Source organism: Aphidius gifuensis, linkage group LG4 (assembly GCF_014905175.1).
Source record: "Aphidius gifuensis isolate YNYX2018 linkage group LG4, ASM1490517v1, whole genome shotgun sequence".
NCBI classification, from domain to species: domain Eukaryota; kingdom Metazoa; phylum Arthropoda; class Insecta; order Hymenoptera; family Braconidae; genus Aphidius; species Aphidius gifuensis.
Window position 1 is genome coordinate 12,758,609 of NC_057791.1, and position 144,179 is coordinate 12,902,787.

General features: G+C 28.0%; 12 protein-coding genes and 1 long non-coding RNA gene across 17 annotated transcripts; 5 read left to right on the forward strand and 8 right to left on the reverse strand.

The window, feature by feature from the left end:
* Positions 1-12,255: 12,255 nt before the first annotated feature.
* Positions 12,256-18,225, reverse strand: LOC122855096 (death-associated protein kinase 3-like). Its single transcript, XM_044156252.1, has 6 exons — positions 17,623-18,225; positions 17,347-17,437; positions 15,714-16,059; positions 15,061-15,260; positions 14,808-14,960; positions 12,256-14,434 (listed from the first exon to the last, which is right to left on the reverse strand). Exons 1-6 carry the CDS (start codon positions 17,654-17,656, stop codon positions 13,174-13,176), a joined length of 2,085 nt encoding a protein of 694 aa, XP_044012187.1. The 5' UTR covers positions 17,657-18,225; the 3' UTR covers positions 12,256-13,173.
* Positions 18,226-18,520: 295 nt separating this feature from the next.
* LOC122855097 (anaphase-promoting complex subunit 4) lies at positions 18,521-21,486 on the forward strand. Of its 2 annotated transcripts, none has more exons than XM_044156253.1 (5): positions 18,521-18,942; positions 19,047-19,438; positions 19,551-20,257; positions 20,345-20,916; positions 21,001-21,440. In XM_044156253.1, exons 1-5 carry the CDS (start codon positions 18,837-18,839, stop codon positions 21,405-21,407), a joined length of 2,184 nt encoding a protein of 727 aa, XP_044012188.1. In that variant the 5' UTR covers positions 18,521-18,836; the 3' UTR covers positions 21,408-21,440. The 2 variants fall into 2 exon arrangements, with proteins under 2 accessions (XP_044012188.1, XP_044012190.1); XM_044156255.1 differs by having other exon boundaries at positions 18,832-18,942; positions 19,025-19,438; positions 21,001-21,486.
* Positions 21,487-21,552: 66 nt separating this feature from the next.
* LOC122855098 lies at positions 21,553-24,991 on the reverse strand. 4 transcript variants are annotated; one of them, XM_044156259.1, is made up of 5 exons: positions 24,878-24,991; positions 23,310-23,560; positions 22,830-22,964; positions 22,628-22,733; positions 21,553-21,977 (listed from the first exon to the last, which is right to left on the reverse strand). In XM_044156259.1, the coding sequence occupies exons 2-5, from the start codon at positions 23,553-23,555 to the stop codon at positions 21,808-21,810; spliced, it is 657 nt and encodes a 218-aa protein (XP_044012194.1). In that variant the 5' UTR covers positions 23,556-23,560; positions 24,878-24,991; the 3' UTR covers positions 21,553-21,807. The 4 variants fall into 4 exon arrangements, with proteins under 4 accessions (XP_044012194.1, XP_044012191.1, XP_044012193.1 ...); XM_044156256.1 differs by lacking the exon at positions 24,878-24,991 and adding an exon at positions 24,289-24,554; XM_044156258.1 differs by lacking the exon at positions 24,878-24,991 and adding an exon at positions 23,956-24,166.
* On the reverse strand, positions 24,984-25,659 carry LOC122855099 (transmembrane protein 60). Its single transcript, XM_044156260.1, has 2 exons — positions 25,228-25,659; positions 24,984-25,161 (listed from the first exon to the last, which is right to left on the reverse strand). The coding sequence occupies exons 1-2, from the start codon at positions 25,441-25,443 to the stop codon at positions 24,985-24,987; spliced, it is 393 nt and encodes a 130-aa protein (XP_044012195.1). The 5' UTR covers positions 25,444-25,659; the 3' UTR covers position 24,984.
* A 950-nt stretch (positions 25,660-26,609) lies between these two features.
* On the reverse strand, positions 26,610-29,461 carry LOC122855100 (general transcription factor 3C polypeptide 5). The gene is made up of 4 exons (XM_044156261.1): positions 29,078-29,461; positions 28,805-28,990; positions 27,464-28,735; positions 26,610-27,395 (listed from the first exon to the last, which is right to left on the reverse strand). Exons 1-4 carry the CDS (start codon positions 29,192-29,194, stop codon positions 27,099-27,101), a joined length of 1,872 nt encoding a protein of 623 aa, XP_044012196.1. The 5' UTR covers positions 29,195-29,461; the 3' UTR covers positions 26,610-27,098.
* A 5,568-nt stretch (positions 29,462-35,029) lies between these two features.
* Positions 35,030-38,665, forward strand: LOC122855101 (armadillo segment polarity protein-like). The gene is made up of 4 exons (XM_044156262.1): positions 35,030-35,523; positions 35,613-35,912; positions 35,995-36,984; positions 37,066-38,665. Exons 1-4 carry the CDS (start codon positions 35,334-35,336, stop codon positions 37,689-37,691), a joined length of 2,106 nt encoding a protein of 701 aa, XP_044012197.1. The 5' UTR covers positions 35,030-35,333; the 3' UTR covers positions 37,692-38,665.
* On the reverse strand, positions 37,711-39,388 carry LOC122855103. The gene is made up of 3 exons (XR_006374047.1): positions 39,018-39,388; positions 38,807-38,864; positions 37,711-38,696 (listed from the first exon to the last, which is right to left on the reverse strand). It is a non-coding gene; the product is annotated as an uncharacterized LOC122855103 (long non-coding RNA).
* Positions 39,389-40,716: 1,328 nt separating this feature from the next.
* On the forward strand, positions 40,717-45,228 carry LOC122855104 (solute carrier organic anion transporter family member 74D-like). Its single transcript, XM_044156264.1, has 8 exons — positions 40,717-41,182; positions 41,272-41,381; positions 41,661-42,109; positions 42,181-42,859; positions 42,950-43,168; positions 43,514-43,664; positions 43,734-43,835; positions 43,922-45,228. The coding sequence occupies exons 1-8, from the start codon at positions 40,882-40,884 to the stop codon at positions 44,044-44,046; spliced, it is 2,136 nt and encodes a 711-aa protein (XP_044012199.1). The 5' UTR covers positions 40,717-40,881; the 3' UTR covers positions 44,047-45,228.
* A 349-nt stretch (positions 45,229-45,577) lies between these two features.
* Positions 45,578-53,645, reverse strand: LOC122855105 (EF-hand domain-containing protein D2 homolog). Its single transcript, XM_044156265.1, has 5 exons — positions 53,393-53,645; positions 52,864-53,271; positions 46,078-46,225; positions 45,843-45,977; positions 45,578-45,770 (listed from the first exon to the last, which is right to left on the reverse strand). Exons 2-5 carry the CDS (start codon positions 53,031-53,033, stop codon positions 45,633-45,635), a joined length of 591 nt encoding a protein of 196 aa, XP_044012200.1. The 5' UTR covers positions 53,034-53,271; positions 53,393-53,645; the 3' UTR covers positions 45,578-45,632.
* A 1,813-nt stretch (positions 53,646-55,458) lies between these two features.
* LOC122855106 (programmed cell death 6-interacting protein-like) lies at positions 55,459-58,240 on the reverse strand. The gene is made up of 4 exons (XM_044156267.1): positions 57,876-58,240; positions 57,709-57,815; positions 57,372-57,499; positions 55,459-57,295 (listed from the first exon to the last, which is right to left on the reverse strand). Exons 1-4 carry the CDS (start codon positions 58,082-58,084, stop codon positions 55,490-55,492), a joined length of 2,250 nt encoding a protein of 749 aa, XP_044012202.1. The 5' UTR covers positions 58,085-58,240; the 3' UTR covers positions 55,459-55,489.
* Positions 58,241-58,518: 278 nt separating this feature from the next.
* On the forward strand, positions 58,519-60,234 carry LOC122855107 (splicing factor U2af 38 kDa subunit). The gene is made up of 5 exons (XM_044156268.1): positions 58,519-58,720; positions 58,863-58,950; positions 59,013-59,079; positions 59,209-59,497; positions 59,661-60,234. Exons 1-5 carry the CDS (start codon positions 58,677-58,679, stop codon positions 59,923-59,925), a joined length of 753 nt encoding a protein of 250 aa, XP_044012203.1. The 5' UTR covers positions 58,519-58,676; the 3' UTR covers positions 59,926-60,234.
* Positions 60,235-70,272: 10,038 nt separating this feature from the next.
* On the reverse strand, positions 70,273-74,619 carry LOC122855108. Its single transcript, XM_044156269.1, has 6 exons — positions 74,550-74,619; positions 73,727-73,927; positions 73,279-73,618; positions 71,625-71,661; positions 70,656-71,554; positions 70,273-70,510 (listed from the first exon to the last, which is right to left on the reverse strand). Exons 1-5 carry the CDS (start codon positions 74,577-74,579, stop codon positions 70,675-70,677), a joined length of 1,488 nt encoding a protein of 495 aa, XP_044012204.1. The 5' UTR covers positions 74,580-74,619; the 3' UTR covers positions 70,273-70,510; positions 70,656-70,674.
* A 43,928-nt stretch (positions 74,620-118,547) lies between these two features.
* LOC122853865 lies at positions 118,548-119,783 on the forward strand. Its single transcript, XM_044154276.1, has one exon. The coding sequence runs from the start codon at positions 118,548-118,550 to the stop codon at positions 119,781-119,783; it is 1,236 nt and encodes a 411-aa protein (XP_044010211.1).
* Positions 119,784-144,179: the final 24,396 nt, after the last annotated feature.

Genomic DNA, 144,179 nt, shown 5'->3' on the forward strand with positions numbered 1-144,179 from the left:
GGGAATGAGACATATTCTTGTTTCCTACCAAACTGTTTTTTACTTCTTTTATTTATTTATTTATTTATTTATTTGTATATAGTGCATAAGCCCAGCAGTAAAAAACTAAAGTAGGGCTACAGATATTTACAATGTTTCGTTAAATTTAATAATTAATTAATTAATTAATAATTAGTTTTTGCGTATAATAACAATACTCATTAACAGATCTTACATTTTTAAATCTTAAATTAAGATAATTAATATAACTTAATACAATATGATAAATTAATAGAATTAATCAATTCAACATGTGGCCTTTAAGACGCCAAGTTAACAATTGGATATTTTCAAACATTCAATAACAAATTTCGGTGATATTTTTTTGAGTCGCATGATGTGACTGAACAATGTAGTTTTTTTGCATATATTGTTGGTGATATTAACCATACGAGAAATGGGTGAAGATGATGTAACGCTAGCAGGGGATGGTGATATGGCGAAAGGTGCAATTGATCGAAGTTTGTTAGTAGTAGTGTTAAAGCGGACTTTTGAAAGAACATCATGACATTCAATGTCACCATGTAATAATTTTATGAAGTAAATGATCAGTGATGCTTTACGTCTATGCATAATATCCTCCATATCAGTCATCGCAAGCAGAGTCACATCATCAGTCCCTCTCACTGGGTAGTATCCATGTATTTTAAAGATTAGAAATTTTAAAAACCTGCGGAGTACCATATTAAAAAGTTTATATTGTTTTTTGTTTCTTGGTGAGTAAATTATAGAGCAATAGTCAAGTTTAGACTGTACAAAGGAATAGTATAGTGCCTTAATTGAGTTTGGATTGTTAAAAGACTGAGACAGTCTGATGACAAAACCCAAGGCTGACATAGCAGACTTGACTAGTCATTCAAATTGATAATCAAACAGCATCTTGCTGTCAAATGAAACACCTAGATCGGTAACAATATTAGTGCGTTTTAGAGCTAGTCCTTGCATATGATAGTCGGTAATAATTATTCTTTTACCTTTACCATAAGACATTGCAATGCACTTGGATATATTCACTTCTAGTTTGTTACGATTACACCAGCTGATAAATTTGTTGATGTTTAATTGTAAAAATTGACAATCCGTTATTGTGGTGATAGGTAAGAATAGTTTGACATCATCAGCATAAATTAATGTATAACAAGACAGATGTTCAGGCAAGTCGTTGATGTAAATATTAAATAGAAGTTGCCCAAGGTTAGAACCTTGAGGCACTCCTGAGGTTGGTGTATATGGAAAAGAGTATATTTTAAATGTTTTTTTTTCCTAGACAAAAATTTCTATTTAACAAAATTTATTTTTCACAGCGTGATTGATAAAAAATATTTTAAATGTCTTTTCACATTGCGTAACAAAATCTACAAAAGAAAGTGGCATTAAAACCTTCGCTAAACCTTAATAATTGATGTAAGCCTGAATTATCTCCTAAAATTAGTGATAACTTGAAAAAAATTGTTTTTTTACCATCTGAGAAATCAATTTCCACGCCGTGTTGTTCAAGGAAATTTAATTCGTCTATTGCTTTGGAAAAAATAATAGAGTTTTCATACGTTTTCCGAACAAGAGTATTAAACAAAATAAATAGAAAAATATTTTCTAATTTTGATGCCAAATTCGGTGGAAGGCAAGCAATTGAAACGTAAACAGTACCGCATTTTGAAATTTCATTATGAGATCCGAGTGGATTATTGTTTTCGTAGTCATCATAATATAAATACAAAGGAAATACAATTTTTCCTTCAAACTTTTTACTAATATTTTTCCACAAACGACATTGCATAATGTTAAGAATAGAACTTTGATCGTTATGGAGAAAATCAACGTCAGCGTTGCCAGACGTACAGAAAAATCTGTATTTTTCCAGACTTTTGGACTCAAGTACAGAATACAGATTCTGTACCATATTTTTCCAGACTTTTCATAAGAAATACAGAAAAATACAAAAATTTTTATTCGTCTTTTTTTCTGCTTTATTTTCCTTAATTCTGTACCAACAGATGATATATAAGTAAAAACCGTTGAAAATTTTGACGTTGTTTACACTTGCATATGCTTGTTTGCATACTTACAAGTGTGTACATACATGTCATTCATATACTTGTGTAATTCGTGTACAAGTGTATACATGGTCACGATGGTCACTGATTTATTTTTGTTTTTCTGTGTATGATAATTAAAGAAAGTGTAGGAAGTTTAAATGATTGTTGAAAATAAAGAGTTTTGTTAGGGAAGAATATGTAGCGAGATAGAAATATTTGATGTCTCCCACCACACTGACATGTCATGTGACGTAGTCAGTGAGGTGTTTTAGCCATGTATATATGTGTGGGTACGAGAACCCTCACTACTTCTTGTTGCTCGAGACTCTGTTCTCTTCAGTTCTCTTCGCTTCTAGTCCAGCCACCAAGCCAAACGGTGCGTCCGAACTATATTTATAAAGTTGTATTGGTGATGTGGCTATGCCACCTCACAACCAGTAATATATATATTGTGTCTTGTTAAATTATTCTATTAAATAGTCTCATTATTGAATAAATTGTTTCATCATTTTTAATATTTAAATATAAATTTTATGTCTCTCTTTTAAATTATTGTTTGAAATTAAATTAAATGTAAAAATAGTAAAGTGAGGAAAACACACCTCACAAATATTTTATTTTAAAATATACTGTTATTTTTTTTTTTCATGATTTTTTGTTTTGCAATATATGTGTATCATTTAATTTATTTACCCTGGTGAAAATAATTTTGACAAAATTTGCCAAAAATTATTTGTCAAAATTTGGCAAATTTTGAGAGGAAATTGGGACTTCTCAATTTACGGACAATCTAATTTTGTCAAATTAAGGTCAATTTTGTCAAATGATTTTGTCAAATTTTGCTAAAATGATTTGAATTGAAAAAAAAAAAAAAAACCTATTTATGTTGTCTGCATAATCATATTATGTACCCAATTTCCGACAGTTATATATCATTTTCATAAGTTTAACACATCATCTATAGAAATCTGTCTATCTGTTCAATATTACCATATGAGTGATGGATATATGATTTTCTCTATATACTAACAGAACATTACATGCCTGCATGCGAGAAACATTCATCAATATATTATTTTCTATTTTGTTCTAATTAATTAATATCATCAGTAGCAAAGAAGGTAACAATTCGACGATATCTTCCGGTTTATAGATAAATTTTAAAAAATTATCGAATTCATATAGTTTCTTCTAAATTAACGGTTTAAAAAAAATTTGGCAAAGTTTGAGAAAATTTGTCTAATTTTGACAAATTTTGTCAAATGTATTCAAAATTTTTCAAAAAAAAATAAATTATTATAATTGACAAAATTTGACAAATATTGCCAAATATTGACAAAATTCGACAAATTTTGGCAATATTTATCAAAAAAAAAAAGTTATTATAATTTACAAAATTTGTCAAATATTGCCAAAATTTGACAAAAAAAATTTGACAAAATGTTTTCAAAATTTATCAAAAGAAAAAATTTATTAAGATTGACAAAATTTGACAAATATTGACAAAATTTGTCAAAATTAGACAAAATTTGACAAATTTTGTCAAATGTTTTCAAAATTTATCAAAAAAAAAAATTTATTAAGATTGACAAAATTTGACAAAAAAAATTTGACAAAATGTTTTCAAAATTTATCAAAAGAAAAAATTTATTAAAATTGACAAAATTTGACAAATATTGACAAAAAAAATTTGACAAAATTTGCCAAAATTGGTTGAATTTTGTCAAAATTTGCCAATGTTTGCCAAAAATTGAAGATTTTGGCAAACTTTAACTAATTTTGGCAAATTTTGACTAATTTTGGCAAATTTTGTCAAAATTATTTTCACCAGGGTAACAGAATTTGTTCATTGTGCATTACTTATTGTGATTTATAAATATATGTATTGTTTGAACTAATACATAAAAATTGATTGAGTTTCATTACGTTAAAAAAACTTGTGTATCACATGAATTTATACATGCTAAGTATTAAATACCCCAGGTAAGAGTAAACGATTGTGCCAGGCCTGGCACAAGCTTGTGCACAAGGCTCACATGCTTGTGTTTAGCTTGTGCTACAAGCTTGTGCCACAAGCTTGTGCCAAGGTTGTTAAGTGATTGGAAATGTGCCTATGTTACAAGCTTGATGACAAGCCTTGTGCCAAGGCTCGTGTCCCAGCCTCGTGTCAAGACTCGTGTCAAGACTCGTATTCCAGCCTTGTGCCAAGGCTTGTGCCTCGGGATTGACTCAAGCTTCCAAAAACAATTTAAAAAAAAATATAAATAAATTATTATGGTTAATCTATTATTATTGTTAATTTAATAATTTCGACATTGTTATTTTTTTATTCAGACAATTCTATTAAACGATAATAATTAAACGAAAAACTAGGGACGCGACGCGGGATCGATCCGGGGCCTGTCACGTGGAAGTCCAATGCACTATCATGTCGACCATCGGGGTATTGATAAAAGTGGTCGTCAAAATTTTTTATATAAATAAATTCTATTGAGACTAAACACACAGTCCTCGCGAATGCCTCACACAATAGTCAAAGCCTGATAATTTTTATTTGAAATTTATATTAAATTTATATATCTAATTACTATAATTTTTTTTTTTTGAGTTAAATATATGCATAAGTCAAGTCTCGTGTCGGGCTTGGTGAAACAATGGGCATTAGCTTGAAACAAGGCTGTATTACGAGGCTCGTGTGAGAGCGGGAAAAATCAAGGGGACAGTCTTGTGTCGAGCCTGGATTAACAAGGCTTGTCTAGTGACTGGAAAAACAGGTTTGACACAACCTTGAAATTTTTAATCTTGTGTGAGGCTTAGAACTAACGATTAACACAGGCTTGGTACAAGCCTAGATTAACAAGTCTTGTGCAATGACTGTAAATACAGGCTTGACACGAGCTCGGAATTTTTAACCTTGTGTGAGGCTTGGAATTAACCATTGACACAGGCTTGGTACAAGCCTGGACTAGCAAGTCTTGTGCAATGACTATAAAAGGCTCGACACAATCTGGAAATTTCAACCTTGTTTAAGGCTTGAATTACTGATTGACACAGGCTTGTACAATACTAGCAAGTCTTGTGAAATACAGGCTTGATACGAGCTTGGAATTTTTAACCTTGTGTGAGGCTCGGAATTAACGATTGTCACAGGCTTGGTACAAGCCTGGAATAACAAGTCTTGTGCAATGACTGTAAATACAAGCTTGACACGAGCTTGGAATTTTTAACCTTGTGTGAGGCTTGGAAATAACAATCGACACAGGCTTGGTACAAGCCTAGATTAACAAGTCTTGTGCAATGACTGGAAAAATTCTCTGTGCCAAGCTAGGCACATTCTAGTCCACCAAGGCTAGGAAACACAAGCTTGTAACAAGCCCGGCACGGCCGTTCACCCTTGTGGGATCCTACCTGGGACTCTTTAAATAAATAAAATTTATCGTAATTATTTTTTTCATAAATTTTATTAATATTACCTGCATTAATTTAAATGGATTGAAATCAAAATTTTAATTCAAAACTCCATTAAACGATAGTCTAAGTCTGTACTTTACCAGTCGAGTACCCGTGTAGGAGACTACAACATGGCCATGCAACGGCCGATGCATGGTGAAATTCTGCCATTAATGGGCCACTCATACGCCGGGCCTGGCGCGTTACACCGTTCTAATATTGGCTGCCATTATTGGCCCATTAAAATTTGCCAACATTGGCTCATTAACATTTGCCAAGATTGGCCCATTACTTGCGAATTCAATTATTTTTATAAATAAAAATAAAAAAAATATTTTTTTTTTCAATTGCATATATAGATTATCGAGTCCAACTCTGTTTTTTTTTTATAATAAATGTTTTTTTTTCCTGCCTCTCGCCGGGCGCGAACTCTCGACCGAATACCTAAACTTACACTAAACCTATGCTTTAAGGCTGAATGTCAAAATATTGAAAAAAAATTCCCTCTCACAGATTTTGATGAAAGTAGGCTTATTTTTTAAGTGAAATAAAGATCTATTTTATCAAATTTTTTTTGTAATTTTCTACCACGATTTAAGCGAGATAATTGGGGTCAAAGTTGACGCTTTTTACACACGCATAGGAAGCATCGGCACGTTTTCACTTCTATTGAAAAAACGCTCTCACAAAAAACCTTTATTTTACTACAGCTAATACTTCTTCAAATGACGAAAATAATTTTAAAAAAATCATCGATTTCTACCACGGATTTTGAAAGTTATTAATTATTTAAGAATATTAAAAACAGTCAAAAAGTACCGGGTGAAGCATTGAAAATCTGCTGAAGTAGATTAGTGTGTGTAAATACACTCATACTTTTAAAGACGCGGCAGTAAAGTATAAAAATTTTAGACATTAGGGGGCGCTTATTATTTTTTTTAACTATGGTTATAAGGGTGCCCTTTTGCACCCAAAGAGTCGTCCTACTTTGGGATTTACATTCAGCCTTAACTAACTGAGCCACGAGCGCGATATATATATTTGGAAGTTTTTTGTTCTCTTGTTAATTAAGTTCACTCGTAGACTTGGTAGACTTTTTTGAAGATGATTATTCAAATACAAATATATTTATTTATTTAATTTTAATGCTCCATTGTTGATTTTTTTTTTTTCTATTGTCTTGTTTTTTGTCAAAAATTAGCTGATGGTTGGTAGCCATTAATGGCCAGCCATGATTTTGCCATGAATTGGCCGATGAACGATAGCCATTAATGGCCAGTCATGAATTTGCCATGAATTGGCCGATGACCAGCAGCCATTAAATGGCCAGCCATGAATTTGCCATGAATTAGCCGATGAACGGTAGCCATTAATGGCCAGTCATGAATTTGCCATGAATTGGCCGATGACCAGCAGCCATTAAATGGCCAGCCATGAATTTGCCATGAATTAGCCGATGAACGGTAGCCATTAAATGGCCAGCCATGAATTTTCCATGAATTGACCGATGAACGGCAGCCATTAAATGGCCAGCCATGAATTTGCCATGAATTGGCCGATGAACGATAGCCATTAATGGCCAGCCACGAATTTGCCATGAATTGGCCGATGATCAGCAGCCATTAAATGGCCAGCCATGAATTCGCCATGAATTGGCCGATGAATGGTAGCCATTAAATTGCCAGCCATGAATTTGCCAAGGATCGGCCAATGAACGGCAGCCATTGAATGGCCAGCAATGCATTTACCATGAATTGGCCGATGAATGGCAGCCATTGAATGGCCAGCCGATTAATGGCCAGACGTTGGCCAAGACAAGACTGCCAATCTTGGCAACACAATAATGGACTGATCGTTTGCCAAGTATATCCCATTAATGGCCCTTGCTAGGCTACCAATCATGGACTGCCGTTTATCGGCCAGTGTATGGCCGTGTTTCCATGCTTGGCGATTCCTACACGGGTAGCTTGAAAAAAAAAAAAATATATATAAAGTAGGTAACAGTACAGAAAAATACAGATTTTTTGTGAGTCCCATACAGAAAATTTTGTCCATCAGTCTGGCAACGCTGATCAACGTAACGTATCGTTTCTTCTAAATATCTCGGGATTTGGAAAAATTGTTTAAGCACTTGCCGCAGTGGAATGAACTGTGCAGAAAGTGGTACATATCATTTTCATGATTTGCTTGTGACCTTCATGTACATATTCTGCGCGTTGCCATAAAGTGTAATGTTCTGAAGGTATATAAGTATTACAATTTTTGAATTTCCGTAAACACAGCCATTCAGTTTTGGTATCTGACAACTGCGATCGTTTATCTTCAAAAATTTTATTTACGTCCCTAATAATTTTTGTTTTATCATCAGTTGAATTTATTGCCCCAACAATATTTTTTGAAATCTCGTTGATGGTTGCTTTCATTAATATATCAACATTATTTATAATTTCTGAAGCACGATTTCAAAGCATATCAGGGTAGCCGTACAATTTAGAAGCAAAAAGAACGTGAGGCTCAATGTTCTTGGACTTATTCATCGAATTAGCTGAGTTTTCTTGAAAATGTACTGAATCAGAACCATTTTCGTTTGAAACTTTTGGAGAATATTTGTTGGTTACAAATTGTGAAACACACTCGTCTAGATTTTGATCTGTTTCGATAATGGAACAGGGGCCAACATTTTCGGTTGAATAATCAGGTTCCGGAACGTGTTCATCGATCGGATGTTCATGGATTTGTGAAACATGAGATGGATCTAATGTGGGGGCTATTTTTGCATGTTGCTTGGTTACATGGTTACGAAAAGAAGCGTAAGAAGCAAAATTTTTAGCACATGCAAAATTGGATTCGTTTATTTTAAAACCACATGTTAACAAACTTAAATAATGATGGTTCATACGGGTATATGGTCAAGGTGTAATAATATTTTCAAATAAAAAAAAAATAATAGTACTAATATAGAAAACTAAGTAACGTACTTAAAATCAATAAAGAAAACAAAACAAAAGAAAGATAATTGTACGCTAATTACCACCGGCACTAATTACCAGTAGCACTAGTACTTGCAGTAGCATTGACGAGCTTAGAAATAGTGACAGAAGTAGTAGTCGCAATACTTGTTGCTGTTGCTGTTGTTGTATTAGCTGTAGCAGCAGCAGCAGCAGCAGCGTTAAGGAGAAACTTGTTCTCGATGCTGTTGGCCCAAGAATGAACTACTTGACAGTGTATTTTTTATCATCAACTTAATAGCCAGCCTTTTCAATTATTTCAATTCGAAACACGCTGTGGATATACAGTATCCAAAGCCCAAAAAGCTTCAAAACACAAACTGACTGCATGAAGAACTGTGTCAACGTTATATTTTATATCGTTGATAACGACATATGCTGTCTCAACATGTTGAAGTGGTCTAACAAACACTGGAATGGGTGTTAGTTTTAACCCTGCAGCATGCAATTTGACTTTAAGTGCATCTATAGCTGGATCAATTGATGCACAGTCCTGAGAAAATAGTGAAGCAACTTTAAAAAGGGCACAGAGCATAGAAATATTCTGCAATTTTAAGACATTGATAGGCGTTTTCAATAGTATAGTGACGCAATAGGCAAGAGAGCTCAAAACAGGACTAAAAAAAAAGACAAGTAATGATAACTTTCGAGAAAAGTTGTGTAGCAAACTACATTCATTCCTTTGCCATTTGCTACCCTAGCGGAACACTCAACAACAGTTTGATAGCGACTTGTTAATGACATGGGCGCTTATTCAATAGCAAATTAATAGCAAGTCAATAGCAAAAAGAATTATGGATTACAAAGGCTCTACATTACACTAAACATATTAAATTGATCTACATAAATTAAGGAAAAAATTAACAATGTTCCTATCATATTATTATAGCGTGATTCGATGTCATTTCTCAATAATGATAGCGAAGAATGATGTTAAATTTTTTTAGGTTATGTCCGAGCTGTCATTCGTTGTTGTCTGAGTTTTGGTAATTTATGGAAACTTACCGCGAGAATGGAATGACATAAAACATCCACTCAATAGCTAGTCAATAGCTAGTTAATAGCAAAAAAAAAAAAGTACAAAATACGATATTTATCATTGCTATTGTTTAATTGTTTATTATATTGTTTTTTTAAAAGTTTTCAACAACAATACATAAAATTAAAAAAAAAAAAAATTTTTTTTTTCGTTTAAATTCGTCCAACATCTAGTCAATAGCAAGTCAACAGCAGATCAATAGCAAATTCGTAGCAACTCAATAGCTAGTCAATAGCTAGTCAATAGCAAAAAAAAAAAAAGTACAAAATACGATATTTATAATTGTTATTGTTTAATTGTTTATTATATTGTTTTTTTAAAAGTTTTCAACAACAATACATAAAATCTAAAAAAACAAAAATTTTTTTTTTTCGTTTAAATTCGTCCAACATCTAGTCAATAGCAAGTCAACAGCAGATCAATAGCAAATTCGTAGCAACTCAATAGCTAGTCAATAGCTAGTCAATAGCAAAAAAAAAAAAAGTACAAAATACGATATTTATCATTGTTATTGTTTATTGTTGTTGTTTAATTGTTTATTATATTGTTTTTTTAAAAGTTTTCAACAACAATACATAAAATTAAAAAAAAAAAAAATTTTTGTTTTTTTAAATTTTATGTATTGTTGTTGAAAACTTTTAAAAAAACAATATAATAAACAATTAAACAATAACAATTATAAATATCGTATTTTGTACTTTTTTTTTTTTGCTATTAACTAGCTATTGACTAGCTATTAAGTTGCTACGAATTTGCTATGATCTGCTGTTGACTTGCTATTGACTAGATGTTGGACGAATTTAAACGAAAAAAAAAATTTTTTTTTTTTTTAATTTTATGTATTGTTGTTAAAAACTTTTAAAAAAACAATATAATAAACAATTAAACAATAGCAATGATAAATATCGTATTTTGTACTTTTTTTTTTTTGCTATTAACTAGCTATTGACTAGCTATTGAGTGGATGTTTCATGTCATTCCATTCTCGCGGTAAGTTTCCATAAATTACCAAAACTCAGACAACAACGAATGACAGCTCGGACATAACCTAAAAAAATTTAACATCATTCTTCGCTATCATTATTGAGAAATGACATCGAATCACGCTATAATAATATGATAGGAACATTGTTAATTTTTTCCTTAATTTATGTAGATCAATTTAATATGTTTAGTGTAATGTAGAGCCTTTGTAATCCATAATTCTTTTTGCTATTGACTTGCTATTAATTTGCTATTGAATAAGCGCCCATGTCATTACTGACTCTTCCGCTAGGGTAGAAAAAAATAGAAATATTTTAGACGAATTGAAAAAATAAATTCAATATATAGTAAAGAAAGGCCAATAGCTAAGGAACAAATTGAGCTCAAAAAAGAATGTAAATAACTATTAAATTCAAGTCATAGAAATAGATTAAAAAATTAAATTCTATACTACGGACAGGCCAATAGCTAAGGAAAAAATGAAGATAAAAAAAAAATTTAATAGTAAGGAAAGGCCAATAGCTAAGTAAAGAATTGAGCTAAGAAATGAATGTACATAACTATTAAATTCAAGTCATAGGAATAGATTAAAATAGTATTTTGTGTAACACGGGCCGAAAATTGAGAATTGTGTGCGCGCACCCACACATCCACGACTCGTAATTTTATGTCCGAGTTACACACACTATTTTTTGAAACCGAGATTTTGATGCATGTGACATTAATAATTAATAAAATTAATAATAATACTCAATTCAATTAATAATAATAATTAATCAAATCAATACCCTGGTAGAAATATTTCTCCAACCTTTCTCCAACCAAAAATTTAATCCAACTTTTTTCCGACTTTTCTCCAACTTTTTTTCCGCCATTTCTTCAACCTGAAATGTACTCCAATTTTTTTCCAACCTTTCTTCAACCAAAAATTTACTCCAACTTTTTTCCAACTTTTCTCCAACCATGGGTCATTTTCGTAAAAAGGTGGAGAAAGTTGGAAAAAAGGCGGAGAAAGTTGGAAAAAGTTTGAGAAATATTTCTACCAGGGATACCCTAGCGTATGCGTCGACACCTATTCGATCAGGATTTGACTCTCCGATGTAGCACTCAGTCGACAGCGATTTGACAGCCATTCGACAGCATATATATAAAACGTAATTCACGAGCGCCGGATAATCAAAATGAATTGGAAAAATATAAAATAAATATAAGATTATAATGACAACAACTTAAACTGAAGAAAACCTTGACTAGTATATGTATTTAATATTAAATAAAAGTTTAAATTACATACGGTAGAGAGGTTAGGTTGACATGATTCGAATATCTACTGCGGAGTCAAAAAGCTGTCCAGCCGCAGACCATTCATCGGTAATTGATTCGGTCATTATCACCGAGATATTTTGTCACTGAATCGACAGGCTTTCAACACCAAATTGAGAGGTGTCTAATTTGCTCATTTTTACGTAGGCGAAGCCTATAGTATTATTAATTTCAATTGTTAGTTAATTTGTTATTAACAAAAAACGGTCACCGTATAATTTTCAAAGTCAAATAATAAGAAAACTAAGAACAAATCATGGATGCGATTTTTTGCCAGGATATTAAGAATGACGGAATTTATAATAATCAAGTTAAAAAAAGTTAATATAAAAAATGTTATTAACAATTAATTTAAAAATTATAAACAAAAAAAAAATTTTTTTGTTTAAATTTTTACAAGTTTTTTTATTTATTCTATTAATTTTTTTATAAAAAAAATGCAAATTTATCATTAATAAAGTCCATTATAATGTTTACCAATTTAAAACAATAAAAAATGAGCAAATTAGGCACCTCTCAATTCGGTGTCGAAAGCCTATCGAAAGGCAGTCGAAATGCTGTCGAAACGCGATCGAAACGGTGTCGAGACAGAGTCAATAGATATATAGCGTAAAAAAATTGAAAAAAAGTTATTTTTACGATTGTATAATTTTTAAATGCTTAATTATACTGTTTTATTATCAAATCTATAGTAAAAATCGAATCAAAAAAAAATTATTATAGTAAATTTAAATAAACGTAGTAAAAATCGAATTAAAAAAAAATGATCGTTTTTTTTTTTATTGATGAACAGTGTCTTTTAACAATTCCAATGTTTTTTCTTTTTTTTTTTGTAGTTCAATATAAACTTTTGTAAATATATATATATATATATATTCATCATCATCTATTTCTTTTTTCATAATATATATAATTTTAAAAATACTTCAAACAAGCTCAAGATTGATATGAGCACCCATTCTCTTGAGTGCCAAAATAGTATTGACAGCTTTCACCCATCTTCTCTTGATGACATATCTCTTCAATCTAACCTTGGAAATTGGATTTTCAAGTGCAGCAACAATCCAACGATGCTCCTGAAGTTCTACAGCTGATAATCTTTTACTAAAAAAAAATTTTTTAAATAAACAAATAATTTTTTTTTTACATTTACTCACAGTTACTCAATTCGTGGCTCAATTTTTCTTTTACAATTTACAATATTATTATTATTTTCTTTTTTTTTTTTTTTTGTTTTTTAAGGCTTTGAATAATTATTAGATTATAATTCTTTATTATATATTTATTTACAAATTCAACGATAAGTCTTTGATGAATTTGATACACAAGATGTTTTATTTTGATCAACAGATGAAAAATATTCAGCTAGTGAATTAATTGATTGTCTTGCTACTGATTCTTTATCCCAATCAACACTTATTGATTTTCTACCACCAACACTACCAGGTCGTTCATCCCATTCACCAAGTAATTGTAATAACAAATTTTTAGTACTTGTCGGTTCATCAAAATCAATATTTTTATGTATATTACGAAGATTTGATATTCTTGGTACATCACGACATATTTCACCAAAACGATGTTTTGCTCTTGATTTTCTCCATGGCGGTGTTAAATCAATTTCTCTATCTAAATTATCATCCATTTCTAAATCTTTACGTATATCAATTTTCCAATTTCTCGATAATGAATTCGTTTTTTTAATATCATTATTATTTTTATTATCATTATTTTTCAATTTTTTCAATGTAAATTCTGGTAAAAAATAATCTTTTTTTTCAAAATTTCTACCGGCATTAAATGTTGTACCATGTAAATTTCTTTGTCTTGTTATAGTTGATAATTTTTCTGATATTTCATTTGTTGCATTATCTAATGATTGATCGTGATCAACGATTTTTTTTTTTTTATTCTTATTATCAATGAAATTATCATTATTTATTTTATTTTGTATTTTATTTATTTCATCTCCTGAATTTTTACTCGGTAAATTTTTTGAATTATCATTTGGTGACATGGACATTAATCGCAAATGTTCAGATAATTTAATAATTTCTTCAGCAAGAACAATTTGTGATGCTGTATCACGATGTTGCAGTTGTTGTGAATTACCTTCTGATGCTCTCCGTTCAATACCAAGTGATGAAATATCAAGTGAAAAATTATTAATGCTTTCTTGAGATTCTGATTGTTCTGATGGTGTACTACATATACTCTGTCTTGGTGATGGACTTTGACCTCTCAGAGAAATTGATTCATTGTTCATATTAACAACAATATTTCTTGAGTCATCATCCATCATGTAAGGACTATTTGGATGCTCTCTCCAACGTTCAACAAATAATCGCAAATTGTCTTTCGTAACATCTAATTCATTTTTATTTTTAACATCAACAACTTGACTTTTTTTCTTATTTTCTTCAATTGATTTATTTTTCTTTTTTCTTGATGGTTCCTTGATTTTTATTTTGTCCTTTGATGATTCCTTTGATGCCTCTACTTTCTTCTTTTTCAGCCATGGATGTTTTTGACATTGAGTTGCTGTTAATCGCTTTCTGGAAATATTTTCATCCTTTCAGTTCATTTTTTTTTTTTTTTTATTATTTTTTATTTTGTTTTTCATGTGGATCTTTCGTGCTCGATTTTTCCTTTGGTCTCTTTTTTTATGTGCTTGAATACTGCAAGTATATTCTCCTTTTTTTTTTTTTATTTTTTCATTTTTTATATTCAATAAATGTTTATCTTGTGTTTATCAAAATTCAAATTAAAAAAGTGATCAAAATTCAAAAAATAAAATAAAAGTTTGTGAGTTATTATGGGATTATTGAGTTGATAAATTTATTAAGTATAAACCATAGAGCCACGAAAGAACCTTTATATTTTTAATTTCAAGCAGTGTAGTAAATTGAAAAATAAATATTTACTCACTCTTTGTCTTTAATGAGAAGTCGTCTGATGAAATCTTTGGCATCCTCAGATATTTCAGCAAAAGCATCGTGATCAAAATCATACTTGGCAATTGTTACATTTGCCATTGTCTCGACATCAGTATCACCCATAAACGGCGACAGCCCAGATAATCTAAAATAAAAATAAAATTCAGATAATATTTATAACTCATTTTATCCAATAAAAAAAAAATTCTTTTAAGAAATAAATAAAATGATCAATAAATTATTACAAAACATAGCAGATTACACCTATACTCCACATATCTGTTCCGTATCCAATTTGATCAAAATTAACAACTTCAGGTGCAACAAATTCAGGTGTACCAAATAAAACCTGAAGTTTTTTTTTTGGATCAAATTGACGTGCAAGACCAAAGTCAATTATTTTAATTCTGTTTCCTTCTTTAGTTAAACAAAGAATATTTTCTGGCTGTTGAAAAATAAAATTTTATTTAAATATACATACTGATTAATTATTAATTACAAATTTTTCTGTTGAAAATAATTCACTCTCTTTGTTTCTTTCGATTTATTACTTTTTTTTCTAAATTAGTCGAACTCGAAAATAAAAACATAATAAAGCAGTAAAAAATCAAGTAAATCGAAGATTGATCAGACAAAAACAATGTAAATCTAAATAGGTCAGAGTGAACCAAGTTCATTGAAGGAAAATTTTTTTATTACTTTCTGTCCAATTTTTCTCTGTTTTACTCCACTTTTGTTCGATCGATTTCCGAATGACTTTTTTTTATCTGATTTAGTCTGTTTTACTATCAGATTTGTTTAGACTAACTTCACTTTTCTCCTATTTACTACTTTTTTTTTTCGATTTAAATCGAGGAATTATTTTCACGAGTATATTATAATTGAAAATGAAACAAACCTTCATGTCAAGGTGAAGTATATTTTGCGAATGAACAAATTCAATACCCTCACAAATTTGTCTCATAAAAACAGCACAACTACGTTCAGTTAGAAAAAAATCATCATCAATAACACGTTCAAAAAGTTCACCACCTTCAATAAGCTCTAATATAACGTATATTTGTTGACCAGTGTCAATGGCATCATACAGTTGAATGAGTCTTGGATGTTGTAAACGTCGCATTATTTCAACTTCACGTTCAACAGCACGTCTATCTTCTTTTTTTGTTGTGTTAACAACCTTCGCTGCCAAGCGAAGACCATTTTTTTTATCTTTACAATGATAGACTGTACCAAATTTACCCCTATAGAAAAAAAATAAAAGGTTGATTCAATTAATTGTCAATGATTCGTCCAATAATACTCGTGAAAAAATTAAATAACCGTAATAATTATAATTCAATAAAAAATAAGAATTTATTTAGTTTTATAAAAAAAAAACTTTATCTATCATTATTGTTTAAACATTAGTTAAAACGATTAAAATCATGCACAAATTATTTATCAATTATCTTCTATATATATTTATATTATTTTTATTTACAAAAATAATTATTGTGTAATAATTTTAACATTATCCTGCCAATTTTTGAACAGTTTTTTCATCTTGATCTCTGCTGGTCTCAAGATCATCAATCATATATAAACAAGCCACCATATATACAGAATAATTTTTAAAAATATTATAAAAATGTTTAAGAGTAAATGGAATCCAATCGGTATGCAGACTCACGATTCTCTGTCGTTGTCATGAGTGTTTAAGCCGACAATATGTATAAACGTATTATATTTATAGAAAAAGACCTTGATTACCAAAACACACACACACACACACACACACACCCCCTCTATGTTCGATTATCAACGCGTGTGGCTTCGAAATTCCTCAGTATAAAAAAAAACATATGCTTTATATTTTTTCATTCAAATATTCAAATATTGCATGAATAATAAAATTATTATTTTAATGTTTGGCATGGATTAATAATATTTTTTTTTTTTTTTTTATTATTTTAAATTTATCAGTGAACGAAAAAAAAGAATAGTATAAATAAATCTAACAAATAAAAATTTAATAATGAAAAAAAAAAAAAAATTTAATAAAAAATAAAAACAAAATGCTATTGTTGATTGAATTGATAGAGGAAGTTTGTAAATAAACTTTTGATACGTATCATTGCCACGTGTTGGCATGAACCTCATGCCAATGATTTCATTAGTCATCAACATGTCTTTTCTCAATGGTAGTTGAAAAAAGTTATCAATTAAACTTCCTTACTTTTATTATTATTAATCTTTCATCGAGTTATTCATTAAAATATTAAATTTTATGTAAAAATATAAATATGATAATTGAGAATAAAAAGAAACAATATTTTACTGCCAAAAAATAATAAACTTTGTTTTGAATTAAATTTAATTGAACGAATCGTTGACCTTGACTCACCAATGAAATGCCAATTTCAACGTTTTCAAGGTCAATAGTTTCAAATAAAAATAATTGTTTAAATCAATCACCTAGTTGTTAATAAATGCGTTTTAATTAATATAAATTTTTATATATACGTATTAATATTTTTTTTTTAACTTACCGTCCAAGCTCTGACTGAACATCATAATCATCCTTAAAATTGATACCTCGTCTTATATTTACATCTCTGTATGGAAACGCAGGTTCAATTTCTAAAAATAATGATAATTTCAATAAAATTATTTTTCATAATTGTTATTTTTTTTTTTTTTTTGAATTTTACAACATTCTTAAGCTGGGGCGTGATCTGGGTCAAGAATATTTGGGAAACCAAATATATTTTTCATATTAAATATTTTGCAAAATAATAAGAAAATCAATTTTTTAATAATCTTACCACCAACTGGATCACTCTCATCGACACGAATCATGTCGAATTTTAATTTGTTAATCTCACACGATTATTTCGGTCTTCCAGCAAACTCGATAAAATAAATAAATAAATTTTGAAAAATTCTACGAGTATAAAAAAAAATTGTCAACTTTATAATATTAATTTTTTTTTTGCATGTAATAATAAACATAAAAAAAAAAAAAATAACGTGGTTAATGTCGTGTTGGCTGATGGCAATTATTGACTATCGCTGTAGACTTCTGAGGGTGTTCGTCTTTTGGCTCAGACGAATTTAGATTTTTCGATGGACGCCGCGGATTCTGCTTGTTAATCACGTGACTTTTAAATACATCACTTGTAGGTTTATATCTCTCTGTATTTTCATTCTCCCTTCTCTTTAAAATAACATTTGAAAAAAAAAAAAAAAATAAATTATATGAGTATATTATGATGTTGAAGGAAGAAAGATTTATATCAACTGTCTTTTTTCATTTTTGGATGTTGGTGTCAAGATACTTGGCCTCGTTATTGACTTCAAATTTGTTTGCGAAATTCCTGTTTTTGATATTCAAATATATACATTTATTTTAAATTCATTCATAAATTTTTTTTTTTTTTCATAAACAAACAACTTGAAATTTTTTGAATTCAAAATTTATTATTTCTTATCAATGTACTGAATAGTTTTCATCTCTAATACATATTAAGAGGCACAGTATCGCTTCAGGTCAAGTATGAGAAATAATAACAATTTGTATAAAAAAAAAAAAAAAGAAAGCGAAAAACACTACCGAGCCTATTATACACCAAATAGCGGTAAACTTCCGTCGCTTTTTTTTATTCCTCAATTTTTTCGCAAAAGTTATTGCTGTAATAAATAATAAAAACAAAATATGTATAGGTATATATTAGATTTTTCGTGTGTACCATGTTGATTCTATTTTAAAACATTTAGCAGATTTATTTTCACGCATGCGTTCTAGTGAAACTTTAAAATAGTTATTTGCAATTGGTTTAATTATTAGCCAGTAGTAAAGCTCAAAAAAAAAACATGCACACATACATACCGGCTGTACCTAACTACCCTAACCTTACAACATCAAATGTCAACAACACCATCATATAAACATGTTATTTTATGTAGATTGTAGACACTTTTTTAAGAATTGTTGTTGACATTATCGATATTATTTAAAGTTATATTTTAATAAATAAAAATGTCTGGGACTATTAAAAAACTGGAGGAACGTTCTTTAACTACAGAATTGACGTTAATGAAATGGTCACCAAAGATGGATCTTCTGGCAGTTGCCAACAAAAAAGGTAACTTTACAATTACTGACAATGTAAAAATTATTGACAATATTACTAACATTAGTTATTAAAAAAATAATAAAAATAATAGCAATGTTTTTTCCGAATTTCAGGTGAAGTTGGTCTTCACCGGATAACCTGGCAGCGTGTCTGGCTTTTATCACCTCAGGATGAGGCTGGTGAAGTGTCTAGTATGGCTTGGAGACCAGATGGTAAATTATTAGCTGTTACCTATGAAAATTCACGTCAATTGCATCTTATTGATATTGAAAATAAAAGTATTCTTCACAAAAAAGATCTTAATTTGGATAATAAAGTTACTTGTATGTCTTGGCTTCCTCTGGATACACGTCAATCATCTGATCCTGATAGTACGAATTTAAGTACAAAATTCATGACATCACCAACTGGTAAATATCTGCCACCTTTACCAAGTTTGAATAGAGGATTCAGTCAAGAACCTGAAAGAAAAGACTTTCTTTTTCAAAATCTTGACATGTTGCTAGTAAGACAATAATTTACAATTCAAAAATATTTATTAAATTTTAATGAATAATTAAATTATTTTTTTGTCAAATAGCTTTATTTATTTATAGTTATTTATTTTTTAATTTTAGCTTGGCTATGATAATGGACAAGTTTCAATATTTGTATTTGGAATGTTTTACTGCGGAACAACAAAAATTGGACAAGGTTCAATAACTGAAATATCTGGTGGTTCTGGTAAACCAATATGGGTCAATTGTCGTGATCCAGATGGTATCAAAATAAATCGTATGTCTTGTTCACTATTAGAAACAAGTGGTGCATTTTTAAAAGTTGCCCAAGTACAAGCAAATATTGAGTGTCTTATGGATTATCTTTCTCATACATTAATGGCAATATCTGAAGCATGGGAAACAATTCTTCTTGAAATGGATGAAAAACTTGCACGCTATGAAGAACTTGATTTTCCTGGTGCTCTTGCTGCTGATTTTCTTGATCTTTTAATGATTGGTATTCCAACACCAAAACTCAAAAATTTTTTACTCAGAGATTTAACAGAAAAAGGACTTAAAAAATTAGGACATAGTATTGAAATATGTTATAGTAATATTCAAAAATTAGTATTAAAACATTTAAGCAGCGTTGGAATGGCACTTGTTTATCAACTTGCTGAAATGAGAGGTATGGCTAGACTGGGTGGTCCATATGAATCTTTAGGTTTAAAAAATGAAACAACAATTACAAATGCACTTGAAGCATCTGAAGCATTTTTAGCAAAATCATCAGAAATTCAACAAGTTATCGATCACAGTATGAGAGACTACAAAGCATTTTTTCGGTAAAAATTTACATTTATTTTCTTAACTACAATATTTTACTTTGAATAAATTTATATTTGTTTCCTTTTTTTATGAAAATCTTTTAGATGGTTGTATGTTGTAATAGCAAAATTGACAGACGAACGTGTTCCTTCAGAAGCAAGTCGAGTTAGTCAACAAGAGCTTACATTTATCGCTGAATTTCTACGTGGTTTTGATAAATCAGATTCAACTGGTACTCATCGAAAAGGTGTAAATCTAGAAAAACTTGGACAATATTTGCGTCGTGAGCCACTTCAAATAGTTCTAACTGCTGAAGGTAGTGAGTGGGCATCATTGGTAGACGAAAACAAATGTCTTCGTGATCATCCCTTAATTGTCAAGCAAGATTTAAACTCATCATTGCTCCAATCTCACTCAAAACTTGTCGATGCAATTACAAGTATTTTTTCAGAAGCTTATAAAGGCCTTTTAAGTAATTTTGATGTTAATTCAAGGTATCTTACTTCGTTTAAAGCTTCGGTGTCTACTCAAGTTGTCAACAGTGCTGGTTCTTTACTTCTAGCTGCAACTGATGATGAGAGACGAGTACTAAAACTATTCAGAATTGATGCTGAACAGTATGATGATGACTGTATGACCTTTAAATCTGCTTCCATTGCTATGAATAATCGACAAAGTAAATTAATTTAAAAAAAAACATATTTTCATTTATTTTAATATTGTTGTTTATTTAATTACAATTAATAAAAATTTGTTTTAGATTCTTTTTCGAAAACAATCAACGATTATATTATCAGCGACATGCAGTTTTATTCATCAGAATATTTAAGTATTCTATTATTGAATGAAAATAATTCTACTTCATCTATAATACAACTACCAATTAATGAAACTGAAATGTTTGAAAATGAAAATGATGATTTGTTAATTCTTGGTGAACTTCTTGATGCAAGTTGGCCAAAACCATTTGAAGGTATTGTAGCAAAACGTCTTGCTGTTTCTGGACCAAGAAAAGTTGCTGCTGTATTAAATGAAAATGGACGTACAATACGTTTATTGGAAACTGAAGTTGGACCTGATGATGAAGAAGATGACGATGATAATAATGAAACCTGTGATGACAGTCGTATGGATACTTCAATGAACTCAACTAACGTATCAATATAATTAAATAAATTACAGATAAAAATATAATTAATAATTATTTTTTTTAATGCAAAACTTTTGTGAATACACACTTATTATATTTTTTTGTATATTTATTGTTAATTAAGAAATTCTTATGAAATAATATTTACAAGGCACTTGATACTCTTAGCCTATTAATTTATCTATTTATGTTATAAATTATTAAATAATAATTTATAATTATTTTAAAATTAAAATATTTTTTTGGTTTTAATATTGTTTCGTTTTTTTTTTTTTTTTTTTCATTGAGATTACTTTTATACTTGATTAGAAAAAAATTATTGAGTTGACAAGTTTCAAATTTGTAATTTACATGAATAATTAATTATTTAATTATAACTTTAAAATACATATAATTGTTTTAAAATTTTTGGCAAAATTAATGGCTAAGTCCTTGATTTGTTTGCATTTGTGTGAATACTTGAGGAAAATCAACATCTAGACCAGCATTATCAAGACCAACAGATTCAATTTTTGATGGACCAGGTTTTGGTTGTACTTCGTCAGGTCGATATTTTGCTGGCGAATTATCACGAGATTCTTCAAGGTCTGTAACAAATTAAATTCAACCTTTTTAAAAAATTATTTAATCAAAATTCAACATTGAAAGAATGATGCTAATATTTGCGTATAATACAAGTGGTTGATATTGTTAACAAAAAAAAAAACATCTATTTTTTTCTGAGCAAATATTCTTATCTACAAAATCAATAATTGTCACTTTAATAATAATAATAATAATAATAATAATAATAAAACATTTAGTGATGCTTTAAAAACCCACCGAATCAATCAATTAATAATTTTATTTTTCTTGAAAGTGGTTAATATTTTTCGCAGAAAAGTAATAATTGTATTATATGTATTGAAAGTAAACATCGTAAATGCTTTTTAAAAACTTGATAGTTCAATTGCAATGAATTAACTGAATAAAAAAAACTACGAATCTATTGCTAAGCCGAAATACTACAAAGATATGAATTTAATCAAATGAATTATTCTTTGGTAAATACTGAAAAACATGAAGACTCTAACTACGTAACCCCACAATTACAGCTTATCAAACAAATTAATCAAGCCCGATTAATTTTTATTGACATATAAAATTAAAAAAATAAATTTAAAACCTTCATGATAAAATAAGATATACGTATAAAAATATTAATCTTAATTTATTTTAATAATTTTGTTATTTTTACCGAAAAAGGTGCGATTTTTTTTCTTCTTCAGTACCATAATGAGAAGTACAACTGCAATGCCAACGACAATTACCATAACTCCAGTCATTCCTCTGAGTAATTTTGTCTATAATAAAAAAAAAAACATCAAAATTAGATGCATCTTATTTCTATAATCAAAAAAATTAAAAATATATATGTATATATATATTAATTGACAAACCTCAAATGCATTATCCAAAGGAACATCCCATTCTTTTCTCACAACTAACTCTACCACATGAACATTTATGGCTGAATGATCCTCAACACCCTTAGAAACACATTTATAAAAACCGGCTTCTTTTGTTGATACACCCTATGTATTGTAAAAAAAAAAAATTATAAATTATAAATTAAGAAATATAAATACAAGGTCATGCATTTATTGAAAATATCTAAGTTTATAGATTCATAATATTAATAAAACCCGGATACACAACTACAATAACTTGAATCAATTTTTGCAAAAATAAAAGCAGAAAAAAATCAAAAAGTAAAAATAAATTTAAAATTAAAAGTTTTTCATTTTGCAGATAAATATTTTCATGCAAATAAAAGTTATTATCTTATCTGACAAATGACATTATAATTTTAATATCATTATTTGACACTTTTATTGATATAAATTATTAAAATGATAAGACAAATAAAAATAATTTACCCTGATAAGAAGTTTGCCAGTTAAAACTTCATAATTATATTTATCTTTGTCGATTGGATTACCAGGGCCGATAATATCATGATCATCACTCAATTGCCAAAACATAAATCGATGATTATCATCACTACTTAGACATGGTAATACAGCAAGATGTCCAGCTTTAACTTCAGTTACAGTTACACAATATCCAATACTTATATTACAAATGAAAAATAATAAACATAAATTAAACACCTGACGTTCCATTTCATCTGTAAAAAAAAAATAAAATTGTTTATTACTTTTTTTAAAAAATTACTAATATGTATGACACACTAGTATATAATTTACACGTTTCATAATTAACAATTAAAATTTAATATCTTTTCGTTTTTCAAGGTAAAGAACGTTTTTCCTGTAAATATATTTCAAATATTAAAAAGAAAAAACCAATCTATTCACAATTGTTAGAAGAATTTCAAGAATGTTATTAAAATAAATAAAAATTGCTAATTGACCTTCCGATGATGTCAATCAGTTGGCTGATCGTCAAATCACTTATTAAATCTTCTATCTTTTTCTATTTTTTTTTTTTTTTCTTATTTTATAAGCAATGATAATAAGTATGATCTTTGAGTTTAAATAGAACTGCTAATGGTCCTTTCACCTTATACAATGCAGTGTGAATTTCTCAATGATTAAGGAAAACACAATCGTAACAAAAAAAAAATTTTAAAATGTAAAATACAGATAATAAGTTCAACTTCACGCTCTAATGAACACCCACTTTAGCAGCCTGATTATTGTAAGGAAAAAAAAACTTAATGGTATTGATAATTATATTGACTTTTTTATTTAAAACAGAATATCATCATTATCAAACAAAAAAAAATTATATTTTATGATTTATTAAAATACAGATAAAAAAAAGTTCGTTTTGAAATAAAAAGTATTTAATTTTTTTTTTCTTCTAGCTTAAAAACAAAAAAATCAAACTTACAAATAATTTGAAATAATACTAAAGATGAAAATAATCACAATTAACTTTTTCCTCTAAATAAATAATATCACAAATAAACAATATAGTAAATAAAAACTATAAATAAAACATTTTATAATATATCCTTGGACTTAAAATTGTTATTAATAGAAGATAATAAATATATATAAAAACGTATTAATATTGAGATGAGTATGATGACAACCCCTCTCTAAGATCAGGATGAAAATTATCTTGCGATTTCAACGAGCAACAACAGCATACTGAGCATTTACAAACTTAGAACCACCAACAATCTTTAGCTTTACAAAAAAAAAGTTGCGTAATCTTTAAATGTGCATTTTGTCATGTTGCATCTGTCTTGATAAGTTTTTTTTTTTAATTTCATCTCAGCATCATTCATTAACTGTCACATGCTTATGGATAAATATGTATTTTATTGTAACATTGTTTTAAGAATATATATTCCAGGGTCCCAGCTGTGCTCCAGACATGCTTGTTTGTATTTAATATTTTTTTGTTATTTCAATTATTCATGTATAACATTTATATTATAAACAAAACATAAATTTTGAATGATGTATCTTACGTAAGTTAAATGTTAGTTGATCTTATTTCATCAATTTGGATTGTGTTCAAGGCACTTGGCCTTTAGCTATGTTTATGTCACATATGTAATGTTAATTTTATTGTTGATCAATATCTTGAGTGTTGTATTAAGTGTATAAAAACATCTGTTGACAGTACTGGCAATAAAATCCACAATGGTAATAGTACTATTTTTGATGGTAAATTCCATTGTGGTGCTTCAAGTACAGAACATATTAATATTTGTGTGCTCATTTTAAGTAAAACAGCTGTCATATACCATCCCTAAAAATAAAAATCATAAATTTATTTAAAAAAACGGTATTAAATTGAAATTAAATAAAATATTACCATTTTTCGAACACTGTTTATTCTGTCATGACCATTTTTACAGTGTGATATCATATTAAATATTATGTAAATTAATAACATACTGTCATACAGCCACATTGGCATGAACACAATGAACCAATTCCATAAGATTCGTAGGTCAAGACGTAAGACCATAAGAACTAAAAATATTAAGAGGTTGAACCAAGTAAATAATGCTCGATGAATAACTGCCATTGTTCAATCAATTTCTTTTACTCGAAGTTAATATTTATGAATTGTTAGTAAGACATATTTACTTTTATAAAGATTTTTAAACAAAACAATGATTATATTTTTTTTTATTTATATAGGTACTATAGTCTGTATTTATGTATGTGTGTTTATATGAATCATAACCTTCTCATTGCTTCTCGGTCTTTTCGAAGTATAACATTCTACCATGGAGGTGTATAAAACTCCATGCATTCTACTCAATTCTACTCAATTCTACTCTGTTTTGTCATATTCTATTTTATCAACTCTTGATATTTATGGAACCTTGGCACCTGGCAGGAAATATTCGGCATTGTTTGGCATGGCATATAATTATAATAATTATATAATATTCAAAATAAATCTCAGATAAATACCACAACTGGTAGGTTGCAATCTAATTCGACTACACTAGGGTTGATGGAATTAGAATAAAATGTACAGTGTACAGTAACATACTCATTCTATTGCATTCTATTGGAGTTTTTTTTTGAGAATATTAGAATGAAGTTAACATTCTTTAAGAGTTGATAGTTTAATTATTATTGACTTAATTAAAATTTAGGGGTGCAGGCAGACTGAACTTTTTTAAGGTTTTTTTTTGCAATCGATAGATAATTCTTTGGAGCATTATAATATGCAAAAAATTTTATTAAAATTTGGTTTATGTGAAAAACCATGAGTTGAATTATAATCAAAATGGAATATTAAATTAGAATAATAGTAATAAACACAAGTATATAACAAAAAACCAACGGTGACATTACACATAGATGAATAACAAAAAAACTAATGAATAGAAAACTAGAGAAAAATGTCGTAGGCTTCAATTGAGAAAGACCTTCGTTAAAATTTTTACTTAAATTGATAGGTCTACTTCAAATATAGATGAAGAATCAAGTAAAGTCCAAATTAAAAAAAAAAAAAAAATTGACCCATTTGATTAAAAAATGGGTCAAACAAATACCAAATTGGTTCACGTGTTGAAAATTTACTGTAATAAAAGAACAAAAAAATTATTTTTTCATTCAGATTTGATGATGATTCAGCGTTGATTTTGCAGAAATAATAATTCATAAGAGGTTGATTCAATCAGTTTTCAATGACTCGTCGAATAGTACTCGTGAAAAAATTAAATAACCGTAATAATTACAATTCAATAAAAAATAAAATTTTATTTAATTTGATAAAAAAAAAAAAAATTCATATAAGTAGATAATGTTCTAATTACAATTCAATAAAAAATAAAATTTTATTTAATTTGATAAAAAAAAAAAAAAATTCATATAAGTAGATAATGTTGTAATAAAAAAATGTAGGTGTCAGTGTAAATTTCTTTCTCTACCTGCTCATCTTATTTATTACTTTGATTATATTGTTTTTTTCGTTTCTTTAGCTGTTTACATTTTACAACTGGTCTAACTTTTGTAAGAATTCAAATTGTTTTATTATTTACTGATATCAATTAGGTTTTGAATGGGGTAATATTTTTTCTTAGTTACGCATTAATACTCAATATTAAATAAATAAATTGTAAACTTGAATAACTGAATTTATATATCTAAAAAAATATCTTTAATATCTATATAGTCTTAAACTTAGCCAGAAAACGTGGATTAATTACTAATTTTACCATGTTACATATCTTCCCATTCAGATTCTGATGATTCTTTGCGTTTTCTTGTAACTCTAGTTCGTTTAACATTAACAGATTTACCAATTGGACGTTTACGTGGTAATCGTGTTGGATAATCAACAGGTATATTTGATCTTTTACGTAAAACAACACGTACATGTTTGTTTATTATTTCACGACATTGATCACTAAAACCAACTGGTAACCATCCATGTTTTTCATCACATTTTGTACCAGGTTGAGGATCAGGTAGTTTGGCAAGCATTGATTGAATGTCCTCAGCAAAAACATCACAATACTAAAATGAAATATATAAATAAATTATAAATAAATTATTAAATTCAATTAAAAAAAAAAATATTTTACCTGATAGAACATTTGTTTTGAAGGTGGAACTATACCCTCTCGATAAATATAAATATCTTCTTTCATTTCATTTCGTCTTTTGTTAGTATCTGTCTCATCTTCTTCACCCATATGAGTCAATACCGATGCTATTTTTGACTTAGTAACAGTTGTTGATTTATATCGTAATATATTATTTGGTGATCTTTTCTTTCCCTTGATACTTTGTTCCAATCCATGCATATGCTTACGTCGATAATCCAGTGTTTGATATATTCTTAACGCTGGATTATTACGAGGATCTTCACCAAGTTTTACCCACATCATTCTCCAAGGTCCATTTGTGTAATAATATGCAACACAAGGCAATATTAATTTTATTTGTTCTCTAGAAAATTTAGTTTTAAATAACAAAGCATTCCTCGACCAAATTGGTCTTTCTTCAAATAATTTTCTTATTTTTTCTAAATGTGATTGTCCTAAAAATTTAAGTTTCATTGCATTTTCAATTCCAACTGGTGGCTCTGTTGGAACATTTTCTGTTCCAAATGATATTTTATTTGAATAACCACCACGTCGTTTACGGGTTTTACCAATTATATTTTCTGGACCAGTTTCTTTTGATTCTGTTTTTAAACTGTAATTTTGAACACTATCCATTCGGCTAAAAACAGCTGGTGGTAAAAAATGTGGTACGTCTTTTTGTAGCCATTTATATGATGGTATTCCACTTGGATAAATTTCATTATAAATACATTCATTTTTTGAGGTATTTTGATTTTTTAAAACTGGAAGAAATTGAAAATCACATAGATTTGTAAATTTATATTCAGTTTCAATTCTTCCAAGTATTTTTAATTTTGGTAATTCATAATGTACATCATTTGATAAATCTTCATATTTGTTTTTGTCAAATGTTGGTAAAATATCATCAGGTAAAGGTCTTTTACCGTATGGAAATCCTGTTTTTTCAGTTTTTTTATCCTCAAGTGTTGAACGACGTTCTTGATGATTTATTATAGGATCGACAGAACAATTTTTTATTTGATTTTCTAAATCTTCAAGAGTTTTTCTAAGTTCAGGATTTGATGGTAGAGGTACTGGTTCAAGTTTACGAAATTCTAGATGTTGTTTTTGGAGACTAGCCTGGTTGATAGCTTGGACACGAGATTTTTTCGTTCTAATTCTTAGTAAAAATCCAGTCATTTCGTGTCGATCTCCACATGCTGGCTTGCAGTAGGTGTCAGAAGGACGAAAGCGGAGCTCCAACCGGCGGTTTGGAGTATTGACAACCTAGTAAAATTTATTTTATTAATAACAAAAATTTGATAGAAAAAATAATATAAAAAAGTTGATATGTACTGTAGAAATTGCGGCAAGACCTCCTAAAGTTTCAACTGCCTTATCAGGATTAATAACATTGCCTGGATACCTGATGCATACGAATTTTTTATCAAATCTATGGCCGTTTGGCGATGTTGGACTAGGATATTTTGATTCATCTTCAAAATAATCACCACCTTTTTCTTCATCATCATCTAGATCATACTGTTAATTAATTATAAAAAAAAACATAATTTAATTCAAAAACGTCTTAATTTATTATAATAATTAGTTTAAAAGTATGTAACTTACATTTTCATTGTCATTCTCAAAATCATTAGAATCGTCACTTCCTTCGGTACTTCTGTACTCGTTTATATCGAAGTCTTGGTCATTTTCATCATCCAGATACTCATCGTCATCACTCATGGTGTGCTTTTTTCTTCAATATTTATCAACCAATATCAACTGTACGATAGTTTATTCAATAATATTGCATTTGATAATTGCTTGCATCTGTTGATTAATAGTTCGATGTTTTCAAGGTTTTTTCGTTGATAATTATTCTTTAATAAATTTATACTTCAAAAATAGTTCTTTATTTATGTTGAATTTTTGTTGATTTATAGTTATTAAAATGTTAAATTAAAAAATAAACGAATATAATCTCTGTAGAGCAGTGATGGCCGATGGGTAAATGGTCATATAACATGTTGTGAGGTTTCTTACACTTACAGTAAGATACTGTAAGAAACTGTAAGATACCTCAGACGCCATTTTGAACATTTTTACCGACTGTCGACTCGACAATCAGCAGTCAATGGGTGCATTCCTAAAAATGGGTGCATTCCTAAAAAATTTTTTTTCGTTTTGCAATTTCGCCCTGTAATACCGACTAAAAACTAGAAACAGAAACAACGACAAAAGTGATAAAATTCTCTATGCCATATTCCAGACTTTACAGTTTACGATAATGTGTGGTACGACCTATGTGACAATAACAAACAATCACAACAAGTTAATTTTCTATTTATTTCAGTTTGATATAAACATTGAACAGTTATCCATCTAATAATTCGAAGCCAAAAAAAAAAATGTCATGTGTCAGTACTGCCACTACAAGAAACAGCTTTTTCCTATAAAATTTTGGCCGGTATTACAGGGCGAAATTGCAAAACGAAAAAAAATTTTTTATTAAAAGAATGCACCCCAATTCACAGGGCAAATTTTTTACAATTTAGGGCTTTTTTTTGTCTAAAATGTTATATTTTAAGCAACATTATTTCCTTGAAACATAATTCTTTGGCAACCTCAATTCCTTAGCTACATCTTTTCCTCAGCTACTGCTTTTCTTTGGACATTTGTATTTTTGAAAAATAAATTTACATGTATTTTATTCATAAAATAAATAAAAATGTCCAAGGAAAAGCAGTAGCTAAGGAAAAGATGCGTGGCTAAGGAATTACAGTTGCTCAAAAAATAATTCCTTATATCCACTGCAGCAACTGTAATTTCTTAGCTCCATCTTTTCCTTAGCTACTGCTTGTTCTTGGGATTTTTATTTATTTAATAAATAAAAGACATGTATTTATCGAATAAAAAAAAAATTGTGGCATGAAGGTTCCACTAAAAAATCATAGGAGGCGCTGGGAACGCAGTGTAAGATACCTCGATGTATGAAACCAATGATGTAAGATACAGTATCTTACATGGTATCTTACCCATGTAAGATACCAAGGTATCTTACCTACCCAACACTGGTCTTAACCCACTGACTCTACCTCCTTCATTTAAGAACGACCGGGGTTATAGTCTGGTGTTGACTTAACTCTGCCTAACTCTACCCCGTAACTCTCTATTTAAGAACGCACCCCAGCTGTCATTAATTATGTTGGTACCACTGAAATATAATGGTGCAACCCCAGCAAACAATACCTACAAGAAGACTAGAAATACTATTTAGATAATAGTCTTCTTGCAATACCTACTTTCTTTTGTGTATTTATCTTTGTTCTGCTTTGTTCACTTAAATGCGTATGTCATGCAAACTTGAGGAGAGAACAGTGGCGTCCGACGAATAATTCTTGAAAAATAAGAATTGAAATATAGCTGATCCAGTCCCTTATGTACTACGCTGTTGCAATCTGACTTTTTGCTGACTGCGCATTCAACTGCGCATGCGCGAAAATAAATAGGAAAATAAATAAATACACAAAAGAAAGCACCTCATTAGGCTGCGTTCTTTGGTCAGTTTTTTTCACGCATTCTGACCGCGCAGTCGCGCAGAAGTGGACGAATCAAGTAAAATTTTCAAAGTATATATGTGTGCGTCACACACACTTACAAAGGGGACATTCCAAAAATCACTCGGAAACCCGGAAGTTCAAGACTGATCATAGAAAATTTTTGATATTTTGCTTTTGCGCAAATGCGTGGTCATGATGCGCTAAAATAAAATTGACGAAAGAACGCTACCTAGGGTGCGAACTCATAGAACGCTAAAGTTTGCGGCAACATGGCTGATTTCAATATGGCGGCCAATATGGCTGCTGTTTTCAATATGGCGTCGTATCTGAGCATGCGCAGTTTCTAAATTCTGTGGTTTTAAGCACTTTTGCTGTTCTCCCCCAGTTAAAAAAATCTCATAGAAACCGCGAAAAAGGGTCAAATACACATCAAATGCTCATAGATATTATTATTATTCTATGAGCATTTGATGTGTATTTGACGCTTTTTCGTGGTTTCTATGAGATTTTTTAAACTGGGCCGAGACTTCAATTTTCGCCGCTCGACTCAAAAGAAGTTACCGGTAATGTGCAACTAGTTACCGGTGTTTTGTTATCAGGGATATATAAGGTGTGTTCGTTCACTATTCACACCGAGCGTATGCACGGAGCGTATGCAAGGAAGCACTAGAGTTTTGCGGTCATTTGAAGAAACTTTAGTAACTAAAATTTATTAAAACATTCGTTATTTTCAGTCATTGTGTTTATTTTGTTAATTAAATAATTTTTTCTCAGACGCAAGAACAAATTACCAATTAATAATAATGAAAGAGAGCGAAAGAACTGGAAAAAACGAATAGCAATAAATAAATAGTAAATTTTAGTTACTACAGTTTCTTCAAATGACCGCAAAACGCTAGCGCTTCCTTGCATACGCTCCGTGCATATACGCTCGGTGTGAAAAGTGAACGAACACACCTATAATGGCTGCTTTCTTTCATGAACTCAGTGTTCAGGGGAGCGTTCGATAGCTGCACCCGTATTCAGAGGATGTTCTCATTAGGGCTTTTTTTTCCGATGGCGGCGCTTGTGAACTTTTTATATAGATTTTACATAGAAAAGCTTCACAAGCGCCGCCATCGGAAAAAAAAAGCCCTAATGAGAACATCCTCTGAATACGGGTGCTGGCCAAGGCCAAAAATCTGGCCAATTTTTCATCATCGTTTATTTTACATGTTCGTAGTGTCAGCACTGCTACATTATAATTTCAAATATTTAAATGGGATTTTTTCATAGAGTTTTCGATTTATCAAGTTGTCTTTCTGTTGGCGCAGACCAAGGCAGCGTTCGATAGCTGGCCGAGGCCAAAAATCCGGCCAATTTTTTATCATGGTTTATTTTATATGTTCGTAGTGTCAGCACTGCTACATTATAATTTCAAATATTTACATGGGATTTTCTCATAGTGAGTTTTTGATTTATCAAGTTGTCTTTCCGTTGGCCCAGGCCGAGGCCCTCGGCCAGCTATCGAACGTTCCCCATAACACTGATGTGATCTTCATCAGCGCACGCGTAGGCGCAGATGAGCAGGATGACTTATTTAAAAAAAAAAATTGCTGTTCATTGCCGCCGGTATTATATTTATATTTTCCTTGACATTTGTGTACTAACCTAAAAATATTGAAATTGTTGGTTTTGTAAGCATACTTTTTTGGGGTAATTCCATTTTATTTTAAATAAATTGTTTATGTTTTTCAGTTACAATTGGTTGAAACAACAAAATGCTGAATCCTCAATGACGTGAAATTTGACACACTAATGTTAAGATAAATATAATGCCAGTGGTGGCTAAATAAGTTATGTCGTTTTATTTACTACAGCACCCGTATTCACAGGGCAAATTTTATACAATTTAGAGCTTTTTTTTGCCACTGATGGCGCTTATAAATTTTTTTTTATATAGATTTTACATATAAAAGCTCCACGAGCGTCACCGGTGGATGAAAAAAGCCCTAAATTGTAATGCCCTGTGAATACGGGTGCGGGATATTATAATAAACATATGTTCATCTGTGTTGTATTGAGCAGGGCTGCCAATTTCGTGCGACTAATCTGCCTGAATCTGCCTCTATGTTGCTCTATGTAGAGTGAAACCAGCAGAAGAAGATCATGAGAAACCTTATGCATATGCGCAAATATAGAAGCACACAAAGGCGAATTGTATATCTGTGTGAACAGCTTCATTCCCCCACTCACAATTCTTGTACACACAGATATACAATTTGCCCTTGTCTGCTTCAATATTCGCGCATATGCATAAGGGGTACGTTCCAAACACTACCACAACAAATATCAAAACTTTTCTATGATCACAATCTTGAACTTCCGGCACCCGTATTCAGAGGATGTTCTCATTAGGGCCTTTTTTTTCCGATGGTGGCGCTTGTGAAGCTTTTCTATGTAAAATCTATATAAAAAGTTCACAAGCGCCGCCATCGGAAAAAAAAAGCCCTAATGAGAACATCCTCTGAATACGGGTGCGGGCTTCCGAGTGATTTTTGGAACGTACCCCTTATGCATATGCGCGAATATTGAAGCAGACAAGGGCAAATTGTATATCTGTGTGTACAAGAATTGTAAGTGGGAATGAAGTTGTTCACACAAATATACAATTTGCCTTTGTGTGCTTCAATATTCGCGCATGTTCATAAGGTTTTCCAAGATCTTCTTCTGCCGGTTTCACTCTAATAATATAAAGCCGAAAAGTAAGCTCCTCAGGAATGCGCAGCCAATATGCACGGGCGTGTCGCCAGAAATATTAAGTGCTTTCTTTTAGGTGTTTAATTTTTTTCACTTTAATGCGCATGATCATGCACATGGGTATGTCATGCGAAATTGAGGAGAGAGCAGTGGCGTCGAAACAAATAATTCTTAAAAAATAAGAATTAAAACATGGCTGATCCAGCCCCTCATGCCCTACGTTGTTGCAAACTGACTTTTTTCTGACTGCGCATGCGTGGAAATAAACAGGAAAAAAAATAAATACACAAAAGAAAGCACCTATTGGTGTAGCTATATCTCTCATTCACGCATGCGCACACCAAATTTTGTACAGTCAACGTCAATACAAACTAATACTGCACTACTCTACACGATATAAAAGTTACATTATATTTCAGTAGTCTCAACCGACTTTAGTTGACGTGACTGTACCGACAAGGACAAGACAACACCCAATTCGTTTCTCTTTCGAGAGTTCATTCAGAGTTAGCTCTAGTTAGGGTTATAGCTCTATTCCCCCACTCACAATTCTTGTACACACAGATATACAATTTGCCGATAGGTGCTTTCTTTTGTGTATTTTTTTTTTACTTCCATGCGCATGATCATGCACATGCGCTTGTCATGCAAACTTGAGGAGAGAACAGTGGCGTCGAACAAATAATTCTTGAAAAATCAGAATTAAAACATGGCTGATCCAGCCCCTTATGTCTTACGCTGTTGCAAACTGACTTTTTGCTGACTGCACATTTGATTGCGCATGCGCGAAAATAAACAGGGAAAAACAACAAACAGCTTAAAATTTACTCTAACAATAAATGTTTAAATAGTTTTAGGAAATTGCTGTTTGTTGTTGAAAATTTTTTATTGTAAATAAACATCCACCGCCATTTTTACAGCTGTCATCTCAATTGATACACTATAGAAAAAAAAATCTACGCGCATGCGCCGTACAACTTTAATTAGGCAATTAATTTTAAATTTTTATTTAATTAATTAAAAAAAAAGTTGACGTCGAACAAACATTACAAATATATATTTGAAATGTACAAATGATTTCCCATAAAATATATTAAACTCGATTACCTCAGGAAATTATGTTAGTGGAAAAGTATTGTTTAATTTGATGTAAAGAAAAAAGTATTGTTTTGTAATGAATATTTGAATTGTAATGGGGATTTTGTTGGTAAGGTAAATTGTTATTATGTCTAGTTTTAATTACGTAAACCGCCACAGCTAACCCACGCTCGTCTGCGCTCGTCGCTCACCCACGCTGACAAGGACAACTGACAAGTGACAAGTGCTGACAACTCTGAAGCATCTGAAAGCTGACCAAAGCCCACCAAAGCCAAACAAGACAAGTCGACAAGTGCAACTGAGTGCAACAAAGTGTAAATGGTGGCAAAACAAGTGGTGCTAAATATAATATAGTTTTCAGTTATAAATTTTTTTTTAACACTACAAAAAAAAAACCAGTCTACAGTTAATTATCAGAAAGTTGGAATTTTACCAACGGGTCTAACAAAAAGAAATAAATCCTTCTGTGGCAACTAGGCGTTTACATGGATGATCCAGGAGTTTATTCTAGTGATGCAACAACAGCACTATTGTCAGGCAAGGAAGAAGATGACTTGTATAGTGAGATGATACTCTCATTGGGTTCTGATTTTCATCAGAATTTAACTCAAGTTAATGAAACCAATTCACAAGAAAGTGTCTGTGCTACAATGTTTCCTGAAACATTGAAAGAAGGTACACCAATACCATCAGCTTAATTTAACTGAATGTACAAACAATAACCTCAAAATATTTTTAATAATTTTATTTCTTTTTTTTTTTAGCATCTCATGATAATTTCCAGGGACTTGGAGATTTACCAATTAGTCTAGTAGAGCAACAAACACTTATCTGGCAACAGGACTCTTACATGGCTGATTCAGGAATTCATTCTGGTGTTGCAACAACAGCACCATCATTATCAGGCAAAGAAGATGATCTATATAATGAACACATGATGATGCTTTCACCAAATCCTGGTTTCAATCAGAATTTCACTCAAGAACAAGTTAATGAAATGAATTCACAATCAAGTCAAGCGTGTATTGAGCGTTCTGCAATGTTTCCTGAAACATTAGAAGAAGGTAGTACACCATTATCATCAATCAAATTCGACTCATAACTATCAACCAATCGTTCTTGACAATTTTATTTTATTTATTTTAGGATCACTTAGTAACTATCAGGAACTTTGTAATCTACCAATAACTTCAGCAGAAGAACAAACTCTTTTGTGGCAACAAGGTTCTTATATGAGAGATTCAGAAATTCATTCTGCTATTTCAACAACAGCACCATCATTATCGGGCAAAGAAGATGACATGTATAGTGAACAGATGATACTCTCACCTGATCCTGGTTTCAATCAAAATTATGGGCATGACCAAGTTAATGAAATGAATTCACAACTCAGTCAAACATACATCGATCGGGCTACAATGTTTCCTAAAACATCTAAAGAAGATACATCATCACAATTTAACTCATCGCAATCAACAACTGAATCAGATCAAATGTTTACACACGATGCTGATAATTTTAAAAATTGCCATGATGCTGATCTAGCCACATATGCAATTCCAGAATTGATAAAGCTACTTAATGATGAAGATCAAGTTATTGTATCACGAGCAGCTGTTATGGTGCATCAATTGTCAAAAAAAGAAGCATCATGTTATGCTATTATAAAAAATTCTCAAATAGTTCAAGCATTGGTACGTGCAATGTCACACAGCAATGATTTTGAATCAACAAAAGCAGCTGTTGGTACATTTCATAATTTATCACTTCATAGAGAAGGATTGTTAGCAATATTTAAAAGTGATGGAATCCCAGCACTCGTTAAATTACTCAGTTACGGTGTTGAGTCTATATTATTTTATGCAATAACAATACTTCATAATCTTTTGCTTCATCATGAAGGTTCTAAAATGGCTGTTCGTCATGCTGGTGGTTTACAAAAAATGGTTGCTCTTTTACAACGTAATAATGTTAAATTTTTGATTATTGTTACTGATTGTCTTGAAATACTTGCTTATGGTAATCAAGAAAGCAAACTTGTTATTCTTAGATCACAAGGACCAATTGAGCTTGTTCGTATAATGCGTTCTTATGATTGCGAAAAATTGCTTTGGACAACATCACGAGTTTTAAAAGGTAAAATCATATTTTATTTTTTTTTTTATAAACTTAATCATTTTCAAAATTATTTATTTGTATTATTTTTTACTTTTACAGCTTTATCAGTGTGCTCCCACAACAAATCAGCAATTGTTAATGCAGGTGGGTTACAAGTACTTGGAATGCATTTAGGGAACTCAAGTCCAAGGCTTGTTCAAAATTGTCTTCGAATCTTACGAAGTCTTTCCGATGCTGGAACAAAAATAAATGGACTCGAAGAACTACTTTCTAGACTTGTTCAAGTACTTACTTATCGAGATATCGATAATGTCACTTATGCAGTTGGAATCCTCTCAAATTTAACATGCAACAATCAACAAAATAAGGTGACAGTTTGCCAACTTGGTGGTGTTAATGCGCTCGTTCATACAATTATGGTGGCAAGGGATTATGAAGAAATAGTAGAGCCAGGAATTCGTGCTCTTCGTAATTTGACTTCGGGTCACATTCAAGCAGAAAGAGCTCAAGATGCAATGCGTTTGAATTGTGGCATACAAGTTATTGCTGAACTAATTCAGCCATCATTACCACAAACCATGGTTAAAGCCATCGTTGGACTCGTTCGTAATTTATCACTTTGTGCAACTAATCATGCACCTTTACGTGAACATGGTGTTATTCATCTTCTCACAAGGTTTTTTCCCAATGAATCAAATTTTTGGAGTAATGTAAATATAAAATAACAATTATAACGTTATTTTATTTTATTTTTATATTCATCTTGCTTAGCTGTTAATTTATACATAGAATTGATAAAAATATGATGTTATGAAGAAAACATAATTTATTTTTTTTATTAAAAACGTAATTTGAAGAATCGGAAATTCATAATAAATGTAATTATAATCTACGATAAAATAAATAAAATATAAATCATTTAAATTGTGTTTGATATAACGGCATTATTAAAAAATTTTATATTAAAAAAAAATGATTTTTACAATTTTTAAACATTATTAATTTTTAAACATTAATTTACATTTTTCGTTAATCAAACAGTGTAAGATCTATCAATCTCAAATTAATTCAAGATTAATTTTTGGTTTTGATTAACAACAAAAATTTAACTGGATTTTTTATATTCTCGATACAAATTGTTAATAGGAAAAAAGGATCATTACTCAACATGTGTATATATATATTTTATATAAAAAAAGTTAATAAAAAGTATTAGTTTCTGAATAATTTCGAATTTACTGTCAAGTATTTATTCTGATTAATATACTAGTTTGAATATCAGCAATTTCTTCAGGTTTTTCCGAGATTAAACTTGAGCATTTGTCGAAAAGCCGTTTTACATATATAGCTTGTTAGTACAATAAAAAATAAGTGGATTAATGATAATATAAGAGTGAAATATAATAATTTTTTAAATAAAATTTATTCCAAATTTTTTTAAAATAAGCAAATTTTTTTTTAAATCAAAGAGAAGCTATTTTCTTCAACCATGAAATTTTTCATTAATGAAATATATTATTTTATTGTTTTGACCACATTTTGAGCGAAATTCAGCAAGTTTATAATTTATTAATTTTCCATGGATATCGGAGTAGAAGATACACATGCAGCTCTTCCTGGACAAGGTGATTCTGTGCACTCGTATTGTTTTACGACACATACCTCATCACTTGAACATCGTGTATAAAAACAAGGGTTTGTTCTGTTAACATCACTTGGATCATCACCGACTATTCAACAAATAAAATCATTTAAATTATTATATTATAATTAGTTTTTCATATACATATTAGCAACAAGTTGTTCGTCTGACAATAATTATGTATCCACAAATACTTACATTCAATACATCTTTGATCTCGACAATACTTTGAACAACATCGCACACTCTCTGAGCACTGAAATTATTAGACGTTTGATTAATTTTTAATTAAATTAAATAGTTTTATTTTATTTTGAAATATTAAAAACAGTAAACAAAATCAAAAAATTTTTTTAAACAAGATACAGTATTGTATGTCAATAGTATGTAATTAAATAAAATTTCATACAGCTTTGTGGTTTTTCCTACAGTCATTTTGCGCCTCAGACAATAAAAAAAATGTAACTGATATAAAAAAAATCAATGCCACTTGGTGCTTCATTATACTATGAAATTAAAAAATATACTTTATTGCAGTTGACTTTAATTTACGACTGATGATAAATATATCGAAACTCTGTATTTATATATAAGATTTTAACTGGCGTTTTATTTATAAATGATTATTGGTAATACTTTGAAAAGTTTTCCTTATGTATATATTTAAACTCGAGTGGTTTTAAAATAAAATTTTCCTTATTTATCAATTATAAAATAAAATTTACACATATTTTTTTTCCACATTCAGTGATTAATAACAATGACTCATTATATGATAATGATTTTCCTATATGCATGTATGCATTATTTTGTGTCTTTGTGCTTTTTTTTTTATCGGTTGTTCTTCATGTTTTTAAATTACATTTAAGTGTCCATTTTGGTTGATTTATTTATTTTTTCGCACACTTGTCATAAAAGAGAACGATAAACAATATAAATAATATAAATAAATAAAAGAACATAAATAAGTTTGAATAATTATAAATAAAATGAATATAAAAACGAATAAATAAATGTTAATTTATTTGCTGAAATATGTTTTAGTAAATAAATTCCAATAGTAACAAGATATATTTAGTCATAAACTAAGATATTTACTTCTAAAAAGACCATGGCATCATAAAAAAATAAAAACTGCTTGTCGACCATATTCGCGACGTTGTTAGGTGAGTGACACTGTGAGTCAGATGACTCAGGGAGTAGAAAATATTCTGACAAAAAAAAAAAAAATGAAGTATAATATAGTTGATAACAAGTTTTGTTAACGTTATATTTTTATAACCGAGACTAGACGAGATTCTGATTTTTTTTACTCGAGACGAGACCGAGACGAGACTCGATCAAACTTCATCTCGTCTCGTGTGCATCTCTGACAGATATTTGCTTTATAGCATGTGAAAAATTGAAAGAAAATATATATAAATATCTGATTTATTAATTAGTTTGAACCTATGTTTAAAATAAACTTTTTCAATTATAACAATACTAACGATAAATGCCAATAAAATGATTTTCAACATTTTTTTCTTTTTTTGGTTTATTTAGATATTTTTTAAGTTTTAATTAGATAATGCTCTAGACTGAAGTTCACTACCACCACATATTTTTCTTTAGAGAATATTTTGTGCTCTAAATTAGTTAACCAAATATATATCAAAATTTATATTATTTTATTTATTTATATTCAATTTTTTTTTTATACATGGATGGACATAAACATATGATTATGAATAGAAATCAAGTATATTATTGAAAAATATTTAATGTTTCTAGAACTATCGCTTTACAATAATTGATGTTACTTTTGAAAAAAAAAAAAACAATTTATTTTTTACTGAGCTCTAAAAATAATATTAATACGAGTATCATTAATTTATTTATTGTGTAGAATTCTTTCCATCTCCAGTAAGTTTATTATTTAAAGCGTTTTATTATTTATTATGCAAAGCATTTATTATTATAGTTTAAAATAAAATCTAATTGACATGTACATTGTATTATGTGGCGATACATCAAAATATTATTGTTAACTCGTGCAACTGGTGATTGTTGTAAATCACGAACGACAATTCTATACTCAAGGTACAAAAATTTTTAAATAGATAAATAGTTGTGTCGCTATAACGGATAAGTAAAGTGTAGCTCGACACAATCGTAATACTAATATTTTGTTCTGTTCCTTTCTTACAAATGTAAAAAATAAATAAAAGAAAATAAAATATAAAATTGTTCAATAATAGGTTCTTTATAAAATCAAAACACATTAATAAATCATGGAAAAAAATATTATAAATTCAAGTGTTAGTTTAAATCAATCAACAGTATTAACATTGACGTCAAGTACCAATTCAATAAGAACAGTTGATGATATTGTTAATGAAACTCCAATTACAAGTGAAACTGAGTGTGGAATATGGTGTTTTCGTGGTCAATTTTTACAAAAATTTGCAAATAAAAAAGCATATGTTTTATTATACGGTTTATTGGGTTGTATTTTTTCAGCAAGTGCTGCTTATTACAATGGTACCATAACAACTATTGAAAAGAGATTTAAAATACCATCAAAAACAATTGGTAATTAAAATCTTATGGACTATACATTATCCTTAAATATATAATTTTTTTTTTTTAATTGTTTTATCCATGATCTTGATGCGTGACAGGTTTCATTGCAATCGGTAATCACGTATCTCAACTATTAGTGTCCGGTGTACTGTCATATTATGCAAGTAAAGGACACAGGCCCCGATGGATAGCTGTTGGTATTTATATCGTGAGTTTTTATAGTTTAATTTTAATAGATAAAAAAATATACTTAAATTATTTTTTTTTACTTATTTATTGTATTTTGTTTACTTGATATGTACATGAAAATTAAATTGTTGTTAACAGGAAATGATAATTGTTTAATATTAAAAACTCATTATTATATATATTTTCTTACATAATAAGAAAAAAAAAAAAAAATCACAAAAAATATATGTAAATAAAAACTTAAAAAAAAATTTGTTATGCAATGAAAAAAAAAAAAAACAAAATTTTTTTTTTACAGAAAGTTTTATTCTGTTTATTGGCAATGTTGCCCCATTTACTTTTCGGCCCAGGAAATGATGCTCTACAACTAACAAAAGAATATAGTGAAAATCCATCAAACTCAATTCTGTCGAGCATTGAAATTATTAAAATGAAAGAACAAAAATATCTCTGTCATTCTCAAGATAACACAACGAGTCAATGTGAAGAATCGGCTGAAAATTCAGCACCACAAATAATTCTTTTCATGGCTAAATTTTTATCGGGCATTGGTGGTTCATTGTTGTTCACTCTCGGTGTATCATACATGGATGATAATATTCAAAAATCAAAGACACCTGCTCTGGTTAGTGTCACATATTTTATTAGAATGCTGGGTCCAGCTCTCGGTTATGGTCTTGCGTCGTTTACCCTAAATTTTTATATTTCTCCAACGTTAACACCGACAGTCAGTACCAAGGATCCAAGGTGACAAATTTAAAATATATAATAAAATTTATAAATTACCATATATTATTATAAATTACCAAATAATTTAGGTGGTTGGGAGCCTGGTGGATGGGTTGGATAATTTTTGCCGTGTGTTTATTTATTTTTGCAAGTATAATTGCACTTTTTCCAAAGACTCTCCCACGTGCAGCAGCAAGAAGAGTATTAGCAATTGAACTTAGTAAATCAAGTAATGAAAAAATTTTTAATTTAAATGATGACGAACCTGCATCAGTATCTGATATGATTGTTACATTCAAACGTTTGTTGTCAAATAAAACTCTGATGTGTAATAATTTAGCAGCAATATTTTTTTGTTTTGGATACTCACCATACTGGGTATTTATGCCAAAATATATTGAGACACTTTATAAACAATCAGCATCAGCATCAGCACTCATAACTGGTACCGTTGGTCTTGTATTTAGTGCATTTGGTTTGCTATTGTCTGGAATTGTTATATCAAAGTATAAGCCTAAAGCGAGATACTTGGCCGGTTGGAATGTCATATCAAGTGGTATCACTGTTATTGGAATAATATCATTTGTTTATGTTGGTTGTCCAACCAATGATGAACAAGTAATGAACATGCAATTTGATGATTCTTTAGCAAATCAATTTAACTGTAATAATAATTGTCACTGTGATTACGTGACGTACAATCCAGTTTGTTCTGAAAATAAACAGACATTTATTTCGGCTTGTCATGCTGGTTGTCAACAAATTACGGTGTGATATTTTTTATTCCTATAATGCTGATAAAATACGATTTAAAAAATTGTAATAAATGAAATCTAATATTAATTTTTTTTTATTTAGATCGATTCAAATGGTACAAAAAAATACACCGACTGTTTGTGTATTCGAACAAGTGATTTATCAGAGACAATCACACATCCGGGTTTTACAATACCGAATAACTGGACTTCAAATGCCGTTAAAATATTGTCAGATATTGGACAAGCTGTACCGGGTGCATGTCCAGTTGATTGTTCACACCGACTCTATGTTTTTCTTGGCATCATATGCATTCTTAAAGTAAATTATTCTATCTATTTTTTTGTATTTGTACAATTTAATCGAGAAGCACGGTAGCTATACTACGTGTCAAGTATGAGAATGAGATAGAAAAAAAAAAGTAAAAGCACGAGAGCACTACCAAGTAAAATAATCTTATTTCGTATATACCATAATTAAATAATTAGAAAAATCAAATAAAAAATATCTGAAAAGATTAGTTTTTTACTTGACTTTTTTAATATTATATATTTTAGTAATTAAAAAACCTATAAAATTAGTTTCATAATTATCTATTCCAATTGGAAACAACCTTGAATGTTTGATGTTTCTTTTTGTAGTAAAATCGGTGTTTTTATTTTTCAGTTCATTGGTGCAGCTGGAAGAGCAACAAATTTTCTTGTGTCAGTTAGATGTGTCGATGAAAAAGATAAGGCTGTAGCCATGGGTTTTGGAATGATGATTATGAGTCTTTTTGCGCTTATACCTGCACCTATTCTTTTTGGTTTTATTTTTGGTAATTAGTTTATAAAACAATAATTAAATATTTTTTTACTGTAATTATTTTGTTATGTGCTCATTATAGATAAAACCTGTCTTGTGTGGGGTAAAACGTGTACTGGCACAAGTAATTGTTGGATGTATGATAGTTTTTCATTGAGATATATACTTAATTTTACTGCGGCAGGTATGTTCTTTTTTTTTTTTTAATTTATATTTTATTATCTATTCGATTAGTACTTGTGTGTTGTAATTGAATTTATATTTTTCCAGGTTTTATTACAATGGGCATGATTCTTGATATTGGAGTTTGGTATTTTGTTAAAGATGTAAAAATTTTTGACGATGAAATTGTTTTAAAAGACATGAATGATGAGCCAATAAAAGAAAAACAATAATTAAATTATTATTTAAGTAAGCAGAGTAAAAAAAAATGACTATAAATTATGTTTTTCTTTCACTTGTATATAAGTATATTTTTTTTTTCTAAATTTAAAAAAAAAAAAAAATTTATAATATACAGTGTTGTATATTTGAACAGCAGTCTTTAGAAATATAGAATATGCACCACGTATACATGTCAAATCAATAATTAATTTATTAATGAATAATGAAAAAATATTTTATCGACACCAAAAAAATTAATTAAATTAAAAAAAAAAAACAAAAACAAAAGATTCAAATAATTTCAAAGATAAAATATAAAAAATAGAACAAAGTTGTCATTAATATAGACGATGAAAAGTTTATCATTCAGCTGGGAGCGTGGCGTCTCCTGTAATCCGGCTACCCGGAAGCTAGTTATTGTGGAGGATCTGAGGTCGGGGGTTACTCCGGGTTTGTGGTCCACGTTGACTGGACGTCCGCACTAAGCTCGCCATCAATATGGGCACCCTGGAGGAGTCCGGGGTGGCCAGGTTAGCTAAGGAGGGGCGAACCGGGCCAGAGGGGAAACCCCGCAGCCAAAAGTTCCCGTGGTGTGCAGTAGTAGGATCGCGTCTCAGGAGTGGAAAACTTACTCGGAGCCTGGTCAATATGATTCGACCAACAACTTTTTTTTTATTTTTGTTTACATTTTCATATTCTATAATTTTTTTTGATATTTTTAATGCTAACTTTATAGTTTTTGCGTATTGTTTATGTGTCACAATTTTTTACATTATTATTACTATCAATAGTTATTATATTTCAGAAGATAATAAATGAAATCAACTTTACCATCAATAGATACAAATTTCAACATTGCAACTATTGAAGCTTAAACTCAGATGACCACAACTGAAATGCCCCAAAAAAAAATACTTTTTTCTTGACAAATATTTAAAATTATAGTTTATTTCATTTTTTTAAAAATTAATAATGGTTAACAAATTAGCATATATTTATTTTACCTGCAGACACTTAATAAAGCGAATGTGTTACCATATGATAACGTACCGATTAATTGATACGTGGGCATTTGAGCTGTATCAAGCTTATCTTTTATATAATCGTAAAAATTAATAACAATATTGATAAAAAACATAAAAATATTGAAAGTATTAACATATGATGCATATTTATTTTTTAGGACAGTTTAATTAATATTTATACAACTTGTTGCTTTAGAATAATTGATTACTTTTTTTAAATTTACAAATAGATAATTAAAAATTTTCATTTGACACTAACAATTATTATTTATTTTTTTTGACATCACCAATAATTTAACAATTTTCGTTTTTTTTTCAACATGCAATATATTTTTCCAAAAAAAAAAATGCAATAAATAACAGCCTGAGTTTTAAACTGCTCTTGCTTCTTTTAAAATTAATATGACAGTTAGTACTATTGTTATTGTTACGTATTAATTAAGTTATTAATACTAGTTGACTTTAACACTGAATCAACCGATAGAATAATCGTAGACAGTTAAAAAATCTTACTATATATTTTTTAAAACTTTTTCTTTTATTTTTTTTTTTTTAATTAAATCAGACTTAAATTAATTTTTTCCAAAAAGTGCTGCTTTTTCAAGAAATTCAGCACGTCTCGTGGCTTTCTCTTCTTCTTCACGTCTTTTTTCTTCTTGCTCCATACGAATTTCGTCCTCAAATTTATTTGCTTTTCGTAACTGCTCGATCTAAATTACGAAAATTAAATATTAATTATACAATAATTGTAATTTAGTTGCAAAGTTAATTAAATATCATACCTTTGCTTCGAAAAAATTTTTTGCTCCAGTAACACCAACTTCATCAACATTAATTTCAGTTAGTCTTGCTAATTGTCCAAGACCAGAGTCAGATTCTAGTTCACCAGCAGCTGCTTTTCGAAATATCAGAAGAAACTAGTTAACAAAAAAAATTAATCATTAGTCATTAGTAATAATGACTCATTACACATAATATAAACTAAATAATTTTTTTGTTTAAATAGTTTTCAATTACTTCTGCGAATGAAATTCGGCCATCACCATCTTCATCAACTTCCTTGATCATAGCCTTAAGTCCTAAATGCGTCTGTGGTGCCCCTAGAACTTCCATCATTCTTTTTAACTCTGCTAAATCAAGAAATCCATCATGTCCATCATCAAATCTATAATTTAAACAAAAGACAAAATACATTGTTAAATGCTGTATTTATTTTGATCTCATGATTTACCATATATGAGTATAAATATAATAAATATTCAGGTAACAACTGCGTTGTCTATCAAGACAAAACGTGAAACAAAGAATTCAACATTTTTTTATACACTCAGTTAATGACAGAGAAACTACTTTTAAGTAAAAATATATTATTTCCACTGGATTAAAATTAGTCAATTTCCTTTTAAGCTAAATAACATAAAGTATTTTATATATTGCATACAGTTAAAATAATATTCTTTTAATTTAAAATTAAAAAAATAAATAATAAAAATTCTAAACGAGAGCAACACATAATATACATTTAATTTTTTCAGAGAAAATATCAAAAAAAAAAGAAATAAAAAATTCCAACCTTTGAGTTGAATATTTTTTGATCTTTGGAATGTATTTTGCATTTTTTTTTTGCACAAGAACCATTGCTTTATGGCCATGACGTGAATTTACGGCTGTCACAAAACGTTTGAATATTCTACACGTGTCTGGATATTTCAAAAGAACTTTATTATCAAAAACGCACTTGAGTTTTTAAATTTTTCCGTCTATGCATGAGTGATATTATTTTTAATGTTGTTATTTTAAAAAATTACAAATGCTAATGATAATTAAATAAATCATAAATATATTTAGATCGTAATTTATAATTGACCAAATAAAATTAAAAATAATAATAACTTGATCAGCAGTTTTTAATTTTATTTATAGCAACATTATCACTTGTTAAGATTAAATTATCTATATAGCGTTATAAACATTTACGAGATTGTCACACTTATAATACCAGTTTCCTCAACTTTAAATCAAGTTTTATGTTTTCTAATTTACAGTTTATGTAAATGAACAAGAGTAATTCAAGAAGTAACATAAAATCCATCAAGGATTTAGTGACAGTATTTTTTTTATTTTTATGTTGTAAATAAAATATATTTTCTTAATTCATATCTAATTTATAATATCTCAACTGTGTAACAGGCGATAATGCTTTGGAATTTTTTTTTTCTGCATTGTGTTGGTATTTATGTATATGGTACACATTTTTGAATAATTATAAATATCAGTGATTATAATTTTTATACCGAGTTTATACCTTCTAGTCTTGATATTTATGTTAGAAGATTTTTTTTTTATTTATTTTTTTTATGAAGCCTATAAAAGGTTGATAAATGTCAATCATGATCAGTAGAATAAATATTTTTAAATAAAAAATATTTCACTCGATAAAACCTTGAACTAAGAGTGAATTTTTTTTATTTTATTTTTATACTTGGTATACCTGCGTGAGAAATTAACTGCAAAATACATGTTCCATGAAAAGCTAATTACAAAATTCTATATTATTATTGACTAATAATTTTTTTCGTTATTTTTTAGTTTCAAAATAGTTAAATGAAAGAATTTTTTGGTTCAATTGGCATGTGACAGGAGAACAGACTTATTGTGTATTTCAATGGACTTTACAGAAGCAATAACATCTCAATGAATATACGGTCAAGGTAAGTGGAATCATTTCCAACTCACAGAAGAAATTAATATTATTTTTTTCTTACAAATTGCAATTTAATGTATAAAAATGTAGAAATATTTAATAGATGGTTTACATAGTTTTAAAATAAGTTAAAAGTAACAGTATGCTACTGGGAATTTTTCTCAGGACTTGTGAATGAAATTGAAAGTAAAAGTATAATAAAAAAAAATGTATGTATATACATGACATATGTGTATAGGATAATTATCATTTATTTTTTTATATTTATAAATAATTTTTCATTAAAAATATTTTTCAATTTATTTAACTCTTGACTGATTATTATTATTATTTATATAGCAAAATTTTCAGCCAATAAATTATAAAATTATTTGTATTATATATGATTAAAGTTCATCAAGTCACTACATGCACAATAACTGAAATTGTTTCTCAACTGAATATAATAAATAAATAAATGAATAAATAAATGAATAAATAAATAAATAAATAAATAAATAAATAAATAAATAAATAAATAAATAAAAAACAATCAGGTGCATGGATAAAATACGATATATTGAATTTATTGATTACCCAACACTTTTATTATTAAGCTATTTTTTAAAGTGGATGTTTTATTGACTTTCATTAATTTCGACAAACAATATTGGTAATTGCAGTGGGATTAGAAAAAAAAAACCTTATTACAATGTATGAGTTCAATTTCCAATATTAAACAAAAAAACATATAATGTAAAACGTATTTTAAAATTGAATAAAATATATTATTGTTTTATTTTTCTGTTATTCAGTAAGAGTGAATATAGAATGATAAAAAAATTATATGTAAAATAATCCAGGTATGTAATTTAATAAATGTAAAAAATAAAAAAAAATGGTTGCATCGAGTTGCCAACAATTTCCAGAATGTAACAAGAGAAATGTGATAAAAAGATTTGCATGTGTATACAAAGATAAGATGACGTTTTAAACTTTGAACCAAAAAAGTTAAGTTTTAAATATATAAATTGAAGAATAAATATTTTTCAAATGAATATAAAGAAAAAAAATACGTTCATATATATTCATGTATATACAATATTTAACAATATGTTAGTTAACAAATATGAATACTATAAATTTAAATATCGTGGAAATTATAATTTTGTGCATCATAAAATTTAATTCAATGAGAATTTTTTTACATGCATTCTGCAATATTTTCATTTTTATTAGCAACTTGATAATATCGAGATTAAAAATTTTTATCTTTTTTACGCTCACAATCGTGTAGTTATTAGGCTTAAAGCCATGTTAAATTAGTACTTGAGTTTAGTTGAATTCTGAAAATTACATAACAATCTTTCAGCTATAAACTTTTTTTTCGATTATTTTAATTTTTTTTATTTAATACAGGATAAAATATGAAGCATAATAAACAAGGTATAAAATGACATTTTATGATTGAAAAAAAAAAAAAAAATTCATTAATAAAAATTTATTTGCTTTCAACGTGGCAATTCTGAAATTTTATTTTTTACTTCATAGGAGATTCATGTTAGCACCCTTTAAAGAATTTTCTTCGAAATCATTAAAAAAAAATAAAAGAATAAATGACACAACTTTTCTACAAAATGATAATAAATTTAATAAATTATTATCTAATATTAATATCAAATGAATATTTATAAACTTACACAAAAATAATAGTTTGCAATTAATTAAAAATTCATTTATCAATACGTAAATGATCATGATCATTGACTAAAAAACAAAAACGAATAGAACGAGAACTTGCAAATACACATTTACTCTTTCCTATTTTTTTTTATAAACAGAATATTCCGTTAATCATGATGTGTTTATTTCCGTTTTTTTTTTTTCAAAGCTTATATAAACACAAAAAGGTTTTAATTCAGTGAGTGTCCAACAATATTTAAATTAAATATATAATTGTATTTTTTATTTTAAAAAAAAGTAGAACTATTGTATTCAAATGATTTATCAACTTTAACAATAATTATTAGGGTGTTATTGTTATTTTCGATACGTGAGGGTCGACCTTGCTTCAAAGCTGTGAAATGTCACAACTCTTTTTATTCCTTACATACACTTTAAAAAAATACATATAATAATTTATTCAGACCCAATAATTATTTTTTATTAAACATCAATAACAAAAATATTGCTTTTATAAAAAGTTTACAAAAAATTTTGTAAATAATTTGTCATAGAATTATTTAAAATATTGGATACATACCATTACATACGATTTACACTTTTTTTTTTTTATAGCAGATATTTTTAAATGCCTTTTTCAGTATTTATTTATTTATATATTTTCATTTGTATATATATAAAAAAAATGAAAATTGTAAATTTAGATCTTCAAGCAGTTTTAAACATCAAACTTTTTGGTAGAAATCACGTGGGGTATTTTCTTCGTGGAGGTAGTTTTACTTTACTTATTTTACTTTTCTTATTATTATTATTTTTTTTTACTGAACTACATTTATAATTTTTTTTTTTTTTGTGACTTACAGACTCAATTTTCTACTTGAATTTTATATTCTAATTTTTCACTTTTTGAAAACATACATAACGGTGTAAAAATGAGTGAAATATTTGTTGGCATAAATTGTAAGATGACTATTCGAATATGATTAATATTCTGATCATACAACTCAACATCACAATGATCAGACTAACGGCAAACTAACGGTTCAAGGGTTCAATTGTAAAATTATTATTATTATTATTATTAAATGACAAACATATGTATACTAATATTTAAAATCGAGTAAAAAAAAAATAATTTTTTAGTGTTTTTATAAAAACAAAAGTCTATAAATATATATCATCTGCAGATAAAAATATATATATGTGACAGCAAGTGTCTGAGATTATCAACAATTTTATTAAAACAATGATATTAACATAATTGTAATAATCATTTGGTTACTTCAGTATTATTCATAAAACTAATAAGCTATACAGATGAAAAAAATTATTCTCAATAATATTACATATTAATGTTTTGATTTAGTAAATTAGGCCAAATTTATTGAGTCGGAAACGACCTGATTGTAAAACATTACAATTTGATCAAATAAAATAAAATCAGGAAGCAACTATTATTCTCATCTGAAGAGGTCAGTGAAAAAATTAAAAAAAAATAAACTATCCAGCTGACAGTGAGTCATGTGTTTTGTCAAGGTCTAATCAGACAAGCTATACCAATCGCTATTTTGACCAAATAAATTTTCAAAAACAAAGCTTCAACATTATCAGCATATTACTCATTCATTTCTGATAACTATTTTATTTTTGAAAAAAAAAAAAAAAATATAGTTGGATGATTAATTTTCTCAAAAGTCATTTCTTGATATTGAAAAAACAAATAGGTCGACTAAAGTATGTCATTAAAATAAAAATTAAAAAAATTCTTTCCAAAAATTATTAAACAATAAACTTGACAAAAAAAAAAAAATGTGATTATTGAATTCTTGGTAAATAAATTTACGATGCAATTTTGAGATATAAAAACAATTAAAGTCGTTTAAAATCATGTTTTTAAAAAATTTATAGCTACATGAAGATGACTTTAATGGGATAATAAATTTAATATAAAAAATAAATATGGTGTAAAGTAAAAGCTGTCTTTTTAAATTATTAATCAAAATTTTTAGTTGGGGTTTTTCATTTTTATTTTCGTCATCGAAAAATATATGTGCGAACAGTAGGTGAAAGAAAAATATGAGAATGAGAATTGGTAGGTCCAGGGACGTACGCGTGTTTTTTCAATATAATTCTCTAAACGCACAAGTAGCAAAAAAAAAAAAAATTCCAACGGCCAATATCGTCCAGGTGTTTCCCAGAAATACAGGTACATCCAACAGATGTAAACTCGTAAAAATAAAATTCCAAATATTAACTATTCAAACGAATAAAAATAAAATAATCATAATATTATCAAATTTTCTATTTTCAATATTATGTGAATATAAAATATAAAAGTGAGTGCAAATCTAAATATGAAAATTTATTTTTGGAATTTTTGCAGCCAATGACCCTACGGAAATTCAGCGCAGTATAAATTTTAATTACCACTATTTTTATTATTTAATAATATTTCTAATGATAATAATAATAATAATAAATTATATAAATAATTATTATTAAAGATAAAAATAGTTGTGTTTAATATTTATACTTTGTGTTAAATATTAATGATAATATTATCAAAAGATAAAAATAATTGTTGTTGTGATTTTTTTATTTATTATTCATTTAAATATTTATTGAGTGTATTAGAAATAGCTATATAGAACTTTGGTTTGTTTACTTTATGGAAATATATACCATACTGATTTATCATTGAAGATATAAATAATAAAAAGAGAAAGATCAGTTGTCGTTCAAGTGCTGACAAGTATCATCAACAAATGTAAAAATATGAACATAAAAATAATAATAAAAAAAAATTATTTTTACAGTGGTTAAGTGGTTTGTGAATTTTTATACTAATTATAATTTTAAATTTATAAAAAATATTACATGTAAGAACTTGTTTTTTTTTTATTTTTGATTTATCGAATGGCATATTAGTTTCATTTTGAGTGAAATCAAAAGAGGGCTTTTTATAAATAAATATATATGTTTTTGATTATAATAATTTTTTTTATATTAATGTCTTTTATGTTATTTAAGAGAAAGTAAGTGAAAAAATGTCGCGTGACACCTTCCTGTCGTTATTCTTATACAGACATTAACTCATTGTAGTCAATTTCACTATTTTTTAAAATTAATAAGTATAATAATAATAGTTATATGCATAAGCGACAAGAAAAATATGACTGATTACATACGTGGAAAAATATTCATCGTAGTCATGAAGTGATAAGGAAAAAAAAAAAAAAAAAAAACCAAAATCAAAAACTGTTAAATATAAATGGAAAAAAAAATTAAAAACAATATATTTTTGTCATAAAATGTGAAGTAATAAAAAGAAAAAAAGATTGAAACGTTGAAAACTAATTATAAAAAATTAATTAAGCGATAAAATCAAAATTAATTTTAAATGTTAAAATATAATAATTAAAACAATAATAACTCACCTGTTGAAAGTTTGTTCATACTGTTTAATCTCTCGTCTTGAAAATTCATGAAATTCCGTATAAACATTAATAAATTTGTATGATTTTTTGACCTCTTTGCCTTCTTCAAGTTCTTCATTAATTTTTTGACGACGATTTAAAATATTACTGAGCTCTAAATCAGCTGGCATTTTTATTTTGTTTTTTTTTTCCACAAATAAATTTAATTAATAATTAAAAAACATTTATTTATATCTGGAGTTTTTTTGAGGAAAAATCGAGTCGCAGATAAATTTTCTCTGACCTTGACCCACGTGGGACCTCTGTGTATTGATCCTCTGACCTTGTTGGATGTTTTTTTTATTTTTTTTATATACAATCTGACATTCACAATAAAAAACACCGTCTTATCAATTTTATATTTTAATTCTAAAAAATCCAAACATAGAAAAAAATCAATTATAATTATTTAGTTAATTTAAAATTTTTTAAAAACTATGTTTATTTTCTTGGTAAACAATAATATAGTTGAATGGTTTCAAGTCCTTACCGTGCAACGACCACGCGTTTACTGAATACTGATACTGAATTACTGAGCACGCTGAGTCGCTTAAACACTCAGCTGGGTTGTACTGTGTGTTGGTGTTGTTTGATGATTCAATGTGTACATCGACGATTGAATGTGTACTAGACTTTCCGGGCTGGCTCCGTACTGCTCCGTACTCTCCTTCATTCGCAAATAATAAAAATATCATATAAAACCAGTATTGTTCACAGGGGACGCCTGCGCGTCTTCAACAGGACCAGGTGTTACACATTGTCTACGTTGTCTACCTCTAACCAACTACTAAACTTTACTCTAACCAATACTACTCGTCTGCCTACATATCCCACAATTTTTCATTTTTTTTTTTATTATTATTTTTATGTTTTTTTTCCTTTTTTTTTTATATCCACCTTGTCTCGCCGCATGGTCACTCAGCCCCAGTCACAATGCCTTCAGGAGACTTTCATATGGTCAAAATGAAAATTCACCAACAAATAATCCATTCTTGAAATATTGTAAAAATTTTTTGACTTCACTATTTTATCTTTAAAAAACCTTCATCATGGCCTTTAAAATAACGTAAAAGTATTCTTGTATTTTTTAAACGAATCTTATCATTTTTTTTTAATCTAAAAAAAAGTCAGAATAAAAAATAATTGTTTATTAATTTAAAAAAAAAAAAAAATGTGAAATCGATTTTATTTAAATAAAAAAAACTGTCCTGGAAATTTTTCGAGTAAAGTAAAAGTAAACAAATAATAATAAAATAAAAAAATGTTTTTTTTTTATGTTAAAAAAATTGCAAATAGCAATATTAAAATAAGAATGAATGAAAATTTATGGAAATTGAATTGAAAAAATCAAAGTAATTAAAATGAAAGAAAGTAAATTTAATAAATTTATAGGGAAATATTTAAACATCGAAAGTCACATTTTTCTTGTAGATAAAAAGTTGCACGTTTTTATTTGTCTTTATTTTTTTGTTTTGTCTATTTTTTTTTCTTATTATTTATTTTATGGCAGTTTTCTCTTATTTGTTGTTTAATTTTACTCTTGGTTAACGGAGAAATAAGAAAAAAACGAGAATATAAAGACAAAAAGTATATATAAGTATAAAGTGATTGTTTTTCATTAGTGCATCGAAATAATTCCGCGGTTTATAACCGAATTAGGACGCACAACGATTTCATGCGACTTGTTGAATCAATTTACATTTTTTTTTCATTTCATTATTATTATTATTATTTTTTATATGTGATTACATGTGTATTGTGTATATTTGTTTGAGAAATTAAATTCAATGCGAATTTCGCTATGAAGAAAGCGCAACATGAGCACAATAATATTTTAACAAATAATTAAATATCTTATTTACAATACAATATTGTAACGACCAAAATACTTATATTATTCGTATTCGTTACAGTTTATCAACGTGATTTTCATTGTGATATTTGAGTCATTATCGTTATTTACGTCCAACTGATAAGATATATATTTTTTTCAACAAAAATCACTGTTTTATTTTTTAAGATAACAATACCACTTATGTCTTATACAAAAATATTTTTTAAATAAATTTAAGTTAAATTTTTTTTTTTTTTGATTCGTTACATATTGATTTTTAAAAAAACATTGTGAGTCATAAGTTTCAGGTGAAATGAGTATATGAGTGAATATTAAATTGAGTATATAACACCACTTTGTGCTCGACCCTCACCAATGAAATATGCAAATAACAATTTAAGTAAAAAAATTACAAATAACATACATACGTTCAGAAAATTGCAAAAACTTTATGAGTCATTTGTTATCTTTTGTTGTTATTTGTGAAAAAAAAAAAAAAAAAAATATATATATATATATCATGACCTTGAGTCATATTAAATATCACGAACTTTTCTACATCAGAAAAATGACGACAATGTTATTTATTTATTATCGGTTTTTTTTTTATTAAATATTTTTTGTATAAAGAAAAAAAATTAAATATTATTTTTACGATTCAAATTTATGGTTTTGAATAAATAAATAATTTGAAAAAATAAACGAAGATAATTTGGTTTTAAATTTCGAACAAGTATATATATATATATATTTTTAGTATTTCCCACTACGAGGAAAAGTGCAGTATTTATAATGTTTTGGCATGTGAGGTAATTCATGGGAGTCTGTTGTCTCAGTTGCTGATGGAAAACTTAAACTAAATCCTGTACGTGTTACCTTACAAACAATATTTTCATTATCAATCAAACTGTTAATTAATTTTTCTTTTTCAGAATTTCTTGATATACAATACTTTAGTATTTTATTTTTTAATTTTATTAAAATTTCAATTAATTCATTATAAAAATCAAGTCCTTCGTTTAAATGATTATTGAGTATCATGTAAGCATCATATGCTTTATCAAGTTTTTTAATTGTTTCTTCAACATCACCTTTTTCCGATTTTTCTTTTTTAAATGAATCATAAACTGATTGGATTTTTTTAACATATGTTTTTTGTTTAGCTAAATTATCTCTAACTTGACCAATCAATGATCCATAAGTTTTCTTAATATTCTCAACAGATAAATTAAATTCATCAATTACATCATTCTTAGCAAGTTCTATTAAAAATGTTGATTTCATATCAACTAAAGCTGATTTTAAATTATTTTCAATTAAATCACGTTCAACACGTAAATCATCAACATCATCAATTAATTTTCTCAGTTGAATAACAGTCCAGCTTACTTTAACACCAACACCTGATGATAATTTTCTCAATAATTTTTCTTCATCCATGCTGAGAATATTTATATACTCTTTATTTTCTTCATATAATTTTTCAAGTATTTTATCAGCTTCATGAGCATGGTGAATGGTATCCTGATAGGCTTGAAGATTTTTACGTAATTTAACGGTCAGTTTATCACTTGTTGTTCTTGTCCATTTATCTCTGTATTTAATTCGTAATTCATTGTCTGCATCTTGTTCTTTAATTAACATTTCAATACTTGTATTTATTATATCTTGATTTTTTTTAGATACATCAGGCAATCGTTTCAATATATTTTCCAATGCTTCAATACCACCAGATTGTTTGATGAAAATTGATTTTTCACATAGTGACTGATATACTGGTTGTGAATTTTTCTTTTCTTCAATTGCCAGGGGAAGATTTAAATTTGCCAGAATTGTATCGAGTATTTTTGTTTCCTCTTTAAGCTTTAAAATCTCTGTATCAATTAAATTTTTACGAAGATTTTCAAAGGTCAGTAATGATTGTTGAACTTTAATTGGTAGTATGTCTTTGAAAATATCATCAAAATTTAAACTCATTGGACAATTTGGAAATTGTAGTTTTAAAATTTTAGCTTGACTTATTCTTTTAAGATTTTTAATATCTGGAATTATTTCATTGTATATGTAATGATTGTCTTTTTGAACTTCTTTTAATCTTTCTTGAGCTTTGTCGGACCACGATGTTAAGATATCTGAAGTGAATTGGTACTGGGCATCTTTGAATAATTTAACAGCACATTGAAGCCGTGATATTTCCTCACCAAATTGTTTATTATTTTTGCATACTGTTGATTGGTACATTTGGGCAAGAGCTTGGTATCCCAATCGTTTGGAATTTATTATTGACACCCATTGTTTTGTTCGCGTTAATGAAGTGAATATATTTGTTTTAAAAATTATTAATGTTTCTTTATATAACTCTCCCGCGTGTGCAGATAATTTAGCAATTACTTGGCTTTTCATTGAATCTTGAATAGCTTTTTCTATAAATATTTCTTGTGCTTGTGATAACATCAATGCTGATAAACCAGTCAGTACTTCCAGACTTAAATCAAGTGTTATATCTTGGTGTAACGATACAATAAATTGTTTTAAATAATTAAAAATTCCAGCTGATTGCTAAGAAAAAAAAATCATAAAAATTCATTCATTTTGTATTTAAAATAAATGATATATTGTATATTTTCGTTTTTACCTGAAGTAATTTCGCAGCAAGTTGTAGGCCTTTGTCACTTTTTAGTGATTGATTTGATGCTACTGCACTCTGCAGAGCTCCAATGTTAAATAGAATACAAAGTTTTTCTGTTGTTATTGAACCAACATCTGTAATTGCATAATTAAAAAATGAAAAAAAAAAATACTAAATTTTTGTAGTTAATTAAAAAGTAAATTAAGCCAAACTATCATCAGCTTGGTTACAGTCTTGAAAATAAACCTTATGAATTAACAATTGTTACATGTACAGTTTTAGATGACAAAAAGTTTCAAGCTCATTTGAAATAAATAAATAATTTGTAGTTTTAGACACTTACTTTTATTGCTGATTATCTTTCTATCAAATGCATCTTTCCACTTGAATGGAATTTCAACTTTGTTGGTTGGTATTCTTTCTTCAAGAGAACAAAGCTGATCATAATATCTAAAAAAATTAACCAATAAAAAAAACAGTTGATACAATTTTTTAAAATAGTTTTCATACCTGTATAATTTTTCCAATGAATTTTCATGTTTATCAAATGCTCCCCAAATAGCTTCAGTTCTTAAACTTGCAAAATCTTCAATAAGATTTGCATAATTTATTTCATGATAATCGGATGTAAATGTTGAATGAAATAAAGTTGTCAATGCTGGTTTTATTAAATCATCTTCAATTGGTCTTTTTAACGGTACAACAATTAACGTATCCATTTTAGGTTCAATAAGAAAAAGAAAAATATAGATATAATAACAGACGTATTAATAATATCCTGTTGATAATTTGAACAATCAGTATTTTCAACAAGAAACAAAAACATTTACACTTTGTTGTTATTTTATTACTAAAACACATGTATTCGGCTTAACCATGACCTTTAAACACTGACTGTACATTATTAAAATCTATGAAAAGTATTATTTATCTTTGTCACTCTTTCGTGTTCTTAGAAAATGAGTGAGTTAACGAACGTTCGTCTTTTGTTTATATTATGTTTTCATTTTTTTTTTTTTTGTTTATATATATTTTCAAACCTTGTCAACTTTATCATGTATCGGCAATAACGTTATTTTCAGATCGTTTAGTAGTCTAAAATGCCGCAAGCAGCTCTGAAAACAATATTGACCGACCATCTCAGACCATCTTGGATAATGGATTTCTGTCTGTTTCTGTCTAGCTGTCCACAAGTTTCGGCGTCCCGCACGTTCATTGTAATCTTGTGGAAAATTTTTTTATTTACAATTTTTTTAAATTGAAGTTTGGTGTATTAATTAATTGTGTTGAGTTAATAAAAAAGTAAGGATAATGGCAGAGTACCTAGCCTCAATTTTTGGTACTGAAAAAGACAAGTAAGTTGATGTATACAAATTTCCAACAATGCTCATGCTTGTGGTAACATTTGCTTTAATTCATTTTTTTAAGGTTAACTTTATTAATTGTTAAAAATTTGTAAACAATCAATTTTCATTGACAATTAATATTTTTATTTAGGGTTAACTGCTCATTTTATTTTAAAATTGGAGCATGTAGACACGGTGATCGATGCTCACGAATCCACAACAAACCTACATTCAGTCAAGTAAGTATCTAAATAATATTTTGCCCAATTTATCAAGTATTAATGTTGTACAATTTTTCTAGACATGTCTTCTCCAAAATCTCTATGTAAATCCTCAAAATTCTGCAAAAAGTGCTGATGGATCTCACTGTAAGTATTTACAAATAAAAAATAAACATATTAATACAAATATGGTCAATCAATAAAACATAATAACAACATTTTATAAACATAAATCACAGTTGTTTCTTTAATTTATAAATAAACTTTTACTTTTAGTGGTTGCCAATGTATCTGACGAAGAAATGCAAGAGCATTATGACAATTTCTTTGAAGATGTTTTTGTCGAATGTGAGGATAAATACGGTGAAATTGAAGAAATGAATGTTTGTGATAATCTTGGTGATCATCTTGTTGGTAATGTTTACATTAAATTCCGTCGTGAAGAGGATGCTGAAAAAGCTGTTAACGATTTGAATAATCGATGGTTTGGTGGACGTCCAGTTTATGCTGAGCTTTCACCTGTGACAGATTTTAGGGAAGCATGTTGTCGTCAGTATGAAATGGGGTATGTATTATTCAAACTATTGTATTTATTATTAATTCATTCTTTATATTTAGTCCTATTTCTCAAGATCGTAACAATTTTATTAAACATTTAAAAACTTAATTTTTCAAACTAGTTTATTTAAACCAAGTAGTATGTTTATATAAATAAATTAATGTTTCAGTGAATGCACGAGATCCGGATTCTGCAATTTCATGCATTTGAAGCCAATTTCACGTGAATTGCGACGTTATTTGTACAGTCGTAAGAAGGGTGCAAAATGTGGTGTTGGTGGTGGACGTTCATCCCGATCACGTTCAAGATCTCGTAATCGTGAACGTGAACGCAAACGTAAATCTCGATCACGTGAACGACGATCAAGATCCAAAGAAAGACGCAAGAGTGGTAGAGAAGACAAAGGACGAGATGGACGTTCTGGACGATATTAATAATTACAAATTAAAAAAAAAAAAAAAAGAAAACGAAAATCGATTAACATTATAATACACTGAATCTTAAATTATATTTACAGCCATCAATATAAGTTTTTGTAAAATTATAAATATTGATATTGTATTTTCAATAATTCGAGTCAATCAATTAGTACTGAGACTATTCAATTTATGTAAATCAGTAAAAATGACAATTATTCAATTCATCACAATTTTTTTGTAGATACAATTTTTTTTGATTGGTTTCTAACGAAAATAAGATTTCAAACTGTAATCGTTGATGATAAAAACAAATACAAGCTATTCATGAATTTAAGTTTGTCTTTATTAAATAAAAACGTATTGTAAAATAAAAACAAAAAATAGATTGTAATTTTTTCATAAGTAATTTTTTTTTCCATATGTTGATCCTCAAAAGAGTGGTGAAGAGGGGCGATATTTAACTTTTGTAGTATAAAAAGAAAGTATGTGTTATTGTAGGCACTGGGAAGTGCAGCTTCTTTAGCAATTTGATTGAAGAATTGATTGAATGATTCTTATAATGGAAATAACATTTTTATAATTTTTTTTTGCAACAACATCATTAGCACAATAATGCATTAATTCTTGGAATTTATATCTTATTTTTTCCAGATTACCCTTAACAAACACATCTCTTGATAACTATTCATTCTACTGACATATACATAAAGTGATATTGTCTCAATGAATATATTGTGCCAGTTTAATTAAACCAGTATTGTTATTTTATTTTCGCACGATCATATGATACATTATGATCAATAATAATTTTTTACTTGTGCTTTATAACTCGTTTGTTTTCTTCCATTGTCATTTGGACTTTTCTTAATGGGAAGTAAATAATCAGTAGTAAATAATATACTCTCAGCTGGCATACCATTTGATTCAATCAATGATTTTGATACCCAATAATTGTACCAAGCTGTACACAAACTTCAACATCAAATATCAAAGCTTCTTCAAGTAGATATAATTGACACGTTTATTTTTATCACTGCAATATCCAAAATGAAACTAAAACATTTTATTTTACTACGGAGGTGAAGTCTCAAATATGTTTATATCTTCTAAACTATTTAAAATAGAGAGTTTGGAATAGTGTATAGGCTTAAAATAAATGTATTGAAAATATCTACAGCCAAGGATATGAAAGAGAAAATATTGATTGTTAGTTAATTAATTGTTGATTGTTGATAAAAAAAGATAATGAAAAAATTTTAAACTCGAAATATTATAAAAACTAAGAACAAATATTTGATATCATAGATGAAATTTTTTGCTCCATTATGGTTTTCTTGACAAGCTTAACAATTGTAAGGGTAAGATTTTTTTTTTTTTTTATTGTTGCTAGAAATTTGTTATTTAATTCTAAATTCTAATTCTTATTCTAATATCAGAATTTGGATTTTTTTAGGCACCCCTCGTGGAAAAAATCTCTCCGGATGATTTCCGGAAATTCTCCGAAATTGAAATTTCCGAAATTATTTTTCACATCGACAACATTAAATATGAAATCGGTCTGAAATGCTTTTTATGACTTTTCTAATAAATTTATTATGTTTCCGCTAACCCATTGGATCCTGTCGACTTTAAACTCTTCAATACTTTCAATAACTCCAAAACCAATTCTTTCACAATATACTTACGCAGTTGAAAAATTTAGTGTTTCCATCAGCTGCTTTAAAAGGGTGATACCTACTCTATTCTATTGGATAGTACCCTGATGGAAACAATCACTCCGCCCTGGTGAAAATATTACTCAGAATTTATCTAAATTTCTCCGTGGTTACTCCGAATTTCTCCCAAATTGACCCATGTGGAGAAATGAGTGGAAAAATTTTCTCCTCGTCGTCGATTTTGAAAGAATTTCTCCGCGGTAAAATTATTTTTTTTACCATACCCAATTCGATTCAGAGAAACGACGGAAAAAATTTCTCTTCGTCGTTGATTTTGAAAAAATTTCTTTGCAGTAAAATTATTTTTTTACATGGTTGGAGAAATGGCAGACGAATTTCTCCAACCTTTCTCCACCAAAAACTTATTCTGACTTTTCTCCACCATTTCTCCAACTTTTTTCCCACTTTTACGGAGGCTAGGAGCCATAGGCTCAGCCGCAGTCTTGAATTCATCGGCGAAAAAAAAAAAACGCTCATAACTTACGAACTAAGTAACCGAGAGACTTCGTACTAGGCTCAAAAGAAGCGCATTAAAAAACTCTATCGCCCGCGTAACAGGTTTTTTGCTCTATTGATAATAGTTTTTAATCAAAAAACTAAAATGTAAATTTTGAAAAAATTTTTTTTCTTACTTAAAAATTTGTGGTGTCTAAACTATCCATCAGAGAGTATTTATCACCATAGGTTTTTTGTTCGTAAATCTTTTCTGTTTTATATTTCATTATTCTTAAATTATTATTTATGTAACTTAAAATAGTACATACGTTTTTATGTGAAAATTTTACAAGTTATAAAAACGGCGCAATAAAAATTTGGCTTAACTATAATTTTTTGTGCTTAACAGATAATTAATATTTTAATAATTAACTAAAGATAATATAAAGATATTATAACTTTTTCTGCAGAACACCAAATAATTATAAGTCATTTTCAAGTTAATTAAAAAAACGATAAATTTATTTTCATTCAGTTAAATAATCGGAATTATTAAAAAAATTGATATGCAGAAATCATGCTTATTTTTTAAGTTTTCTAACTAACTTTTCTTTTTTTGGCACACATATTACTAAATTTTTTTATTGACAAATAATTGTATTTATTCTCACAAAAAAGCTAGATGACTAGTGATGTGCAAATACCGGTATTCTATTTTTGATACCAAATACGGTACAAAATACGGTATTGATACGGTAATTTACCATTCAATACCGTATCAATAATCTGTATGTAAAAATACGGTATCAGTGAAATTTTCGATACCAATACCGTATTTACAAGTATAGAGATGTTACTCATGGTATTGAAAAATAAAAAATATATGAACATAACTTGATTTTATTGTATAAATAAAAATAAATACATACGAAGTCATAGATGATAAATAAATTCAATAAATAAATTCAGTAAATGAATTATATAACAAAATTAAAATATAAAAAAAAAAAAATATTTGTCCTTAAAAAAAGAAGGTTTTTTTAAATAAAAAAAGTTAGTATTATTGGAAGAAGTATTTATATTAATAAATTTTCATTACACTTAAAAAGTTTCTTTGTTATTATATCGGCTTTTAAAATAATAATGTCAATGTGGAATGTGCAATATAATAAAAACAGCTGAGAAATTGACATTTGACAATAAAACAAAATATCAAATATGGCCGCTATTAATGACCAGTGCCACGGTTGATAATCTAGAAATTATATGAAAAAAAAAAAAAAAAAAAAAATTTTTTTTTTGCTGGTACCAAAAACAGAAAATACCGTATTTTCACCTATATAGTTGTAAAAATACCGTATCGAAAATTTTACTCGTATTTGACGGTATTTACATGGAAAAATCGGTAAAAGGCATATTGGTATGGTATTTCAATTTGATACCAAATACCGTATTTTACCGTATTTAATACCGGTAAAATACCAAATACCGTATCAGTCGACATCACTATAGATGACATCCCAGATAACCACATACCAGTAATCTACTGGTAGCTACCGGTAATTTTCATTGGAAATCTACCAGTAAGACCTACCAGTAATCTACTGGTAGATAACTGGTAGGAACTACCGGTAATTCCTACGAGTAACCTACCAGTAGATTACTGGTAGGACCTACTGGTAGATTACTGGTAAGTCTTTCCGGTATCTCCTACCAGTAATTTACCGGTAGATTACTGGTAAGATCTACCAGTAGGTCCTACCAGTAATCTACTGGTAGGTTACTCGTAAAAATTACCGGTAGTTCCTACCAGTTATCTACCAGTAGATTACTGGTAGTTTCTGCCAGTCAATTAAGGTATAACTTGCCAAAATTTTTGGGGGCGTGTCCTAAATATACTGCCTATGCTTTTACATGGATAGTTTTTGCGTTGCCAACCCCAAATAACTAAAAAAATAGATTTTTCTCGGTGGTTTGTGGCTTATTAATAATACTTTTTGCTAGAGAATCTTATCATTTCGTCTATTTTATTGCATAATAAATCATATTCTTGTAATTTAAACAATTTTAATTAGTTTTTATTTTCTCGTAATGACCCCGGCAATAGTGCTTTTTTTGTCAGTTTGCAACACTGATCTTGACGCCATCTTAATATCTATTTCATGAATGTATGTGTGTGTATGCTGTGTAAAAGCTAAGCATGGATGCTAAATTTTGCTAAATTTGCTGTTTAAATTTTCCCGCTTCAATGCGCTGTTGCCAGAGCATCAATACTTGTTCTCATAAAATTGCTAAAAATCGTGTTTTTAGCTTATATTTTTATTAATTACGTGAGATTTAGTCTTATAAGCCCATTTCATCCTGATATCAAAAAATTCCTTATTTTTTCTTTTATTATCTATTAGTTTTTGGGATAGGTGAGACTAAAACAAGTATTATTTTGTTAAGTTCGTAGATATTTTCTAACACCTCCTCCCATAAGAGCCCATGTTTAACCTCTCTAAATTATGTCAACTTTGAATAATTATTAAAAAAAAAAAAGTATTATAACATAAAAACTGAATTGACAAAAAGATGCATTATTATTTCATTTATCTAAATTATTAATTTCATGAGCCTCAGACTATTTTTCATTTTGGCAAGTTATACCTTAACTCGCAGTTTGAAAACTAAAGATTTAGCTATTATTTGTATCAATATATGCTCGGTGACACAAAATAAATTCAAAGCATGATGATTGAACAGGAAATAAATGTAGAAACATATATAGTTTTGTAATGAATATATAATTTTATAAATAAATTTTTTGAATAAAATCTACATGAATAAATATATTGTATATTTTGATGAAAATTTTATAACATGGATTGAATATAATATAATTAATAGAACAGAAAAATTAATTATTTTTTGTAATGTTTTTTTTTTTTTTAAATGTCGATCTATGCTGCTCCGGCTGTTTTAGTTTTTTCAGCCCTACGATTTTTAGTACTTTTGAATGCACATTGCATGAATTTGTTGAACTCATCATCTGTTGGCTGACGTTGTCTAAAAATACGTGAAACAGCTTCTGAAAAACCAAAGAAGGGTGCTCAAATATTATTTTATTTATTATTAATACATATGTGATATTTTTTTTGAAAACAAAAACATCCAAGGGAAAGCAGTAGCTAAAGAATTAATTTGGGCAGGAAAATTATGTTTTAAGCAACATTAATTTCTTAGCTACATCCTCTCCTTAGTAATCCATTTATCTGTAAATAAAACACATGGAGTTTATTATTAATAAATAAAACACGGGGAATTTTATTATTTATTAATTTTATTATTTATTAGATTCCATGTGTTTTATTTATTAATATTTAATAATAAATTCCATGTGTTTTATTTACAAATAAATGGATTACTAAGGAGAAGATGTAGCTAAAAAAATTAATGTTGCTTAAAACATAATTTTTCTGGCCACATTAATTCCTTAGCTACTGCTTTTCCTTGGAAATTTTTGTTATAAAAAAAAAATATAACATGTATTTTATTTATTAAATAAATAAAAAAATACCAAGGACGAGCAGTAGCTAAGGAAAAGATGTAGCTAAGGACTTGAGGTGCCAAAGAATTATGTTTTAAGGAAATAATTTTGCTAAAAAAATAATTCTTTGGCAACCTCAATTCCTTAGCTACATCTTTTCGTTAGATACTGCTTTTCCTTGGACACTTTTATTTCTTTTATAAATAAAATACATGAAAATTTATTTTTTAAAAATACAAATGCCCAAGGGAAAGCAGTAGCTAAGGAAAAGATGTGACTAAGGAAAAGCAGTAACTAAGGAAAAGATGTGACTAAGGAAAAGATGTAGCTAAGGAATTAAGGCTGCCAAAGAATTATAATTGAAGGAAAATGATGTTGCTCAAAATATAATTCCTAATATCTTTTTTTCTAGCTACTGCTTTTCCTTGGACATTTTCATTTCTTTTATAAATAAAATACATGAAAATTTATTTTTTGAAAATACAAATGTCCAAGAAAAAGCAGTAGCTAAGGAAAAGATGTAGCTAAGGACTTGAGGTGCCAAAGAATTATATTTTTAGCAACAATATTTAAATATATTTTGGCAACCTTAATTCCTTAGCTACATTTTTTCCTTAGCTACTGCTTTTCCTTGGACATTTGTATTCTTAGGAAATTAATTTTCATGTTTTTTATATATAAAAGAAACAAAAATAACCAAGGAAAGGCAGTAGCTAAGGAAAAGATGTAGCTAAGGAAATAAGGCTGCCAAAGAATTATAATTTAGGGAAATGATGCTGCTTTTCCTTGGACATTCTCATTTCTTTTATAAATAAAATACATGAAAATTTATTTTTTGAAAATACAAATGTCCAAGAAAAACCAGTAGCTAAGGAAAAGATGTAGCTAAGGACTTGAGGTGCCAAAGAATTATATTTTTAGCAACAATATTTCCTTAAAACATAATTCTTTGGCAACCTTAATTCCTTAGCTACATTTTTTCCTTAGCTACTGCTTTTCCTTGGACATTTGTATTCTTAGGAAATTAATTTTCATGTTTTTTATATATAAAAGAAACAAAAATAACCAAGGAAAGGCAGTAGCTAAGGAAAAGATGTAGCTAAGAAATGGAGGTTGCCAAAGAATTATATTTTTAGCAACATTATGTCCTTAAAAAATAATTCTTTAGCAACCTCAATTCCTTAGCTATATCTTTACCTTAGATACTGCTTTTCCTTGGACACTTTTATTTCTTTTATAAATAAAATACATGAAAATTTATTTTTTAAAAATACGAATGCCCAAGGGAAAGCAGTAGCTAAGGAGAAGATGTGACTAAGGAAAAGGAGTAACTAAGGAGAAGATGTGACTAAAAGATGTAGCTAAGGAATTAAGGCTGCCAAAGAATTATAATTTAGGGAAATGATGTTGCTTAAAATATAATTCTTTGGCAACCTCTATTTCTTAGCTACATCTTTTCCTTAGCTACTGCTTTTCCTTTGTTATTTTTGTTTCTTTCATATATAAAATACATAAAAAATAATGTCCTAAAAATACAAATATCCAAGAAAAAAGCAGTAGCTAAGGAAAAGATGTAGCTAAGAAATTGAGGTTGCCAAAGAATTATGTTTCAAGGAAATAATTCCTTAGTCACATTAATTTCTTAGCTACTGCTTTTCCTTGGACATTTGTATTTTTAAAAAATAAATTTACATGTATTTTATTTATGAAATAAATAAAAAATGTCCAAGAAAAAGCAGTAGCTAAGGAAAAGATGTAGCTAAAGAATTGAGGTTGCCAAAGAATTATGTTTCAAGGAAATAATTCCTTAGCTGCATCTTTCCCTTAGCTACTGCTTGTCCTTAGTCATTTATTTATTTAACAAATGAAATACATGTAATTTATCCTGTTTTAAACGTTTCATTTCTGGATAATTGTAAACAACTCAAAAACTCACAGTATGCCCATCCCTGCTCAAATTAATGATACGTAAATAAATCTGATGAAAATCACCCACTCTGCCATCTACTGAGCCCTATCATAAATATGTTAATATTATCACCGTATGACGCGCCACAGTCGGATCGACATCGGTTCGACGTCGAAAAACGTCACCTTTCGATGTCGTTTCGAGCTCGAATTTCGACGTCGAATGGACATTGCGTGTCGAAAATCGACACTAAATTCTACCTGGGATAGAGTTTATATAATATTTCTATAAAAACTATTCTATAGGAAAAGTTTTATAAAACATTCCGTTTTGGATATTTTATAAAAATCATTCAAAATTCGATAGAAGAATATTTTTATAGAACAGCGTATTATTATGATTACGATATATACAAATCATTTTTTTTATAAAAATAATCCTATAAACCAAATCCTATAAAAAATTAATAAATTCATTCTATAAAAATCAACCACAAATTTTATAGAATTTATTCTATAAAAAAAGCGTCAAATCTATATAAGAATTTGTATAAAAATTTGTATAAAAATTTTTATAAAAACGTTTTATAGAAATGTTTATAAAACTTTTTGCTACGTGTATATAATAAAATCTATACAAGACTATTCTATAGAGTTTTTATAATATTTCTATAAAAACTATTCTATAGGAAAAATTTTATAAAACATTCCGTTTCGGATATTTTATAAAAATCATTCAAAATTCTATAGAAGAATATTTTTATAGAACAGCGTATTATTATGATTATGATATATACAAATCATTTTTTTTTATAAAAATAATCCTATAAACCAAATCCTATAAAAAATTAATAAATTCATTCTATAAAAATCAACCACAAATTTTATAGAATTTAATCGCAGCTATAAAATAAAAATATATTCATTAATTGTAATAAAATAAAATGTTCATCATATTTACATTTTAAACAAATTTTAAGTCAACTGATATGATGAAATTAATATAAAAAAAAACCGCTCCAGTTATAACCTCATTGTTACAAACACTTGCTGACTAAGATCGAGTTATTTTTTTTTTTTTCAAACATAAAAAACTTTGGTATTATTTGAAAAATAAAAATTATTGTACTTACTTGTAAATTTGCATTTTATAAGTCATCGATCAGAACTGCAATTGGATAAAGACTGTCGTCCGTTGGTGAGTCGGCTGCTGCCATTTTGCTGAACCACAAATTTATCCAAGCAGAATTCATTTATTCTGAGTGTTTTAATATTAGCCCTGGGCACAATATGGCTTTTTTTATTATTTTATTTGTTTATTGATATGATTTTCCATTGCCTTATATACTAGGGCACAACACTACAACTTTTTTCTTTTAACAAGATAATGAATAAAAACAATCTACGTTGCTTCCACTGCTATGCTACAGTGGCGCACACATGTATTATGTATATGAGTAGCGATGGTGAGCAGTAGAGGTGGTATTTCTGCTGGCAGCCGTCCGGCGACTCGGCGAGGATTAGATTATAAATGTGTGAGCGAACTTGACAATTTTTTTTTTTTATAAAGCATGTGTATGTGCGGGGTTGGATGTGGTTCTCCATGAACCAAAAGAACACAAAAGAATAGATTGTCATATTATAAAAATGTTCAACCGATGAAAAATACTTCTAGTTTGTCTGCTCAAAAATAGTATTTATTAATAACAATTGTAATATTTTTTCCGCCATCAATCCCATGCCGGAAAAATTTATCCGCCATCAATCTCATGCCGGAGTAATTTCCCCACCATCGATCCCATGCCGGAGTAATTTTCCCACCACCAATCTCATGCCGGAGTAATTTTTCCGCCATCAACCTCATGCCGGAATAATTTCTCCGCCATCAATTTCATGCCGGAGTAATTTCTCCGCCACCAACCTCATGCCGGAGTAGGGGCTGCGCTTTTTCATGTGCCGGCAAATGGCCTTCAAGCAAAATGTACATTCACAAAATGTACAATTGTAAAATGAACACGAAGCAAAATGTACATTTGGTAAAATGAACATTGAGCAAAATAACCATTCTGTACAATGTACACTGGGCAAAATAAACGTTCGGCAAAATGTCTATTCAGTAAATAGTACGTAAAGTAAAATGTACTTTCGTCAAATGTACGTACGACAAAATGTACTTGGACAAGCATTTTCAAGAAAACTCAATATTATTGTTTCATATGGTAAAAAAGATTATTTCGTAGTTCTGAGGCTTCTAATAGATGTAGCTACAATTCACATTTATCGATTTTTTTAAGAAATTCAGATTTATATACCAGTGCTGAGAAATAAATTTTACATTTGTTTTTTTTTATTATTATTAAAATAAATAAATAATTTATCGTTAAATTTAATGATTTTATTAAAAAAACACTAGTTGAAATAGTTGAAATCGTTTTTACAAAGTTATAGCTTCACTTTTAATATTATACGCTTTAATAATATAAAAGATCATATAAAATATATATTTGTAAATTAATCAATAAATTTAAAGTAAAGGTTTTTTGACACATTTGTTATTTATAAAACATTAAATTTATTGAAATTATTATTTTAAAAAAAAAACATTAATTGATTATATTTTATCCCAGAATATCTTTTACAGTCGATTTTATTTGGATTTTTATTGAGACTATATCAAGATTACAGAGATAATTATTTTAATACTACTAATGAAATTAGATGTTATTAATTGATATTTATCGATAAGAGTGAATATTTATTTTTCTTTTTGAGTTTTGTATTTATGTAATTATTTTTTTTATTTTGTGTATTTAAATGTAAATATAATATTTAAATAATAATGTCAGGCATCATGACACGTATCATCACAGCATGACTGCCACAATGGATTGCCTCTTGGTCTCCATGAATTATATTAAAAGTCGTTTATATATTTTCATTAAATTGTATGAATTCTCAGCAAGGCTTAGCATATCCATCGTTTAATTTCTTTTTTTTTTTGTTTGTTGATCAACTGAAATAACAAAAATTATAATTCATTAAATTTATCAAGTTTCTATTTTTTTATCATTTTCGAATTCGAACAAATAATTTTAAGAAATTAGGTTTTAAAATTACTTCAAAAATATTTGAAAAGAAAAAACAAATTTTATTCTCACCTTGATAATGGGCTATCTTTTAGGTGCACTTCCTTTTCTCTACACTCTCATCTGACTCTTTCTTATTTTCTTTATTTTTTTCTCTTTTTTTTTTACGGTCTTCCAATATAATAAAATCATCTAACCACTTTGATGTTTTCGATTCTCGCGCTCGCCTGGTCCTGAGTGTATTACAGTTCTCTTCATCTTTTCTCTGATTGGATTTGTCAATATGCAAATTTTTGGCTAGAATTTTAGAAGAGATTATTTTAGGACGCTTTGGTTTTGGCAGATTAATATCCAACGGATCTGAGACAGAACAATCTTCTTGGTGATTGTTGTCATTGTCTAGAGTGAAAAAATTTGTTTTAGATATCTTGTCATTAAATGTTGTTGTCTCGGTATCACAAATGACAATTTCACTCTGAAGCAATTGTTTTTCAAGTGTAAATGATGATGTATCTTTCACTTTTTTTGATGAAGAAGTCAATGAAATTTCTTGTTCAATGTTTGTTTTTTGTTTCATTTTTGATAGAGATACTTTTTGAAGCGGCTCATCATAATGATCATCTTCAGTAATGTCAGAATCGAAGTATGGTGAACTTTCAAACATAGACATATCATCATTATCTGATGACACATCAGTTTCATTGACTACTTCATTCAAGACATTTTCGATAACTTCAAGGCGTTTAATTTTTTTTTGGGAATTATCTATAGGTCCTTTCAGATGTACTCGCTTGTAAAAAGCCGGAATTAGTTCATTTTCAATATCATCAGTATGAGCACACTCTAAATCATTTAGTCCGGCTGTTGCTGAGACGTGCATATTGCATGGTTGCTCCATTATTATCTTTGATGTAATTCTCACAACCGCATCTTCAGTTAGAGCTTTTTCCAAAAACTTTTCTAGATTGTAACTGCAATTTCAATAGTGATTGTTAATCTCAATAATGTGACACTATTTTGCATTACTATCAAATATCTTACCTCGTTTCTATCCCTGCGTCAATAATCCTTTTTTTCGCTGCTTTGTGTAACAGAGTTAGATAGTTACATGGTTTTAAAAAAATTTTTTCAAGTCTTTCTAAAATTATTATTACTACTATTATTATTATACAGTAAAAACAAGTTTGTGATCCAGGAAAGATCCCTTTTAAATGAACATTTTAAAAAATTTGGTTCCATTTTTATAAAAAAATTATTATAACTAAATTCGACCCTTCTGATTTCAATAAAATATTTAAAAAATTCTATCCCCCCCGGGAAAGGGTTAAAAAAAATTAATTAAAAATAAAATAATTGATTCCGCGATCCCTGTCAGAATTAGATAAAAATGTTCCAAATAAAAGTTGTAGAGAATAATATTTTAGGGGGGGTAAGTCAAATAATTTTTTTTTTTTTAACCATCCGTTTTCGCGTTAATTTTTAAAGTTTTATATTTTTTGATTAACGCGTTTCCCCTCACGAGTCCCCACTCAAAACTATTGTTATTAAGGCAAGACACAAAAATCTATTTATTTTATAATAATCTACATATTGTATACTATATATAACAATTTTTTTTTTTTGTAAACCACCCCTTTTTCCCCAAAAATAATTACGCGTCGCGAAAAGAATTGAAAATAAAATATTTTTGCTGAACGAATCACGAATAACTTTTTTAATAATTGACCGAAAAAAAAAATAAAAACGGGAAAATTTTCTTTAATTGTAGTACATCAATTTTGATATATAGCATTTTCGCGAAATAACTGCCCCTTTTCCACCAAAAGTAATTACGCGTCGCGAAAAGAATAGAAAAAAAAATATTTTGTCGGAGAAATATCGAATAACTCTTTAAATAGTTGACCAAAAAATAGAATAAAATCGGGAAAATTTTCTTTAATTGTAGTACTTTAATTTCGTTGCAGGCCATTTTCACGAAAAAACCATCCTTTTTCCCCCAAAAATAATTACGGGCCACGAGAAAATAGAAATAGCAATATTATTATGCGCATACGATAGTTTATTTAATTTATAATATGACGAAAAAAAAATTTTTAAAATCGATGCATTTTTGAATGGTGGGGCTATTTGTTAAGATTCTTTTTTTATTAACAATTGCTTTTGTTGTTAGTCCGAGCCGACGACGCGAGAATTGAGAGAATTGATAGAAATCGAATTTAAAAGTTTATGTCACCAATACTTTTACGGAGCGTGTAAATACAACAGCTGTGTGTGCGTGTGTGCGTCGAGTCGGGTACAGTCGAGTAGCGTCGGGTAACGTCGGGTCAAAATAAAACTATCTCTTTTTTTTTATATATCTATCGTGGTCGCGCAGGAGAGTTTTGAGTGGGGACCCCCCCTAAAATATTATTCTCTACAACTTTTATTTGGAACATTTTTATCTAATTCTGTCAGGGATCGCGGAATCAATTATTTTATTTTTAATTAATTTTTTTTTAACCCTTTCCCGGGGGGGATAGAATTTTTTAAATATTTTTATTGAAATCAGAAGGGTCGAATTTAGTTATAATAATTTTTTTATAAAAATGGAACCAAATTTTTTAAAATGTTCATTTAAAAGGGATCTTTCCTGGATCAGTACGTTAATTTTACAAACTATTTTTTACGGAGTGTTATTATATTATTATTAACTTACGTAAAATTCCTAGAATTGTTTTTTTTCCAGTCAAAAAACCTATTGCTAATTTTCGTTCTGCAATTTCTAGCATGTCAGCATACTCATTCATTGGATATGGTAAAATATACTTGAGGCGAGTTTTCCACTTTTCATCTAATGTATCCATGAAAATGTCACTATCATTCGGGAGGTCTTGTAGGTCGTTCAAAATGGTAATTATGTCATTGAATTCTTCCGCTTTTTGGTGTTGTAGTGCGAGTGGTAATGCCCAAGTATACCTGAGTAACTTGTTCTCGTCTTTGTAAATAGATTCAACGTCAAATGGCAATTTTAATTTTATCCATGCTTGACTTGTTTCCTGCATATAAAAATTTTTATTTTTCATTATTAAGTGTGGCTATTGTAATTTAATAATAAATAAAAATCATACTAATAGTATTTAAAGCCAATACAGTTTTGGTAATACCTGAATGTAATAGTACCATGTGCATTTTATCTTGGCTAGCTGAAAACAAAGCCTTACAACCTTAATGACCGTTTCCGTCAATTCAGTAGTTATCTCGTTAACATTTTTCATAGCAGGTGCACGACTCAAAATAGCGAACATGATAGCTCGTAGACTTTCATACGTTTCATTCTTATACAGGACACACATTACTGGAAAAGACTACAAAAAATGGTATTTTATATATTACACACATTTATAAATGTATTTGCCTATATCCATTGATTGATACGAGTTTAATAAAAAACTTATTCTTATATATATGATAAATGTAAATGACAAAAAAAAAGTAACATGAATGAATATAAAAGACCTTGTGATTTCAAAAAAATTAGATTTTCTTGACTTGATTGAAAGCTTATTAAAAAAAAAAATTAGCGTGTTGCGAGTACGCGCGGGGGAAGTGAAACTTCTTTCAGAGTAATTTTATGTCACGCTGAATATTAATAATAATAATAATAATAATAATATTAATCCTGACAATAATATTCGAATATAAATATTATTAGTTAATAATAATTATTAGTATTTGTATTTCGAATATTATTATTATAAATTTTATTATTTATATCGTCACATTAATGGAAGAAGGGCGTAAGTGCCATTTTTAGGAATTTTTTTTTTCTAAAAGAAAAAGGGCGTGAGTGCGAATTTATAAATTTTCGGGCTTTGCATCTAATTTTAAGGCTTAAAGAAAAAAAAAAAGTTTTATTAAGTTTTTTTTTTTCTTTTTTCATAAATTAAACTAGTTTTTATTTTAAAGAACACAATTATTTTTCATTACAACTATCAATTTTTGTTTTATTAACAACATTATCAACAAGTTGCAACATGACAGGTCCGAGTATGTCAAATGATACACACACACTAACACACACACAAAATGCAGTCAGATCGAATAGAATAGCTAAAGTTGTATCACACCAGACAGCGCTACATCATAATTCTAATTATTTGACAAGAATTTCTAACTCTAGTGATTAAAAATACCTAGGAAAGCAACTTAGTAGCCTAAATAAAACAACTTAGCAGCCTAAATAAAGCAACTTAGTAGCCTGGGGACATTATGAGTGCGTGTTAGCCGAAAGATGGGGTAAAGTATCACTTTGTGAACGCAAACGCGTGGAATAAAGTAGGGTAAAATATGCCTCAGTGAAGAAAAAAAGAAGGATTAATTAAAAATCATTATGCTAAATCGAAACGTTCAACAGGTTGCACCACAAGAACCATCAGAATCAATGCAGGTGTGGAATATTCTCATGGATGAGCACTGGAGTAAACAAACTGAAGTAACTATTTTTTTTTTACATTATCCGAACAATAAATTTTATTTCACGTATTACAAATCAAATTATGTTTTAGACACACTTCGTAGCGTTTGCTCTATGCACTAATGCTAACCAAGGAACCTACTTTTCAATATTGGATTTCTTGAAAAAAAAAGCACCTGGGTTAGAAGCAAACTCGAAAACAATATATACTGATTTTGAGCAGGCCGCAATCCTTGCTTATAAAATGTGTTTTCCACGTGTAAAAATACAGGGCTGCTGGTTTCACTATTCACAGGTATATTAATTGCAAAAAATGTTTATAATTTATGTTACCTATGAATACTGTCAACTCATATTTTTCCTGGAAGTCTAAGTTTCTTAATTTTAGGTTTCACGACCCTTCACGTAAAATTAAATTAGTTTTGAACAAAAACAAAATTCAATTGTTAACAGGAAAAAAACGAAAAAAATATTCAAATTTCTAATGCTCAAGCCAAGTTGAGAGAAAAAGAGTAAGTTATAAAGATAATAATTTTATTAATTAAAAGTACGTAGCAATTGAATCGTTGAATATATGTGTATAATATTATTAAATTTACAGGATCACTGTTAAAGCTTTTTTATATGAGGTCAAAGGATACTCAAAACTCAATTATGGAAAAATATATTGAATATATGGAATTACAAGAAAAAGAAAAATTAGAACGAGAAAAAAGAGAAAAAAATATTAAACTGCTTAAAAAAGGAAAAAAGATTAAGAGCGTGCCTGAATCATACGAGTCAGAATATGGAGGTAAATCGAAAATTGTTTTTTTTTTCAGTACTTTTCAATTTACTATTTAAATTCTAGTTTTTTTAAAGAATTAATTATAAAAATTTGTAAATAAAATATTTCATTTCACTAGGATATAATTTTCAATTCTTTAAATTCATAAAGTCATTAAGTTGTTAATAATAACTATTTTAATTAATAACAACTAAATTATAGTTTTTCTTATTTCAGTTCATCAACAAACCAAAAAAAAAAGGAAATTATAACGCTGTATAATATATGACGTATTATTAAAAAAAATTTCATTGTTAAGTTTACTATTAATATATCTACTATTAATATATCTAATTTTCTTTGAAATTAAGTAACTTACAATTATAATTATAATCGTGAAAAATTTTTATTATGAAGATAAATGCAGTAATCATTTAGGAAGTCATCATGAGTGGCAGTCGCTTCATTTTGTTTGCACCTTAATATTATCCATCATTATTGAGTTATTATACTGAAGTGAAAAATCTTGAAAGAAAGTAAAAAAATAAATATAATAATTACTGCAATAATTATTACGGACTTTTTTTTTTATATATTATCATGTAATTTTTTTGTAGATTATAAACTACAAATAAATTAAAATTACTGAATTGAAATATGCAGAAATAAAAAAACATTTGTTATAATCCATCATTATCAAAAATATTTAAAAAGAAACAACGATATAGTTTATATTATATGGTTGTAAAAGTTTTTTTTTTAAAATAATAATTTCAATAAGTTTAATGTTTTATAAATAACAAATGTGTCAAAAAACCTTTACTTTAAATTTATTGATTAATTTACAAATATATATTTTATATGATCTTTTATATTATTAAAGCGTATAATATTAAAAATTTCAACTGTAAAACATTAAATTTTTCAAATTATTTATTTATTTCAATAATAATAAAAAAAAACAAATGTAAAATTTATTTCTCAGCACTGGTATATAAATCTGAATTTCTTAAAAAAATCGATAAATGTGAATTGTAGCTACATCTATTAGAAGCCTCAGAACTACGAAATAAACTTTTTTACCATATGAAACAATAATATTGAGTTTTCTTGAAAATGCTTGTCCAAGTACATTTTGTCATACGTACATTTGACGAAAGTACATTTTACTTTACGTACTATTTACTGAATAGACATTTTGCCGAACGTTTATTTTGCCCAGTGTACATTGTACAGAATGGTTATTTTGCTCAATGTTCATTTTACCAAATGTACATTTTGCTTCGTGTTCATTTTACAATTGTACATTTTGTGAATGTACATTTTGCTTGAAGGCCATTTGCCGGCACATGAAAAAGCGCAGCCCCCGGAGTAGTCTCTCCGGAAATGGGCCAAAAACGGAGTAATGCCGGAGAAAGCCGGAGTAATGCCGGAGAAAGCCGGAAAAAGCCGGAGTAACGGCGGAGAAATATTTCTACCAGGGAGGGCATGGTATGCCATCTATAATAATCTCGAGTAGAATATAAAAGTAGAATACAAAAACATCTTTGGATAACTCTTAAAAATACTTAAGTTATGTATATCTTAAGTATATGACAAGATAAAGTTATAAGAATAGTTATGAAAGTAGATTATGTTTTAACTTGAGTAATTTTTATACTTTAAGATTTTATGTCAATTTTTTTTTTTTTCGTCCATTCAATTGACTTATTTTTGAATATGAGTACATTACAGTCGAGCTTGCCAATGTCGATTTCGGGGTTACCCTGGCAGAACTGGCATGATCGCTTTTGTCTGGATTTTGGATTTGAATTTGGATTTTCTAAGCCCCATACGTATAGCTTCAATTTTTTTCAGCTCCATGGATATTGCTTTGGACTCTCTAAGCCTTATACGAATAGCTTCTATTTTTGCGAGCCCCGTACGTATTGCTTTAATCTTTTTTAGCTCCATAAGTATTGCTTTAATTTCTTTTGACCCAATACGGTTTCTTTTAGCCCCATACGTATTGCTTTGGATTTTCCAAGTCTTAAACGTATTGCTTTACTTTTTTTCAGCCCCATACGTATTGCTTTAATTTTTTTCGACCCCATACCTATTGCTTTAATTCTTTTAAGCTTCATACGTATTGCTTCAATTTTCCCGAACCTCATTTGTATTGCTTTGGATTTTCTAAGTCTCCTACGTATTGCTTTACTTTTTTTCAACCTCATACGTATAGCTTCAATTTTTTTCGGCCCTCATACGTATTGCGTTAATTTTCATTAGCTCCATACGTATTGCTTTGGATATTCTAAGGCTTATGCATATTGCTTTAATTTTATGTGGTTTTTTTATTTTTCAATAAAGCAATACGTATGAGGCTATTTAAAATAAGTAGATAAATTTTACTTGTATTGCAGGGCATCGTCGATTTATTGGAGTGTTTGTTTACTTGAAAAACAATAAAAATTAATCATTTTGTTTCAATATGTCTGAACTATTTTCATGTAGTTTTTTAATAAAATTTAAAAATGGTAGCCACGGAAAGGTTTTTTCCACTACATTCAAAACAAAATTGAAATCGATAAAATCATGAAATCCATGGTTTTAACTTTTTTTCTGACCCTCACGACCATTTTAACTATCTACAATGCCGGAGAATGCCGGAAAAAGCCGGAGTAACGGCGGAGAAATATTTCTACCAGGGTATTCATTCGTGCCCTATGCCTGCTGATGATGTTGGCATTTTTATTTTATACATATCAGTTTGCTTGTTATAACGAAAAAAAACATGGAGAACGCCATCGTAGGTTGTTTTTTTTTTTTTTTTTTTGCACTATTTTTATTCATTTTTTTGTCCTAGCATTGTGGTATTTACGATCCTGCAACCGAATAATCCAACCGAATAATCCATCAAAAAAACCTCTTGGAGAAGATTTTTTAGGGCGAAATCAAGTTTTCGGTGTTCCATTAATAAGTTGTGTCCAAAATGTTCTAGTATTCACGCTGCTAGATGCAAAGCATATCATCTCACAACGGTAGATTACTGCGGAAATTTAGTTTTCACAAATAATGGTAATATCTATCATCAGTATGTGAGATCGTATTTGGCCACTTTGAGTTATTTTCCTCAATGAGAATGGCTATGTGATTTAACAGCGTATTATACTGTTTTCGATAAGGAATATGAAATGCGCTGTTATTATGAATCCATATACATTTCCTAGCAAGATAGAATACGATTTACCAAAGTTAGTATTTAGCCAAGGGAATAAGCTTTCCCCCACTCTTCCTTAAAAACATTTGATGCCGTGTCCCCTTCTCTAAAACTAACTTTGGTAAATTTTACTCTAGTGGCCATTTACACTGGAAACAAAAATTGACAGATTGCAGTCTAACGTCGTATCAAAATTAAACCTTTTCAAAATTCTTATTTAAAAATAGCTTTTCGTCTTTTATTAAATTCATCTAAAAATCATGTTATTCCTTCTTTTTATAATTTGGTAATCGAGTCACCTAAATTTAGATTTAACTCCAAGAAAGTTAAAATTTTGGACACACTTAGTATTGATTTCGAATATCGGAAACTTGATTCAATCTATAATTCAATTTCGTATTGGTCTCCAAGAGTGAGTATTTAAATTATCTTGAAAAATATTATTTAATATAATAATTTTTTCCTGTCAAATTGATATTAACATATAATAAATATTTTATATTAGGAACAATGGTAAATTTCAAGATGGCAAGAAATCAAGCACTTCATGACTAAATAAATTGTATCATTGCATGAATAAATTAATTGAATTTTTATGTAATTTATTCATCATTTTTGAATAACATGATTATGATTCATCGTCAAATTATATGTTTTTAACACGTTATTATTTGTGTTTTAATTATTCTTGAAAATAAAATATTTATGTATATTGAATTTTTCTTTATTTCATTAAAAATGTATTAATTAAATATCTTTTGAACAATGTGCTTTTGTCGTATCAAACATATTATCTTCCATCGTTTTTTTCTTATTATTTGATGAGTCATATTTTTTTTCGAATCTTTGTAAGAAGAGAAGATTAATTTAAGTTTTTAAAAAACGATGAAATACAATTGAAATTACTTTTTTTTGTCATCTGTAGCGTTGTATGTAATGACCGATGAGTTTATTAGTGTGATATTTTTTTTATTGGAATATTCATTGATTTTTCCTCTTTCTATTTTGATGATTTGTCCTTCAGTCCCTTTGAAATTCTCAGTAAATTCTTCCCATAAGGTTAATGTTATCTATGATGATCAAGATTATAATACTTTTTTTAGTTTTTTATAAATTAGTTATTATTATTGATAAAAATATTACCTCTTCTTTTGAACAATCGACTAATAATATATCTTTTTTCTTGTATTCTCTATTCGTATTTTTCGAAAATATAGTGGTTGTATCATTTATAGTAACAATTTCAACAATTGTATTTACAAATAAAATAAAGTTTTATATCCATTTTTATTATTTTTTCGATTACTCTTACTGATAATTGTTCCTATTTCTAAGTCTTTTAATTCTTTGATTGTTTTGAAGATCATCAAATTATTATCTTCTTCAATTTCATCATCATCATTTGTGAATCTAAATTAATTAATTATAATAATCAACGTTAAATTTTTTTTTTTACAAATACTTACTTTTCGACTTCCGGGATTTTTGGATTTATTGATACGATTGAAGTTGTTATCAATGATAGACTTTTTAAATTTTGATATTCGCCAATCCGTGCATTTTTTATTGTGTTGATATCATTAATTTTGCCTTCGAATTCCTCAATTTTTTCGTTCCATAAGTTTAAAGTGATCTTCAATTGACATTTTTTAATTTATTCTTTTCGAATAAAAGTTTTTAAAAGAAATCTTATTTCATACCTTATTATCTTTATTATCACCCAGAATTACTTCCTTTTTTTCATATTTTTCATTGTAAATTGTTGAAATAATTTGCTTTTCTTTTATTTCTAAAATTTTTGCAATGACATCTGTGAAAATATTTTTAAATCATATTTTCAAATTTTTTTCATTGCTCTATTTTTATTGAACATTTACCTATTATTCCACTCGGTGGACTATTATGAATAGTTTTCACTTTTGTGAATTTATATTCATCTTTATTATCACTAATGCAATGCTTAAATTCTTTTTTATCCATTTTTTTTCTTTTTTTTTCATACCAACGACGAGGGCTATACATTTTTAATTTTTTATTATTGATAACTGTGTATTAATCACACTATTACTTACTTTTTTTCTTCTTGGATATTAGGATTTATAATTACGACAGTTGATCGGATTAATTTTAATTTCTTTACATTATTGACTATCCACTATGACATTGTGAAATGCGACAACGTCATTTAATTCACCTTCAAATTCATTAATTTGTTCTGTCCATAATGTTAACGAAATCTATAGAAATTTTTGATAAATATCGTTAACAGTTTATTCATTATTATTAATTTATTACTTGTGATTTAGAATCATCAATAATCATTATCTCTTGTCTTTTTACTTGTGACCCGTTCGAATTAGTCATTTTTATTCCTCCAATATTTTTTATGATTCCTATCATGTCTACAATTATGAAAAAAATATTTAATTCATAGTTATTTTATTTAATTTCTCATTATATACCTTGTAATGTATGTACTTCTACCATCGCTAAGTTTTTTATTTTAATAAAATTGCATTCAATTTTTGGTATATCGTCGTCATTACTTTCTATTACTATAACTTGAGTGTTATTTGTTAATATTATTTCAAATTCATGATTTAATTTATTAAATTTTTTATTTGCTAATTTTAGATTTTTTGTACCTATAAGTATGCTTATAAATTATCTTCTTGACAATTTGTTTCGTGTATTTTTGGTTTTTTTTTTAAACTTACTTGTAATAGATTGTAAAATTTATTAACAGTATCACCATAGACCATGCATCTTATTTTTCTAGTATCATCAACTACATCTACATTAAATACTTTCACTTCGTTTGTCATTAAAGAATTCTATCAATCATTTAATGAAGAAACAGAAGGTTTGCTTGATGATCCAAAAATAATATTGATGAGAAATGAAACAATTAATAATAATTTACGAATTGGAAGATCGAAGTTACATAATAAGAAAAAAAATAGTGAGTTTAGTGATCAAACTATGAAAAATTGGATAGAATTTATTTCTCAAAATGGAAAGTCAAAAAATATTAAACCATCGACACCAGTTATTATGAATCAATTCAGAAAATTTCTTAAAGATAATAATTATCCAGATAATGAATTGAAAAAAATTACTTATGATACTTTTCGAGGACGTATTAGGAAACAAATTGATTCTTACATAAAAAGTAATTACAAAGATATTTACGAATTTATAAGATGAATTTCATTTTTTATTTTAATGCTTGTTGGACCCGTGACGTTATGTAACAATATTCTTAGAAAAAAACACTCTGCATTGCTAGGGTGAATAGTATACATTCGACCAACTGTATCACCTTCGAAAATATTAAGATCCGTTCCAATGGATATCCCTTGTTTTCTCCGATAAATTTTTTTTGTTGAAATATTCCATGTGAAATACTTAGGAATATCGTAATATAACAAAGTTTTCGTAAAATTATCTATTTGACATAAACTAAAAAATGCTGTTAGAGTTGTTTCAGGTGGTTTTTCAACTTTTTCTTTTATATTTTGATTTGAAAAATAAAAACTTTGACTATTTTCGAGATGAACGTGTAAATGTTGAATATTTGGATATCGATCATGTATTTTGAAACCTAATATCCGCCAAACTGCCTCATTGCTACTAATATATCTTCCTGATTGATATTCATCAATTTTATTATTATTTTTATTTTCTATTGAATAAATAGCTTGATCACTCCCTTTGTGTATATATTTTAATATATACTTTACCGCAACTACTGAACTACATAGTTCAACATTAACATGTGCTTTCATTATTTTAGATATTAAAGGACAATATGGGACAATCCATCTATTGTCAATATTTACTTTTTGATATTGACTGTTTACTTTTGCATTAATAATAGCCTGGAATCCTCCGTCCGCCACACTTCTTGTTCTATATAGAGGATATCCATTGTTATCAGATTTTGTGTTATCAAGAAAATTTCGTGGATAATTCGTGAACATTCACCGTCTTTCATGCATGGTGAAAAAGGATTTAACTGTCCACATGGTCCATGTGTCATATTTTTTTTAATTATTTCAAATAAAAGTGGATCTTTCTCTGGATCTGGTAACTCAGCAGAAATGATATTATCAATTTGATTTGGGTGAATTCTATTTTTTAACCATACTAAAATATGAGCATGGGATAAATCTCTCTTTTGCCATTCTATTGAATAAACCTATGATATAACTTCACCAAAAATATTACATTTCGTTATTAAGTTCATTAATTTTCTTAATTTGCATTTAAATACTCGAGTTATTAAGTCATGACGGTCACTTGGTTGCTGATGAGACAACAACAAACGTGTAATTTCTTCCCATCGATTATTACATGTACACGTAATAAATAAACATAGTTTCCCATTATGTCTTACATAACAAAGAGCGTCTTGTATATATTCATGCATATGTCTTGGGCTACCAATAAAACTTGCTGGTAAGATAAATTTTTGACCTATGTTTGATACATCTTTATTATTATCGAATGCATCTTTCAAATGAATGTATTGTTCTACTTTGAAAATTTTTTAAAGAGTTCGAATATAACGTAAACGTTCACTTTTAATTTTTGCATCCATATCAACGACATACTGATTTAACATTTGTTTATAACATAATAAATAATTTTTTTGATTATTAAGTACCATAAGTTTATGTGCATAAAAATCCATTGCTGAAACCTTTTTATTTGTAGTTAATCCAGATTTAGGGTTTATTTGCTTTAATTCAAAATGATATCCATCCTCACCCTGCCAAAACATCAATGGATACTGCAAAGCATCGTATGATTTATGGGTTTCTTGAACTGTTATAAATTCATTGCTTCTTTTTTGTAATATAATATCACGTTTGTTAAACTCATTTCCATTATATAATTATGGCAGCTACTTCATTGATAACAGGTAAATTAAAACGTCTTTCATGTTCACTTGATGGTATTTTATTTGCACTGAGAACTATTTTACATTCATCTTTTGGCATATTTTCTAATGAAGTTTTAAATAATTTTATCAATAAATTATGTTTATGTAAATATTCCCGTAACCAATCAATTAGTTTCTGTCGCACATTAGGAACGATTGAATATCTTCGTTGTGACTGGATTTCATCGTCACCAATAAAATATATTTGTAAAAATGTTGATTCACCATCATAAGGAAGAAGGGATCCTATTCTATGATAGATTTGTCCTTGAATTTTAAAAGTTGTTTGATAACCTGACTCTTTTTTTCTATTTGCACCAAATAAAGTCATATTAAAACATGAATTATATTTTCTTATATTATCTAGAAAATATTTTGACTCATCAGTTAAGCCAGACAAATATGTCAATAAAGGCTCTTCAGGATCACTCAAAAAAGGTAATTTAATTTTACCATTTGCACAACACATACTTTTTGATTCGTCTTTAAATTTTAAAGCTCCACAATATTTACATTCTAAATTCATTTGACTTATAGAAATACGACAATCTTCATCATCGTATACAGGGTGTTTCCGAATTCGCGCACGTGAGTTATACAGTGCTATTCTAAGATATACGTTATTTTTTATTTTTTTTCTGCGAAACTTCATTTTCAAGATATGTACGATTGAAGTTGACCAATCAAAAACAGGCCTCACGAACTATTATCATTATGGCGCCGTACGTGGTTACGCCCAAAAATTGGATTAAATAGTATGCGGTGCACTTGCAGTATGCGGTATATTATTGATAACAATTTGTCAGAATTTTTAAATAACCTGAAATTTGTCTAAAAAAACATCTTAGAATTTTGCGTAGAATAGCACTGTATAACTCACGTGCGCGAATTCGGAAACACCCTGTATATCACTATGACTATAATTAAAAGCTTTCATTTCGAATTTTTTTTTTATTTTAGAATGTCTTCGTTGTGTACGTTCACTTCTTTGTTTATGAATTTGATCTAACGTTAATGTTTGTACATCTTCTCGTGGTTCATCATCATCTTCTTGAATTTCATCATATGGATCTTTGAATCTTTTTCCTAATATTGTTTTTCTTCCAATATTTCGTTTTCTTTTCGGCATATCAATCACTTATTTGTAAATTGACATGTCAGTTATAAGAGATCATTTTATGCAATTCAAACGATTGTCCTTTTTTTCAAAAACATACAGCTTACTTCAGATAAGAATAAAATTATTGAATCAATGAAAATTTTTAAAAAATAATATTTTCCAATAGATGTAATTATTCTAATATCCAATTCACCTTTTTTCGAACTTGGAACATCAGGGAATATTTTTAAATTTTTATTATCATAAATTCTGAACATCAAGGAAAAAATCATTTATTATGTCATCGGTAATTACAAGAGAGTCAAAATATGACTATTCGATAACCTCAAATGAAATCTCAAAAATTGCCTAAAATCTGAACGTCAAGGAAAAAGCATTTATTATGTTTATACTCCCAAATAGACCTAAATGTAACTCGAAAAAAAGTTAAAACTTTCTTCTTGACTGAAAAATAAAATTGTCATCGGTAATTATAAGTGGGGGCAAATATGTTGCTAACGTTAATTTTTGTTCGGGTGTTCCATTATAATTTGTTTTAAATAAATTTCAATTTCAAGGTTCAATTGTTTTTTGTTTTTTTTTTCTCTTTGAATTTTTTTTGTTTTTTTTTTTAATGTCGTTGATTTTCGTTGCCAAGGAAAGTTTATAAATCAAGAAAGGTTAGGATACATAAATGACGTTTTATACACATCATAAATCGCCAAATTTTCAAAGTTTGTTTTTTATAATTTTTTTATTATTGTTTTTAACATTTATTAATAATTTCTTTCTTTTAAATTAGACATGTTGCGATATGACTTTCAATGATAGATATATTTTATTTAAATTCGATGATATATCTTTGAAAGTCATTGATAAACATTCAAAAAAAAAATTTCATATAAAATGCTTCTCGACATTTTGAAGAAAAAATTTTTTTCAATTGCGAATAACCACAGTATCCAATTGGATCAAATAGAGATTTCAGAATATGAACAGAAATTCTCATTCGATAAAACAGGTATGTTTTTATTCTCTTATGAAAGAGAATATTTCTAAATTCGACATTATTTCATTTCTTGTAGAGGTAATCAGATTACTGGAGATGATTAATGAAAGTGTACGTAATGATTTTGCTTGTTTTATATATAAAAAAGAAAAATTGACAATGTCATTATCCGAAAATGCCATTATATGTTCTTTTTGTCATTTGAAGATTCCTAACATTAATATAAACCGACTTCGAAATGGAATTCTAAGTTTAGAAAGAGAACATTTAAGTAATTGTAATTTTGAACCTTGGTTCAGTTATTTATTAGATAACGGCATTCTTAAATGTTTGGATTACTGTTGTGAACCTTGTCTTACATGTATAACTCTTATTGATCCAAATAGAATAAATATAATAAATAGATAATAAATCAAATACCATCAATACCTGTACTGCTTTGATTTTTTTTCCAGCCCCATACGTATTGCTTTGATTTTTTTAAGCCCAATACGTATTGCTTTGAGTTTTCTAAGCCTCATACGTACTGTTTTAATTTTTTCCATCCCCATACGTATTGGTTTAGAATTCTTTTAGCCCCATACGTATTGCTTTGGATTCTCTAAGCCTCATACGTATAGCTTTAATTTTTTTCCAGCCTTATACGTATTGCTTTAGATTTTCTAAACCTCATACGTATTGCTTTAATTTCTTCCAGCCCGATACGTATTGCTTTGATTTTTTGAGCCCCATACATATTGCTTTAGGTTTCTTCTAGCCCCATACGTATTGCTTTAATTTTTTCCAGCCCGATACATATTGCTTTGATCTTTTCGAGCCCCATACATATTGCTTTGGACTTTCTGAGTCTCATACGTATTGCTTTAACTTTTTTCAGCTCTATACGTATTGCTTTAATCTTTTTCAGCCCCATAAGTATTGCTTTAATTTCTTTTGACCCAATACGTATTGCTTGAGGTTTCTTTTAGCCCCATACGTATTGCTTTAATTTTTTTTCAGCCCCATAAGTATTGCTTTAATTTTTTTTGACCCCATACGTATTGCTTTATTTTTTTACCATCCCATACGTATTGCTTTAATTTTTTCCATCCCCAGCTTCTCACTGAAAGGTTTTTATTTTGTTTTTTTTTTTTTGTTTATTGTGAAATTAGCTGGAATAGAGTGATTTTTTTATTTTTTTATTTTTTTTTAAATTTGTTATATTCTATTTTCTTAATTGATCAATTTCAATTGATTTCTCGATGATCTTTATTTAGTGTTTTATATAAAACTTTTAAGAATTAATTTTTTACATTTTTTTAACGTGATAGGATAGTATTATATATATTTTTTTTTGAGATTGAGTTTTGTAGATAGTTAAAATGGTCGTGAGGGTCAGAAAAAAAGTTAAAACCATGGATTTCATGATTTTATCGATTTCGGTTTTGTTTTGAATGTAGTGGAAAAAACCTTTCCGTGGCTACCATTTTTAAATTTTATTAAAAAACTACATGAAAATAGTTCAGACATATTGAAACAAAATGATTAATTTTAATTGTTTTTCAAGTAAACAAACACTCCAATAAATCGACGATGCCCTGCAATACAAGTAAAATTTATCTACTTATTTTAAATAGCCTCATACGTATTGCTTTATTGAAAAATAAAAAAACCACATAAAATTAAAGCAATATGCATAAGCCTTAGAATATCCAAAGCAATACGTATGGAGCTAATGAAAATTAAAGCAATACGTATGGGGCTGAAAAAAAGTAAAACAATACGTTTAAGACTTGGAAAATCCAAAGCAATACGTATGGGGCTAAAAGAAACCGTATTGGGTCAAAAGAAATTAAAGCAATACTTATGGAGCTAAAAAAGATTAAAGCAATACGTACGGGGCTCGCAAAAATAGAAGCTATTCGTATAAGGCTTAGAGAGTCCAAAGCAATATCCATGGAGCTGAAAAAAATTGAAGCTATACGTATGGGGCTTAGAAAATCCAAATTCAAATCCAAAATCCAGACAAAAGCGATCATGCCAGTTCTGCCAGGGTAACCCCAAAATCGATATTGGCAAGCTCGACTGTAATGTACTCATATTCAAAAATAAGTCAATTGAATGGACGAAAAAAAAAAAAAATTGACATAAAATCTTAAAGTATAAAAATTACTCAAGTTAAAACATAATCTACTTTCATAACTATTCTTATAACTTTATCTTGTCATATACTTAAGATATACATAACTTAGGTATTTTTAAGAGTTATCCAAAGATGTTTTTGTATTCTACTTTTATATTCTACTCGAGATTATTATAGATGGCATACCATGCCCTAAGCTGGTAGAGAATATAAGCAGAGTGACGCCAAAGGCAAAACGTGCTCAAAACCCGATCAGCAAAAATTGGTTCTTAAATCGCTTTCAATACGTTTCCAAGAATTTTAGATATGTATTTTAATTGCTTATCAAAGTGTTAAAACTGGACTATAGTCAGTAGAATATAAAAGTAGAATATAAAAAGAATTTGGTCGAAGAAAAGACATCACACTCATAACAACTTTTTTCAAAAAACATGTGAAACTGAACGTGGTTCAGGGGATACTCCGCTAATTGATGAAACAATCGATAAATTGGGAAGAAGACTAGCAGTTTTGATGGTAATGCCATTACTTCCCGAACAGTTTTCTCAGCCACTTGTGATTCACCTGGACGAATTAGCTGCAGCAATGGACAATTTCGTGGAAAGTGGTTTACAGGTTTTATAGCCAAATGGTGTTGATAGAAATAGTGTCTTGGCATTTACAAGTGATAGTGCGCACGATATGATGACTGCTTATGAAAACCTGAGAGCCAGAGGTTTTGATAAGTTGATTTATATAAAATGCCTAGCCCATCGTTTACACCGTGTTGCAGAAACTGTTCAGGCAGCTTACCAGGGAGTCAACGCAGTTAATTAAATTTTTTCACTATAGTGAGTTTGGTCAAAAAAATATTTCGAAAGTCACCAGCATGACAACGAATTTTTCATGAGAAACTACCAGGTGTTTGCTTGCCTCCTCGACCAGTCACTGTGCGATGGGGAACTTGGCTCAATGCCGTTTTTTATTATAACGGCAATACCAATGGAGTCATGCATGTAGTAAATATATATATTACGAGTAGGTGTGAATGAAGAAAAAAAAAATTACGAAACCAAGAAAACTCGTAACTGTAATAATGAAAGAGGTCATAAAATAAAAAAACTAAGAAAAATGATCCCTACAAGACGTCAAGGAAGAAAAAAAATTCCGGATGACGTACAATCTGCCGTTCGTAGTAACATTATAAATGTTCTCAAAGTTATACATATATTCTATTTAAAAAACTTGACTTCTTTTCTTTTTATGTTTTAGAATTTGTATCAAAAGAAATACCTGGTGAAATATCGTCGAAGATGGAATTTAGGCAATGTTTGACGAAAATGTGTGCCAATTTAAGAAAATACAGCTAAAATGATATTAAAAAACTTAAATAAATAATAAAATTTTAAATATGAATAGAATAAAATTTAAATTAATAACAATATAATTAAATAATAATTGAATAATATAAGTATATCTATAGGGTTCTGACCTATTCGCCATGGCATCTGGTGGCGCATAGTGAACTATTTCCAAATGATTGAAATCACATTGAAAATTTTATACGGTATAGTTTGTTAACCATAGCATACTATAGTAAAATCGTTTGGAATGCGCCATATTGCTTCACAAATAAGCTTTTACACAATAAATGTGTGCGTGACCGGTCAAACCCCGCCCATAGGTCAGATCCCTATATACCAATCTATACAATTGGATTTCATCTGAAAACCAGAGTAATATAAAATTATATATTTATATGTTATACAATAACATGGACATGAGATTATTTATGGAATCCGAATTATATGTAATTATATGTTATCGTATATTATTGTATATTTTATTCGATACAATAAAAAAAGGACCAATTTCTTGGAAACCCAGTTTTATGCAAACTACTCGTCCGATTTACTTGAAATTAAACATAGATATTCAGTTTGGCGATCTGATTGTTCAGAGGACAAAAAAAAATACCCTGGATACGTTTTGCGATCACCAGGAGTCAAAAACTTATTTTTTCATCATTTTCAGAATTTTCTCAATTTGATAATATATTATCTATTTTTTTTCTGGTTTACTTGGAGATGATATATTTTTCTGGCTTATTGGAAGATATGATATTTTATTCATGAATTTTTGATTATTGCTTTATGTTATAGAAAAAATAATAATTATTTCCATTTTTCTATTTCCGATTCATTTGAAATTTAACATATATATATTCTGTTTGGCTGCATGATCATGCAGATGACATAAAAAGTAACCCTGAATAAGTTTTGTGATCACCAGGAGGTAAAAACTGATTCTTTCATCATCTTCAGGGTTTTTTCGATTCGATAATATACAATCGGTTTTTTTTTTTGGTCTATTAAAAAATATGATATTTTTTTTTATGGTTTATTGGAAGATATGATATTTTATTTGGGAATTTCAGATTAATGTTTCATGTCATAGAAAAAATAATAATTAGCATTTTTTTTCAAATATACAGCCTACTTCAGATATGTTTAAAATTAAAATAAAAAAAGATCGATTTTAAAAAGTATATCTGGCAATACGATTAACCTATATTAAAACTCATACAAGTTTATGAAAGTTCAATAGCAACAAAATAACCGTATTAATGAATGTAATTTGAACAAAATTGTCAGTAGCATACAAATAATATGCTTATTATGCCTAAAAGGAAAAAAATCATTAGACGAAAATCTTTGTTGACAAAAAGATTGAAAAAAATTTAAAGAACCACATAATACACAGCAAAAAAAAATCCAAAATAATTCTGGACATGAAAGCATTCAATTATACTTATATCGATATATATGATGGTGATTGTCGTATTTCTATTGGTGACATGGATGTTGAATGTAAACATTGCCATACTTTGAGATTTAGAGATGAATCTGATAGTATGTGTTGTGCAAACGGAAAAATAAAATTGCCTATTTTGAGTGAGCCCGAAGAGCCTCTATTAACTTATTTATCTGGTTTGACAGATCACTCGAAGCATTTTTTAGATAATATAAGAAAATTAAATTCATGTTTTAACATGACTCTATTTGGTGCAATTCGAAAAAAAGAGTCAGGTTATCAAACTACCTTTAAAAGTCAAGTACAAATTTATCATAGAATAGGGTCTCTTGTTCTTTATGATGGAGATGAATCTGGTTTTTTACAAATATATTTTATTAATGATGATCAGATAGAGTCAGAACGTAGGTGCTTAATTGTCCCAAATGTACAACAAGAAATTATTGATTTTTCACAAAAATATTTGCATAAACATAATTTATTGATAAAATTATTCAAAAATTCATTAGAAGATATGCTAACAGATGGTAAGACTCACAATCGCAATCAAAACAACGAGACGACGAAAAACCATGTTGTTCAAAATGGACAAATAAAAATAAGAAAAATTAAATACATTGTTTAATTTAATACAATAAAATATATTTTTCTCACACAAAAATAACGGTATTAATGATTAATTTTAATTTGATTTAAATATTATTTTAATGCATGAATAATTAAATAATTAATGCTGCTGGGAATGAATAATAATTGATATAATTATTACATATTAATAAAATAAACAAATATATCTATTATAGAAAATATATCTATTCAGGAGACGTATTAGGAGCCGAAAAAATACGATGTTGCCTATTTTATTTAGGACAAGATGTACCCCCTCGTTTTAATCCAATTTTGTGGAGCCACTATTATTTAGTGTTGCAAGGTACCGCTCGAACAAATAACATGTCTGAAGGATGGCACAATAGATTGCAAGTTGTGATCGGGAAAGATCACCCCAGTTTTTATGCGTTTATAGCAGAATTAAAAAAAGAACAAGTGGATTCCGAAATTATGCTGCGACAACTCCAATTACGACAGAAAATTAGAAAAGGTCAAGATCAGAAAAGGAAGAAGTTAGAAATACAAATTCGTAACATCGTGTCTAAATATCAAGATTATGTTGAGAATGACGACATTTTAACATATATCAAATCTTTAAGCTACAACATTCACATATAAAATAAAAATATAGAAAATAAACGTGATTAGAAATAATTGACTATTTAGAAAATATATTTTAGAAAAAATTGATTTCATAGAAAACATAATTTCGAAAAAAAAACTTTTAGAAAATAATATTTTAAAAAATATATTTTTTAGAAAAAGATTTTTAGCAAAAAAAAACCCCTACCAGTTAACAGCTTCATTAATATTTGGTCCAAGATTATATCCATTATGAAAGGAATATGGATGAGTAATAACAAACATACCTGGTTCTTGACTAATTTTTGTATAATTGATTTTATATTTTTCCAAAAATTGTTCTGTAACAGCGAAAAATTTATGTCCTATTAAATTTTGACAATAACGTCCTGGAAATGTTTAATTTAATATTGTATTGATTAATTGATAAAAACATGTAGAATCTTTCTTGTTTACTATTAACCAAATTTTAGGTAACCCATAAAAATGATAATTTATTGAAATCAAATTATAATCTTCAAGGTGAATAGGAAACGAAGACCATTTACTACCACAATAAACGAATGGAGTATGAATTCCCTTTACTGTTTTATTATCTTTATTTTTTATACGCGAAAGAAAACTTTTAAAATTTGATAAGTTCCATGGAGATTGTGTAGGATCATTATTATACATTCTTTCGAATATAGAAAATTTAATATTAGGAGCATAGAAAAAACAGGGATTTGTATTTAACATTGCCAAATATTCATCTGAATTATGTGATACTTCTGACGATGAATTTTTTTTAATAAATTTATCACATTCTTCATGATATTGATTATAAGTCAATTTTTCATTTTTTTTATATAAATTAGTTTCATATTTAAAACTACCATCAGTATTATTTATCATTGTAAATTTTTGTTTTATGACTTGATCAATAATAATTTCATCAATAACTTCTTTCAATTCATTTTTGGGAAAATGAATATCAATCCACTCTTTCGGTGCTTTAATAACACTAACTTTTTGTTCATTATCAATAACGTCATTTAATACTCTCGATAAAAAAGAATTCAAAAATTGTTCTGATGACGGCTCCCATACTTTTGGAAAATGATGGTGATTATCCATTTTTCTAAAATAAAAATATTTATGTACATATATTATCAGAAATAATATTAATAATAGTAAATATATCAATAAAAATAAGATATTCAATTAATTTAAAATGAAAAGGCAAATGATGAATAAACATCAATAACAAAAAAGTATAATAACAGAATAAAAAAGAAAAAAAATAAACCCCTAGCGGATGGCTCGACTCTCCAATGTAGCACTCAGTCGACAGCGATTTGACAGCCATTCGACAGCATATATAAAACATAATTCACGAGCACCGGATACTCAAAATGAGTTAGAAAAATGTAAAATAAATATAAGATTATAATGACAATAACTTAAATTGACTGAAACCTTGACTAGTACATGTATTTAATATTAAATAAGAGATTGAATTATACACGGTAGAGAGGTTAGATTGACATGATTCGCATATCTACTGGAGTCAGAAAGCTGTCGAGCCTCAGACCATTCATCGGTAATTGACTCGGTCATTATTACCGAGATATTTTGTCACTAAATCGACAGGCTTTCGACACCAAATTGAGAGTTGTTTAATTTATATATTTTTCATTGTTTTAAATTGTTTAAACATTATAATGGACTTTATTAATGATAGATTTTCAAATATCAGCCTACTTCATTGTATAATTTTATAATTTTGTTGTTGATGATTAAAATGTAACATAATTAACAATTTATGAGAAAAAGAAAATGAATATATATTCGAACATTACTTCATTAGATTTAAAATATTCATATAAATTAAAGTATTGAATGAAAATATTTACGTGTTTGTACGGCGTAGACAAGAACAAGAAACGTCAAATTAACCACTTGAATTGGATTTTTCAATCGAATTCTATTCTACAAGAACACGTCAATCAGCTCTGTGATCTTGATTTGGTTAGTTTTGTTATTTTTATCTTATTTGATTCACAAAAATCTTGCTTGACAACAGGAAAAAATAGTAAGTTATTCAAAAAAAAAATTAAAAAAAAATTCAACGTTAAAGAAATTAAAAAATCACAGTCAGTCTTATTATTTTTACAAACTATTTTAACATAAATTTACCTTTTATTTAATTCAATTCAATCTTCAATTTATTCAATTTTCAATTGATAGGTTGTATTTTAATCTTTATGGATTTACGAATCTTGTTTGGCAACAGAAAGTAAACAACATTAAAAACAAAAAAAAAAAAAAACCGTCATATATATTTTTAAATGAAAAATAAAAATTGAACAATGAAAAATTTTGTCAAGTGAACAATTTTAGGAACCCATTTTATAATACTATACCCTATATAATAAAATTTTTGAAGTGAAACTTCTTTACGGAGGGAAGCGACAAAATTCGAGGCCCCGCTAGCGTTACACGCTCTCGTATACTCTCTGTCACACGCTTTCGTATACTCTCTCGTATACTATCTGCTAGACGCTCGGTTACAAGTGGATAAAGAGGGGAGAATTACATGCAACCCGGGTGGAAAAATATATATCCTGTTTTCTAGCCTAGATATATCTTGATTAAGATATATCTTCAATAGATCATTTATATATCTTCATATATATAGAATATATTTAAAATATATCTGCTGGATATAAAAACATAGCTTGGAGATAGATGTATGTGACTTATATACTAGATATATCCTCGACATATATCCGTTGGATACATACGTTGGCTATATCCCATATATTTTTTAATATATATATTGTAGAAATTATACATGTTTATATTCTTCAAAATATATTTAAAAAATATATAAGACATATCTACGAATATATCCAACGGATATATGTCGAGGATATATCTAGTATATAAGCCACATACATCTATCTCCAAGCTATGTTTTTATATCCAGCAGATATATTTTAAATATATTTTGTGGATCGATGTACATATATGTCCATATATATCCATACACGGAAAAAAATTTATAGTTTTTATTACTATACTTATAGTAAATTCGGACAGCGACAAAAGTATGGTTGAATTTACTATACCGTATAGTAATAAAAACTATAAATACAATTTTGGTTACTATACTTACTATACTTACTATACTGGTATAGTATATACATGAAAAAATGTTAAAATAAGTACAGTTACTATTACTATACTGTATCGTAAATATTACCATACTGTATGGTAAATATTATTGTACTGTATTGTAATCATTATTATACTGGTACAGTTCTTTATTTATATGAATAAATTTATTTAATAAAAAAGAAAATTTCTACCAAATAAATCATTTGAATAAGTTGCTTAAAGAAAACAAAAAATAAATTTAAGGCAAGACATTCAAAAATATTTAATAAAATTTAAATTTATTTATAATAAAAAATAAAAAAAACTATAACGAATAATTACTCGAATTTGTAGTTTTTTTTTTTTTTTTCTTTAATTTTCTTAGTTTTATTTATAATTTATCTCAATTTATTATTTGATTACGTAAAAAATTACAAGTGAATTTAGAATTCCGTGTCTCAAAAATTCAACAATATTATTTCATATAAAAACACTTTGTAAATAAGAGAAATTGTTCAAGTGGGCTGAATTAAATTGCAATAAAATATATTGGTCACATCGTAGTTTTGAAAGACATCGACTGAGTGATCATGACACTGATCAATATATTGAAAATATAAATAGTCATATATAAAATCTGTTTCAATAAAAAATTCATCAATATAGATACTGATAAATTAGAAGAGGATAGCTCTGATGAAAGATGTGCTGAATCATTAGAAAATTTTCTATTTAGATTTAGATAAACAAGCAACCTTATTCGTTTCTAAATTATATAATCTTTATGAATTACCACGAGTCAAAATTACTGAAATTATTATTGAAGTGAAAAAATTATTAAAACTGAAAGCTACTAATATTTGAAATCAGTTAACTAATGAAATATCAAAAACTGATTCTCTATGGAAAAAAAAATTTAAAATTTATATATTTTTTGACGTATATCTGAATTACTCAATTACAAAAAAATAAAATAAATCATTTCCGTGCTGGAGGCAATAACTTCTGAATTTATTAACAATATTCATGACAATTGGTTTATTCACCACTGGACAAATTTGAAACTGAACAACGTGCTTTTGAATTTCGTAAACAAAATAATATATAAGTATTTTCCTCGTAATGATTTCGTTTAAATTATTCCATCAGAAAAAGGACCATGTTTTTATTTGGTATACATTGTATATCATATTAAAAATTGAAAATAAAATTTGTATTGTTGTAAAAAAAATCAATTGATATTGAATGAGATGAAGTTAAAGGAGATTTTGTCAGGTATAATGCAGTTATTACGTACGTAAGAATCTTAAACAATCAGAAAAATTTTATACCTAAGCTGTAGTTATACTTGTATAAAACGGATAGTTTTTTAATGAATATTTTTTATTTTAAAAAGTAAATAAAAAATATATATTTTTTATATTTGATTTAAAAATTTATCAAATCCCATATATTATTAACATTGTTTTTTCTGAATATTAATATTTATTGAATTTTATATTCATTATTATTTAACTAATATTGAATATAAATTTTTTTTTTTCAATAAACTATAATGTTTTACTTTGTTAAAATATTTTTTTATTTTTTAATTAATTTTTTTTTAAAAAAAGCATGAATTTACTATACTGTATGGTAAAAGATACTATAAGTACAGTTAAATTTGCTATACCAGTATAGTAAATCTTTAGAAAAATTTTTTGTTTGTTTTACTATACCGGTATAGTTTTAATTACCATACCAGTATAGTAACCTTAACTGTACTTTCTAGTAAATCTAATTATACTTTTGCCGCTGTCCAACTTTACTATAAGTATAGTAAATTTAATCATAAAACATAGTAATAAAGACTATAAATTTTTTTCCGTGTATATATCGATGCACATATATATCCAGCAGATATATTTTAAATATATTTTGTGGATCGTACATAATTATGTACGTTATATATAATGTTATAACACACATAATAACATATAAATAATGCTTTAAAACATATCAAAAAATTGAAAAAATAATAATAATCAGTTTACTGTCAAATATATTTTACAAATACATACGAAATATCTAGGTTTATAACTGGTTGCAACCACTTATGAACATTCTTAAAATTTATTTGCCTCACAGTTTATTTTTATCATTTAATACAATCTAGATGACAAAAATTCGATGAAAATATTCATGCAAGCTTGATAAGAAATTATTTATACAACAAAATATATTATGTTAACAGTTCAAACCGATTCGGTTTAATTGTTGCAACTAAAGACTGTGTTATGGGGTTTTTCAAGATATTAACTTTTGTTTTAATTTCTTTCGCATTTATTGCATAAAATGTGTTTTGTTTTTCAACTAATTTCATCGTATGCTCTAGCTTTCTGCCACGTATGAATGGATCATTACTTTTATTAAAATATTGTCCAATGACATAACATTTAGGGTTACCATTGGACAAAATTACTATGAAAGATTTTATTTCTACAATTTCTGAATTTGCTAAACAAACAAAATTACTTTTTTTTTTCATTCCACGATTGTAATTTGTTGAATGAATAAGTTCATTATTAACAAAAGCCCGTGAAAAATATTGTACTAGAATATTTGGTTCGACATCTAGATTTGATCGTTGACATGCTAAAAAATCATTGGGTTTTAATTTTTGTATAACTGGCTGCCCTATGAGTTTAACTTTACCTAGATCTAAGCTAGCTTTTGGTTTTTGTTTTATTTTCAACATATCAGCAAGACAAGCATTTATTTCATGAGTCAAGTTTTCCTGACATTCAAGTTTCATGTTTTCAATTGCATATTTCAACCGGAAACCATCACATATTTGTTTAGCTACACCATTGGAGCTTTTTACACTTTTTTTTATTTGCTGATTGAAATCTTCGAATATAAAAGCACTATGGGCCCATAAAGGACCAAGATCACGAACGCTTTGAACCAAATGAGTGAGAAGATGAACATTGTACGACACTTGTTCTTTTCCATATAAACGTTCAACACCACGAACAAAATCGAGCAAACATTTTTCACTATAATCAATCTCATTTTTCTGAATTGATTCTTTCAACAGTATCGATACTCCATCAACTAGTAAGCTCCAGTGTCTGACAAATTTATTAGGAAAAATATCTTTCATTGTCACTAAACTATAATTGAGTAACCACAATGCAAGTTCATGAGCTTTTAGTTTTTTAGCATCAGAAATTTGTTCAGGGACTCTAGTCTCATCTAATGTTGGTTGGTATGATTTAACAATATCATCAATTGTTGTTATAAATTGTTTAAAACATCCTTTGGTATGCCTCTGAGATTTGAACCATATTTTTGAGAACTAAAATAAAAATTGAATGGATAAATCTTAATTAAAATTGTTTATTTTACATATTTTGCGTAATGGAGAGAAAATAAAAATGTTTTTTAAAAAAATAAATCAATAAAGAAATATTCAATAATAAAATATTATAATAATTTATATGTATATATATAAATAATATATTAATTTAAGAATATACAAATAAATAAATTTATATTTTTATAAAAATTTATGACTCAATTTAAATGTATATTTAATACAATTGTATTCATAAATTTATATTTATTTATGGATGTATTTAAACTGAATTTGCGTTTATTCAAACTCATTAATAATATTATTATAAAATATTATATAATTTTGATAATTTTAAAATTATATTACAATGTTTATATCAACAAACCTGGCGACAAATTCCCAGTAGTACTGCGTGCATCCAGTCTGGTGGCATTCCGTTGATCATGTTAAATTCTGGTACATCAAACAGAGCAGATCTACCTTTCACACCGAACATCATACTATCAACGTGTTGCAAAAGATGATCGTGAGATCGTAGTCTCTTTCCATGTGGATATCCTCCTGAATTTAAAGGGTAAATATGTATCGTCCCCCTGCCTTTTTTCGCTCTCTGACCAAAATGTAAACAAAGACCACAGCCCCAATATCCATTAAACTGGGTAGTTCCTTGGACAACAGGCCTCGCAACCGAATCAAAAATGCCACTTAATATTTTACATTTTTTATGATAAATTTTTCCTTGAAATTTATAATGAAAACCCTGTTTATAAAGTACTTGTGCTTCTTGTATAAATGGAGTAAGGTACTCGTTCATAGGTGGTTTTTTATTGTTACACCACACACTAGTGAGCATAATATGTTCTCTCCTTTTTTTAGGGTGTACTTCATTCAAAGTACAAAGTAATGGGGTTCCACTGTATTGTGAGTGGTCGAAAATTGGTACACCATCAATATTAAATGTGATAGTAATCATATTTGAGTCACTATTTTTTTTATACAACTCACCATCAAAAATATCCTCAATGGCATTTTTATTTTTCATTTTTCTTGTATTAAAATAATTACTTAAGTCACCTTCCAATGAAAATTTAGCTTTCAGCTGTTCAATTAAGGAAATATATAGAAAAATATTACCTTCTTTTATATTTTGTTTTTTGTCTATCTTACTTTTACAAGTATCACAGAAAATAAATCCATTTATATTTTCATATTCCTCATCATTAGACCAAAAATTGCTATTTCCAAGATATTTTTCACAAACTGGACAAATATGATGAATTGATACACCCATAGAAAAATTATTAACCATTTTTTGAAAAGTATACTTTGATATTTTTTTACAATTATTATTCGTAGCAAGCAATATTTTTGAAAAATCCTCCATCAATGAATAAGTAGCTTCTTTATGGCGATATTTGAAAGCAGTCAAAAGTAGACATTGTTGAAGGGTTTGAAAATCATAATTACGTGAACAAGATACAGTGTCATTCATTAACGTTGCTGGATCATCAATATTAATCAATTGTTGCTCTTCGTGTAATAATTGAAAATCATCTTGAATATTATTTACTGGAATAAAACTGCTTGGGACACTTGGAGATTCAATACCCTGTAGAATTATTATATAGGTTATATAAAATATATGCTAAATAACAATAAAAAATATTCAAATAGAAAAAAAAAAGTATATTTTTACTCACATCTGCAGATGTTTGAGATGATATGTCGTAATGATGTAGTGAATTATTGTCTGACAATATACCAATATTTGTATTACTAATTGATTCATCCTAAAAAAGTATATATACGTGTTTTTAAACAATGGTAAAGAAATAAAAAAAAAACACCAACCAAAATATTTTTTACTTACTGGAGATTCAAGTTGAACGTTTATTTGTTTATATGCAGGATATTCAAAACCTTTATTTTTTTCACTGGCAAAAAAGTTATCAATTATTTATTTATTTTAAAGAAAACCTCAATAAAAATCTATTCTATTACCATAATTTTTTTCTTTTTATCTTCAAATCACGTGCTGTTCTTTCAGGTATAACGCCTTGTGAGCCGAAGGCTGCATACTGCATATAAGGACCTCTTCGTTTTTTATTTTTCAACGTACTCATTTAAAATATTAATTATTAATTTTAAAAAAATCACACAATATATCTGAATCAATTTATATATTTTATTTGATAATATCAGCGTCAAATAATAGTAAATAAACTGTTGTTTTTTATTTTATTGATTTTTTCATATCAAAATTATACATATGTATATATACATGTACATATGTATAAATAAAAAACATTTTAATATGGATAAATAAAAAAACAAAAGACTGATGCTACTCAGTGACGCAAACTTCACGTTATTGATTTTATTTAATTATACCTCAAAAGCATAAGTGGTTGTGATTACTCGGGTGTCAAATAAAATTAATAAATAAAATGCCAAAAATATATCTGGCTTTAGTCAAATGGATTGGTGGAAAATACCATGGTACATACACGCCAGGTGTTCCAATTACCTGGATAGAAAACTTTCAAAGAAAACAATTTAATAGTGAACAAAATAATGAAAAAATTTACGTTCTTCAATGGAAAGAAAAAAAAAGTAAGGAAAAATATGACGTCAATGTAATCATGGTCTCAGGTAAGCTGAATTCTTTTTTTTTCAATCAATATAAATAATATATAAATTTTCAATTAATATAAATATATTTTCTATTTGTACACAGTAAATATTTTGCGATATTTTAAAGTTTTATCGAATAATGTTTTATTATGATTATCATCTATAATAATAATAATAATAATATATTTTTTTTATACTTATTTGTAGTATTATATTTTATAATAATAATATATCTTTTTTTATACTTATTTGTAGTATTATATTTTATTGTATAACTATTATTCAATTTTTTTTTTAGCCAAAATGTCTAAGCTGGAACAGCACTTAAAAACAATTGATGGGAAAATATCTCCAAAAGCTGTCAAGACAAATATTGTCAGAACCTCCTTTGAAAAAAAAAAAGCTTTTCGATGATACTGACGATGATGAAGAAAAAATGTCAGACTTAGACTGTAATGACGCATTTCATCCAAAATATTATATTATGGAAATTCATTGAATCAAACTGAATATCGGTCGTTTTTTTAAAATATTGTAAAATCTAAAAGATAAAATATCGTTTATTAATGTACGAAATATTGTTTTCTTAAATTATGGATAAAAAAAATTATTTTGTTATTATCATACCTGATGGAATTGAAATATTATTGAATAATTTGAAAAAACGATAATTTTCTTAAGACGATGTTGTAATTTCGACAAATTAAAAAAATATACATCATCTTGTGAAATATACCCGCGTGGAAATAAATATATCTCGGATATATCTAATTGGCCCTAAAACTATAGTTTCATATTATATTTCAAGAATATATCCAATAAATATAATTATAATATACATATATGTATAGAAAGTATATTTTTCATGAACAAACATTATATTTAATCATTTTGATGTAGTTAAAAATTATATTCAGAGTATAATCTGAGATTATAATTTGTAAATATAATTTTTTTATATTCCATGTATATAATCCTGTATATATACTTAGAATTTATCTTAATTATATTCTAGATTATATCTTGCCTATATTTTATTCATAACCGGATATGAATTAAAAAAAAAAACAAATTTAATAATTGTATAATTGTATGATTATTGAATTGTTTATTGATTTTTATTGACTACAAAATTGTTAAAATTACATTTATTACTACTGAACGAAATACCATTTATTTACAATTATATTTTATACTTGCTCTTTATTTCTTCCAAAACATTTAATCATTTTAAATATTAAGGCAATCAAATTTTCTGAGGACAATCATATTTATTTTGTCTAAAACATTTTATCATTTAAAATTTTATTTTATAATTGAATATTGAAAACATTTTTATTTATAATCATAAGATTGATATTAAAATAAATTACAAGACTATATATGATTACAAGACTATGACATAATAATATCATAATTGTTTTAGTGACTACTCAGTAAAATTAATTTTTATTTTTAATTAGGCAAGTAATTCGATACGATTAGGTGGGATTGTTGCAATTACATTTTTAGATATGGTGTTTGTTATCAATGTAACTTTACCCAGAATTGTGTCGATGTCAACGGCTACATAATTTATTTGTTTATTTTTTAGGAATATTGTATGTTCTAATCGTCTACCATGAATCAACGAAGATAGGCTTTTATCGAAACATTTACCCAAGGCAAAACACTCTGGTTTACCACCTATTATTGAAACAAGAAAAACATGAATTTCTAAAACTTGTTGGTTTTTAAGTAGTACGAAATAACTTGCTTTTTTTTTTGGTCGTTTATATTCAAGTGAATGTACTAGTTCCCCATTAATAAAAGCACGATTATAACAAGTAACCACAGCTGAGGAATTTAAATTAATATTACGTCGTTTGAAAGCTAAATAATATTTATTCGATAACTGTCTGACTATTGGTTGACCTACAAATTTTACTCCCTTTATAATAGTAGTTCTTGGGATACTTTTTTTATTTAAAATACTATTAAGTAACTGACGTTGTTTATTATTCATGGTGTTGTTACAAACTAGAGTCATTTTTTCGACAGCATATTTTATTTGGAAATAATTACAAATTTGTAATGCAACACCATTAGAACTTTTAACACTCGCTTTAATTTCTCCGTTAAAATCCTCAAAAATAAACGCACTATGTACAAAAAGAGGCCCCCAATCAAGAACACTATCTGCTAAATGAGTCAACAGATGAACATTATACGAGTTGTGTTCTTTACCATACAGTACTTCAACATCCATGACAAATTTTAATAAACACTGTCTTGCATAATAGATCTCTGATTTTAGTATTGAAGTTTTTAATAAAATAGAAATTCCGTCTACTAGTAAACTCCAGTGATCAACATATTTATTAGGAAATATCCCTTTTAAAGTACCAAGGCTATAATTTAATAACCACAAACAAAGCTCGTGTGCTTTTAATTGTTTAGGCTCAGATATTTTTTGAGGGACTCGAGTTGTATCTTGAGTTGGTTTATAAGATTTTATAAGATTATCAATGATAGACATTTCGTTTTTAAAACCCCCTGTATCATTTGAATTTGAGCTGTTCCAAATTATAATAAACTGTCGACAAACCCCCAATAATACAGCATGCATCCAGTCAACTGGCAATCCTGATATAATATTAAATTCTGGTATATCAAATAGAATTGACCGACCCTTGACCCCATGAGTAAAATTTTTAGCATGAACATATAAAGTCTCTTCATGACTTCTTAAACCATCCCCAAAAGGATTTTTATTTTTTTTATCTACTGGGTAAATTCGTACAGTGCCTTTTCCTTTCTCAACCTGCTGACCAACATTCAAACATAATCCACAGCCACTATGTCCATTGAATTGTTTTGTATCTTGAACTGTAAGTCTAGCTATTTGATCAAGTATACCAATAATTATTTTGCATTTTTTAGTAAATTTTTGGCCGTTAAAAATATATTCAAAACCTTTATCATGAAGTGATCGTGCTTCTTTAATGAATGGCTTTAGATATTCTTTCATTTCTGGTTTACCACTACCACACCAAATAGATACTAACATTATATTTTTTCTTCTCTCTCGAGGATCAATTTCATTTATGGTACACAAGAGTGGATGCCCTGAATAATGTGAAAAATCAAAAATAGGTACCCCGTCAATATTAAACATTATAGAAATCATATTATCTTCTTGAATTTTAGCGTACTCACGACCATCAAAGATATCTTCAATAGCAGCATCGTTTTTTTTTTTACGTTGAGAAACATATTTACTTAAATCCCCATTATTTTCAAATTTTATTTTTAATTGTTCAGTTAATAAAACATAGAAAAAAAAACTACCAGATTCAGTATTTTTCTTTAAATTAATATGAGCATCGCATTTTGTGCAAAACAAACTCGCTTCATTATCTATTTCGACTAATTTATCAACTAAATCAAGTTTCTTTTCTCCAATATATTTGCCACAAACGTAACATAAATGATGCATTGTTGAGCCGACTGAAAAATCATTTATTAATTGTTTAAATTTATACTTTGAAAGAGGTGTAGAATTTTCTTTTTCAATATTTACTAGCTGTGATATATTTTCTAATAATGAGTATGTCATATTTTTATGTCTGAGCTTCAAAGCCGCAGTTAATAAGCCTTGTATGATATATTCAGCTTCATATTGAGATGTTGATGTTGTTATTAAACTGTGAGGTTGAGATGCAAGGGGAATTACTTCGTTATGACCATAAGATTGTACAGAATTATTTTCAGTCAGTATATTGTCTGTTTGGATATCTACTTGCTCAATACCTGTTGATACTACTTGATAATTTTTGCAAGAATTCACCTGCAAGTAGAATATTTAGTTTATATATAAAATGTTTAAAAGTGTATCAACATATATATGTATAATATATATATGTACATCAATATACATACATTGAAAATATGAAAATGAAAGTCTTACATTTAGTGTATTTTTTTCTCTCAGTATATTGTCTGAGTGTAAATATATTTGCTTTATATTTGTTGGTACTATTGGGGAGCTTCCAGATAACCTTTTTATAGTATTAGGTAATTGTTCGACATGAGAATTTACCTGCTAGTAAAATATTATATGAATAATATAATAATTCAATATATACACATGAAAATTAATTCTTAAAAGTATAAAAATAACAGACTCACTGTTTTATTTATTGAGCAGTATCCTGTTTTCTGGATTTCAGTTCTAATATATTTTAGTCGTTGTCTTCTCGTGTAAAAAAAAATGTATGTATTTATAAATAGTAATATTTTTTATGTATATAGTATATCTATTATTTATTTAAGATACGATTAAAAAACTTACAATAGCAGATCTTTTTTTTTTTTTTTCTGACGACTCAATGTTCTCTTGGGAACCTCAGCTGTTGTTCCATAATATTTATACAACATGTAACTTTTCATATTTTTTTTTTCCTTTTAAACTACCTATCAATTATTTGATTGATTTTTCTTTTTTAATAGATATAATTTTTTGTTTTGTCTTTTCTTAAACACGCAGTCGGTATGAGGTTAAAAAAAAATTGTTATTAGTTGTTTTTTTATTGTTATTATTTATACATTGGTTGCTATATCTCTTGTTCAGATATGAACAAATGATGGTTAAAACTAAATAAATAACGTTTGGTTGCTATGACTCTTGTTTAGTGTAGCAACTGTTTGAAAAAAAAATTAGGCAAACGACATCAGTTTTTCAACGTTTAATTTTATTTCTATTGTATCAAAGTCACAAGTCACATCACAATACAGTTAAAATAAAAAAAATTAAAATAAAGATTGTAAAATTCCGTTGACTATTTCAATATTCAACAACATTTTACTTGAGTGTGACAAAGATAAAGCTTTATATATATATTTTATTAAAATTAAATTATAAAAAAAATAAAAATTCATTTTTTTTTAATTTAAAATAAAATGTCTTCGTCAAAAAAGTATTATGCTTTAATTAAATGGATTGAGGATAAATCTTATACTGAAGGAATTCCTATTGAGTGGATTAAAGACTTTGATCGGGACAAATTTTTATCTGGTGAAGATACAAGTGAATCATACATCGTGGAATGGCGAGAAAGTAAAAAAGAGCCTGAGCTTGGTTGGCCAGTGTATGACGCGTACGTTATTATGATATCAGGTACGTTGCATATCTTGTAAATAAAAAAAAAATATTTTAATCTCTTTTTTATTTTTTTCCACTTGACTACCTTGTTTAGATAAAATCCATAAGCTTAAAAATCATCTCAATGTCTTGGATGGTATTCGATCACCCCGAGTTATGTCTTCTTCAGCAATTAACATTAGAGAGAACATAAGAATTGAAAAAAAAAAAAACCTACAATATGATTCAAGACCTGTTGATGATTTGTCTGATACAGACGTAAGTTGGCCATACTTTTTCTTTTGTTTTTAAGTCGAAAATACCAACCATTATTTCCTCATTTAAAATTATAATGTTTTAAATTTTTCAGGAAGTTACTTCCAATAAAAAAAAATTGTCTTCACCTGGTAAAGATGTGACAAAAAATAAAAAAATGGCGAAAAATAAATTTATTCTCCCCCATGCGATTCAAACAAATCCATTAAAAATTGTTGATGATGAATCATCAGATGAAGACGGAAGTATATATGGTAAAGATGTGACAAAAAATAAAAAAATGGCGAAAAATAAATTTATTCTCCCCCATGCAATTCAAACAAATCCATTAAAAATTGTTGATGATGAATCACCAGATGAAGACGTAAGTAGACTACTTATTGATTTTTTTAATTTATTTATGATAAGTAGAATATGCTTACTGATTGAGAGAAATAATCACTAATAATAATCTTTAATATTTTATTCATATTTAATATTTAATACTTTTTGAATATTGCATAAAATGTTTATTTATTTTATTATCAGTTTTTTAAATTTATTATTATACATTGTCAATTAAATAATTTATCAAAAGGATATTTTCTTTCTGATTTTTTTATTTCTTTTATATTAGATTCAATTGTTTTTTTTTCTTTTTAATTTAATATATATATATATGTAATTTTTTAATAATTGATAAAACTAATTTTTTAGGAATCTAATGAAGAAATTGAAATATCTAATCAGCCAACATCTCCAACCTTAAACATTTCCGGTGTCGAAAGTCTCGATAGATATGGCCCAAGCACATCTCAGCACACGTTAATAACATCCCATCCGAATGTTCATAAACGTTCACGAGATGATCTTGAATCAGGAACGGAATATACACTTACCGATTTGATAAAACGTGAGTACAATTTGAAAATTAAATAAAATAAATATGAAAAAATCATTAAATTATGTATATTTTTTAGAAATGAAGAAGAGAGATGAATACATTGAGATACTGGTTCAAGAATTGAAAAAAATTAAAAAAGATGAATCAAAGAATGACGTAAGACGACCATTTTATGAAACACATGATTTTAAAAATTTAAAAAATGCAGCTCATCTTGGTGATGGGCAGTTCATTGAAGGCCGTGTAAGACAATAATTTAGATTCTCAAATAATAATAATAAGTATAAATAAATAAAATATATACATTTTTACTTTGATTAATCAATTATTTTAATTTCAATTCATAGATTGAAATTGGAGAGGAAGGATCAAATGTGACAGTGTCGGACATGAAGTGGACCACTGCTATATCTCAAGGAAGTTACACAGCAATGGCTACTTCTCTAGTGACGACGTTATTTCCACTCGAAACATTATTAAAGAGCAATTACAAGGGTGGTGGACGCAAAATTAAAACAATGGATGTTCCATCAATAAAATTGGAAAGACTCGATAAAAAAATAATCGAGGCAATAAAATGTAAGTTATAATAAAGACATATGTTAGCCTGGATTCAGAGTGACCTGAGTGTATTTATACACGTGAATTTTTTCTAATTATTTTTTCTATAGATTCGGTTCGCATGCAGTATCCCCAACAATTCACAGCCTCAGGATTTGGTTCAGCTATCAACAATAAATTGAATAAGCTCCGTGCTAAACATGGTGTCATATTAAATTCATCTGATTCTGAATAAATATTATAAATGCTATGTTAAAAAATTATACTTGTTAAAAAATGTTTAAATACGTTTTCAATATTAAAGAATTGATTACAATGTTTGAGAATAAAAAATATATATGTATCTTTAAATGATTATTATTCGTGTATTGGTAAATTCATCAATCCTTCCTTAAATTTTTAATATTCAACACAAATTATATACGTATTATAATCATAATATATATCTATATATATAGCTATGTTATATGAAAATTATATATGAGGTATACATATATGAATTGTATAAAAGATATATATTAAAGACATATCCAGAGTATATATATATATGATATACCTGAGTTATATGAAAACGCAAAGCAAGATATATACACAAGCTGTATTACTGTATATAACTTGTAGTTATAATATTAGGCCAATTGATTATATTTTGAATATAGCTTGGAGTATAATAAAAATATAATTTCTTCCTATATTTACCGGATATATAAATTTCTACGCGGGTATACACTCAAAGAATATAAATTGGGACATTTCTTCAATAAATATATGTGCTGTTTGCGATTGAAATCAAGTAAATTTAAACATTTTATGTCTGTCCATTTCAATTAATTAATTTAGCGCCATGATTTGCAAACTGCAAAGCATTTGTAAGCTTATAAATTTATTATTATAGATTTAATTTAAATAATTTACACTTGTTACATTCAAGAAATTAAAAAAAAAAATACTGAATAAAATTTAAATAAAAAAATAAATTTATTAAGTAATTGGATAAAATAAAATTTTATGCATTTATATAATTAAAATAATTATTAGATTTGTTTTAAAATTATGATACAGACATGAGTCTTGGTGCAGATTTATTCTTAACTATCATACTTATAAAAAACCACCAAAAACCAAAAAAATAAAAAAAAAACTTACCACAATTGCAATTTATCCTTTCATTAAAATATAAAAAAGAAAGAATATAATGCATGACTCCATACGAAAAATCAAGAATACTCATCTTGCTGCTGTCAAAAAAAAAAACATACTGCCCTATAAACTAATGTCAGATTTACATTTGTTATTTTGTTTTTTTTTTTAATTGTTTTTAAATGAAAAAAATCAAATTTTCTTTGAAAAACAATCCCGGGCGAAGCCAGGTATTTCCGCTAGTCTATATAATTGAGTCCTCAAAAAAATCACCCAAATTACTTTTTACGATCACCAGGAAGTCAAAATGATTTTTCCTAATTATCTTCAGGGTTTTTCTTATTATTAAATATATTTTTTAAAAAAGAAGAAATTAAAAAACATTGCTTTAGTTTGTAATATTAGTTTCCGGTTCGACAGGATGTAGATATTGAATCTTTTCATCATTTCCTGGGTTTTTTTTGATCAAAAAATATATTTTATCAAGAAGAAAAGAATAAAAATAAGCATTAGTTCCTAATGTTGTTTTCCGATTTATCAGGATGTAAAAATTTAATTTTTTCTACATATTTCTTTTGTTTTTAGTTTTAATTAAAAATAGATATACAACTAAGTTCGGCGATTTTAACTTTATAATTTTTCACGCCCAGGTAGAAAACTTCCGTCGGCCGACTGCCGGCCGACTGAGTGTCCCGACTTATTAAGTCGGAGAAAAGTCGGGATTTCAGTCGGGCCGACGTTGGATATTCTGTTGAATTCCCTTAAAGTAAAAAATTTGGAATATCGATTGCATTTTCCAAAAGAAACTAAATTGTTGATAGATAGACTATTTATGTTTGTAATTTGTTTCTAATCATTCTAATCATGAATATTTTTCAATAGATTAAGCATAATTTTTTGTTTTACTCGAATTAACATTAAAATGACAGCTTGAGGTTATAGTCGAGATTTTAGACGACATTTATGAGAAAACGGTTCTCATCCAATTACTGTATATCGAAAATACTAAGCCTGCTGTTTTACCGGCAGGCTAGTGACGAGTAATTTTAAATATGCAACTTTAACAATCATGTTCATGTTTGGATCGGTTTATTGGATTAAAAACAACAAGTTTGATAAATGAAAAAATCGTCTTGAATATTGTATTAGAATATAATTACCGATTGTTTTAACATCTGTGTATTGTATTGTTGACTCAGGTATATTACTATTATGATTATTATCATTATCATGTAGGAAATATGGTAGCTAACCATACTGCTTTTCCTTGAACATTTTTATTCATTTAATAAATAAAGTACATGTAAATTTATTTAACAAAAATAAAAATGTCCAAGAAAAAGCAGTAGCTAAGGAATTGAGGTTGCCAAAAAATTGTTTTTTAAGGAAATAATGTTGCTTATATTGCAATCATTTTCCCTCTTAGTTATTATATCTCTTTTTTAGCTACTGTTTTTTGTTAGACATTTGTATTCTTAAAAATTAAATTTACATGTATTTTATTTCTGAAATAAATAAAAATGTCCAAGGAAAAGCAGTAGCTAAGAAAAAGATGTAGCTAAGAAATTAAGGTTGCCGAAGAATTATGTTTCATGGAAATAATGTTGCTTAAAATATAATTTTTTGGCAACCTCAATTCCTTAGCTACATCTTTTCCTTAGCTACTACTTTTCCTTGGATATTTTCATTTTTTGAAAATAAAATTACATGAAATTTATTTATTGAATTATCAAAAATATCCAAGGAAAAGCAGTAGCTAAAGAAAAGATGTAGATAAGGAATTAATGTGACTCAGGAATTATTTCCTTGAAACATAATTCTTGGGCAACATTAATTCCTTATTAATTATTAATTCCTTATTCCTTCCTTAAAAAAATCTTATACCTATATACATTGTAAATATAATTATTTATAATTCTGATTCATTTTCCCATGTATCATGTTCAGAATCGAAACCTAACCATCTTACAAGTACTTTATTTTTACGTTTTTTTAAAATTTCTTCGACAAGATATATATCTGGATAGCGTACTGGACTCAGTTCTTCTTGATAAAAACATCCTTCAACATTGTTATCTTGATAGTCAGCAAGCTTGTATGTTATTGGTATTGTATTCAATACTTTTGCGATTGTAAAAACTTCAGTTGTCCAATTGGGAGTGTAGCCTTTTTCGAAAATTTTTTTATATTTACTTATTCGCACTTTATCACCAATTTTAAATTTTTTTTTTATCAACTTTGATGTGACACAAAACATTGAATTTTGATTATGATATATTCCCCTCAATATATCCTTTTCATTGTTTTTAGTTACATTTTTTGGTTTCATTTTTATAGTTCTGTGCTTTGTATTATTATAATTTCTAATCAATTCAGGAAGTATAGTCAACCATTTATAACTGCCTTGAAAAGTAAATCTTTCCCACATTTGATTTTTCAGGGTTCTATTGAACCTTTCGACTATACTTGCTTTTAAAGTACTATATGTTGAGTACATATTTATATTATATTTTTTCATGAGATTCTTAAATTCACTGTTGTAAAATTCTTTGCCTTGATCGACATGTAAATGTTTTTTTGGATATCGACCCTTCAGGAAAACAGATTTCATCGCTGCAGTAACATCTTTTGCACTTTTTGTCTTGAGTGGTACAGCAAATGCATATTTGGAAAAATTATCAATTATTGTAAGTATAAACTTGTAATTTTCATTTACGGAAGCATATGCACTCATGTCGACAAGATCACATTGCCATGTTTCATCAAGAGCTCTAATATCAACATGTCTACGTTGATAATATCTGCGAGCAGGCTTGTGTAGCTCATGTGCCACAACGCTTCTCAAATAGTTATTGTCTTCTTTTTTATTATTATTTTCTGTTGTTTTATTCATTTTTATTTTTGATTTTCTAAACGTACTCCCAAATTTTCTGTCAAATAGTGAGATATACTTGCAACTTCTGTACTCAGCTCATCTAATGTATGACGTGATTTTTCAACACTTTTTTGCAATGTGTCCACTTTGATTGTCAGTTTACTAATGACTTCAGTGTTATATTTTTGACTATCTTCTTGCATTATTCTAAGAAGATTATTAGTTTCATTTTTAATCAGAATCAGTGCTACTTTTTTTGAGACAGCATCATTCATGTCTTGAGCATCGGCAATGTGACATAATTTTTTTTCTGCAATGTCATAATTTCCGTCTTCTGTAAATTTGAAACCTTCTCCAGGTGGTCCTCTTATTGTATCGCCATCACTTTTTCCTCCGATAGAATATTTTCGTTTATTTGATAATTGACGTCCGAATATATCAACACTAGACATTATTCCACTCCAATGTCCTTTTAATGACTGTACATTAAAGACTGAATGAACATATATATTAACAAATAATACCAGCTTCTCTTAATTCTTCAATAATTGAAAGAATTTCATTAGCGTGACTATTATTGCCAGCTTTTTCTGAAGCTACTAGTAATTGAAGACGATTGACAAGCTCATTGGGATCATCCCAATATATATAATTTGTATTATTTATTTTCTTATTTTTCTGTAGTGTTTTGTATTTTGGTAATACAAGTGCTGAACCTTTTTTGCTCTCTACTTTTTGTTTTCTCAAAGACTTGACAAACAGTGATACATAATTTTTATATTTTTGTGTCCTGTTTGTCAGAAATGCACCATCAGGTTTGAAATTTTTACGATGTGCATTTGTTAATTTTATAATTTCAATGAAAATTTCTCGATCAACTTTCCGAATAATAGATGCATTAGGGGATTGTTGACCGACGTGAACCTAAAACCGCCTTTCGTCTAAAAAAATCGTAGGTAGGCTGATTCGACGCGTCTTGAATTGTAGTTAATTGTAGTGAAAAGTGTTTTAATTGTAGTTAAAAAAATAAGGGTTAAATAAAGGGTTAAAAGTAAACTTTTTTAAAAATAGCCTTAAGACATTGCAAATAGGTCAAAAAGCTTCGTTTGGAATTGTAGTTAATTGTAGTGAAAAGTGTTTTAATTCCCTGGTAGAAATTTTTCAGCGCCGCCCGACTTAACCTGTAAAAGCATATATGCTTATACATGTAAAGTCGGGCCAACGGAATTTTTCTACCAGGGTTGTAGTTAAAAAAATAAGGGTTAAATAAAGGGTTAAAAGTAAACTTTTTTAAAAATAGCCTTAAGACATTGCAAATAGGTCAAAAAGCTTCGTTTGGAATTGTAGTTAAATGTAGTGAAAAGGGTTTTAATTGCAGTTCAAAAAATAAGGAATAAATAAAGGGTTGACTTATCAACTTTTTTGAAAATAGTCTTAAGACATTGCAAATAGGTCGGATAGTTTCGTTTGGAATTGTAGTTAATTGTAGTGAAAAAGGTTTTAATTGTAGTTCAAAAAATACTTATGAAAAATTAAAATAAAAATTTCGGAGCAAAACTCATATTAATATTTCTAGTTATCTCTAAAAAATTGTACGTAGTCTCATTAGACGCGTCTTGAATTGTAGTTAATTGTAGTGGAAAGGATTTTAATTGTAGTTGAATAAATAAAGGGTAAATGAAGGGTCAAAAGCAAACTTTTTCAAAAATAACCTTAGGACATTGCACATAGTTAAAAAAGTTAAAAGCTTCGTTTGGAATTGTAGTTAATTGTAGTGAAAAGGGTTTTAATTGTAGTTTAAAAAATAAGGAATAAATTTTGTAGAATAATTCATATTAAAATTCCTACAATTTCTTTGCCCACTATTTTTTTAACTACAATTAAAATGTTTTTTACTACAATTAACTACAATTTAAGACGCATCTAATGAGACTACGTACAATTTTTTAGAGATAACTAGAAATATTAATATGAGTTTTGCTCCGAAATTTTAATTTTAATTTTTCATAAGTATTTTTTGAACTACAATTAAAACCCTTTTCACTACAATTAACTACAATTCCAAACGAAACTATCCGGCAATGTCTTAAGACTATTTTCAAAAAAGTTGATAAGTCAACCCTTTATTTATTCCTTATTTTTTGAACTACAATTAAAATCCTTTTCACTACAATTAACTACAATTCAGGACGCATCCAAAGAGATTATGTACGACTGTTAGAGATAACTAGAAAAATTAATATGAGTTTTGCTCCAGAATTTTAATTTTAATTTTTCACAAGTATTTTTTGAACTACAATTAAAACCCTTTTCACTACAATTAACTACAATTCCAAACGAAGCTTTTTGACCTATTTGCAATGTCCTAAGGCTATTTTTAAAAAAGTTTACTTTTAACCCTTTATTTAACCCTTATTTTATTAACTACAATTAAAACACTTTTCACTACAATTAACTACAATTCAAGACGCGTCGAATCAGCCTACCTACGATTTTTTTAGACGAACGGTGGTTCTAGGTTCACGTCGGTGGATTGTTGAAATAATAACTCCAAGAGACCTTGAGTAGCAGGATAAATTTTATCTTTCACAAAAATATGATGATTTTTCAAATCAATCATTGAATTACCAAACGATAATTTATTGTTTTTCAATTTTTGGATGGTGTACATTGTATTTTGAGTCTTGTCATGAGAATTTATTGATTTTTGCCTTTCAAGGTGCTTCATCATCCAAATTTTTTTTTTTTCTCTGTTATATCTTCGTCTGTGTCATCATCATCATCAGCATCACTAATATTATTCTTATGAAAAGTTAACGGATCAATATCAATTTTTTCATCATTATTTGTCAATATTGATTTTTCTTCTTCTCCTTCTGTCTCGTATTCTTCTTCTTTTGTCGTGTATTCTTCATCTTTTCTTTGAGCATTATTTTTTTTTCTGCTTGATTTTTACTGGAATTGGTGCTGGTTTTTGTTTTGATACATCTGCTAGCATTTTTTTTAAAGGCTCAGTTATAGGTCCTAATACCTCACTTGTTATTCTTTCATTTTCAACTCGACCATATTTAATTAATTTATGTTTACGTCTTATAGAGTCACTTGCTTTTTCAATTTCATGCAATAATGATTTTTCAGCATGTAAGTTTGTATGCTTCATGATAGATAATGATGCTGTTGACAGTACACAGTACACAATCCTACTGTCTTTTATTTTTACTATATATCGTATAATATTACTCTAAATTATCTAATATTTTTTTTAGATAGTAGATGTACCAGTGGTGGTAGCAGAGGGAGAAACTGTATTTTCAGCAGAATCGTTTGTAATGTTTATATAACAATCAAAACCTCTCCTGTATCGGCCATTATTAATGTCACTATCTTTGTCAATCACAAGGAATCCATATTTATCTTTATTCCAACATGTCGAGCATATATTGCGGAATTTCACAAATTCCATGTCATTATTTACATGATCATTGTATATATGCTTTAAATTTCTTTCATCTTGACGAAAAAGTACAAAAAAATTGGCATTATCTCCCACCAAATGTTTGGGTATGTGAGCATAGGTCTGAGATAAATAAAAACTATCAACTGCTTGATGTCTACCCATGCAAAAAAATGCTTGAACATTATCTTGTTTTTCTGTAGATATATCATCGAAAATCATCAGTGAATTTGGTCTAGCTTCTTCAGGTTGAATAACTTTCTCATGTTCATTGAATGGAAAATAACCAATTTCTTCAACATTATTAATAATTTTTTCGAGAAATTTGTACTTTGGTTGATTAAGCGATTTGGAATACACATAAACGTTCTCAAATCTCAATCCATTTGGGTGAATTATTATTGCAAAAAGAGCGTTTGTTTTGCCAAAATTTGAAGGTCCACAAAATACACCTCACACACTATTTGGTAATAAACTTCCATGTCTTTTTTCACATGGTTTTTTTGGAGCAGTTTTTTGCACAATTTGATCAAAATTGATGACTGGCAACTTTAATGGTTGCTCTTGAAATTTCATGTTTTTTTTTTTTTTACAACTGAACAAGCTGCTAGCTTAATCTGTACTAACGGGAAAACATATAAATACTTGGGATTTTATTGAATAAAGTCAGTTCTTCAAAGACAATGATTGAACATCAACGTGCAGACAAAAAAAAAAAAAGATAAAAAAAAAAAAGGAAGGGGTCTGTTGAACAGTATCATCAATAGCCTGCCATTCGAATTACACGTTCCACAGTATAATTATTGTGGTCCGGGTACAAAGCTCGATAAAAGATTAGCTCGTGGTGATCGCGGTGTTAATCCGTTGGATGAACATTGTCGTGAGCATGATATAAGCTACTCAAAAAATCCAGACAATCTCGAAGAACGACATAAAGCTGATAAAATACTTGCCGATAAAGCTTGGCAACGTGTATTTGCCAAAGATTCGTCACTTGGTGAAAGAGCCGTAGCTTGGGGTGTGACAACTGCAATGAATTTGAAAACGAAACTTGGTATGGGTTTAAATAATATCAAAAAGAATAAAAAAATTCATCATAAAATCAAGAAAATACAAACAACTAAAAAGAATGATAAAAAAGATAAAATCATCACAAAACGAAAAAATAAAAAGATTTTAACAAGTCTCAACAGGATTATAGATATATCAAAACAATCTATAAAGCCTGGAATCACTGATCCAATAAAGACGGTTCTGAAAAGTGCACGTGTTGCTGTCAAAAAAGTTGGTGGAAAAAAAAAAATTCGTTTACCACGAATTTTACCTCTTCCATTGAATAAAGAAAATAACAGTGATGGTAGTATACTACCATTTTTAATACCACTATTTGCTGGATTAAGTGCATCTGGTGCTATGACAGGTCGTGCAGCAACAATTTCAAAGACAATAAATGTTGTACATGCAGCAAAAAAATTACTACGAGAAAATCAACGTCATAATAAGAAAATGGAATCAATGGTATTGGGCAAAGGATTATTTTTATCTCCTTATAAAAGAGGACTAGGTCTGTTTTTAAAGCCCGCAAAAAAAGTAAATAAAAAAAGAAACTTGTAATGCTACTACATCAAGCTCTCACAAATATTGATATCATCAAATACGCCAAAGCTTTTAAAATTCCTTATTTCCGAGGAGTTTTCATGAGGAATGGATTACCAATAACTGGTCCTCGTAAAAATGAATCAGCAATTGTAAATCTTGATGATAAAGATGGTGCTGGTACACATTGGGTTGCATACAAAAAACGGCTCAATGATGTCATTTATTTCGATAGCTTTGGTGATTTGAAACCTCCACAAGAGCTGATTAATTATCTCGGTGTTGGTAGCATTAAATATAATTATGAAAAATATCAAAATTATAATACAATTGTTTGCGGTCATCTATGTCTCAAATTTCTGGCTGGCAAGAGACTATAAATAATCATGACACATGCTAAAATAATCATTAGTCATGGATGATTCATTTACGTTGACATTGTCGGGCAGGTCATCGACTCTTGAAACACAATACTTCCCGCCGATTGAGTTGTCAGCAAATAAAAATTATGTTGCTGGGCTTGTCGAGTTTACAACATTTAATTCTATACCGAATATTGACGTTGGTAACAATAAAGTCTACATTGAAGGTTGTAAACTGATTACAATTCCAACAGGAAGTTATGAAATTGAGGATATTGAAAGTTATATCCAAAAAGCAATATGTCAGAGTGATGTTACTATTAGTATTAAACCAAATAACAATGAACTACATAGTGAGGTTAAATGTAACAAACGTGTTCATTTTGAACTAGAAGACTCGATTGGAAGATTGTTGGGCTTTACAAAACGAATCCTCGAAGCTGATGTTCTACATAAATCTGACTTGCCTGTTGCCATATTAAAGGTCAATACACTCCAAATTCAGTGTAACATAACAACTGGTGCATATATGAATCAGCACAAAGTTCACACTATACATGAATTTTTCCCAGTTGTGCCTCCTGGATATAAGATTGTTGAAGTACCATCTCATGTCATTTATCTGCTAGTCACAGTGCGAGCAATACATCAATTGCAATTGAAAATTGTCGATCAGGATGGTGAAATTGTGAATTTCCGTGGAGAAACGATTACAATTCGACTACACATTAAAAGTGTCAAATAGGTAAAAAAAATATGGGCATCGTTTTTTAAAAAAAAGAAAAAAAAAAGAAGAATAAACATAATAATAATAATAATAAAATAATTGGACAAAGCTATAAATGCGAGACATTATGCCAAAAAAAAATCAGTCAAAAGCAAGGAAGCAAAGCGATAACACATCAGAGTATTCAGTTTCTCAAGAGTCTCGGTCTGGATCCACGTCAACAACATCAACGGAAATAAAAGTATCATTTTGTTGCTTTTTTTGTATTATACCATGGATGAAATTTTGAGTATACAAGATCCAATCATTTTTGATGAATCGATTGCCCATTGTGAGTTACATGCTCATCAGCCTTATGGCTCTTCAACATTCAATAACAACGATGAAATCCGGATTGGAATTCAACATCAAGATTTATGTGTACTACCAAGTGAAAGTTCACTACATATTACTGGACAATTTCTTACAAGTGACGGAAAATCTGTGCCAAAAACAACTTCATTGGTACGAATGGCAATAGCACACATGTTTGAAGAAATTCGCTATGAGATAAATGCAATTGAAATTGATCGGAGCAAAAATGTTGGTCTTACGACTCTTATGAAAGGATATATTTCCTTCAGTCCAAATCAAAAATCATTATTGGAGAATGCCGGATGGTTAATGTCTGATGAAGAATCATTATTCGATTCGAGTGGTTATTTTGATATATCAATACCACTGAGCCTGCTGCTAGGATTTGCTGAAGATTATAAAAAAATAATTATCAATGCAAAACATGAACTCATCCTAATAAGAGCAAATAGTGATGTGAATGCCTGTCTACAAAAACAACCTGCGGAAGGAAAAAGTGGCGAAAAAATACAAATTAAACTTCAACAGGTGGAATGGATTGTTCCATATATCAAAGTGTCTGACAAGCAGAAAATTCAACTTTTAAATTACATTGCCAAGGATCCATCCATAGCAATCAGTTTTCGTACATGGGAATTGTACGAGTATCCACTATTACCTGCAACTACAAAGCAAAATTGGAGTGTGAAAACATCAACACAATTGGAAAAACCGAGATACATAATTTTAGGCTTCCAAACAGGACGAAAAAACTCTGTAACAGACAATTCAAGTGTTTTCGATCATTGTAACTTGCGTGATGTTAAGCTGTTTTTAAATTCACAATCATATCCTTATGGAAATTTGAATATTGATTTTGCTCATAATCAATTCTCATTATTATATGATATGTTTGCATATTTCCAAACTTCCTACTATTACACAGAAACACCACAACCATTATTTACAAGACAAAAATTTTTGGAAGAAGCTCCACTTATTGTCATAGATTGTTCAAAGCAAAATGAATTTTTAAAATCTGGACCAGTAGATATTCGACTTGAATTTGAATCAACAACACAATTTCCAGCTCAAACATCAGCTTATTGTTTGATTTTACATGATCGAATTGTTGAATATAATCCAATTAGTGGTTCAGTACGCAAGCTCGTTTAATATATATTCAATTAACCTGTAAACTTATTAATCCTATAATTATCTCATAACAATATGTAAACAAAATAAATAAATCAAATAATGTACATAAAAAAAAAAAAAATTGTTGTATATATTATTTTCTCCTTATTTTATAAATTACTGAAAAATAAAAATTATTATTCAAATAAATAAACAAATAATGTATGTTAAAAAGAATTTTTTCATTTATTTATTTTTATTTTGACATTCTTTACAATCTTTTATCATGGGTGATGGCCCGTCAAATTCATCTGATTTTCCGTCTTGATTGAAAAAAAAAAAAAACCAGAAACTTAGAAAAAATAACGAAGTTCCCCCGCCGGGAATCGAACCCGGGTCTTTTGCTTTCCGGGCAAACGCCTTGACCACTAGACCACAGGGCTTCTTATCTTTTCTAAGTTTCATCAAGTTAACGTCCTTCTATGCGTCAATTCATTTTTTCCAGACTCTCGAGATGACAGAATAGCTGAATCGATTTTTTCAATGATGAAACTGATCCCCAGTTAGTTCGGAACCATGCTCTCAATTTTTGTACATTATCCAATGCACAAGTAAGAGTCCATAAATTGAGATGATAACTCAGATGGTGAACATAGTTTTTTTGACATACCTTAGTTGGTAGTTTGCCATGCGCTGGACAATCCATATCAATCAAATCGATAATAGTTTTATCGTCTTTCAAAATATTGCTGAGCCATTTTTTTTTCTCATAACCTTTTCCATATACGTAAATTGATGACTCAAGGCTGTCATTTATAATTTTTCCATGTTCATTATAATCAACATCTCCTGAGTTCCATAACAGTCCATGATGATTGTTCGTTAACCAATTATTTGTGTGTTTGCATGCAGATAATAATGTACCCATAGCACATGGAGGCTTGAATACCACCGACTTGATATCATCTTCTTGATTTAAATTTACTATTGCAAATTCTTTAACAATAAAACTTTGATCAACATCATAAAATCCTTGAACATCAACAATATATTCAACCATTATAACTGAAATCTTATTCAAGACTGAATTTTTTTTTCTTTGGTACTCATATACGAAAGAGTAAAGACGCGCGCACTTTGGTATCAAATTTCAATTTATATATATTTATAATAATTGAAAAATATGACGTATGCACTTTTTCTTTGAATTTTGATAAATATTGCTTACGTGCACTCTTTTTTATCATAACATACTTATTATTATTATTATATTTTATACTTTATTTTAGTATTATATTTATTTATTCATTTGCTTAAAAAATGAGACGTATGCACTTTTTCTTTGAATTTGAATAAATATTGCATACGTACACTTTTTTTTTATCATAAAATACCTATTATTATAATTATATTCTATCCATTTATTTAGTATTATTTATAACTAAGATTATTTATATTTATTCAGGATCATAACCCCAAGGCAAAGTATCTGTTCCACCATTATTATCAAGTTCTCGTTTATCATCGGCCCAGCTGAGTGCAATTTTACTTTGTACAATTGTTCTCACTTGATGATCTTTACTTCTGATTAAATATTGATTTTTTTTCAATATTTGATGATTCAAAAGGCAGGACAAATAATTATCAAAATTTATGTCTTTCAAAACCGAACCTTTCACACCTTTTGCTTTCTTATAAGTTTTATCATTATCAATATTCATGACTCTATAGCTATATAATTTGGCTCTCAATCCAGCAAACTCAGTCATAATTTTGCCATTATTTTCGTCTTTCATGAGACCAATAACTTTTTTGTTGACTCGAGGCATATTATAAATATTGTTTGCTGGATAATCAGATGTGTCAAATCTTTCTAAATGCTCCTTCATTTTCTCATAAATGTCAGGAACATTAAAACTTAGAATGAGTGAATCTGTATCCATGTATAATGCTTTGGCGTCATTGTTTTCAAAATTTTTTTTTATATAATTATAGTAAAAGTCATAAATCCAAATTTTTGAAAGATCTAGTATTGTAAACCCTGAATAAATTGGTTTATTAAAAACTATATTTACTCTTGACATTTCAATAATTGCAATGTCATCTTTATAAATTGAGCAGCTGTGAAAATTCGGTTTTGCAATTAATGACTTGGCTCCATAGCGACCTTCCCATTTTGTCACCAACTTTACATCTTTTTCCTTTCTCACATTTTGCATTGTTTTTCCATATACACTGTTGTTCATTAATTTGAAAAAATTTTTGCCAAAGTCTGTGGTAGCTTGTTGACGCATACCAGTATTGAGATCTATATATTTTTTGAGCCATGGACTTTGTTTAAATCTCAACACTCGATGGATATTCATTAATTTCATACCAAGTTCTAAATATAATTTTAAATTTCTATAATGTATCACATAATTTTTTTTTGGATATAATGTTGTCATTAATTTTGATTGTTTCGAATTTGTTGCTGTAAAGTGTTCTGGACATAATGGTAGATCTTTATGATATCGATGTAAATTTTTTGGATAATCCAAGTCAACCTCTAAAATATAACCAATCTCAGATTTATCAGATATTTTTGTCACGTCAATGCTTAAATTATTTTCCCACTGGAAGTCACCATATGGAAGATATTGACTCATGCCTGCACCATATAAATTATTTACATCAAAATACATGATGTATGATTCTTCTTCATCTGGATTATATTTATCACCCATATATCGGTTATTGGCTTTGGCATACCTATTCATACATTGTGCAACACCACCTCGAATTCCTTTCTCAATGAAGAGATGCATTGCTGGGTCTGTTAAAAGTTCAAGTTTTACACCTGTATATTTTCACAATGCATTAAATGCTAGACCCATGGTGGTAAAATAATGAAGTGCGTCTAGACTATAGGTAGAAAAGCAGCTGAGACGAAAATTTTCAAAAATATCTGCCAACAAAAGTACATCGGTTTTCAAATATAAATCAGAATATTCACCTAATGTTTTTATTTTAAATTTTTCCCAAATATTTTTAGCATGTTCATAGTCGGTAGTTGAAATGTCAGCATTATTTAATTTTGAGAAAAATTCTTTTTTTGGTGGAAAAGCTTTTTCATCTAATTTTTCCCATGAGTCAATATATTCATAGGAAAATACACCTTTTCTACACAATAAGTCAAAGAATTCTCCGTCACATTCACTGCGTGTTATAATTTTTTGGTCATTACTCAAATCAGATGAGAGTCTATCAATACTGCTTGGCATAAATCTGAATAAGTCAATAAATCGCAATTTTACAACAGTTTTATCCACTTTTTTTGTGAATGAAATATATTTTTCTTTGTTTATTGGTAAAATGTGTATTTTACCCTCGAATGTCTTGCAAAGTCCTTGAATTAAAAAAAGTGAGTCATAACCTGACAAATTGTGCATGACTACAGGTATAGTGTGAGACTTTGTATAATTAATATTACACCTGGCATGAGCTGGACCACGATATTTTCCGCTGTAATGATCGTGATCATGATGCTTAACGTCTTGCACGTGGAAAGTCTCCTCACAATAAAGTTTAATATTTTAAAAAAAAAAAAAAACATTATTTTTCCAGGTCTAAGTCGTCATAACTTTGTTAATAATTAATGAATCGACTTAAAACTTGGCATATAGTTTCGTTATAGTGAAACGGTGATAAAAATGACATTAACAATAATATTTACTTGTATAATTTTTTTTATTAATTTATTGAGTAATACCGGTCAAAAAATACATTTTTCGAAATTTAAGATAAAAAAGTGTCGAGAAAGTTTTAGAATTAAAAAACTTGTCAGTGGCAGCATTGTTTATCTATATATCAAGAAGTTTTTTTCAAATTTTCAATTTTTTTTAGCAATAATTAACCAAGTTCCCAAGTTAAACAAATATATTTAATGGAAATTTACTTTATATTTAGAAAAAATTTAGAAAAAATATAAATTAAATTTAAAATATACACAGATTTGGGCATACTAAAATTAAATTTAAAAAAAATTGAAAATTTGAGAAAAACTTCTTGATATATAGATAAACAACGCTGCCGCTGACAAGTTTTTTAATTCTAAAACTTTCTCGACACTTTTTTATTTTAAATTTCGAAAAATGTATTTTCTGACCGGCATTACTCAATAAATTAATAAAAAAAATTATACAAGTAAATAATATTGTTAATGTCATTTTTATTACCGTTTCATTATAACGAAACTATATGATTTCAAGTCGATTCATTAAATAACAAAGTTATGACGACAAGACCTGAAATAATGTTTAAATATTAAACTTTATTTTTTAATTCATTGAATAATTGTAATTGAATATCATTTATTTGAAAGAAAATATGTTAATAAATCAATTAATTAAATAGTAACAAGTTATTATTTGAAAAAAAAAATTAATATTTCTGTCGATTCCAAAGTTCTTTATGTATCAGAATTGATTTTCGATTTCTATATTCGATCTCGCGGTCAATCGGATAACGCGCTCGCCTCCCGCCCCATAGGTTCTCGGTTAGATCACCCGTCTTAGTTATTTAGTTTAGGAAAAAAAAAAAAAAATTCAATCACCTAGAAATTGTGATTGAATTTACAACAAAATAAATAATTAACTACGAAAAAAAAAATAATTTTTTTTTTTTTTTTTACGTTTTCAACATATCATTAGTTTGATTAGAAAAAAAAAATCGTTTGTATCAAACAAAAAAATTATTTCCTTGAAAACGCTTTTTTGTTTGTAACAAATTATAATTCATTTAATTCATTACTTTTATTGTATATATTAAATCATCTGTCATTTGACACAAACATTACATCGTTTCAAATAAATGACGATTGTTTTTTACAAACAGCCACTGTTTGAATGAAAACACCAAGTGGCATAACTTTAGAAGTTTATTTCTCAAAAAATACCCCCTGCCGTTCGAAACAAGAATGTAGTCTATTATAGGGAACGTAGTAGTGTTAGTGACAAGGCGTGGTGGGGATACTTTTTAAAAGTTTTTTTCTTGATGAAAACGATCTATCGTTTGACACAAAACGCCATCTGTATGAAATAAAAAAACTTCGATTATTTCAAGACTTTTTCTTTCTCCTTACAAAACAATTATAATTTATAAAAAAAAAAATTATTTCTTCCCTTAAAAATTTTCTTGCCGAGAAGTTTATTTCTATTATCGAGAAATATTCTTCTTTTTCCCGTCAAAAAATTTTCTCAGTGTATATACAAAGTAAGTTAGTATAAAATTGCAATTATTCCATTTATTTATTGCTGTAACGAGTTTTTTTATTAACCGTACAATAATATTCATTTATTCAACAAAGATTCAAACCAAGACAATGAATTATTATTACATGAAATAATAATGATAATAATAAATGAATAAATTATTTTTTAAATAAGAACAATTGATCCGGGAAAAAACCTAGCTGAGGAAAGAATGTGGCCAAATAAAATAATTTTGAAGATATTTATTTTTTACTAGTACTAATAATTGATCTGGAAAAAATTTAGATAAGGGAAGAATGTGGCCAAATTAATTAATTGTAAGGAGTATTTCAAATGAATTGAATATGAAAATCACAATTTTGTTTATAAAAAAAATTGAAAAATTAGACGAAAATTAAAAATTTTTATTTTAGTTATTATTGATTTTTTTTACAGCACCGGGATACAGTAAGAAAACAATACGAATGAGGCACGTGGTCTCTCTTTTGTCCTGATTTTCGTATCTGAAATCTGGTGCTCGGAATAGAAAAATTAATAACTAAAATAAAATCCCAAGGAAAAATTAATTTATCTGATATCTCTAGCTATATCAACCAACATACATAAAAATATCCTAAATATTGCGTTAGATTTCAATTTTTTCTACATTGATTTTTTTTTTTCTACAGAAATTGTCAATCGCAAGAAACCCTGGAGAGGTAAAGCCGATTATAAAAATACAAAGTAGTACATGAGCAAATAGGAAACTATTTCTAATTGCATCAAAATTCTATAGAATCATTTTATATGAAAAATTTATATAATAAAAAAAAACTTACCTGAGTGTCGTTTATGGCGGTCAGAAGTCATGGCTCGTTGAGTAGATGTAGTAGGGATGTGCGATAGTCGAAAAGAGACCGATAATAATATATCGGCGATATTAAAAAAATATTATATATCGGCCGATATATATTTTTTGAAACTATCGATATATCGATAATATCGCCTCAAAAATATTATCGATATTTACTAAATAATATATCGTTTAAAATAAAAATAACAATTTTTTTGTTTTTTTTAATTAATTTCTTTATTTAATTTGATCTCAAAGTCACAATTTCATAGTTGTTGCTGTTTTTTTTTCTTTTTTTTTTTTTCATTAATACAATCTGAAATAAAATTGTAAGATTTGTTTTTTTAATTTGAGAAATATATTTTATCTAAAATAAAAAAACAGTGCCAATATCATGACATGCAGCTACCAACCAGCAACTGTTCAATATGAATGCACAAACACCAGAGTAATTATGACTACAACTATCTTATTTTCTAAAATAATAGAAGATATGTTTAGTAAATATGTATCTAGCATATTTTGGCTAATGTTTCAATACATATTTTGAGTACAAAAGTAATACATTGTTATGCAAATAAGATAACATTTTTTATATATATTTTTATAAAATACAAAAAAAAGAAAATTAATATTTATTTAGTAAATGCAAGTACCAGCCATATTAAAAAAAAAGTAGAAAAAATAATAATTAAAAAAAAGAAAATTATAAATAATAATAAACTTAAGTATTATTGAGTAATAACCAAAATTAAAACCAGTCTTCATTAGGCAAGGAACTAAGAAAAAGTAATTCGTTTAAATAATTACCTAACAGACGATTTCTATCATCACTAATTATTTTTCCTGCTATTGAAAATAGACGTTCTGATGGAACAGAACTTCCAAGAGTACTGATATATCTTATTGCAATTTCATATAAATTTAGAAATGTATTTTTCAATAATTTCCATCCTTGAATTGGATCATCTCCGAAATTAAGACATTTTAATTGTGAATAACCATCAACTTCAGAATTACGTTGAGTGTTATTGGCAGAAGATATATTTTTATTACCAGATAAAAAATCTTTATGCTTAGACCATAAATTATCTTCTTGAACATGTTTTACAATAGTATCAACTTCAGGCTTTTTAAAATTTTTTTCCATCATTGAGTTGATTATTTTTTTTACAATGATAACAGTCTGGGGCCTTTGAAAAAAATGTTTTTTAAATCTTGGGTCCAAAAATGTGGCTATAATTAATGGTACATTATCTTCTATTTTATCACATCTTTTATCAATTGCTTTCAATAATCTTATTTTAAAAGTGCCACCACAGTCAGTTTCAGGTTTATATTCTTCAATTTCAGATTTCATAATTCTTATGATAGGTATAACCATACTTGCAGTTGTGTATGACTCTCCACTGATGGAACTTATACCCCATTGTATTGTTTTCATCAAAGGTACAATGTCCTTGATAATATCAAGCTCCATAAGAGAGAGTTGTGTTGGTCTATTCATTGGCATCATTTCTTTAATTGCACCATAAACATGCTGATGTAAAACTAAATATCGTTCAATCATGAACAGGGTGGAGTTCCACCTCACTTCCATGTCTATCTTGAAACGTAGACAATCACCTTCTTTAGTTCCTGCATCTATTTGCTGTTGTTTTACAAATGCTGATGCATTTGTACTTCTTCTTATTCTTGAAGAAATTTTTTTTATTTTTCCAATTATTTCTTTAATAAATGCAATCTTTTCTTCTTGTTTCTTTAGTTCTTTATTTTCAATAACACTTTCTTTTTTTTTACTTGGTTGTGTATGATTAGTTTTATCTTCTACATCTTCTTCATCTTCTTCATGATTTAAATTTTGTTTTTTTGGTACTTTAAATACGTCAGGTACAAGATGAGATAAAATATGGGCAAAGCAACCAATCCACTTGACTAGCCCTACTACTTTTTCAATACAAGCTTTTATATTGCTGGCACTGTCAGTAATAATACTAATTATTTTATTTTTATCAATTTCAAACTCAGCCAACACTTGATTTAAAGACTCAGTTAAGTTGTCCGCTGAATGATTTTTATCCATTGGAAAAACTCCTATGTTGACATTGGAAACTTTCAATGTATCTGCCAAATAGTGTAAAGTAACACCTAGATACGTCTGGCATTTTTTATCAGTCCAATTATCACAAGTCACGCAGTATGACAATTCTTTATTGATCTTTTTTAAAATTAATTCTCTTTTCAATATTTTGTATTTATTTTGAATTAGTTTTTTGAATGTTTTTCTATCAGGAATAGTGTAGTGAGGTGCAAAAAATTTTATCAATCGTATAAATCCAGGTTTGTTCACAGTCATAATTGGCATTTTACATTTAACTATCATTCTTAGAATTTCATTTGTTACATCAGCAGCAAGTGATCCTCCATCTGATAAATAAAAAATTATAATAAAAATTCGAACTAGAATAAATGAAGAAAAAATAATTTACCCTTGTACGAATTGATTTTATCAAGCAAATTGTCCAGAGTTCCATTCTTACGTTGTATTTTTGATTTTGATAATTTTTTTTGGTCATTTAAATTAGATAACTTTTCTGGATGTTTGCACTTTAAATGTGTCATTAAGTTTGTTGTGTTACCAGAATGCTTATATGGCTTACAACAATAATTACATTTAGCAAATAGCTTTTCTTTTTTGTCAACTGTAAAATGATTCCAGATGAGACTTCCTTTTGTGTTTGTAGATCTAAAATTTAAAATAATTAAATTAAGTTCACAGATGTACTATTGTTGTAATTATTGTTTAATTCTTACTTTTTTGGTGATGATGACTTTGAAACATCTTTGTTACTGGTAGCACTTTGTAAAAAAGTGTTACCACTTAAAACAGCATTAGGTGTAATATTTGAACTTATTTGGTTATTATCATCACCAACAGTCCATGGTTGCAACTCAAATGAAGAATCTATACTTCTACGAGCAGGTTTCGTTTGGTTATTTTCAGGAGTAACAATCCAAGTACTTATTGACTCATTTTCTCTGTAATAAATTTAAAAAGAATTAAAAACCTTGAAATAATAAATTTGTTATTAGTCTACTTAAAAATTTATCATGAAGTTACTTTTCAGGTGTTAAAGACCTCAAAGAAATGGTATTCTGGAGATTCGGTTGAATTTCATTGTCCAACAAAGCCATTCTAAACGAAAAACAAATAATTGATATAATAAAATTTTATGAAAGCAATTAATCTAGAAAAATAATTTTAAATAAGAATTGATTCACACTTACTCTGCATCTTCTTCAAGATATTCATAAACATAGTCTATACCCAATTTGTCTAAAAAAAAAAATATCTTTAATTGAGGTTATGTTTTTGTTGTTATTTAATAAATAATTTATTATTGAGAATGGTGTAAAGACGTTTTCTCTTTCAATATATATGATTATGTTATATAGGTATATATCTTACCTGGTAATTCAGATATTGAAAAATTCATTTTACATATAATTTATTTCATTAAATTAAATTGTGACATTCAAGATTTATTGTTATTTTGATTGTTTTTAACGGTTTTTAATAGTCAATAAAAAATTTTTTTTTGTCGGTAACAATGATATTTTCTGAAAAAAAATAACCGATATTTTATCTGAAAAATATCGGATATTGATATATCGGCATCAGAAAATATCGGCGATAATATATCGATATATATCGATATAATATCGGCCATTAAATATATCGGGGACTATCGCACATCCCTAAGATGTAGGCGTATGAGTAGGTGTAAGTGTAAGAATGTGTGTAGAAGCAGGTGTAGGAATACGATTAGGTGTAGGTGTAGGTGTAGGTATAGGAGTAGGTGTAGGTGTAAGTGTAGAATTAGGTAAGGGTTTCCATTCATTTATTGCTGTAACGAGTTTTTTTATTAACCGTACAATAATATTCATTTATTCAACAAAGATTTAAACCAAGACAATGAATTATTATTACATGAAATAATAATGATAATAATAAATAAATAAATTATTCTTTAAATAAGAACAATTGATCCGGGAAAAAACCTAGCTGAGGAAAGAATGTGGCCAAATAAAATAATTTTGAAGATTTTAATTTTTTACTAGTACTAATAATTGATCCGGAAAAAATTTAGATAAGGGAAGAATGTGGCTGAATTAATTAATTTTACAAATTTAATTTTTTTTTAAATATGACTAATTGATCCGGCAAAAATTTGAGCTAAGGGAAGGATGTGGAGAAATTAATTAATTGTAAGGAGTATTTCAAATGAATTAAATATGAAAATCACAGTTTTGTGTATAAAAGAAATTGAAAAATTAGACGGAAATTAAAAATTTTTATTTTAGTTATTATTTTTTTTTAAAGCACCGGGATACACTGTGAAAAAAAATTTCTGTTAAATAGAAATTTTTGTCTAGGAAAAAAAGACATTTAAAAGAAGTAAAACAGAGTTTGGTAGGAAACAATAATATGTCTCATTGGAAAAAAATAAAATTCTCGATTATGTATTATTCAAGTTCAATTCGAGTATTAAAAACATTAAATACAGTGAAAAAAGATTTATTTTAAACCACTTATATCCTTCCTTTAAAACAATTGGAGGAATTAAATTAATATTTTTTTTTCTTATTCAATAAATATAATTGTCTTGAAAAAAATCAAAAGTATCTAAATTTTAGACACTTTCGTCTTGCTTCGTAACAAGTTTAGTTTTATTAATTACAGTAATGTCTAATATCTAGACACAGTCGTCTTGCTTTGTAACAGATTCTGTTACTGGAAGAACAAAAGTGTCGAAATTTTAGACACTGTCGTCTTGCTGTATAACAAATTTGGTTTTATGAATTACAAAAATGTCTAAATTCTAGACACTGTTACGTCTTGTTTTATAACAGATTTCGTTTCCTTAAAAACAAGAGTGACTAATTTTTAGACACTGTCGTCTTGCTTTGTAACACGTTCGGTTTTATTAATTACAAAAATGGCTAAATTCTAGACATTGTCGTCTTGCTCTGTAACAGATTTTGTTACTTAAAAAAAAAAAAGTGTCTAAATTCTAGACACTGTCGTCTTGCTTTGTAACACGTTTGGTTTTATTAATTTCAAAAATGTCTATAAATGTTAGACATTGTCGTCTTGCTTTATAACAGATTTCGTTTCCTTAACAACAAAAATGTCTAAATTTTAGACAATATTATGTCTTGCCTTATAACAGATTTGGTTTAATTTAAAACAAAATTGCCTAAATTTTAGACACTTTTTGTTTTGCTGTAAATACTTGTACGCCTTGGTTTATAAATAAAGTCTCTCAATTTTATATACAATTTGTCTTCTTATATGCAATAATATTCCTGTGTGAAAATAATAACATTCTTTTTTCATGGATACATATTGCCTTGAATCAAAACTTAATTTTTTTTTTTCAAGACTTTATTTTCCAAATTAAAAGCAATAATAGTATAACTCAAGACGTAAAAAGATATTTTAAAAATTTTTTAAGGTTGCTTCCAAGTCCCATCGCCGTACCAATATTTATGCCACGAATGGCACGTATATTAATAACGCTATTTTTTATTCCCGTGTCCTGAAATTTTTGTGGCGCCGCTGATGAAAAAACCAAGTTCTTTAGTAGTATGTGTGTGCGCGGCAACACACTAGCAAACAAAGTTTACGTCGTACGCCAAAACCATGCTTGTGTTCATGTCAGTGTGCCGCGGATCTAGCAAAATTTAGAAGTTTAAAAGTTAAATATTTATTAAAAGAAAAAGAAGAAAAAATTGAAATAATTATCAAAATTTTGTCTTGTCCAGGGCTACAATCTGATAGTAAATGTACAGTTTTGAATCAACACAAAAAAAAGTTATTTGTAAAAACATGAGGTAACGCGTATACCTTGTGTGTTAAAGTTGTCAACTTTGACAGTAAATATCTCGAAAAAAGCAAACAAGAAAAAATTCAAAAAAATTCACAATATAGATAATTATTTCATTTAGAAAATAAGCCAAAAAAATCGAAAGTCTATAAATAATTCAGATATTCGGAATCAACCTTAAAAAAAAAAAAAAAAAAAAAATTTTTTTTTTTATTGTTAATTACTCTTTATCCTAATTGTTTATTTTTATCGTAATTGTTTATTCTACTACCTATCCGAAAACCTAAATCTATTTGTTTGTTTTAACCAAGAACCGAACCTACTATCTTATAATTTCTAAACGCATATCTTAGCCCGCTCGGCCACCGCAAGATTATGATTTGGTTGTGATTTTTATAAACTTAAAGCACACGTTGGCTACGATAATATCAATTTGCAAAGTCTTGTAATAAAGAACGAAATGTTAGATGTTCAAATATAAATTTATAAATTCGTTTAATTAAATATTATTTCCAGAGTAAATTTTTTTTAGCAATAATTTATTTTAGAACCATAAATTATTATCATTGTTGAGTTTAATGATTTGTTAACGTTAAATTTGTTTCATTGTATATTTATATTAAAGTAAAATTTGTTTGTTTTATTGAATTTTATAATACTGAAAAAATTTACACTGGAAATAATATTTAATTTAACGAATTTATAAATTTATATTTAAACATCTAACATTTCGTTCTTTATTACAAGACTTTGCAAATTGATATTATCGTAGCCAACGTGTGCTTTAAGTTTATAAAAATCACAACCAAATCATAATCTTGCGGTGGCCGAGCGGGCTAAGATATGCGTTTAGAAATTATAAGATAGTAGGTTCGGTTCTCGGTTAAAACAAACAAATAGATTTAGGTTTTCGGATAGGTAGTAGAATAAACAATTACGATAAAAATAAACAATTAGGATAAAGAGTAGTTAACAATTATAATTCATTGTCTTGGTTTAAATCTTTGTTGAATAAATGAATATTATTGTACGGTTAATAAAAAAACTCGTTACAGCAATAAATGAATGGAAACCCTTACCTAATTCTACACTTACACCTACACCTACTCCTATACCTACACCTACACCTACACCTAATCGTATTCCTACACCTGCTTCTACACACATTCTTACACTTACACCTACTCATACGCCTACATCTACTCAACGAGCCATGACTTCTGACCGCCATAAACGACACTCAGGTAAGTTTTTTTTTATTATATAAATTTTTCATATAAAATGATTCTATAGAATTTTGATGCAATTAGAAATAGTTTCCTATTTGCTCATGTACTACTTTGTATTTTTATAATCGGCTTTACCTCTCCAGGGTTTCTTGCGATTGACAATTTCTGTAGAAAAAAAAAAATCAATGTAGAAAAAATTGAAATCTAACGCAATATTTAGGATATTTTTATGTATGTTGGTTGATATAGCTAGAGATATCAGATAAATTAATTTTTCCTTGGGATTTTATTTTAGTTATTAATTTTTTTATTCCGAGCACCAGATTTCAGATACGAAAAGCAGGACAAAAGAGAGACCACGTGCCTCATTCGTATTGTTTTCTTACTGTATCCCGGTGCTGTAAAAAAAATCAATAATAACTAAAATAAAAATTTTTAATTTTCGTCTAATTTTTCAATTTTTTTTATAAACAAAATTGTGATTTTCATATTCAATTCATTTGAAATACTCCTTACAATTAATTAATTTGGCCACATTCTTCCCTTATCTAAATTTTTTCCAGATCAATTATTAGTACTAGTAAAAAATTAAAATCTTCAAAATTATTTTATTTGGCCACATTCTTTCCTCAGCTAGGTTTTTTCCCGGATCAATCGTTCTTATTTAAAAAATAATTTATTTATATATTATTATCATTATTATTTCATGTAATAATAATTCATTGTCTTGGTTTAAATCTTTGTTGAATAAATGAATATTATTGTACGGTTAATAAAAAAACTCGTTACAGCAATAAATAAATGGAATAATTGCAATTTTATACTAACTTACTTTGTATATACACTGAGAAAATTTTTTGACGAAAAAAAGAAGAATATTTCTCGATAATAGAAATAAACTTCTCGGCAAGAAAATATTATTTCTCTCAAAAAAAAAAAATATTTTTCTCAAATTTTCAATTTTTTTTAAATTTAATTTTAGTATGCCCGAATCTGTGTATATTTTAAATTTAATTTATATTTTCTTTAAATTTAAATTTAAATTTAAATTCTAAAAAAAATTGAAAATCTGGAAAAAACTTCTCAATATATGAATAAACAATGCTGCCACTGACAAGTTTTTTAATTCTAAAACTTTCTCGACACTTTTTTATTTTAAATTTCGAAAAATGTATTTTCTGACCGGCATTACTCAATAAATTAATAAAAAAAATTATACAAGTAAATAATATTGTTAATGTCATTTTTATTACCGTTTCATTATAACGAAACTATATGCCAAGTTTCAAGTCGATTCATTAATTATTAACAAAGTTATGACGACTTAGACCTGGAAAAATAATGTTTTTTTTTTTTTTAAAAATATTGAACTTTATTTTTTAATTCATTAAATAATTGTAATTGAATATCATTTATTTGAAAGAAAATATGTTAATAAATCAATTAATTAAATAGTAACAAGTTATTTGAAGAAAAAAATTAATATTTCTGTCAATTCCAAAGTTCTTTATGTATCAGAATTAGTTTTCGATTCCTATATTCGATCTCGCGGTCAATCGGATAACACGCTCGCCTCCCGCCCCATAGGTTCTCGGTTCGATCCCCCGTCTTAGTTATTTAGTTTAGGAAAAAAAAAAAAAAAATTCAATCACCTAGAAATTGTGATTGAATATACAACAAAATAAATAATTAACTACGAAAAAAAAAATAATTTTTTTTTTTTTTTTTTCACATTTTCAACATATCATTAGTTTGATTAGAAAAAAAAAATCGTTTGTATCAAACAAAAAAATTATTTCCTTGAAAATGCTTTTTTGTTTGTAACAAATTATAATTCATTTAATTCATTACTTTTATTGTATATATTAAATCATCTGTCATTTGACACAAACATTACATCGTTTCAAATAAATGACGATTGTTTTTTTACAAACAGCCACCGTTTGAATGAAAACACCAAGTGGCATAACTTTAGAAGTTTATTTCTCAAAAAATACCCCCTGCCGTTCGAAACAAGAATGTAGTTTATTATAGGGAACGTAGTAGTGTTAGTGTCAAGGCGTGGTGGGGATACTTTTTAGAAGTTTTTTTCTTGATGAAAACGATCTATCGTTTGACACAAAACGCCATCTGTATGAAATAAAAAAACTTCGATTATTTCAAGACTTTTTTCTTTCTCCTTACAAAACAATTATAATTTATAAAAAAAAAAATTATTTCTTCCTTTAAAAATTTTCTTGCCAAGAAGTTTATTCCTAAATGTCAGAAGTTTTTTTTCTCAGTGTATGTTGTTCATATATTCTAATTAACTTTTATATTTTTAATAATTATTAAATCTATACAGAACTATTCTATAGAGTTTATATCATATTTCTATAAAAAATGTTCTATAGGAATAATTTTATAAAACATTCCGTTTCAGATATTTTATAAAAATCATTCGAAATTCTATAGAAAAATATTTTTATAGAACATCGTATTATTATGATTATGATATATAAAAATCATTTTTTCAATAAAAATAATCCTATAAACCAAATTCTATAAAAAATTATTAAATTCATTCTATAAAAATATAAACCACAAATTTTATAGAATTTATTCTATAAAAAAATTTTTTCATAAAAATAATCCTATGAACCGATTTCTATAAAAAGTTAATAAATTCGTTCTATAACATATTTAGCTTATTATTTAAATCTTTTGTATTACCCATACTAGAATACTGTACACCTGTATTAATATTTAATGGCAAAAAGCACATGTACAAATTTGAAAAAGTACAAAGAACATTTATCAAGTTGTTGGTTAAAATAAGACTGGTCAATACCCAGGTAGAAAAATACGCGAAAATCGACATTATATCGACATGAGCTATCTCGATAATAAGTCGGATCTACGGTCGATGCGACGTCGTTATCGCCGTATGATCGACATTGTCAAAAACCGAAAATATTAAAATACTTGCATTTACCACAGAATTGTAAGTGTAAAAAATTATAAATAATTGTATTACAATACCCTTATTGGTATCATTCTTTCTTTTCTTGATAATATTTGTTTAATTTGTTGTTTTTAATTTTTTTTATCAAAATCTCATAAAAGATTATGACCTAGAAAACGAATATTAGTAGAAGAAAAAAGTTACTAAGTAATGTCAAGTGACTTTACCAACAGAAATATAATATCTGAATTATTTTTTGAAAATAAATATGTCCAAAGAAAAACAGTAACTAAGGAAAAGATTGAGCGAAAGGATTAATGTTGCTTAATAAATAATTTTTCTAGACACATTAATTCCTTACCTCGATCTTTTCCTTAATTACTGCTTCTCCGTGGACATTTTTATCTTTTTAAATAAAAGTACATGTAATTTTTATTGAAAAAATTAACATAACCAAAGAAAAGCAGTAGCTAAGAAAAAGATGTAGCTAAGGAATTGAAGTTGCCAAAGAATTATATTTTCAGCAACATTATTTCCTTAAAACATAATCCTTTGGCAACATTAATTCCTTAGCTACATCTTTTCTTTAGCTACTGCTTTTCCTTGTAAATTTTTATTATTTAAAAATAAGATTACATGAATACTATTCATTTAATAAATGAAAATGTCCAAGGAAAAGCAGTAGCTGAGGAAAGAATGTAGCTAAGGAATTGAAGTTGCCAAAGAATTATATTTTCAGCAACATTATTTCCTTAAAACATAATCCTTTGGCAACATTAATTCCTTAGCTACATCTTTTCTTTAGCTACTGCTTTTCCTTGTAAATTTTTATTATTTAAAAATAAGATTACATGAATACTATTTATTTAATAAATGAAAATGTCCAAGGAAAAGTAGTAGCTAAGGAAAGAAGGTAGCTAAGGAATTAAGGTTGCTAAAAAATTATATTTTAAGCAACATTATTTCCTTAAAATATAATTTTATGGCAAAAAAGAAAAAGAGATATTGATAATTAAAAAACATAGAAAAAATAAAAAAGATTAAAGAAAAAATACGAAATCAAATCAAATATTGAATGAGAATATTTCATAAACAAAGCCAGGAAGTTTGCCCGATTTTTCAGAGTGAGTTAGTAACTCTAGAAACCTAGGGAAAACTTTTTGGAAAATAGAATTAAATGAGATTGTATTTTGTTCTTTCTGGAGTTAAGATGGCCCGCTGATGGGTCGTGAGTTTTTAAAAAGATATATTTTTTTAAAGCATAAAATAGGTTTGATCTAAAATTTGTGCTTCAAATATTGCGTAAATTAATGCTAAAAAAAGTGCTTGAAGTATTGGCGCGAAAAAAAAAAAGTGGCGTGATCTATTCGCATATAACTAGATCTAATTACATATACTGAGATCTAATTAGATATAATGAGATCTGATTAGATATACTGATATCTAATTAGATATAATAAGATCTAATTAGATGTACTGAGATTCTAAAAATTTGTTGATTTAATAAAAAAAATATTTTTCAAACTGTTTAAACAATTTAATTTTTTTATTTATATAATTAATGATCTATTGGAACGAATGATTTATACCACAAATACTTACCATCACCTGGACTTGAAAACGGTATCTTCTTGTTGAAATTCCAGAGCCTTACCTACTCAACACAGCAGCAATAATTAAAGACACCGGAAATTTGTATATGCTTATATATAATTAGATCTTATTATATCTAGTAAGATCTAATGTGATCTAAATATATCTAATTTGATAAGCGTAGATCTACGCGATTTTTTTCTGGGTGAGTTATTAACGTTTTAAGTTGACCAATCAGAATCGAGAGTCGAGAATTATTATCATTATGGCGTCTGAATCCACGTGTGTGTTTACGCGCCATGGACTAAATCGTTTTTGTTTTTTTGATTAATCCAGAATTTGAACGCAAGACATAGCTGAATCATAACTTCGCTGAATGAATGCGCAACTGCAAACTCACACACAGCACTCACACTAATCATGACAAACTAATTATTTTTAATTTAAAAGCACATATATATTTCTGATCACATTATGTTATTCATTGATCATTTTTAAATTTAAAACCACATTTATATTTTCTTAATCACACGCGGAGAAAAAAAAACGACAAATATTGTTGAGAAAACAGGACAAAAATTGTCGTGCCGCACAACAAAGTAGAGGCGAAGTTGAAACTCTATAATATTTGTTCTGCCGGTAGTACAGTTTTTGTTCATCTGGCAGAGTAATAATTACCGTGCTGTTCAACAAAATTTGTCATGCTCCAAACAAAAATTAATAGACATATATCAAAATTTGTTATGCTCCAAACAAAAACTGTTGAACATACAACAATTTTTGTAATTAGTTTAATAATTTTTATTATTTCACATAACAAAAATTCTAAAACCATATTAAATTTTTTTTTTTTCAAAATTACGAAAGAAATTTTCATTATGATAATTAAAAAGAAGAAGGAAAACAATTAAGGAACAAATTAATTCAAATTAATGCTTTGATTTATTTTTCATATTTATAATTATTAAAGATTAAAATAAAAAATCTCTGCATTAAAATGACAGATGCAGGTTATGTTTGTCATTTTGATATAATTTCATACTTTATTGTTGATGTGATTTGTTAAATATCAAGTTTGGTTATTTATCTAGTTGCTCACAAATATTTTAGTTTATAATTCAATGATTAAAATGTTATTAAAACTTGACATCTTGGGATTAATTAATTTATTTTTAAAACGTCAGTCACACCAAAGCTGATCTCAACTTAGACTGACTTAGAAAATTCCACACAATGCCATGTAGATATACCGAGGCACACGAACAAGACCGAGTCTTACCGATAACACCCGAAAATCAAATTGTTGTGCAGCACGGTAATATTTGCCTTGAAACTGGACAATATTTATTGAGCAGCCGAACAAATATTATTAAGCAACACAACAAATATTGTTGGATGGTAAAAATTGTTGTGCAGCTAAATATCGAACGGCATAAAATAGTCTTGCTGATCTTTATTTCAAATTTGATGATTTTAATTCGGTTATTCATGTTAACACAATGAGAATTAAATAAATCAAATGTTGGTTCATTCAGGAATCCGCCAATATGTGATTTTACTATATACGCGACTGTTTTAGAATATCCAACAAACAAAAAACCAGATTTTCGAATATCAAATTTACAATTATTAATACATATGAAAGAGAAGGTTTTTAAACTGTTAGAATTATTATAAATATTCAAACTTGGGTTGACTGTGATATAATGATTTGTGAAAAAGTGCATTTTTGTAGCTTGTTTGAATTAAAATTGAGTTTTAAACAGGATTATGGAACAGTTTAATTTTTTTTTCTACTATTTCTTTACACATTTGCAATCTTTTTTTTGGCATATCCTTATCAGTCAAACTAAAAGGATAATTTCTGGATACATACAAAGCATGTATACACTCCGCAATCACAAAAATTATTTTGGTATGGTATATCCCAAAATTTAATATATTGTTTATTAATAAATTGATGAATTAATTCAATAGTTTAATTCTTATTAATAGAATTGAAGGAGCGAGGTTACCCTCATAGAAATAATTTATATTTTTCATATCACTGGGATATATAAAAGAAAATATCTGGTAAATAAAAAGTTTGCATAATATTTATACATATCATATATCTAAAATAGAGGAAAGATAGTTAGAGCGAATACTGTTTTTGGCCACAATTAATATAGAAAAATTATATCGTGAAGTGATGTTATTTATGTACTTGGTATATAGTAAAAAAAAGATCGTAGAAAATAAAGAAACTGATGGAATCAGTAATAAAAAGAAAGAAGGGTGGGTACAAATTACAAATGATTTTAATAGAGCATCATGAGGTACATTTGGAACCGTTGTACAACTAAAAAAAAATGGATTAACGTGAAAAAGGATGCAAGGTCATACAGCACGGAGCAGAAAAAACAAAAATACGTTACTAGAGAAGAAAAAAAAAATTTATTTGTCAATGATATGTTTGAAAAACTATTATCAATTATTGCTTAACCAATTCTCCAACCACTGGATTCAAAAATCCATATGATAAAAAAAAACGAAATATGTACGGGAAATTTTTGGTGAAAAAGAAAGTAGTGATGATGATAATCAAGTTCCTCAATATTTATGTCATTCTACCCAAGAAATTCCAATCTAGAATGGAGGGAATAAAAAATTGACAAAAAAACCAACCAGTACTCCTTTCCAACCTCTATTCGTAAAGTAACAACCCAGGTAGGAATTCTCGGGCTTGACGACCGTGTCAGGCTTGTGCAAGGGCTGTGTATCAAGCCTTGGTAGCCAAGGCTTGTCTCAGGCCTGGGCCCGTTGATTTTACCCGGCTTTACACGAGCCTTGGTAACTCGGTCTTGTGTCAAGCCTGTATTTTTTGTTTTTACCCGGTCTCACATAAGCCTCAGTAGCACAGGCTTGATACAAGCTTGTCCCCGTTGATTTTACCCGGTCTCACACGGGCCTTGGTAACTCAGTCTTGTGTAAGGCCTGTATTTTTCGCTTTTACCCGCCCTCACACGAGCCTTGGTAACTCAATCTTGTGTCAAGCCTGTATTTTTTGATTTTACCCGGTCTCACACGGGCTTTGGTAACTCAGTCTTGTGTCAAGCCTGTATTTTTTGCTTTTACCCGGCCTCACACGAGCCTTGGCTGCACAGACTTGAAACAAGCTTGTCTCCGTTGATTTTACCCGGTCTCACACAGGCCTTGGTAACTCAGTCTTGTGTTTTTTGATTTTACCCGGTCTTACACGAGCCTTGAAACACAGCCTTGTGTCAAGCTGGTGCCCATCGTTTCACCAAGCCTCACACGAGACTTGACTTGTGCATATATTTAATAAAAAAAAAAATAGTAATTAGTTGTATAAATGTTATATAAATTTCAAAGAGAAATTATCAGGCTTTGACTATTGTGTCAGGCTTTTGCGAGGACTGTGTATTGAGTCTCAGTAGAGTTTATTCATATAAAAAGGTTTAACTACATCTTACATCAATACCCCGTCGGTTGACTTGATAGCGCGTTCGACTTCTACGTGAGAGACCCCGGATCGATCCCACGTCACCTCCATTTGTTTTCGTTTAACTAATGTCATTTATTCAAATTGTTTAAATAAAAAAAAAATAATGTTATAAACATAAACTAACAATAATAGTTTATTTATATTATTTATTAGTTTTTTTTGCAAGCCTGGAATACAAGCCTGACACCGGCGAAAACTTAGTGAACATTCCAGGGCTCACCCAGGCTTGACACAAGCCGGGTAGTGAGGCTTGATACTGAAATGGTTGCAAACCTGACACCGGCAAAAACTTAGTGAACATTCCAGGGCTCACCCAGGCTTGACACAAGCCGGGTAGTGAAGCTTTACACGAGCTTCAAAGCCCGACAAACAGGCTTGTCCCAGGCTTGTCTCCGTCGTCACTTTCTACCCGGGAACACTCCATTCAACAACAAGAGAAAATACAATGCCAGATGGCCGTGTACTATTAATTAATCGAGCAAGACCACTTACTGAATTAAATATGACAAAGAACAAAATTAATGAACGTGATTTACATGTATATGTTTCAACAAACCAAGGTATTGTCAATGAACCTACCACTTTATCTATCCGTTTATCATCCACTGGACCACCTGTGACAACGATACTTCACCCGAAAATAAATAAAAATCAACGTCTACTGTCAGAATCTGTTGAATCATAAAGACCAATTTCAATGGAAAATAACATTGAAAAACCTGCTTTACATCAATACGTTTCAACAACATTAAGTATTCTCAATGACCATGCAACTATACCTATATTATCATCGCCAAGTAGACCACTTGTTAATGCAACAATGCAACCTGTTGATGATGCTTTTTCTAAAAATTTAGATACACTTGAATCTTTGAAAAATACATTGCCAGCGACTACTTAAGAAATTGACGACGTATTAGAGTTTATGATAATTGAAAAAGTACAAAAAATTCCCATTAAAATAAAAATTTTAACGATATCATTCAGGAAAAAGCAACTTCGTTGCCAATTATTGGAGCAGGAATTTCAATAAAATAAAAAAAATTTAAACCTCAATAATCATCTTCAACTCTAAATTATCTATTATTCTATTGATATAACAATGAGAAACTAGTTCCGGAAATTTTCTAGAAAATTTCTGATAAATATTTCCAGAAACTAGAAACAGGAAATTGTTTCGGGAAACGTTTTCTAGAGAATTTCCGGTAAATTACCAGAAATGCAAACAGGAAATTCGTGATTAGCTGGTACTTTTGACCCTTTTTAGGCTGGACAACTAAGCATGCCAAAGTAAATTAAAATTGCTTTTCAAAGTTTTATTTAGTAATTTATTTATCCATTATTTTTTTATTGAATTTATGACTTATAAATTACGATAGCCGTAATAATCCCGTATATACGCCGGACGTACAAAAAAAAATCAATGAAACTGTAGAATTTGTAGGCTATCCCTGGAAACGTAAAATTTAAAAAAAAATTTTAAAAAACTGAATAAACTCGAAACATTATGTTAACGAAAACAGTAACTTTGTATTTTTCCACAATTGAAAGAATTATTTCTTGAATAAATTCGCGTTATTTTGAATTATCGTCTTCACTCGTTTGTTTTATTTCAACGCATCCGTCACGAGCTTTGATACAGTCAATAAAACTCTTACAATGTATCGATTTATCGCTTGAATTCTATCGTTCAATAGTATTCTCTGATCAGTTGAAATTAATTAACTTAATGAATTAATAACTATAATTCTAATCATTGTAGAATTTTTTGCGTATTTTTCCCGTGATCAGAAAATTTTATCTCTAATTTGACTCCGGCATATCCTATACTTACTAATCACGGTGTATCTAATCCATTTTTTTTAATTCACATTTATATCAATTTTCATATCAATTAATTATTAATTATAATTAGAATATATTTAATGTACAAAAATTATATAATTTTTTATATATTAATTGTGGCCAAAAATAGTATTCCCTGTAACTATCTTTCCTCTATTTTAGATATATGATATGTATAAATATTATGTAAACTTTTTATTTACCAGATATTTTCTTTTGTATACACTTTGTATCCCAGTGATATGAAAAATATAAATTATTTCTATGGGAGCAACCTCGCTCTTTTAATTCTATTAATAAGAATTAAACTATTGAATTAATATATCAATTTATTAATAAACAGTATTTTAAATTTTAGGATATACCATACAAAAATAATTTTTGAGATTGCGGAGTGTATACATGCTTTGTATGTATCCAGAAATTATCCTTTTAGTTTGACTGATAAGGACATGCCAAAAAAAGAATTGCAAAAAATATGAAACCTTAATAATCATCTTCAACTCTAAATTATTTAATCATATGTTTGTTTTTTTTTCTATAATCTGTGAAGGTACACTTGCTGAATTTGGTGCACATATGTATACATATTCATATAAGAATTTATTACGTTTATAATGACAGTCACCAACGATTGTTGATCATTTTATTTGTTTCTTTCATGTCTATTCTAACGTATTAATAAAGGTTAGAATTTTTGACAATTGATAGATTTGGAGGGAACGAAAAGAAATAAACAGCTGATGTATTTAAGTCTTCATACAACAAAAAAATTATATTGACGGGAAATTAGCTGATATAGCAAGCTCCTTGTACGCAACAAATTTTGGAATCACGGAATCGTGGAGTTATTTATTGTCCTACTTGGACGTAGTGAAGCACTCTAGTTATGTTTACGTTGAGAAAAGCAACTTACGCCTGCTTGGAAAGCAACTTGTGCCAATCTTTAATGAAATGCGACAAACGGTCACTTTGTGAAACTTGTGGAGGCATAGAAAGGCCAATTTTACATGCATCAGTGATAAAAAAATATTCTATATATCTATCAAATGAATATTTTATTCATTAACGTTAAATTTGAGTGTAAAGTTTGATTTTATATGATTGAAATTTAGTTGAGACCAGAAAGCAATCTTATACTACTCATCACGCTCGATTCGACAAACGCCTATTTTCCATCCATGTAGCGCAAATAATTATTTCAAATTGTTTCATGGCAAAATATTCAAAACATAATCATCATATTAAAAAAAAAACATATAAAAAAAAACAAAATGGCCGAATATATATATGACAAGGAAATCATGGAAAATTGAGTAATTATTTTCCTTTGAAAGTAAT

What these genes read in the sequence shown, in the direction of transcription:
- LOC122855096 (XM_044156252.1), bottom strand. Translation starts at nt 17,656, where the DNA reads ATGATTCGTGTCGATGAGAGTGATCCAGTTGGTG. An exon ending in GTTCAGTCAGAGCTTGGACG is followed by an intron (nt 16,060 to 17,346) that starts GTAAGTTAAAAA and finishes TTTTTTCTATAG; the next exon opens with GGGTAAATTTGGTACAGTCT. An exon ending in TACTTCACCTTGACATGAAG is followed by an intron (nt 15,261 to 15,713) that starts GTTTGTTTCATT and finishes ATTTTTCAACAG; the next exon opens with CCAGAAAATATTCTTTGTTT.
- LOC122855097 (XM_044156253.1), top strand. Translation starts at nt 18,837, where the DNA reads ATGTCTGGGACTATTAAAAAACTGGAGGAACGTTCTTTAACTACAGAA. An exon ending in GACTACAAAGCATTTTTTCG is followed by an intron (nt 20,258 to 20,344) that starts GTAAAAATTTAC and finishes AAAATCTTTTAG; the next exon opens with ATGGTTGTATGTTGTAATAG. An exon ending in TGCTATGAATAATCGACAAA is followed by an intron (nt 20,917 to 21,000) that starts GTAAATTAATTT and finishes AATTTGTTTTAG; the next exon opens with ATTCTTTTTCGAAAACAATC.
- LOC122855098 (XM_044156259.1), bottom strand. Translation starts at nt 23,555, where the DNA reads ATGGAACGTCAGGTGTTTAATTTATGTTTATTATTTTTCATTTGTAAT. An exon ending in CTGGCAAACTTCTTATCAGG is followed by an intron (nt 22,965 to 23,309) that starts GTAAATTATTTT and finishes TACAATACATAG; the next exon opens with GGTGTATCAACAAAAGAAGC. An exon ending in CTTTGGATAATGCATTTGAG is followed by an intron (nt 22,734 to 22,829) that starts GTTTGTCAATTA and finishes TTTTTATTATAG; the next exon opens with ACAAAATTACTCAGAGGAAT.
- LOC122855099 (XM_044156260.1), bottom strand. Translation starts at nt 25,443, where the DNA reads ATGGCAGTTATTCATCGAGCATTATTTACTTGGTTCAACCTCTTAATA. An exon ending in TAAACAGTGTTCGAAAAATG is followed by an intron (nt 25,162 to 25,227) that starts GTAATATTTTAT and finishes TTTTATTTTTAG; the next exon opens with GGATGGTATATGACAGCTGT.
- LOC122855100 (XM_044156261.1), bottom strand. Translation starts at nt 29,194, where the DNA reads ATGAGTGATGACGATGAGTATCTGGATGATGAAAATGACCAAGACTTC. An exon ending in GTCTTGCCGCAATTTCTACA is followed by an intron (nt 28,736 to 28,804) that starts GTACATATCAAC and finishes AAATTTTACTAG; the next exon opens with GTTGTCAATACTCCAAACCG. An exon ending in CAAAACAAATGTTCTATCAG is followed by an intron (nt 27,396 to 27,463) that starts GTAAAATATTTT and finishes ATTTCATTTTAG; the next exon opens with TATTGTGATGTTTTTGCTGA.
- LOC122855101 (XM_044156262.1), top strand. Translation starts at nt 35,334, where the DNA reads ATGGATGATCCAGGAGTTTATTCTAGTGATGCAACAACAGCACTATTG. An exon ending in TCCTGAAACATTGAAAGAAG is followed by an intron (nt 35,524 to 35,612) that starts GTACACCAATAC and finishes TTTTTTTTTTAG; the next exon opens with CATCTCATGATAATTTCCAG. An exon ending in AACATCACGAGTTTTAAAAG is followed by an intron (nt 36,985 to 37,065) that starts GTAAAATCATAT and finishes TTACTTTTACAG; the next exon opens with CTTTATCAGTGTGCTCCCAC.
- LOC122855104 (XM_044156264.1), top strand. Translation starts at nt 40,882, where the DNA reads ATGGAAAAAAATATTATAAATTCAAGTGTTAGTTTAAATCAATCAACA. An exon ending in AATACCATCAAAAACAATTG is followed by an intron (nt 41,183 to 41,271) that starts GTAATTAAAATC and finishes GATGCGTGACAG; the next exon opens with GTTTCATTGCAATCGGTAAT. An exon ending in GTCAGTACCAAGGATCCAAG is followed by an intron (nt 42,110 to 42,180) that starts GTGACAAATTTA and finishes CAAATAATTTAG; the next exon opens with GTGGTTGGGAGCCTGGTGGA.
- LOC122855105 (XM_044156265.1), bottom strand. Translation starts at nt 53,033, where the DNA reads ATGCCAGCTGATTTAGAGCTCAGTAATATTTTAAATCGTCGTCAAAAA. An exon ending in TATGAACAAACTTTCAACAG is followed by an intron (nt 46,226 to 52,863) that starts GTGAGTTATTAT and finishes TTTAAATTATAG; the next exon opens with ATTTGATGATGGACATGATG. An exon ending in AAAATTTTTTCGAAGCAAAG is followed by an intron (nt 45,771 to 45,842) that starts GTATGATATTTA and finishes TTCGTAATTTAG; the next exon opens with ATCGAGCAGTTACGAAAAGC.
- LOC122855106 (XM_044156267.1), bottom strand. Translation starts at nt 58,084, where the DNA reads ATGGATACGTTAATTGTTGTACCGTTAAAAAGACCAATTGAAGATGAT. An exon ending in TCATTGGAAAAATTATACAG is followed by an intron (nt 57,816 to 57,875) that starts GTATGAAAACTA and finishes TAATTTTTTTAG; the next exon opens with ATATTATGATCAGCTTTGTT. An exon ending in TTGCTGCGAAATTACTTCAG is followed by an intron (nt 57,296 to 57,371) that starts GTAAAAACGAAA and finishes TTTTTTTCTTAG; the next exon opens with CAATCAGCTGGAATTTTTAA.
- LOC122855107 (XM_044156268.1), top strand. Translation starts at nt 58,677, where the DNA reads ATGGCAGAGTACCTAGCCTCAATTTTTGGTACTGAAAAAGACAA. An exon ending in AAGTGCTGATGGATCTCACT is followed by an intron (nt 59,080 to 59,208) that starts GTAAGTATTTAC and finishes TTTTACTTTTAG; the next exon opens with TGGTTGCCAATGTATCTGAC. An exon ending in TGTCGTCAGTATGAAATGGG is followed by an intron (nt 59,498 to 59,660) that starts GTATGTATTATT and finishes TTAATGTTTCAG; the next exon opens with TGAATGCACGAGATCCGGAT.
- LOC122855108 (XM_044156269.1), bottom strand. Translation starts at nt 74,579, where the DNA reads ATGTTGTTAATAAAACAAAAATTGATAGTT. An exon ending in CATGGTACTATTACATTCAG is followed by an intron (nt 73,619 to 73,726) that starts GTATTACCAAAA and finishes TTTTATATGCAG; the next exon opens with GAAACAAGTCAAGCATGGAT. An exon ending in AACAATTCTAGGAATTTTAC is followed by an intron (nt 71,662 to 73,278) that starts GTAAGTTAATAA and finishes TACACAAAGCAG; the next exon opens with CGAAAAAAAGGATTATTGAC.
- LOC122853865 (XM_044154276.1), top strand. Translation starts at nt 118,548, where the DNA reads ATGGATGAAATTTTGAGTATACAAGATCCAATCATTTTTGATGAATCG.